Source organism: Natrix helvetica (genome assembly GCF_964273705.1).
Source record: "Natrix helvetica genome assembly, chromosome: W".
NCBI classification, from domain to species: Eukaryota; Metazoa; Chordata; class Lepidosauria; order Squamata; family Natricidae; genus Natrix; species Natrix helvetica.
In genome coordinates, this window is record NC_138555.1 from 1,702,273 (window position 1) to 1,844,996 (window position 142,724).

Consider the following 142,724-nt stretch of genomic DNA (forward strand, 5'->3'; position numbering starts at 1 on the left):
CCCCTTAAAACTGTTAAAAAACAATTGATTAAAAAACCCCTTAATTTCCGCTTCCTCCACCTCTCTGGGTTAATAAACCCATCATCAAGGTGGGCCCTTGAAAGGGCTGGGGGCCATACCTGCGAGAGGGGGGACTCTCGCAGTAGCAGTAGGTCTCACCTTGAATGTATTGAGTTCATATAGTTGTCATAGGGGCGAGCTCATTTTCGGGTGCTGTGATTGAAATCATAGGTTTGTTCGTAAGCCAGGGCTCCCTACAAAAGGGGTAAGCAGATGATGGTTGTCCTTACCCTGGATGGAAAGGGTAGGTTGGTGAGCTAGCCGGCTAGCCAGATTGGTCTAAAGGTGGAGTCTCAAGGTGGTACTGGGGGGCAGTTTGTAGCAGGGCGTTAAGGGCAAAGCCATAGTCAAGATAGTAAGTTGAACAGGGGAGGCAAGTTGTCAGCAAGGATGGAAGGGTAAAGAGTCATACCTTCAGCAAATGGCCACCAGTCTCTCAAGTGTCTCTCCTCCATATCCAGTCTCCGACATGAGTGGCCATTTGCCTCCTTGGCAACCCGGCGGCCCGGGGCTGTTGTTCCCAAGCCCGCAGGGCCGTCTTGGCTTCCCTGAAGCTTCCCTGCAGTCCTCCTGCTGATCTGCTAGCGTTCTCTGGCGCCCCGGGCCTCGTTCTCTCCTCTCGCAGCCCCCCCGCTGGTCCGGGATTCATGGTGGCCGAGAGGTCTGGCGCTTGGCGTCTCCGACCACCTCCACTACCGCTGTCGCCAAACCTTCGCCGCCTGGGCTGCATGGGTTGTCTGGGTCGTCCCCACCCCGTCGCCACTCCTTTCCTCCCTCAGGCTATTGCCGCACCGCTCTACTCCACTCTGCTTTGCTCCATTCCGTTCCACACAAAAGCGGCAGTCGCCAGCTCCAGCTCCAGCTAGCGCGCTTCTCCGCGCTCCTCTGCTTCTCTGCCTGGCTGTCTGACCACCCTGGTGGGCCCGCCCAAAGCCAGGGCAAAGCCGGGGTGGTCGTCAACAAATTTCCTGCCCTCAGGATGGAGCAGAGGGCTGGCAGCACCACCCCCCCATCAGGGAGGCCCCCCGCAATCATGCGGAGCTCACAAGCCGGTTGCCATTTCCCTCCGGAAGCTCCTCCTCCTTCCTGAATGGTTGCAGGAACTGGGCATGGCTAATCTAGTGAAGAGAAGGACCAGGGGAGACAGGATAACAGCCTTCCAATATTTGAGGGGCTATCACAGAGAGGAAAGAGTCAAGCTGTTTACCAGAGGACCTAAAGTCCAGACAAGGAATAATGTATGGAAACTGACCAAGGAGAGATTAAACCTGGAAATGAGGAGGAATTTTCTGACAGTGAGAACAAGCAATCCATGGAACAGAAGTTGCCTTCGGAGGTTGTGGGAACTCCATCACTTGAGACTTTCTTTTTTTTTTTTAAACAAAGTTTTATTGGTTTTTTGGTGTTTTACAAAAGGAAAAGGTATGGGGAAAGTTACAAATTGTGGCAGCCGCAAACTGCGGTAGGTATACGCCCCCTCCAGACTCATGGTGTACATTTGCATAGCATTCAAATATTACATAATAACATATAGTCAGTGTGGTAAATTCATAAGTAATTTCAATCAATTTGTGTCATGTGGATTTTCTTACTTATTTGTGTGATCTGAGCTTTCTTGATGTCGCCCCGTCTCCCCCCGTTGGCCGTGCTCCGGCCCCTCCCGTGTCTTGTGCATCTACTGGAATATCTTCTGGTTTTTCTAGGAGTAGTTTATTTTTTTCCATAAAGGCCTGCGCCTCTATGGGTGTATTAATTCTGACTCTTGTCTCCTCCCAGAATATTAACATACCTTCAGGCAGCAACCAACGAAACCACACCCCCTTCTGGTATAATTTATTCGCCAATTGCGAATAATATTTTCTTTTCTCCCTCACTTTCTTGGGGATCTGTTTCAGTATGGTTATGTCCTTATCTTTGTATATCAGGGCTTGTCCCCTTTGTGTATTCAGAATTTCATCTCTTGTGCTTTTCCTAAGAAATTTAATGTGTACCTCTCTGGGGACATTGTGTGTTCTAGCATATGCGGAGTTCACTCTATAAACCAGGTCTATTTCCCACCCCATCTGTTGTTTTTCTTTCTGGGTATACTCAGCCAAGATAGTTGTCATGATGTCCCTAATGTTTTCATCATCTGTCTCCATCACATTCTGAAACCTAAGATAAAAGGACATTCTCTCAAACTCTATTTTCATTTGTTGGGTGTCAAGCTCTTTGTTTCCCTTTTGCACGCCCTCCAACCCCCCCCCCCTCATCTCAGCCGCCTCCTGCTCCAAAAGATCCAGTCTCTGTGAGTTCTTATTAATATTTTCGTAGTTCCCTCTAATTTCTTCTTTCATCTCCTTCAGTTGTTTCTTTATTTCCTCTTGTCCCTGTAGAATTTGCTGAAACATTTGATGAAACTCCAAGTCCGTAGTTTTAACTTGTTTGAAGGCTGTCAATGTTGATTGTGTGCTCGGACTTGAGGTTGCAGATGTCGGGGCAGAGGCAGCAAAGCCGGACTTTCCAGGAGGTGGTCTTTTAGATGTCATTGTTAGTAATAAAGAGTCCAGTCAGTATAGAGAAGAATCAGTCAGAGTGGTAGAGCAGCCAAGGGAGTCCGGGGGGTAGAGAGACCAGGCACAAGGGAACTCTCTAATCACCCTGGCAGGGAACAGACGTTTTTCACTCCAGAAAGTTCAAAAGCAAACAATCCACAAGAGAATTATCCAAATAACACGGAGACAAAGACTGGAAGCCTGAAGCTAAGAGGTGGAGTCAAGTTCACCTTTCATGAAGACAACGGAAGTGTGCCATCTTGCCCTGCCAACTTCGGGTACTGAGGCAACAAATAAAGTTTTCAAAATTCAAAGTTCCCAAGGCTTCCAGATCCCATTGTCTTGAAACCTAAAGGTTTAAATCCGAAGATCCATTTAGTTGGAGTGTGACCTCTTTGGTTTGGCTCTCCCCCTCCTCCTTCCCTTGGGGCTACGAGCACGTTTGTTTCTAGCCGCTTGTCCGAGGGGGGGGGAATCCCCCTCCCCTCCAGCCACACCTCTCCGAATTAGCCAAAAGTTCCAATTAAACACAACTGACGAGTTTTAGAGTTGGTGATAGGTATGAAAGGAGTCTACACCTCACCGCATCGCCGCCGCGTCCTTCAACTTTCTTTTTTTCTTCCGGACAGCCTCGCAGCGAAGACGCTTTAGCGCGTCTCCCCTTCGCGCTCCTCGGTGCCTGGAGCGAAGCGAGAGCCCCCCCGACGGCCGCCGCCGATGCAGGGGTCCTCCCGCTGCGCCGCTCCTCCGGCAGAACGCCTCTCCAGGGCGTCCTGTGCCCCCCAAGGGGTGGGGAGCCCACCGGGGATGCGCGGGGCGAGCAGTCTCTGCCCGTCACCGTCAGCCGCCGGAACCGGAAGCCATCACTTGAGACTTTCAAGAAGAGATTGGAGTGCCATTTGTCAGAAATGATGTAGGGTCTCTTGCTTGAGCGGGGGGGGGGGGGGGTTGGATTAGATGATCTATAGGGTCCCAACTCTGTTAATCTGTTAAATCTGTCCCGATCCTTTGCTCCATGCCGTCACTTAACATATATGTCGATCCCCTATGACACCCCAAAAATATGGTCTCGATCCTTTGCAACACACCATAACTTCACATATGGTCTTGATCCCTTGCGACATGCTGTAACGTAACAGGGTCTTGATCCACTGTGCTTGAGGTATACGCTCATTTGGAAGATTTTAAAGACTAATGTACAAGCCCAGATGACTTTTCTTCGGGGAGTAAATGGACAACAAAACGTAGTGGATTTTGTTTAGGCTGCATTAACCAGGGGAATAGACTCAAACTCACGAGAAGCGTTAGTACTGCTTTTACGGGTGGTAAGACCATTTCAACCAGGGGTGTCAAACTTGATTTCATGGAGGGGCTGCATTATGGTTGCATTTGACTTTGGGGCCAGGGTGGGCATGGCCAGCTCAGCGTCACTCATGTTGGGGTTGCCTGAGGTGGCCCAAGCGCTCTGCCAATGAAAACGAGCTCCCAAACTCCGTTTTGTCTGTGACGGCCTCCTGAAGCCCTCTGCCAGTGAAATTCGAGCTCCGGGGGGGGGGGCATGGACGGTTCGTGCAAGCTCCATTTTCAGCTGCGACAGCTTCCTGCAACCCTCTGCCGTGCGCGGCCCTCCCAAGCTCCATTTTTCCTGGCAGAGGCACTGCAGGCTGCTCCTTCTCTGTTTCCAAGGCAGCCCTGCGGGCCAGATCTAACCACCCCATGGACCCGGGGCAGTGTTGGGTTTTAATTTATATTACTACGAGTTTGCTCACGCACTCACGCACTTGCATGACACTTCTGCGCATGCGCAGAAGCAACCAGGTGGGTAGGCAGAGTCTCCCACCACTGCCACTACTAGTTTGCCTGATCTGGGACAAATTGTTCTGTGCATGTGCAGAACTGAAAAACAACATGGCGACCTCGTTCCCACAGGGAACTGGTTCGGGGACGTGACAGGCCTGCCCGCTACCTCTTCTCTCGAACCGGCCTGTACCGGTAGAAACCCACCAGTGGTCTGCAGACAAAAACATACCAAGGCCATGTCAGCCTCTGAGGCTGCCCCCTGGGTATGCTGAGCTCCTACCATCCTCCGGCTAATCTTCATTGCCTCTGTTGGACTGCGATAGCCTCATATCTCTCTCTCTCTCTCTCTCTCTCTCTCTCTCTCTCTCTCTCTCCACTCAGCCCAGCAGCTGAAGCAACCGCAGCTATTATCAGCCAGACAAGAAGCATGACTCCATGGAATCAAGGCTTACCGCAGTGACGATTATCAGATACACCCCTGGGAAAGCGGGTTCAACTGCCAAAATGAACTTATCTTTAATGGATGGAGGAATAGACCAGTGGGGAGGGGGCTGCTTGGGAGGTCTTTATGCATTCCAAGAGGGCACTGGGGGGAGGCTCAGGGGGAGAGAAAGTGGGAAGGTGGGAGGGATTGGCCCCTGGGGGCTGAGTGGGGCTCAAGGAGTTGGCTTATAAGGTGGAAGGCAGCATGGAGGAGCAGCTCCAACAACTATTCCATTTTTTCAAGAATTGGGGGGTCAGTTAGCACCGGTGTGACAAGGAAGCATTTAAACCAGGTGTTTTGTTTTTTAAATTGTTTCATCGGGACCTTGACAACTAAGATGATTAAAGGCCCGGAAACAAAAACGAATGAAGAACGGTTGCAGGAATTGAGCACAGCTAGTCCAGAGAAAAGAAGAACTCTAGGGGGACATGGTAGCAGGAGTCCAGTATTTGGGGGGCTGCCCCAAAGAAGAGGGGGTCAAGCTATTCTCCAAAGCACCTGAGGACAGGAGAAGAAGCAACGGGTGGAAACTAGTCAAGGAGAGAAGCAACTTAGAACTAAGGTGAAACTTCCTAACAGGGAGGACAATTCACCAGTGGAACGGCTTGCCACTGGAAGTTTGAGTGCATCACTGGAGGCTTTCAAGAAGAGACTGGACTCCAAGGTCCCTTCCAACTCTGCAATTCAGTGCTTCCTGTTCGAGCAGGGGGCTGGGCTAGCCCTAGATGACGTCTAAGGTCCCTTCCAACTGATGTCCTATGTCAGGGACGACGGACCTTTCTGTCCTCACATGCCAAAATTGTGTGTGCCCCGACACACGATGCAATGCACCCCACCCACCTGTACATGTGCGTACAACCCCCCACCCACAGGTGCATGCAACACCCCACCCATCCCCAAGCTTGAGGGAGAGTTTTTGTCCTCCGGAGGCTTTTCTGGAGCCTGGAGGAGGGCAAAAATGGCCTCACCCGGCCTTCCGGAGAGGCTCTAAATCAGCAGGCCAGCATATGCATGCATGCTGGAGCTGACATAGGGCAATGGTTCGTGTGCCCACAGGGATGGCTTGCCATAGGTTTGCCATCAGGATTCCATATTCTTCACAGATTAGCAGATTTGGAAGGGATCTTGGAGGTCTTCTAGTCCAACCCCGCATCAAGCAGGAGATTTTGCAGAATCACAGAGCTGGAAGGGACATCAGAGGTCATCTAGTCCAACCCCCTGCTCAAGCAGCAGACCCTTACAGAATGACAGAATCACAGAGTTGGAAGGGACCTTGGAGGTCATCTAGTGGAGGATGTGGGGACCAGAAAAACACCCCCTGCTGCAGCCATGCATTCATTTGCCGCTTGGACCCACCTGCAGGTCGCTGTCCTGGAGTCTTTCACCAATCAGGATTAAAGTTCCCCATCAAAGCCATAACATGCCGCCACCTCCACGATGCTTCCAGGTGGTGGCCTAAGGGTGGAGCTCTCACCTCACAATCAGGGGTCTGTGAGTTTGATCCTAGGTAGAGGCAGATATTTCTCTCTCTGAGCACCATGAGAATATATCAGCTGAACAAAACTCTGCCCTGGCAACAAGAAGGGCATTTGGCCATTAAACACTCTGCTAGCGAGACCACTTCCGGTGGCTGAAGGCGATGGACGCGTGCGTCCGCCTTCTCGCTGCTTCGGTGGGCTCCCCTGAATCCTAGGGGAGCACAGGGTGCCTTGGAGTGGCGCCCTGCCATAGGGGCGGCTTGCTGGGACCCCCTGAAATGGCGGCGGCCACGGGGGGGGTATCCAGCTTTGCCTCAGGAGCCGTGGATCATAGGGAGTGCGCGGAATGCCAACGCGCGATTCGCTGAGCGCAGCCAGGAAGGAAGCGATCAATTTGAATGCAACAGCTGAAGCGCGGTGGGGTGGAGGCTCTCCCCGGGTCTTTTACAGTTTAACACCTTATTGACTGGCTTGCAGTTTTTTCTTGGACTTTGTTTCAACCAGTGGAAGAATCAAAATTGGAGGGGGGAGGGAGTTTCCACCCCCCTCGGAAAAGCGGCACTTGGAAAATCTCTCCCTCGCAAGGGAGAGAAAGTTTTTAAAAAGTTTAAAATACTTTCACTTCCCTTAATTAATGGGGGGAAAATCTTTTTTTTTTCCTCTTCTGACTACAACTGTGAGAGAAAGGATGGTTGAACTGATTCTTCTCTAAGCTATGTATGGGAACTCTGACTTTGTTGTTTCCTGACCACCGGTGCTGGCTGAGCCAAGATGGTTCACTTCCTCTTTCTTCTTTGTCTTTGAGCATGAGACTCCTTCCTTGAAAAACTTTGTTGCCTTGATTTAATTTTCACCCCAGAGACCTCCAGGAGCCTCTTCAAACAAACTTTTTCCCTGGATTTGGAATGTTTTGATCCACCCATCTGCTTTGGTCTTAAACTAAACAACTTATTCTCCTTTGGATCTGCCTGTTTGGTGGTCTCTACCTGCTGTGCTTTCCTACGGACACCATTCCCTGTATAGAACAATAACTATCTCTGAGCTTCATGATGGGTCCAAAAAAATTACCACCTGGAAAGGCCTCATCGGCCCTGACATCTTCTACGTCCAGCCCCATTGCCCACCAGTCACAATTGGGATCTTTTTTACAACCTAAAGCCCCTGAAGAAAGCTCAAAGGACTTGTCTACTGAGCAGATGCTTCAGGCTCTCTTAAAGGGACAGGACGAAATGAAAAAATAGCTGCAGGACTTAAATGACCAGCTCAGAGAGACACAACAAAAAACTATACAGAATGAGCAGAGGATAGGTGTACTGGAGGAGGATGCGGCTGGGATGAGGCGCGACCTGGAGGCAGTCCAAAGGGGGAACGCAGAATTTGAGAATCATGTGATAAAAACGGAATTTGAAAGGTTGTCTTTTTTTCTTAGGTTTCAAAATTTACCAGAAGTTGAAAATGAAGATCTTAAAGAGATCATGACCACAATGTTAGCAGAATATATTAATAGAGATAAACAACAGTTTGGGTGGAATGTTGACCTGATTTATAGGATTAACTCAGCCTATGCAAGAACACATAATGTTCCAAGGGAAGTTCATGTTAAATTTCTTAGAGAAACCACAAGAGATGAGGTTCTAGGAGCTCAAAGGGGAAGACCATTAAAATATAAGGATAAAGAAATAACCATTCTTAAGCAGATCCCAAAGAAAGTAAGAGATAAGAGAAGGAAATTTTCCTTCTTAGCAAAAAAATTATATAATAACGGGTTTTGGTTTAAATGGTTGTTACCAGAAGGCATGTTGATTTTTTGGGAGGGCAGTAGAATCAGAATTAATACAGTTGCGGAAACAGAGGCTTTTATGAAAAAACATACTGCTCTCTTAGGTGATGTGCGGGATGATGTCACACAAGAAACAAAGCAGGGAGGGGCTGAGGCTATGCCAGTGGAGGGGGGGGAGGATGCGACAACAAGAAGACTCAGATCACAAAAGTGAATTGAAATACTATTCTAAATGTTGTTACAATGTATTTTCAAGGAAGTGACAAAAGTAAAATGATTGAAACATATTGATGATTTTGTGTAAACTTAAAACTGCTAATATCTATGCAAAAGTTTATAGTTTTTTATTTCTCCTTTTTGTAAAAGTTGCAAGACCCGGGGGGCTTCTCTCCCCCCACACAATGTAGCTGTCAAAATGTTCCATAACCTCTTAACCCCTTTTCCCTTGTAAAACTTTTAAAATCAATAAAAAATTTTGACAAAAAAAAACCACTCTGCTAGCTCCATTCAGTTGCCCAGACTCCCCCCCGCAAGGGATTATGGGGTCATTAAAAGAAGATGGTGATGACAATGAGGTGACAGGGGGAGGAATGGGAGTGAGTATGGGGGAGGCAGGGGCCCATGGGAGATGGAGTTGAGTTGCGTCAGAAATGAACTTGTTCAGGAGACACGCCTGAACTTTCTTCTTCCCCTTTGGCCACTGGACATCCAACCCTTCCCCACCTGCTTGGTGAGGAGAGGGAAGAGACTTGGAGCAAAGGTAAAGGGGGGGAGGACCAAAGAGGGCATGACTTGCCAGGCAAATGGACCCCTTTCCTGGAAAGCTTTCAGGGGAAACTCTGCATTCCCACCCACCCCCTGTTCCTTGGCCCCCTTCTCCTCTGCTTTGGTGATGCATTGCTGCAACAGAGCCATAGACTGAGAGGACTGAACACGCCCTTCTCCCCAAATCACCTCTTCAAAACACACAGCCTCTTTCCTAAGCAAGGAGTAGATTTATTAGCGGTTGAAAGAGAAACAATTTCCCTCCTGAGTCCACATTAGCCCTCGGAAGGCGATCTAGAAGAGTACAAAAATGGCCTCGCGAGAAAACAGGTGGCCCCTATTAGAAAAACATGAATTCTCCCCAGGAAAACAGGGCTGGTGAACAAGAACCTCAAGGCTGCCCTCTCTTGATGCTCTTTGGTGCCCACTGCGGTTGAAGGGAGACTTTTTCAGGATTCTGCTACTGTCCTTGACACCTCTAAAGTCAAGCTCTAATATTTCTCATGTCAGTGGTTTCCTGGCCTGGTCTACTTCGAAGGACTGAGAGGTGGGAAGCCCAAGAGAGTGTGTCTTTCCGAAGGGAAGTAGGTCAGCCTGGTAGAAAATTAGGCTATGGGGCCAATTGAGTATGTGTGTTTGTGTGTTTCCATCCTGTCATCCAGGGGGGTGAATCTGGCCTCTGTGTCAAAAGTGAGCTTTTCTGTCTGAATTGAGTTCTGCCACCAATTCTGAGATACACTTTGGTCAAACTCCTCAGGGAAAGCTCGGATCACAAAATGGAGTGGTTTTTCAGCTTCCCAGAGCCAGGCGAACATGAATATGTATTTCTTTTTCCCGGACGAAGGAATTGGCCCAGGATCTCTTGACACAGGTCCTTGGGAGGGCTCCAGGTGAGGGCAGGATTGGAACTTGGAGCAGAAGGGGGGAAATGCAAAGCTGTTGGAGCAGAAGGTCAACTAGAGAGGCTTTCCGATCTTTGTTAGACAATAGAACACCAGGATAATTTCTTTACTTCCTCATATTCCTTTTTGTCTTTCTTCAGCATCTCTTCCGTGTAATAAGGAGCGCCTCCGTTCTTCTCCACCAGCTCATCAATCATGGTCATCAGCTGGGCCACCTGGTCCTCTCGTTCTTCTCCTTGGGCCTTGTTGTTGAAAGCCAGGTAGCGGTTCCCACACTGGGCCATCTGGTCCTTAAGCGCAGAGTTTCCCCCAGATAGGAATTCCTCCAGAGTCTGCCCTTCCAAGTCATCTTTGCGGGTGAACAAGGTGATCAAGTAATTCTTGGCGTTCAAGCTGAAGATCTCACTGATCAGCTGAGCCACCTTCATCTCCTCCTTGGAGAAACGGCCGGGACGCATGACCTGCAGAATGACGTGTGGACCCGGGGTGCAGAAGTTCACACAATTGCTCACTTCCTTCGCAGTTTCTTGCACCGGGACATCAGTGTCAAAAAAGCCCGGTGTGTCAACCACCACAATCTTCCTCTCCTTCCATCTCGCTTCCCCCTTTTGGCAAGTCACGGTTACTGACTTTGGGGACATGAACGCTTTAAAGGCTGAGGATCCCAGAATGGCGTTTCCTGTGGCACTTTTGCCGTTGCCGGTTTTGCCCACAAGCACGATCCTCTTTTCGGACCCTACAACCCAATGAGGACAAGAGAGAAGAAAGGGGAGTTGGGCAGCAGCGTACGTCCATCATAGCCTGTCCCTCCACCCAGGACGGGGAGTCCCATGCCCCAGCATATAACTTTTATATTCTGTTGTTGTGCTCTATCCCCATCTAGTGGCCATAGGGAGAAATATGCCCCAACACACAATCTTTATATACCGTTGTGGCTCTCGAGCCCCATCTTGTGGCCGGAGAGGCAAAATACCCAGTATATTGTTTGAAGCTGACCCAACCCCTTTACCTATCAGCCGGCACTCTCAAACCAAGTGCACGCACGAAAATGAAGCCAGGCTCCATTTCTTTTAGCATTTGGAGAAGGCAGAAGCACAAAGAAGAATCCATCTTAATCTGTGGCACAGGGTCATCCAAGGACAAGCCCACATCCCACACCCAGAGCATCGCTGGTGAAATTTGGATTGCTTGTATTTATTCATTGTTATGTTCAGCAGTAACTCAACACTGCCTGTCTTGTATTTGGTTCTCATTGTATGTATCCCTGTTTTCCCCAGTTTCAGCATATCCTCTTCCCACCCCCCAGGGGCCCAAGACTTTACCTCTTCCAGCCATTTCCAGAAGATTCAGACACACACGGACCAATCTGGGGGATTTCTGGATGAAAAGTGAAACAGAATCAGCCAAAGGAGAGACCTGCTTTACTTGGAGGTTGCCAGGAGTTCCCCCACCAAAAGAGGAATTAGAGGAGGGGGTTTAAAACATCCCTCCCAACCCCACACCCCCACTTACCTTGACCCAGAGTCATCCTGACCCAACCCCCTGCTCAATCACAAGAGCCTTACAGAATCATGGAAGGACAGAGTTGGAAGGGATCTCAGAGGACATCTAGTCCAACCCCCTGCTCAAGCAGGACACCCTTATAGAATCAGACAGTTGGGAGGGACGTTGAAGGTCATTTAGTCCATCCCCCTGCTCAGGCAGGAGAGCCTTACAGAATCAGAGAGTTGGAAGGGACGTTGGAGGTCTTCTAGTCCACCCCCTGTCCAAGCAGGAGACCCTGCCATTTCGCCTCCAAGCGCTGCCGCATTGGAGCCGCCCACCGCCAGACTTATCACCCGCTCATCCCATCAGCCACTGCCGCATCGGGTCTCAGGTCTGACCCAGCCTCCTCCCCGGTTAGGCTCCGGGCGCCCCGGGAGGAGAGAAGCGGACGTGGGAACCGAGGAAGAGGAAACGGCGCAGCCCTTTCCTCAAATGCAGCTCCCTCCCCTCCTCCGTCTTTTCCGCACGCCCCCTCCTCCCTCTACCTGCCGTAGGCTGATGGCTGGCGCCCCCTCCCCGTTTTCTTGCCCCCAGGGGAGAGGCGCTGCGGTCCAGACACCCACCTGAGACCCTCCTCCGCCAAGCAGCTGATGGGTGTTGTGGGGGCTTCGCGATCGCCGCTCTCCGGGCTCCACCGAGGGGGTTGCGAGCGTCTTCTGTGCTCGTCCGCCAAGGGCCGCCCATAAAGTCCTATTTCTCTGGGTGGGCGGGGCACTCTGGGTGGGCGGAGTTTCCTTGCCCTCCCTCATTCCTGAGATATTGAGCCCCCCCCTTTCCCCCTCCTGGAGCGCCTCTTTGGCCCCGCAGGCTGCTCCCCCAAGTCTGGGGGTGGGGGGGTCAGGCTTGAATGCCCGCCCAGGTGTCTTGCCACACACCCCGCTTTACCCCTATAAGCTTTCCCCAATCTTTGCATCCCACATCATCCTGCCCCCCTCCTCGCCTCCAAGGAAACGCACCCTGGGAAAACACGCAGCAATCTTTCCCGGGGCGGTCTTTTTTTGGGTGTGTGTGTGTGTTTCTTTCCGGCATTCCCTGCTTTCCTGTTGAGGATGCTAATTGCACCCACGCACTCTCCCACTCCCCAGCTCTCTACTTCCTTTTAAGAGCTTGCCATAGCCCTTTTTTCTCAGATTGGGGGGGGGGGCAACCCAAGCATATGGGGAAGGTCTCTTTCTCACACACAAACCGGACTGTGCAGCTAGTGGCCGCCCAAATGTTGCGGGAGAACTGCGCACCTCCACGGCCCGGGGCTGGGCTCCCCCGTGAGCATCTTGCGGGCTGGGCAGCGGTGAGAGGCTGTCTGGAGATCGGGAAGGGCAGGGAATTGAGTCTGGGGTCTCTTATGGTGGAGGGTGCCGGAGACGGATTCTGCTTGGCTCTGGGTCTTGCTCCTCCAAAGGTGGGCTGGCTGTGCAGCTCAGTGGTCAAGGGCTGGAGTGGTGGTCCCTCGCCTTGGAAATGGGACCCCCCCTTCCCAGCCTCCCGGCTTGCAAAGGCCAGCCCGTCCTTCAGGCCCATCTCCGGAAGCCCCCACCCCCCACGCCCGTCTCCCCACCCGGCCGCTTTTCCTTTCATCAATTCACTTTCACTTTCGGCCCAGGAGTCACGTGCTTTCCCCGAATTGCCCGGCGGTTTCGGGCTTTCGATCGTCCGCCTGGCTGCGCCCGGGAAAAGCGCTTTTCGCTCCTTCTCTTTCTCGGTAGGAAGCTCTTCGTTGCTGAAATGGGTCTGGGGGCGGTGGCTTAAATGGGGAGGAGGAAGTCCCCCCCCCACCTGCTTCTCTTCTCGGCTTCCTGGTGCAACCGCTTCGCCAGAGCAGAAGCTGCGCACTCGGGGGTGGGGGGGGGGAGCGGAGGACCGAGACATATTGGATGGGGTCTTCTTCCCCTAGGAGGGGGTCATGGGAACCAGGCGCAGCCCGCTCTCTCCCAAGCATCCTTCAGCCGTTTTGGAAAGGGGGCTTACGGTGGGGGGCGTGATGGGGAGGTCAGGGAATTGGGTCTGGGGTCTCTAAGGTAGAGGTGCTAGAGAGGGATTCTGCTCTGGGACTTGCTCCTCCAAAGGGAGCCCGGCTGAGGGGCTTTGGGGGTCACCAAAGTGTTGTCCCCAATTCGGGTCTGAGCCTGGGGCCGAAGCCAATGATGGGCGCCAGACACGAGGTGCAGGTTTTCTGATTGCTTTTAATTGGAATTCTCCTGATCAAAAGGCCAAGAACACAGGATTAAGAAAGCTTTATGTATTTTCACTAAAGGAGAAGGCGGGACAAGGAGAGATAATAAGAAATATCCTCTAATCAACATTTAGCAATAATTCTACAATTTGTTCTATTGGTCTATAGCTCTCCCATTCCTAAACCTTGGCTAGTGAATGCTCCAGGAGTTATTTAATAGACATTTTATTTGCTGCTGGCCATCTCTATTCCTAACTTTTAGCTGAGGTCTGCAAGTTGTCTAATCCTTGTTACTTTTATCAACTTTCTAACTACCCATAATCGCTACAAGCTTTACACATGCATATTTCCTGTTGATAAGCATTCTTTGCACTTTGACAGACAGACAGACAGACACACACACACACACACACACACACCAATTACAGTCTTCCTGATTTACTTTCAAGTGTGTGCCGTGACCTTGCTTTAGACCTTGCTGGCTGTGTCTCTGACTGGTCACGGCTGTTGGGGGGACCCTACCCCACCGAGAGGTTCCTCAGAGCTCAGCTGTCTCCTGGGATGGACAGATCCTCCTCTGGAGCCCCTGATTCAAGCAGGAAGAGGAAAGAAAACTAACTTTGGGTTCTGCTTTCTCCCTGCAGAGATTTTGAGCAGTTGGAGATCTGAAGTGGCCTTGGAGGAGGGATGGACGTCCACAAAGGTAAAAGCCTCCTGGGAAATCAGGAGAGGGGAAGAGAAGGGAAGGGGAGAGGAGGGAGGGAAGAGGGGAGGGAGGGAGGAAAAATAAAGAAAGGAAGAGAAGGAAGAAGGAAGGAAGGAGAACAAAGGAAGGAAAGGAAGGAACAAAAAGGAAGGAAAGAAAGGAAAGAGGAAGGAAGGAGAAGAGAGAGGGAGGGAGGGAAAGAAGGGGGAGGGAGGAAAGAAGAAAAGGAAGGAGTAAGGGCAGGAAGCAAGGAAGGAAAGAAGGAAGGAGTAAGGGAAGGAAGGAAGGCTATGCGTGGGAGGGAGGGAGGGAGGGAGGAGAAGGGACAGAGGGAGAGAGGAAAGAACAAAAGAAGGAAAGAGGAAGGAGGCAGAAAGAAAGGAAGGAGAAGGGAAGGAGTGAGGTAAAAGGGAGGAATGAAGGAGAAGGGATGGAGAGAAGAGGGGAGGAGAAGGGAGGAAGGAAGGAAGATTGGAAAGAAAGAAGAGTGCTTCAGCAGCACTCCAAGGCCACAATGGAGGTCCGGAGTGTGGTCTTCAGAGGTCCTTCCTGGGCAATGTCCCAATTCCTTTTTTTAACGTCGTCTTCCAAACTTGCAGGAGAGGACAAAGAATTCCGGCTGATCCTGGTTGGAAAGTCCGGAGGTGGGAAAAGCGCCACGGGCAACACCATCTTCGGCCGGAGGGTGTTCGAGTCCATCTTGGGGGCCAAAGCCACCACCCTGAGGTGCCAAAGGGGAGAGGGAATCTGGCAGGGCACGAAGATCTCTGTGGTGGACACACCAGCCATGTTTGATTCAGAAAAGTACGATGAGATTCTGCAACGGGAGATTATGGCTTGTGTCGAACTCTCCCGGCCTGGCCCCCACGCCCTGATCTTGGTGACCCAGGTTGGGCGCTTCACTGCCGAAGATGCGGATGCTGCAAAATATGTCCGGGATATTTTTGGACCCCAGTCCACCAGGCACACAATCATCCTGTTCACCTGTGCGGAGGATTTGGGTGGAGACCCCCTGCAGGAGTACGTCCGAAACTCCGACAACAGGAATCTGTGCGACCTGATCCGCCAGTGTGGGAACCGCTTCTGCGGGTTCAACAACAAGGCCGCGGGAGCCGAGCGGGAGAGGCAGGTCTCGGAGCTGATGGAGATGGTGCAGAGAATCAATTTGGAGAACGGCGGGCGATACTACGTCAACCGGCTGTACTTGGAGCCCAGCTTACGGGATGAGCACATCCGGCTGTTCGTCGAGCAAAACCGAAATCCGTACAGATGGATCCTTGACCTGGTCTTGTTTCCATTCTGCTTCACCTGTGGGGTTTGCCAAAAGGTGTACTCCACCACAAAAGCGGTATTTGTCGAAGTGTATTCCATCATGAAAACTCCAAAAAGGGTGTTTGTCGCAGTGTATCGCTACTTTTCCCCTGAAGTCCTGAAACGACATGATTTTTAATTCCGTTTGTTTGGGAAATAAACAATCGCAGACCTGCCAGTTTCGTGGTGTGGTGTCCCCTCCGCTTCTCCTTTGCCTTTGATTGCTGAAATGGGCCTGGGGGCATCAGCTGGGGGGTCTTCTTTGCCCTTCCTGGGGGCCAGTGAGAGACTCAGGTCCTTATCTTTTAACATTCTCCTCCACCTGCTCAAGGGCAGAATAACCCCATAACTCCTCAATGCCAGACCGGCCTCACATTCTTGCCTTTGTCCCAGTCCGGCCCAGGAGTGCCCCTTCCCCAGTTGTACCAGTATCAAAGGGGTGTTTCCCCCTTAAGCCAACAGCATCCCAGGTGCATGAAATCTGTTCTGCACATCTGATGGGAATTCAATATAGTTGTCATCCATCCCACTTAGTTTAACTAGCAAAGAAAGACTTCTGGTTCATTTTTTTCTCCAAGACTATACTATACGGAGAACAAATTGGTTAGAGATTAGAGCAGGGGTCCTGGACCCCCCAGCACTGGGCTATGACACACCAGAAACTGGGCATGTGATGCCCCATCCACAGGATGCAGGCAGCATGTGAAACCATGCCCACTCCGGTCCATGGAAAAACCTCTCTCCACAGAAAGGACCCCCGGTGCCCAAATGGTTGGGGGCTGCTGGACTAGATGACCTCCGAGGATCCAGGAAAGGATTGGGGGCCACTGGATTAGAGCAGGCAGAATCTGTTGGCTCGGGATGAAAATGATGCAATGAACTTCCTCCCTCTTTTCTTCTTTGGCCATCCCCCTGTTTCCTGTCCATGTCCAATTAAAAGTTCTGGAAACGGATCCCTTGTTTGCTCCCGTCTGGTCTGCCATCTTCGGCTGGCATCTTGCTGGCATCTTGCCATCAAAGCAAGTGCAGTTGTACATCAGGAGAAATTGGGAGGGGAGATGACAGCACCCAAGGTCAGGCATCCTGAGAAGGAATGTGAATTACCCTAAACTTCTTAGTGTTCTCAAAACACCTAGGCAGACTCTTATTGGCTGAAGACAGGCTGGTCGTGTGGGAAGGGCTGAGGTGTGGGGAAAGCTTTCTGTATCGTTTGAGCACAGGAAATTCAGTTCGGAGGGGATTCCCCCCCCCCCCCGAATGGCAGCTCCGGGCCTGTGGGCTCAGCGGAGGTGACATGCAGCCCCTCTACCACGGAGACAGCAAAAGGAGTCAAGGGTCTTCTTTTTCTAAGGGATCAGACGGTGGCAGGTGTGACAGCGCCTTTCCCATCTCTGCCTTCTTTTGGCTGACCTTGTGCTTGATTGGTGTGTCTCAAAGTCAGGGCCAGCTCTGCTTCAATCCCAAACGCTTCCCCCCTTAACCACCCACTCTCCGATCTCTCCCCCTCCCGCTGTCGCAAAGGCGAAGCGAGAGGCAGAATGGCAGCCACGACTGTGTTTATCTCACAACGCCAAGCCCTTTCGTCAATCCCCTGCAAGTGCTGTCCGTCAATTGTCCATTTCCAGCTGGCCATAGTCCAATGGCTTCTATGCACGAAAGGGAGGGGGGGAGATGTGAGCAAGGTAACTCAAAGCCCAAATCCAAGCATGCAGGAGAACCGCAAAGTTCCAGCCAAGTCAATGAAGTCCAGGAACTCCAAGCACGGAAAGTCCTAACGAAAACAAACAATGGAGCCAGTTGCCTCCAACAACCAAACGCCCCACCTGACTCCCTTAACTCGCTCTCCAACTGGTGTCCCTCATTCGGTGGGGCAAGGCTGCAGCCTCACTGCTCAGATCCACCAGCAGGGCTAAAGGGGGCGGCCGGATCATTGGGGGGGGGGTTCTTTGTACTCTTTCTAGAGCAGTGATGGCTAACCTTTTCTGGACCGAGGGCCCAAGGCGCAAGCGCATGCCTGAACCCTCCAAACGCAATGAGTGTTCCCCCCCCCCGTGCACGCGCCACACTCCCTGCATGCGCACAAATGCGCCCTCCTGCACAGCCCCTTCAATGGCTGGTATGAATGGGTGTTGCCTCCAGGGGGGAGTTTGGAGGGGGGGTTATTTTTGTACTACTTTTATTTTCTATATTCTTTTCATTTCAACCTCCAGCCATGGTGACGCAGTGGTTAGAATGGAATCCTGCAGGCTATTTCTGCTGATTGCCTGAAATTTGGGAGTTCGAACCCCCCCAGGCTCAAGGTTGACTCAGCCTCCCATCCTTCCGAGGTGGGTCAAATGAGGACCCAGATTGTTGGGGTCGAGAGGCGGACTCTGTCAACCACTTAGAGAGGGCTGGAAAAGCCCTGGGAAGCGGGATCTAAGCCTCAAGTACTATTGCTATTCACATCTTTTATATCATGTTTTTATTTCCTGTAAGCCGCCTTGAGTTGTCATGAGCGAGTAGGTGGCAATCTACGTTTTCCAAATACCTTAAACAATAACTAAATTACTGCTCCTGAGCCAGGGGCCACCTGTTATTCTGTACCTCGGCATTTTTGTTTTTCTGGCCTGAGAGTAAAACCTTCCTTTTCTCACCAACGAGCTGCAGAGTCTATCAAAATCCTTCTGGCTCTTGCACAGATCTTCCAAACTCAGCAATCTCTGTCTCTGTCTCTGTCTCTCTCTTTTTTTTTTCTCGGTCTCTCTCTGCCTCGGTCTCTCTGTGTGTATGTGTCTCACTGTCTCTCTTTCTGTGTGTGTGTGTGTCTGTCTCTGTCTCTCTGTCTTGGTCTCTCTCTCTCTTTCTGTCTCTCTCTCTGTCTCTCTCTGTCTCTCTCTGTCTGTCTCTCTTTCGGTCTCTGTCTCTTTCTCGGTCTCGGTCTCTCTCTCTCTCGGCCTCGGTCTCTCTCGGTCTCTGTCTCTGTGTGTGTCTCTCTCTTGGTCTCTGTCTCTCTCTGTTTCTGTCTCTGTCTCTGTCTCTCTCTCTGTCTCTGTCTCTCTCTCTCAGTCTTGGTCTCTCTCGGTCTCGGTCTCTGTCTCTCTGTGTGTGTGTCTCTCGGTCTCTCTCTCTCTCTGTCTCTCTTTCTGTCTCTCTCTCTCTCTCTCTCTTTCTGTCTCTCTCTGTCTCTGTCTATCTTTCTGTCTCTCTCTGTCTCTGTCTCTCAGTCTCTCTCTCTCGGTCTCAGTCTCTCTCTCTTTCTGTCTCTCTGTCTCTGTCTGTCTCTGTTTCTGTCTCTCTCTGTCTCTCTCTTTCGGTCTCTCTCTCTGTCTCTCTGTGTCTCGGTCTCGGTCTCTCTCAGTCTCTGTCTCTGTCTCTGTGTGTGTGTCTCTCTCGGTCTCTGTCTCTCTCTGTCTCTGTCTCTCTGTGTTTCTGTCTCTGTCTCGCTCTCTTTCTCTCTCTCTCTCTGTCTCTGTCTCTCTCTGTCTCTGTCTCTCTCTCTTTCGGTCTCTCTCTCTGTCTCTCTCTCTGTCTCTGTCTCTCTCTCTCGGTCTCAGTCTCTGTCTCTGTCTCTGTGTGTGTGTGTCTCTTGGTCTCTGTCTCTGTCTCTCTGTCTCTCTCTGTTTCTGTCTCTCTGTCTCTGTCTCTCTGTCTCTTTCTGTCTGAGTCTCTCTCTGTGTGTGTGTCTCTGTCTCTGTCTCTCTGTCTCTCTGTGCCTCAGTCTCTCTGTGTGTATGTGTGTGTGTGTGTGTGTGTGTGTGTGTGTCGGTCTCTGTCTCTCTGTCTTGGTCTCTCTCTCTGTCTCTCTCTCTCAGTCTCTTTCTCTGTCTTGGTCTGTCTCTCTGTCTCTCCGAGTCTCTTTCTCTCTGTGTGTGTCTCAGTCTCTCAGTCTCTGTCTCTGTCTCTGTCTCTCTCTCTCTCTCTCTCTCTCTCTGTCTCCCTCTGCCTCAGTCTCTCTGTGTGTATGTGTCTCACTCTCTGTGTGTGTGTCTGTCGATCTCTGTCTCTCTGTCTTGGTCTCTCTCTCTGTCTCTGTCTCTCTCTCTCTCTGTCTCTCTCTCTCTCTGTCTCTCTCTGCTTCGGTCTCTGTGTGTATGTCTCTCTCTCTCTCTCTCTCTCTCTCTCTCTCTCTCTCTCTGTGTGTGTGTGTGTGTCTGTCGATCTCTGTCTCTCTGTCTTGGTCTCTGTCTCTGTCTCTCTCTCTCGGTCTCTTTCCCCCCACCCAAACCAGTAGGGAAAAAATGCTTTAAAAAGCGGGGGGAAAGCTTCCGACAATTGCTCACAGAAGCTTTATTTTTTACTACCGGTTCACAGGACCAAAGTCAATCGTCCCTAGCTGTTCGACCAAACTGGGTTAACATTGGCCAGAGAAGGCTGGTTTGCCTTATACAGAATTTATGTAAGAGAGCAGCAAAGTACCCCCAGAGACATGGGTCTGGGGGCTCGGATGTCTGGGAGGGTGCAGAGGAGTTCCTCTGGAAGGGGGGGAGTCCTTGTCAAGGCTGGGGAAGGAATGGGAGAGGGTATGGAAAAGAAAGGGCCCTTTGGGAGCTGGAGTTGAATATTGTCAACAATTCATGTTGGACAAACCTGAATTTCCTTCGGGCCCCTTTGGTCCCTGGACATCTGATCCTTCTCTTCCGGCCTGTCAGCAAAGAGATTTGCTAAAAGTGAAGAGGAACTATGCCAAAGGTGGAAGGACCGAGCAGGGGCTTGCTTTCCAGACAGAAGGACCCCCTTCCTGGACTCAGAGCGGAAAGCCTCTGGGGTTGGGGGAGACCAGTGGTGGGTTCCGGGTGGTACACTGGAAATAGCTGGGAGCAGCGGCCACCATTCTGGTATGGTGGCTCGTTTGGCCCACCCGCCTGCCCGGCCGCGGTGGGACACCCGGCCTGGGGTCTCTGAAGCCGGTGTGGGTGTGGTTGGCGGCAGTGGCAGTGGGATGCCCGGCCTGGGGTCTCTGCAGCTGCTGCTCCCCACGCCGTGGTGTTATCCCGGTTGCTCCCCCCCCCTCCACCTTGCTTATGGACATGATCAATTGGATCAGCGGGGAGTGGCTAAGGCAGCTGGCATAGATATTGATGCCAGCGGAAGATGGCTTCAGTAGTTGGCATGGGCCCAGTTGGAGTGTGGGGAGGGTCCTTCATTGTGGTCCCCTCTGGTATCACCGCCATTGCCTGGGCCACCGCACTGTGCCATTTGGCCTTTTGGCCCCTCCTCCTGTGACACTACGGACTGGGTCAACGGAGTGCGGTCCTGGCGACGGATATGAGTGCGGCTGGTGTGGACGGAGCTTAGCTGTGGGAGTCATTGAGGTTGGAGCAGCCGTCACTGCCGCTGCTGTCCTCACCACCACCATCACTGGGCGCATCACCACCTCGCAATCAGCCATTCCATTGGGGGTTCACCATCTCTACTGTTTGTGGGAGAGGCAGATATGGTGGGGGCTGAGGGCCAAATTATGTTCGGGGGACGCGGGTTCCCTGTTTAAGAGCAATTGCACGTTCCGACCCTCATCGCCCTTCTCGCACCCCCAGGTGCTCGGGATTACAAGACCCTGGTCTCCAGCTGGTGTCGCTTAATGCCAGGTCCATGGTACATAAGGCTCCCCTCATTTACGACCTCATACAAGAGGGTAGAGTGGACCTGGCGTGCATTATGGAGACCTGGTTGGGGCATGAAGGGGGTGTTCCCCTTAGTGAACTATGCCCACCAGGCTACCGGGCGTTTCACCAGCCGAGAACCCAGGGCAGGGGTGGGGGGGTGGCGGTGGTTATTAGGGAAAGTCTCAGACCTCAGGAGGTCACTGTGCCTCAGATAGGTGGGTGTGAGTCCCTTTTTATGAAGTGGTGCCTTGGAGCTCAGGTGGGCTTTTTTGTTACGTGACTGTCTCCCTGCTACGTTTCATCGGCCCTGCCGGAGCTGCTGAATTTGTTAGCCGGATTGGCGGTAGATTTCCACAGGCTTATGGTCCTGGGGGATTTCAATCTGCCTTCCATTGGCGAGACATCCAAGTCAGCTCGGGAGTTCATGGCTTCCATGATGGCTATGGACCTAACTCAGTTAATTCAAGACCCCACCCATAATAGGGGACACACACTCGGTCTGATTTTTGTCTCTGGGCAGTGGATGAATGATCTAGATTTAGGGGATATTTCTATTCAACCCTTGTCATGGTCTGACCATTTCCTCATCAGGCTTGACTTCCATACCACTACCCCTCGCTGCAGGGAGGGGGAACTGACTAGATGGTTCCGCCCCAGGCACCTGATGGACCTTGAAAGGTTCCTGATGGAGCTTGGGACTTTTCCTGAATCCCTTGTTCACAAGTCGACCGAAGCCCTAGTGGAAGCCTGGGATAGGGTAGCCACTGGGGCCTTGGATCACGTTGTGCCTTTGCGGCCTCTGACCCGGTGTCGATCCCGGTTGGCTCCCTGATTTACCGAGGAGCTCCGTGAGATGAAATGCTGGAAAAGAAGCCTAGAGAGTGGTTGGAGGGCCAGCCGGTCCGAATCTGATCGAACACTAGTAAGAATTCATATTAAATCCTACTTAGTGGCGATAAAGGCGGCAAAACGACAACATTTTTTCGCTCTTATCGCGTCCACAGATAACTACCCAGCCGCCCTGTTTAGGGTGACCCTCTCCTTACTTAACCAAGGAACTGGGAAAGACCCCTTGCAGGGTAGGGCTGAAGAATTTGTTCAGTATCTGCAGGATAAAATCGCTCAGATCCGGACAGGCTTGGACTCTGACTGGGTAGATTCGGGTGAGCCGACGGGGATGAATCTTGAGGAGACAATCTGGGATAAGTTTGACCCTGTGATCCCGAAGGCATGGACAGGATTATGGGGAGACTCAGTGCTGCCACTTGTGTGCTGGACCCGTGTCCATCTTGGTTAGTTTCGGCTTCCCGGGAGGTGACACGAGGCTGGCTCCAGGCGATTACCAACGCTTCATTGAGAGAGGGGTTCTTTCCCACCGCCTTGAAGGAGGCGGTGGTGAGGCCCCTCCTCAAGAAGTCTTCCCTGGACCCAGCTTCTTTAGCAAACTATCGCCAGTCTCCAACCTTCGCTTTGTAGCAAAGGTTGTCGAGAGTGTGGTAGCACGCCAGCTTCCCCAGTACCTGGATGAAGCTGTCTACCTGGATCCGTTTCAGTCGGGTTTCAGGCCCGGGTACAGCACAGAGACGGCATTGGTCATGTTGGTTTATGATCTCTGGTGGGCCCAGGACAGGGGCTGCTCCTCTGTCCTGGTCCTATTAGACCTCTTGGCGGCTTTCAATACCATTGACCATGGTATCCTACTGCGACGACCCGGGAGGTTGGGAGTGGGGGGCACCGTTTTACGGTGGTTCTCCTCCTACCTGTCGGATCGGTCGCAGTTTGTGTTGACTGGAGGGCAGAGATTGACCCTGAGGCATGTCACTTGTGGAGTGCCCCAGGGGTCAGTTCTCTCACCCCTCCTGTTCAACATATACATGAAACCACTGGGCAAGATCATCCGTGGTTTGGGGGTACAGTATCGTCAATATGCTGTTGATACCCAACTTTTTATCTCTACCCAAACCACCCAAACGATGCCCTCGACGTGATGTCCGGATGCCTGGAGGCTGTGCGGATCTGGATGGGGAGGAACAGGCTCAAGCTCAATCCCTCCAAGACTGAGTGGCTGTGGTTCCCGTCATCCCGATTTGTACATCTTGTTCCATCTTTGACGATAGGGGGAGAAATTTTAGCCCCCTCAGAGAGGGCCCACAATCTGGGAGTCCTCCTGGATACGCGGCTTAGTTTAGAAGAACACCTGACGGCTGTGACCAGGGGGGCCTTTTACCAGGTTCACCTGGTATGTCAGTTGCGCCCCTTCCTGGATCGGGATGCTCTGTGCACAGTCACTCAGGCCCTCGTCCTTTCTCGCCTGGACTACTGCAATGCTCTCTACATGGGGCTGCCCTTGAAGAGCACCCGGAGGCTTCAGCTGGTCCAGAATGCGGCCGCGCGGGTTATCATGGGGTTACCTAGGTGCTCCCATGTTACACCCCTTTTAGGCGGCCTGCACTGGTTGCCGGTTGTTTTCCGGGTGCGATTCAAGGTATTAATTATGACCTTTAAAGCACTCCATGGCTTAGGCCCAGGGTACCTGCGAGACCACCTACTGCCACCAGTAGCCTCCCACCGTCAAGTACGATCCCACAGAGTTGGCCTCCTCAGGGTGCCGTCGGCCAGACAGTGTCTGCTGGTGACCCCCAGGGGGAGAGCCTTCTCTGTGGGAGCACCTTCCCTCTGGAATGAGCTTCCCCCGGAGCTTCGCATAATCCCTGACCTCTGGTCCTTCCGACGCGCCCTAAAAAGTTGGCTTTTCCAGCAAGCCGGCCTGGCCTGTTACATTTTATCTAATTTTTAAAGTGTTAGTGTTATATTAAGTTGGTTTGTTTCTTGGATTGTTTCTAATTTCCTTTTAATTTTGTAATATGTGTTTTTGAATGTTATACGCCGCCCTGAGTCCTTCGGGAGAAGGGCAGCATATAAATCCAATAAACAAACAAACATAAACTGGGGTGGACTGGAATGCAGGGGTCAGAGTCGGGAGCTGCTGGATTACCGTAGTTTTTGGAGTATAAGACGCACCAAATTTTGAAGAGGCAAATAAAAAAAATAGTTTTTGCACTCTGCAAACCTCCCAAAAATGGCCCATTTTTCACGGACATGGGCCTGTTCCCCCCCACAAAAGGACGTGAATAGCCTTTAGGAAGGTTATAGAGTGCTGCGGGGGGGGGCTGCGGGGGACAAAATTGATTCATTTCTGCCCTCCCCAGCCCCCCAGGAGGGAAGGGTGGAGACCTCTCTTATTGCAGTTTAGGATTGTGTTGGTCTTTTTGGCAGCTGCTGCACACTGCTTGCTCATATTTAATTGGTTGTCCACTAAGATCCCTCTCAGAGTTTCTGCTATTAAGCCTGGTTTCACCCAGTCTATATGTGCACTTTGCGTTTTTCTTGCCTAAGTGTAAGAGTTATCATTGCCCCCCCCCCACACCCCACCCCACCCCACGGCCAGCCGCCTCTCCCCAGGACACGAGCCCCTCCTCCCTCTCTCTCCCGGCATGGGGTCTACCGCACAGCGTCTCAGGTCTGATGCAGCCATCTCCGCGGTTGGCGTCTTTGGGACCTCGGCGCTCCAGTTGCGCCCAGGTTGCGGCGGAGAGGAGAGAGGCAGGGGAGGAGAGATGTGGCCGCGGGAACCGAGCTAGAGGCAACAGCGCCCCACTTTAGAGCCCGGCGCTCCGGAGCAGCTGAGCTGGGGACCAGAGAGGCAGAAACGGTAGAGGAGCTCCTGCTCGAGCAGGGGGTTGGACTAGGTGACCTCCAAGGTCCCTTCCAACTCTGTGAGTCTACATTCTTCTTTAAAAAGTTTTTTTTATTTGTCTCTTTCAAATTTATTCGCAAATATACATCCTTATATTTGCTATTAGCATTCATCTATTCATCCTTAAACTTTATCGTTATTTTCTTACAAATATACAGAATACAGTGTTTCTTGCCACCCCATGCTTCCATCTTATTTTGCAAAAACCTTGCTCCTTCCATCTTCTCAACCTCTACCACCTTCTTTCCTCCTCTCCTTCCCCCTCTCTTTCCCCCTTCCTCCTCTCTTCTCCTCCTTCTTACCCTCTCTCCTACTCTTAATTCCCCTCCTTTGCTTTCTCTGCTTTACCCTTTCTTCCTTTCCCTCCTCATCCTCCCTCCTTCCCGTTCTTGCCCTTGCTTATTTGCTTTCTCTGATGGGTTCCTGGGGTGGCATTTCAGCAACCCCCAACTTTATATTTCCATACAAATAATGTTCTCTGTTACATTTTATTCCTGATAACAATTCCACTTATATCCTTTTTGAACTTGTATACTTGCATTTTAATACTTTCCTATTCCACCCCGCCCCGCCCAATTTAATAATGTGTCGTCTGAGTTATTTGTTTTATACTTCGTTCCTTTCTCTTTCTATTTGTATCTCTTTTCTTTAAAAAAAGGAGATATCTGTGAGTTTAAATTCTAAGCTCGTCTTCCGAAGTCGCGGGGCGGGCGGGGATGGGGTAGAAGGGATGGGGTGGAAGAGGTGGCGTTGGCTGGAAAGGAATGTCCTGAGCAGGGGGGGGGGCAGCTGCAGCCCCGTTCGGACTTTCCTGGAATGCAGCCCCCTCCCCTCCATCCATCCTAGGCCCTTTCCGCACGACCCCCCTCCTTCTCCTCTCTGGCGGAGAGTGATCGCTGGCGGCCCCACCCCGTTTTCTAGCTCCGGAAACGAGGGGAGGCGAACTTCCAAGTTCTTCACAAACAAACCGGCCAACGGGACAGAGACGCCCGCAAGCCCATTGTCCTGCAAAGGTGAGCAAAATCCCCTCCTTTGCATAGGATACCGTCCAGCTGCCCTCCACCCCACCCCCGCCGCGCTCTGCAGCAGCTGGCACCCCAATGTGCCTCTGTTGGGGTTTGTCAGGCGGAGAGGGGGTGGAAGGACCCCCTTCTAGGATACAACCTGTTAGATATTAGCATATATCGTAGTAAGTCTCCCCTCTGGTCCGCTGCTACAGCGGGAAACAGGTATCGTTCTGATTGGTCGAGGGGCGTACCCGATCCCTATAAAAGGGGAACCCTCCGACCACAGAGCAAGCTGGATCATTACTACTATTAATAAAGAGCTGTTAAGTCACTTCGTGTCCGCAGTCTGTCTCTCGTTGCCCAGATCTAACATTGGCGACGAAGGTGGGATCGAGAGGCAGATAGGACGAAGAACGCTACCTCCAGAATCTCCGGAGTTGATCCAGCCCAGGAATTCGGCAGAAATTCCGGCCGCCATATCAGATCACCGCAGCGCGGCACATTCAAACAGAGAAGATGGCGATGCATGCTCCCCCCGCTCCTTTCGACCCAGAAAACGACGAATGGGAAGCCTTCATGATTCGTTTCGAGTGTTTCCTCGAAGCGAACGAATACACGGGGATCACCGACGCAAGGAAGAAAAACATTTTCCTTGGCTACTGCGGAAAGGAAGTCTTCAATACGGCCAGAGACCTCACCGCGCCTACTCCAATACAGGCAGTATCATGGGCGACGTTGCAACAGGCCCTACAGACTCATTACGCGCCAAAACCTTCCCGCCATGTTTGCCGCCAAGCGTTCAACACGAGGAACCAGAAGGCGGGAGAATCTATCAACAAATATGTTGCAGCCCTACGTAAAGCAGCCACACATTGTGGATTCAGAGACCTGGATGAGCAGATTATGGATCGACTCGTTAGCGGGCTGAGAGACATTTCCCTACAAAAGAGGGAAGAGAAGGAGGGGGTGAGTCACAAGACAAAGACACTGAGGTGGGGGCCCTTAAACTCCATATCATTTGAACCTTCCTGAAGCTAGGATTGGAGCTGCTGGAGAGAAGGAGGGGGTGAGTCACAAGACAAAGACACTGAGGTGGGGGCCCTTAAACTCCATATCATTTGAACCTTCCTGAAGCTAGGATTGGAGCTGCTGGAGAGAAGGAGGGGGTGAGTCACAAGACAAAGACACTGAGGTGGGGGCCCTTAAACTCCATATCATTTGAACCTTCCTGAAGCTAGGATTGGAGCTGCTGGAGAGAAGGAGGGGGTGAGTCACAAGACAAAGACACTGAGGTGGGGGCCCTTAAACTCATATATCTATAAACCAAATCATATATCTATAAACCAAAATAGCAATAATACATTCTGGATTAGTGTGTTTGAGATTGTGATTTTATTTATTTCAAAATGACTGGCTTAGTTCAATGTAATAGCTGTTTTGCACCTGTCTTTCGCAGTACTCTTTTCAAATTTGGATACTGTCCCCTTTGTAAACAAATTACGAGTCTACATAGGCAGATTACCTATCTAGAATCTGTAATCTGTGCTCTCCAAGCAGAAACTAGGTGTCTACATCAGCCATTCCACTCTATGGTGAAGCCACACTATCAGCCCCCTCTACCACAAAGATCTTGCAGGAGAAGAGCTGTCTGGACAACTGTGGGATCTGGCAGGTTGAGAGCTGTGAACCATAAACCCAAAGCTTTTGCTGTGACCCAGCAAAACAGATATAGTGCCCTTGCTGACCTTAATGGGGACACTAAAGAGATAGGTCAAGGCAGTTGTGATAATGATGACTCAAATAAGCAGGGGATCGTGGTCCAAAACGAAGAACTTTCTTCGGAAAGGCGAAAAGGGGAACCAGGTATCACACATCAGTCGCAGAAGAAGATCAAGGTATGTAAAAAGAGAAGTCACCTTCTGGTTGGTGATTCAATCGTAAGAGATGTTAATTTAGGAGAGGATAAGGAGGTTTTAAAAGAGGTCAGGTGTCTGCCAGGTGCTACTGCCAGCAGAGACAAGAGGCGTATTCTTAAGATAGTCAAGAATGCAAGTAAGGACTGTGACGTTGATGCTATTATACATCTTGGCACTAATGATCTATCCCAGAAAGATGTACTTTCTGTGCAGAATGATTTCCAGAACTTGGGGTATGAACTTAATAGTATAGGTTGTAGGCTTATCTTTTCAGAGGTTTTACCTGTATATAAGGAACAAAAAGGGAAGGGCCAGCGTGTAGCAGAGTTTAATGTTTGGCTAAAGGAGTGGTGTAAAAGGGAAGGCTTTGGTTTTATTAGTCATGAAGCCTGTAGCTGGTCCAATGAAAAACTGTACAAAAGAGATGGGTTGCACCCATCCAAGAAAGGAACTGAGTTACTTGGCATTAAATTCACAGATTTTCTTGATAAACATTTAAACTGAAGAGCGGGGACAGAGAATTAATAGATACAGAACATCTCTGTCCCCAGCAAACTAAAATTCATAGGGTTATAAATGCATGTAACATAGATGTGTGTGTGGGTAAGATTATCACTCCTGCTGTCAAGCAAAACCAAGCATGTAATAGTGATTGTCATACCATGTGCATGAATCACACAAGTGGCAAGAAAATAGGGGCAGTCAGGCATAATACAGGTTATGTAGACAGTAAACACAAGGTCAATCAAAATGGACTCAAATGTCTATATACCAATGCACAGAGTATGAGGAATAAACAGGGAGAATTAGAAATTCAAGTAAAAGAGGGCAGATATGATATTATTGCCATTACAGAAACTTGGTGGGATGAAACTGACAAATGGAACATACAGCTAGAAGGATTTAAATTATTTAAAAGAAATAGACCAAATAAAAGAGGAGGTGGAGTTGCACTATATATAAGAGATAACTATGTCTCTACAGAAATAGAGCACAACAATAATGAGAACTATCTTGAATGCATTTGGGTCAATATTAAAGGTTGTGGGGGAAATGACATTGCCATAGGTCTATACTACAGGCCACCCAACCAAGCAGAGGAAGAAGATGAACTTTTTGCTAGTCAGCTAACTAAGGTATGTAGGAAGCACACCACAATAGTAATGGGAGATTTTAACTACCCTGACATCAACTGGGAAACAAACTCTGCACCAAGTGGAAGATCCAACAGGTTCCTAACAAACCTAGCAGACAACTTTGTTTTCCAAAAAGTAGAGAAGGAAACAAGGGGATCAGCCATACTGGACTTAATTCTCACTAACAGAGAGGAAATGATAGAAGGTGTTGAAGCCATAGGAACCCTGGGGGCAAGTGACCATGCAATATTGGAATTCAACATTATCCAAACACAAGTAGTAGAACAAAGTCAAACTAGAGTCTTGGACTTTAAGAAAGCTAATTTCAATAAACTTAGAGAGAGCTTGGGAAAAATTCCATGGATGAGAATCCTCGAGGGGAAAACAACTCAAGAAGCTTGGGAAATTTTGAAAAATGAGATTAGAAAAGCCCAGTCCAACACAATACCAATGAAGAAGAAAAACAACAGCTCCCAAAAGAAACCAGCATGGCTGCATAAACAACTATCTGACAAACTGAAAGACAAAAAAAGTAAGTATAAAAAGTGGAAGGAGGGGGACATAACTAAGGCAGAATATCAGCAAATAGCCCGAGCCTGTAAAGATGAAGTGAGGAAAGCTAAGGCTCACAATGAAGAAAGGCTTGCCACAAAAGTAAAAATTAACAAAAAAAGCTTCTTCCAACATGTTAAAAACAAGAAAAAAGTTAAGGAAACAATTGGTCCATTGCTAGGAGAAAGTGGCAAGAAGGTGACAAGCAACAGGGAGAAAGCAGAACTATTTAACTCATGTTTTGCATCTGTCTTTACACAAAGGGATAAAACAGTCCAACCTATCAAAAGCAGCACCACAAAATTAGGAACACAAATTGAAATAGGGAAGAAAATGGTAAGTGAGCACCTGTCTACCCTAGATGAGTTCAAATCACCAGGACCGGATGGATTACACCCCAGAGTTCTGAAGGAACTAGCAGACGAGATCTCAGAACCACTGAATTATATCTTTCAGAGATCCTGGAACACCGGGGAACTACCAGAGGACTGGAAAAGAGCTGATGTGGTTCCCATCTTCAAAAAAGGGAAAAAATTAGATCCAGGAAACTACAGACCTATCAGCCTAACCTCAATACCAGGAAAGATTCTGGAAAAAATAATCAAGCAACGAATTTGCGAACACCTAGAAGCAAACAAAGTAATAGCCAAAAGCCAACATGGATTTGTCAAAAACAGATCATGCCAGACTAATCTTATTGCATTCTTTGATAATGTGACAAAATTAGTGGACCAGAGGAATGCCGTTGATATAGTTTACTTGGACTTCAGTAAGGCTTTTGATAAGGTAGACCATAACCTACTACTAGATAAAGTAGAAGAATGTGGGTTAGACAGCATCACCACCAGATGGATTGGTAACTGGCTGACCAACCGCACTCAACGTGTAGTTCTCAATGGAACTGCATCTACATGGAGGGAAGTATGCAGTGGAGTACCCCAAGGCTCTGTTTTAGGCCCAGTACTCTTCAACATCTTCATCAATGATTTGGATGAGGGAATAAATGGGGAACTCATCAAATTTGCAGATGATACCAAGCTGGCAGGAATAGCCAACACTCCAGAAGATAGGCTTAAGATACAGAAGGATCTTGACAAACTTGAACATTGGGCACTATCTAATAAAATGAAATTCAATGGTGAAAAGAGTAAGGTTCTACATTTAGGCAACAAAAACGGAATGCACAGGTACAGTATAGGTGATACCTTACTCAGTAGTAGTAACTGTGAAAGGGATCTTGGAGTCCTAGTGGACAACCATTTAAATATGAGCCAGCAGTGTGCAGCAGCTGCCAAAAAAGCCAACACAGTTCTAGGCTGCATCAACAGAGGGATAGAATCAAGATCACGTGAAGTGTTAATACCACTTTATAATGCCTTGGTAAGGCCACACTTGGAATACTGCATTCAGTTCTGGTCGCCACGATGTAAAAAAGATGTGGAGACTCTAGAAAGAGTGCAGAGAAGAGCAACAAAGATGATTAGGGGACTGGAGACTAAAACATATGAAGAACGGTTGCAGGAACTGGGTATGTTTAGCTTAAGAGAAAGAAGGACTAGGGGAGACATGATAGCATTATTCCAATATCTCAGAGGTTGCCACAAAGAAGAGGGAGTCAAACTATTCTCCAAAGCACCTGAGGGTAGAACAAGAAGCAATGGGTGGAAACTAATCAAGGAGAGAAGCAACTTAGAACTGAGGAGAAATTTCCTGACAGTGAGAACAATTAATCAGTGGAACAGCTTGCCTCCAGAAGTTGTGAATGCCCCAACACTGGAAGTCTTTAAGAAGATGTTGGATAGCTATTTGTCTGAAACGGTATAGGGTTTCCTGCCTAGGCAGGGGGTTGGACTAGAAGACCTCCAAGGTCCCTTCCAACTCTACTATTGTATTATTGTATTAAAAGCGGCTGTTAGCAAAAACCAATTTAAGCCTACAGATTGTACTCGAGGAGGCAAGAGCTTCAGAAGCAGCAGACAGATCAGCGGAGACAATTCAACGCAGGTTCAACACTGACCAGCCAGCGCCAAGACACACCAAAGTTCACTACGAGGACACAAGCCCCGCCTACGAGGATCCCGAGTTCGAGGACAGTCACCTGATGCGGAGCAGTCACATGAGGCCTGGGGGGAGACCCGGATCCCGCTTGCTGCCCTGCGCAAGTTGCGGAGGAAATCACCCCAGGTCTACTTGTAGGTTCAGGAACGTTGTTTGTTCGCACTGCAACAAACTTGGGCACATCGCACGAGTGTGCCGGAGCGGAGTCCCTGCCTCATGGCAGCCACCCATGTACCGCCAACAGAAGCCCAACCCAGGGGCTTGGCGGAATCAGAAAGGGCGCCCAGAGAGAAATCCACAAGTGTATACCCAGAGAGAAAATTCCCAAAGAGCTGAGCGAGCGTATCCCCAGAGAGATTACTCACAAGGAGCTGAGCGAGCGTATCCCCAGAGAGAATACACACAAAGAGCTGAAAGAGCGTTCTATCAAGACGCTCAACGAGAGTATTTTCAGGATGTAGACGATGAGATAGAGTTGACCCAGAGAGAGGAGTTGCGAACGTATCTCACCACAATACATCAGGTCCGCCCTAAGCGGCCAAAAAGGCTGAGAGTCACAGTCCTCTTGGAGGGCTCACCCTGCGAGTTAGAAGTTGACACAGGATCGACCCTGACGATTATTTCATGGGCATCCATGAAACAGGCTATCCCTAGCCTCAGAAAGAGCCAACTACGCGCTCCAGACGTCCTGCTACGAGACTACCAGGGGAACCAAGTCCCCATCGTGGGCCAAGGCACATTCCACATCCGTTTCAAGGACATCGAAGCCCAGCTGCCCATGACCATCGCCAGCGCACCATTACAGAACCTTCTGGGGCTTGATTGGTTTGAAGCCCTGGGGTTAGAAGTCACCGGAATCAACGCCGTGAGAAACAGCAGCGCTGAACAGATTTTTAAGGAGTTCGAGGATGTGTTCATCCCCGGTCTTGGTAAGTATGTGGGTAAACCAATATCATTCAATTTAGACCCCAAAGTGGCGCCAATCCGACTTAAACCGAGACGAGTGCCTTTTGCACTCCGCCCAAAAATAGATAAGGAAATAGATAAGTTAGTGGAGCAAGGAATCCTTGAGCCGGTAGATCACGTGCGCTGGGAAACACCCATCGTGACCCCAGTCAAACCAGACGGATCAGTCCGCATCTGCGCGGACTATAAATGCACAATTAATGTCGCGCTACAACAGAGCGCATATCCTGTGCCTGTAGTACAGCACTTATTGCACTCGTTGGGGCCAGGAAAGGTATTTGCTAAGTTAGACATGGCACAAGCTTACCAGCAACTGCCAGTTGATAGCGCCACAGCGGAGGCCCAAACTATAGTGACGCATAGAGGAGCATTCAAATGCAACTGGCTACAATTCGGCGTGAGCATTGCCCCAGGATTGTTCCAGAGCGTCATGGAACGACTTTTGCAAGGGATACCGGGAGTCGTCCCCTATTTTGACGACATCTTGGTGTCCGCTGCAAACGAGGAGCAATTAAATAAAAGAGTCAGAACTGTTTTGGCCAGAATCAGAGAAAAGGGTCTCCGCCTTAAAAAGGAAAAATGCCAAATTAACGTGCCTAGCGTAGAATTCCTGGGTTATAGAATCGATGGTCAGGGAATACACCCCACTTCAAAGAAAATTAAGGCGATCCAGGACGCCCCCACACCACGAAATCAGACCGAGTTGCAAGCCTTCCTCGGATTACTTAACTTCTACAGCGTTTTTCTGAGGCAGAAGGCGACCGTTGCTGAGCCACTACACCGTCTACTCCAGAGGAACGCACCATGGAAATGGGGACGATCCGAAGCTGCAGCTTTCGCCGGGGTAAAGCGCCTGCTCACCACTGACTCACTGCTTGTCCAATACAGCCAGACCCTACCGCTGGTATTGACCTGCGACGCATCACCCTTCGGAGTTGGAGCAGTCCTCAGCCACAGGATGCCCGACGGAAAAGAAGCACCCATCGCCTTCTACTCCAGAACTCTTTCATTGGCCGAAAGGAATTACAGCCAAATGGACAGGGAAGCGCTGGCTGCTGTAGCTGGAGTAAAGCGTTTCCACGAATACCTCTACGGCCGCGATTTTGAACTAATTACAGATCACAAACCGTTGTTGGGACTTTTGGCGGGAAACCGCCCCACCCCGGTCTCCCTTTCTCCACGCATGACCAGGTGGACTGTTTTCCTGGCTGCGTATCAATACAAATTGATTCATCGACCGGGCTCCACTCTCGGACACGCAGACGCACTCAGCCGTTGCCCATTACCTGACATTCTGCCAGACCCCACTCCAGAAGTACCGGTATTGCTCATTGACTGTTTGGACTCTGGCCCGTTTTCTTCATACGACGTTGCAAGGTTCTCCTCTAAAGACAATGTAATAAAGCAAGTTCAAACTTGGGTTTGGAGGGGGTGGCCGAAAGGAAACGTGGGCCCGGAATTCAAAATGTTTTGGTCAAAACGGGACGAACTCTCAGTGTTACAAGGTTGTTTATTGTGGGGGGATCGAGTTGTTATTCCGTATGTTTTACGTAGGAATGTATTAGATGCTTTACATGTGGGTCATCCGGGGATTGTTAGAATGAAGGCGTTAGCAAGAAGTTACGTTTGGTGGCCAAATATGGACAAAGAAATAGAAGAGTGGGTGGCCACTTGCGACCCATGCCAGGAATCGAGACCAGCACCCCCGGAAGCGCCCGCCACAGAATGGGAGAAACCTAAAGCACCCTGGTCGCGAATACACATCGACTTCGCAGGGCCATTCCAAGGTCAGACTTTCCTTATAGTTGTGGATGCATACTCAAAATGGCTAGATGTAGTCCTAATGACTTCAACCACGGCAGAGGCAGTCATTAAGGTTCTACGGCGACTTTTCGCCACTCATGGCCTGCCCGACCTCCTAGTCTCCGATAACGGGCCCCAATTCACGGCCATGCATTTCAAAACGTTTTTAGCAGGTCAGGGAATTCGGCATGCCCTCGTTGCGCCATTCCATCCGGCATCAAACGGACAGGCGGAGAGAATGGTGCGATTCGCAAAAGAGGCCCTCGCTAGGATGGGTCCAGGTGATTGGCAAACACGCATTGACCATTACCTCTTAATTCAGCATATTACCCCAAGCGCAACGACGGGTAGGAGTCCCGCTGAACTACTCATGGGCCGCCGTCTACGGTCTCACCTGGACCGTCTTCACCCAAATTACTCTGCCACAGCTCCCCCAGACTCCACAAGCAAAATTCGGTCTTTCAGCATAGGGGATTCAGTATACGCCCACAACTATGCAGGGGGAACATTGTGGATGCCGGCAAAGGTCATTGGCATCACGGGTCCACGATCGTATCTGCTGGAACTAGAAGATGGGCGGAACTGGAAAAGGCACATCGATCAACTTCGGGGTCGCCTAGCACACTCAGACCTTCGAAACGAAGACGAGATTTTCCTGCCTACAGAAAGTCAGCCACGCGAGAGCCCCATCATAGAAAACTACGACACCTGCGAACCAAGCTTGGAACAAGAAAACACGCACGAAGCAGAGCAAACCCCAGACAACGCAACCGAGCAGACTCCAGAACGCCCTAGCAACGAAGGCACAAAACCTCCCGAACGTGAAACAGGAAAGGCACCCGATCCTGCAACCACTTCTAACCAACCCGAACTACGACGCTCCTCCCGAGCAAGACAAACACCCACATACCTAAAAGACTATGTTACCTACCGCAACGTTCCATCTAGGAGGGGAGGGGTGTTAGATATTAGCATATATCGGAGTAAGTCTCCCCTCTGGTCCGCTGCTACAGCGGGAAACAGGTATCGTTCTGATTGGTCGAGGGGCATACCCGATCCCTATAAAAGGGGAACCCTCCGACCACAGAGCAAGCTGGATCATTACTACTATTAATAAAGAGCTGTTAAGTCACTTCGTGTCCGCAGTCTGTCTCTCGTTGCCCAGATCTAACACCGGCCAAAGGGACAGAGGCGCCTGCAAGCCCATTGTCCTGCAAAGGTGAGCAAAATCCCCCCCTTTGCATAGGATACCCTCCAGCTGCCCTCCACCCCACCCCCGCCGCGCTCTGCAGCAGCTGGCACCCCAATGTGCCTCTGTTGGGGTTTGTCAGGCGGAGAGGGGGTGGAAGGACCCCCTTCTAGGATACAGCCGGAGTCCAGAGAGACCCTCAAAGTCCAGCATCCTACCCCCCCTCCCCAGCAGAGGCGGCTCGGACCATGCCTGACTCCCCTCCAGTCCTGCCGAGGACTCCTTCGCTCTGTCTCGTTGCCAAATTTCACACGGTCCCGGGGCGCCCCGGGAAACGCAGCTCTTCTAACGGGGCCCCTGAATGCCAAGCGCAGGAGGGGCCAGTGGAGCTGCAGGAAAGGGATCGGCCCCATTCAGAGGAAGGGGCTTCCATCGGAGCGAGCTCGGCGGATCCGCTGGACGGGGACCCACCCCCCCACCCCCCCGCCGGGAATGGAAGAGAGGCAGCGAGCGCCGGATTTCTGGGAAGTTCTGCTTTCTTCTATTTCGGGGGCTGTTTTTGAGAAGAATTTGGGGGGGGGGGGGAAACAACTGGACCAGTGGTGGGTTTCAAATTTTTTTGGAACCTACTCTGTGGGTGTGGCCTCCTTTGTGGGAGTGGCTTGCCGGCCATGTGACCTGGTGGGAGTGGCTTGGCAGTCATGTGACCAGGTGGGCATGGCTAACTTGGAAAATGTGGTGAAACTCGCTTAACGACGCTCTTGCTTAGCAACCAAAATTTTGGGCTCAATTGTGGTCATAAGTTCTTTTTCTTTCTTTCGTTCATCTCTCTCTCCCACTTTCTTTCTTTTTCTTTCTCTCTCTCTCTCTGGCTCTTTGTCTCTCTCTCCCTCCCTCCCTCTCTGTCTCCCTCTGTCATTTTCTCTGGGTGTCTATCTGTCTGTCTCTCTCTCTGTATCTCTGTCTCTCTCTCCTCCTTCCCCCATCTCTGTCACTCTGTGTGTGTGTGTCTGTCTGTCTCTCACTCACTCTGTGTGTGTGTGTGTGTGTGTGTGTGTCTGTCTCTGTCTCTCCCTCTGTCTCTGTCCCCTCCCTTCCTCTCTCTCTGTCACTCTGTGTATGTGGGTGTGTCTGTCTCTCACTCATTCACTTAATCACTCACTCTGTGTGTGCCTCTCTGTCTGTCTATCTTTCTCTCCCTCCCTCCCTCTCTCTGTCTCTCTCTGTCTGCTTTTAACCATATATTTTGGTCCTATGACTGCAGAATAATAATAATAATAATAATTTAATTTGTTAGCCGCTCCCTCTCCACAAGGGACTCGGGGCGGCGTACAATAAAAAACATACATAATACATATAAACATATACATGCACACATACACATACATACAGTGGGGCAAAAAAGTATTTAGTCAACCACCAATTGTGCAAGTTCTCCCACTTAAAAAGATGAGAGAGGCCTGTAATTGGCATCATAGGTAGACCTCAACTGTGAGAGACAAAATGTAAAAAAAAAAAAAAGACCAAACAATCACATTGGCTGATTTGGAAATAATTTATTTGCAAATTATGGTGGAAAATAAGTATTTGGTCACCTACAAACAAGCAAGATTTCTGGCTCTCACAGACCTGTACCTTCTTCTTTAGGAGGCTCCTCTGTCCTGCACTCATTACCTGTATCAATGGCACCCGTTCGAACTTGTCATCAGTATAAAAGACACCTGTCCACAACCTCAAACAGTCACACTCCAAACTCCACTATGGTGAAGACCAAAGAGCTGTCAAAGGACACCAGAAACAAAATTGTAGACCTGCACCAGGCTGGGAAGACTGAACCTGCAATAGGCAAGCAGCTTGGTGTGAACAAATCAATTGTGGGAGCAATAATTAGAAAATGGAAGACATACAAGACCACTGATAATCTCCCTCGATCTGGGGCTCCACGCAAGATCTCACCCCGTGGGCTCAAAATGATCCCAAGAACGGTGAGCAAAAATCCCAGGATCACACGGGGGGACCTAGTGAATGACCTGCAGAGAGCTGGGACCAACGTAACAAAGGCTACCATCAGTAACACACTACGCCGCCAGGGACTCAGATCCTGCAGTGCCAGACGTGTCCCCCTGCTTAAGTCAGTCCATGTCCGGGCCCATCTGAAGTTTGCTAGAGAGCATTTGAATGATCCAGAAGAGGATTGGGAGAATGTCATATGGTCAGATGAAACCAAAATAGAACTGTTTGGTAGAAACACAACTCGTCGTGTTTGGAGGAGAGAGAATGCTGAGTTGCATCCAAAGAACACCATACCTACTGTGAAGCACGGGGGTGGCAACATCATGCTTTGGGGCTGTTTTTCTGCAAAGGGACTAGGACGACTGATCCGTGTACAGGACAGAATGAATGGGGCCATGTATTGTGAGATTTTGAGTGCAAACCTCCTTCCATCAGCAAGGGCATTGAAGATGAAACGTGGCTGGGTCTTTTAACATGACAATGATTCCAAACATACTGCCCGGGCAATGAAGGAGTGGCTTCGTAAGAAGGTCCTGGAGTGGCCTAGCCAGTCTCCAGATCTCAACCCCATAGAAAACCTTTGGAGGGAGTTGAAAGTCCGTGTTGCCCAGCGACAGCCCCAAAACATCACTGCTTTAGAGGAGATCTGCATGGAGGAATGGGCCAACATACCAGCAACAGTGTGTGCCAACCTTGTGAAGACTTACAGAAAACGTTTGACCTCTGTCATTGCCAACAAAGGATATATAACGAAATATTGAGATGAACTTTTGATACTGACCAAATACTTATTTTCCAGCATAATTTGCAAATAAATTATTTCCAAATCAGCCAATGTGATTGGTCTTTTTTTTTTACATTTTGTCTCTCACAGTTGAGGTCTACCTATGATGCCAATTACAGGCCTCTCTCATCTTCTTAAGTGGGAGAACTTGCACAATTGGTGGTTGACTAAATACTTTTTTGCCCCACTGTATACATACACGGAGGAGGTAACAGTTAAATACATCATGATAATAATAGTAAAATTAGCCATTTAAAATACCCCATAGCAAGATTACAAATTTAAAAAGGACTGTCAGGAGGAATAGGGTAAACTACGGTTGAGCCAGGCCAGATAATTGAAAGAGGTGGGTCTTGAGTTTTACACGGAAGGAGCGGAGATCGGAAGTAGTCCTGATGTCAAGGGGGAGGTCATTCCACAGGGCTGGGCCCATCACAGAGAAGGCCCTGCTCCTGGGTGTCGCCCCCCGACACTGTTTAGCGGACGGCACCCAGAGAAGTCCCTCTCTGTGTGAGCGGATTGGTCGTAGGGATGTATGGGGCAGGACGCGATCCCGCAGGTAACTAGGTCCTGTGCCATGGAGCGCTTTAAAGACCGTTATCAAAACCTTGAAACGCACCCGATAGACCACAGGAAGCCAGTGCAGCTCGCGCAGGAGAGGTGTTACATGGGAGTACCTAGTCCTCCCCATAATCACCCGCGCGGCCGCATTCTGGACCAACTGCAGTCTCCGAGTGCATCTCAAGGGAAGCCCCATGTAGAGAGCATTGCAGTAGTCTAGGCGAGACGTCACCAGCGCATGGGTGACTGTGCGTAAGGCATCCCGGTCCAATAAGGGGCGCAATTGGCGCACCAGGCGGACCTGGTGGAACGCCCCCCTTGCCACGGCTGTTACATGGTCATCCATGGACAGCCAGGCATCCAGGAGGACGCCCAAATTGCTTGCCCGCTCCATGGGGGCCAGTTGCTCGCCCCCGATGGCCAGAGATGGAAGCAACTGGTTGAACCGGGGGGCCGGAAGCCACAGCCACTCCGTCTTGGAGGGGTTGAGTTTGAGTCGGTTGTCTCCCATCCAGACCCGTACGGCTTCCAAGCACCGGGACATCATTTCGACGGCCTCGTTGGGGTGGTTCGGGGTGGAGATGTATAGCTGAGTGTCATCAGCATACAGATGATATCCCACCCCAAAGCCACGGATGATCTCGCCCAGCGGTTTCATGTATGTGTTGAACAGGAGTGGCGAGAGGACCGACCCCTGTGGCACCCCACAAGTGAGGGGGCTCAGGGTCGATCTCTGCTCCCCTGCCAACACACGTTGCGTCCGGCCGGAGAGGTAGGATCCGAACCACCGCAAAACGGTGCCCCTAACTCCCAACCCCTCCAGCCGGTGCAACAGAATACCATGGTCGATGGTATCGAAAGCCGCCAAGAGATCTAATAGGACCAGGATAGAGGAACAGCCCCTATCTCTGGCCCTCCAGAGATCATCAACCAACGCGACCAAGGCCGTCTCCGTGCTGTGCCCGGGTCGAAAGCCGGACTGGCGCGGGTCTAGATAATCATTCTCCTCCAGGTGACGTGGAAACTGTTGGACCACCACACTCTCTACAACCTTCGCTAAGAAGGGAAGGTTGGAGACCTGACGATAATTAGCTAGCTCCGTTGGGTCCAGGGAAGGCTTCTTGAGTAAGGGTCTCACAACCGCCTCTTTCAAGGCAGCCGGCAGAGACCCCTCGCCCAACGAAGCATTCACTAGGCCCAGGAGCCAGTCGCGTGTAACCTCCCAGGATGCCAGTACAAGCCAGGAGGGACACGGGTCCAATAAACATGTGGTTGATTGCAGACGTCCACGTAACCTGTCCAAATCCTCGATGGCAACCGAGTCAAACTCCTCCCAGAATGGTCTCTCAAGACTCACCTCGGGCGTCTCTACTAGACCACTGAAAGGGACCCATTCCCTCCGGATTTGAGCGACTTTATCCTGCAGATATTTCCCAAATTCCTCTGCCCTGCCCTGTAAGGGGGCTTCCCGCGGCCTCTGAAACAGAAGGGAGCGAGTCACCCGAAACAGGGCGGCAGGGCGGTTATCTGCAGACGCAATAAGAGCGGCACAATGTCGACGTTTGGCCGCTCTTAATGCCACAAGGTACGTCCTTAAGTAGGTTCGTACCTGTGCTCGGTCAAATTCAGAGCGGGAGGATCTCCAACGACTCTCTAGGCGTCTCTTGTGGCGTTTCATCACCCTTAGCTCCTCGGTGAACCAAGGGGCCAGGGTGGTTCGTTGCCGCAGGAGAGGCCGCAAAGGCGCCACTCAGTCTAGGGCCCCGGCAGTCGCAGTATTCCATGCGGCTACCAGGTCCTCTACCCGGGGGCGGGTCAGGTCTACAGGAGGTGGCCCAAGCTCCGTCTGGAACTTATCTGGTTCCATCAGGCTCTTGGGGCGGAACCATCTCATGCCTTCCGGTTCCGCCTCCCCGCAGCGGGGGGTAGCACCAGGGAAGTCGAGTCGGAGAAGTGAGTGATCTGACCATGACAGGGGAGTGATAGTTAAATCCCCTATTCCCAGCTCACTCGTCCACTGGCCAGAGACAAAAACAAGGTCCAGCGTGTGGCCTCCTTCGTGTGTAGGGCCCTGAATTAATTGAGTCAGGTCCATGGCTGTCATGGAAGCCATGAACTCCCGAACCCCCTCGGACGCTTCTCCCATCGACGGCAGGTTGAAATCCCCCATCACTAAAAGTTTGGGGGTCTCAACCGCCACCGATGCGATCAGCTCGAGGAGTTCAGGCAGGGCCGCTGATGTATAGCGAGGAGCCAGGTATACTATCAGCAGGCCCAACTGCCTCCCTGGGCCCCATCTCACGCCAAGGGACTCACACCCGGATGTCTGCGGCACAGTGAACTCTCTCGGCTCTAGGTCTTCCCGGATAATCACTGCTACCCCACCGCCCCTTCCCTGGGCCCGAGGCTGGTGAAATGCTCGATAACCTGGTGGGCACATTTCCACGAGGGGTAGACCCCCCTCGTGGCCCAACCAGGTCTCAGTTATTCCTGCGAGGTCCGGCTCCCCCTCCAGAATCAGATCATTGATGAGGGGGGCCTTGTTAACAACGAACCTCGCATTGCATAACAACAGCCTCAGGCCCTGGGTCTGTAGATCCTGACCACCTAGTATGCGGGGGTTGGTACAAGCGACCGGGTATGACCAATAACCACGGTCTCCCAACCGACTACGTGTTCTTAATCTGTCCTCGCACCTGCCCCTCCCCACGACCGTTGGTATTAACAAGCCCTGTATTGGAATGCTGTCTTCCCTCTCCTCCCCCACTCCGCTCCCTCCACTCTCGACCACACCTATTCGCCTGGCTCTACCATCACTCCTGACCTGATCCAACCCCCCCCAACCCTAGAACCCCTTAAAATTTTTAAAAAACAGTTAGTTAAAAAGCCCCTCAATTTACGCTTCCTCCACCTCTCTGGGTTAATAAACCCGTCCTCAAGGTGGGCCCTTGAAAGGGCTGGAGGCCATACCTGCGAGAGGGGGGACTCTCGCAGCAGCAGTAGGTCTAACCTTGAATATAACATAATTGCAAACAGGGCCAAAGCTCGTCAAGTGGGTGCTGTTGGTGTTAATGTAAGTTAGCAAACCACAGTTCCCCACTAAAGGGGATAGGCTGATGGTATTAGTACTAATCCTAGATGGAACGGATGGAATAGTCCTGGCTGAGGGGATAGACAGATGGAAATAGACCACATCCTAGGTGGAAATGATGGAGTGGTGAGCTAGCCAGCTGGTGAATAAAGAAGACTGGGAGGTAGTTCGTAGTGGGCGGTAGGGGCAGGTAGTCCAAAGTAAATGAGTGGGGGGGCGGGTTGTAATAAGCACAGCAGGGGTACAGAGTCAAACCTTCCACATAGGCCTCCAGTAATCCAGCGCCTCCGTCCCATGGCCTGCCTTCGTTGCAGATAGTCCTCCATCTATTCGACAACCCACGGCCGTTGTTCCGGGCCCGCAGGGCCGCTTCGGCCTCCCTGCGGCCTTCCTACCGATTCCAACTCCCTCCGGCGCCACGTGCCTCGCTCTCCTTCCCTCCGGCGCCTCGTGCCTCGCTCGTGCCTCGCTCTCCTTCCCGCGGTCCTCCCGCTGATCTGGGCTCACAGCAACCGGAAAATTTGGCGCTCGGCATCTCCTGGGTCGCCACCATCCCGCAATGATTCTTCCGCTCAGTCCACTGCCGTCCTCGGTCCCCCTCCGCTCAGGGCCTTCGCCGCTCCATTCCGCTCACTCGAAAACGCTCGAAAACGCCAGTCACCAGCACCAACCAGCGTGCTATCCTCCTTCTACCCGGTTGTCAGGCCGTCCTAGCGGGCCAGCCTGGATCCAGGGCGAAAGCCAGCGTGGTCACCAACAGAAATCCCGACCCTCGAGCTGGAAAGGAGGGTCGGCAGCATCCCTGCCCGTCGGAGAGCCCCCCGCATCAAGCGGAGCTCAGAGGCAGACCTCCATTCCCTCCGGAAGCTCCTCCTCCTCCTCCTCTGCTGCAAAATACCATAAATGCAGGCCAGTTGTTGAGTGTTTCAAATGTGATTGGAACACTCAACAAGGTGACCACAGTGTGTGTGTGTGTGTGAGTGAGACAGACAGACAGAGAGAGGAACAGAGAGAGGGAGTGAGAGAGGGAATCAGAGAAAGACTGACAGAGTCTGACAGAATCAGAGAGGTACTTTTAACTACCTGGCAGCGGCGTTTTTCCTTGGGGGGGCTCCTCAGAACATCCCAAGACTTCGGAGGGAAGCTTACAGCCCGGAGCAGGAGCAAAGCCCCTTTTCCAACTGGCCTTTCCTCGCGGCCAGCGATGATTCCGGAGGCCATCAGTGGGGGGCAGGGTCCCCCCTCACGTTCCTCGTCTTCCCGGATGGCCCCTGGAATCATCGCTGGCCGCGCAGAGCCTTGCCGCTGCTCCACGCAGTGGAAAACATAGGCGCAATTACAGCCCAGAGCAGGAGCAAAGCCCCTTTCCCAACTGGCCCTTCCTCCCTCGGAACGCTTCGGAGGGAAGCTTCTGCAAAAGCCCGGGCGAGTGACAACAAGTTCCCGCCGTTACGAAGTCTCGGAGGCTGTAATTTTCTGAGCTGTGCGCGCGCGCCTGTTTTCCACGGCGTGGAGCAGCAGCGAGGCTCTGCGAGGTGAGCGATGATTGCAGAGGCTGTCAACGGTTCCCCCTCGCGTTCCTCGTCTTCCCGGATGGCATCCTGAGTCATTGCCGGCCACGCAGAATCTCGCCGCTGCTCCACACCGTGGAAAACAGGCACGCGCGCACAGCTCAGAAAATTACAGCCTCCAAGACTTCGTAACGGTGGGAACTTGTTGTCACTCGCCCGGGCTTCTGCAGAAGCTTCCCTCCGAAGCCTTCCGAGGGAGGGCCAGTTGGGAAAGGGGCTTTGCTCCTGCTCCGGGCTGTAATTGCGCCTATGTTTTCCACGGAGTGGGGCCGCGGCCAGAAGACAAGGAACATGAGGTAGCGCAGCAGTGGCAGCGGGGAGTCAGCCCCGATGCAAAAAACGCCAAGGGGGCGGGGCAGGAAATTACTTCCGGGTTCATTCTCCAACCGGATTGCGCGATCCGGTGCGATCCGGCAGAAACACACCACTGAACTGGACGCCCCCTCCGCCCATCCTCACCACACCGCCCACGACCCGTGGCTTCCCAGGGAGCCTGGTTAGAGGCCGTGGGCGAAGCCGGCCGCTGTAGGAGCCGCGGAGCCGGAGGGCGAAGGAAGAGCCCCGCTTTGACAGAACAGCTGCGCGCTTGGAGAGCGGCTGAAAGGACCCTCCTCTGGAGCCCCTGACTCAACCAGAAAAAAAGAACACGAGAGGGAGAGGGAGAGAGAGGGGGAGAGGGAGAGAGAGGGGGAGAGGGGAGGTCGGACTAGTTGACCTCGGAGGTCCCTTCCAGCTGTGAATCTGTAAGGTCTCCTGCTTGACAAGGGTTGGACTAGATGACCTCCAAGGTACCCTGCAACTCTTTAATTCTGTAAGTCTCCTCCTCCTTGAGTATCGGGTTGGACTAGATATCCTCTGAGGTCCCTTGCAACTGTGATTCTGTAAGGCTCTCCTGCTCGAGCAGGGGGTCGGACTAGACAACCTCCAAGGTCCTGTTGGAAGTTATCACCCAGCCCTCTCCCAGAAAAATGAAATATCCTAGGAAATATTGAAAAGGCAGAATATTTCTCTGGATGTGAAAAGAAACATGTTTCAAAAAGACAAGGTAACTCTCCCTGCAGCTTCCTGCCCCCACCTTTTGTCCATGAGCCATTAAAGCCCGAGCTAGTCCACTTTACATAATAAAAGACTTCTCCCCTTCAGCTCCAGGGGGATGGGAATGAAGGCATGGTAATATAAGCCTTTACTCAACTGACCACATGGCATCTGAACTCAACCAAACCTGGATTCAAAACTCAGCCTAGAGGATTGCCCTTGCATGGGCCCATGTGAGTCTGAAACCAATCAGAATACATTTCTTACATAGGAACAGGAAACAGATAGGTGGGACCGAACAAATTATAAAAAGCCCTGCAAGCCCTTCTTCGACCCTTCTTCTTCCTTTTTCTTCTTCATCACCCAATACCTGGAAGCATGTGATCACCTTTTTCCCCAGGACCTCCAGCCATGCAGTCCTGTCCTCCATTAAAACATTAAACCATCTTTGTAAGCAGCCTCCATGCCTCCAGTGTATTTTTCCCCACTTGGGGGCGAACCCAGAAGGACATTTCTTCCAACAGTCCTAGCCGCCTGCAGCTTAAAGTCCATCACGCTAAAGATCCCTGCGCGGCAGTTGGAAACTGCTGCGCTGTGTTTTGTTGCCACCAGCGCGGCCGCACACCCGCGCAGCTTAGAGGGAACATTGGTCCCGTCTTAGGCCAAGTACTCGTCAATATCTTCATAAACGACTTCGATGAGGGGATAGAAGGGGAACTTACAAACCATCTTCGGAAGTTGTGGGAGCTTCATTCCCTGGAAGTTTTCAAGAAGATGCTGGACTGCCCTCTATCAAAAATGGTGTAGGATCTCCTGCTTGGGTGTGTGTGTGTGTGTGGAACAGATGGCCTTCGAGGCCCCTTCCAACTCTTGTTAATTTGTAAATCCACCACAGCAAAAACAAGGCGGCCTTTTGGTTCTGGGGAGACAGATTGCCAAGCCTGCCCCGCCCTCTGATGGTAAAGAGGGGAACTGCTTCCATTGCAACTCGCACCCTAAAAGACTTGAAAGGTAAGGATACTATTAATAATAGCAAATGGAAAGCGGGTACCAAAGAGCATCAAGGCAGAGCAGCCTTGAAGTTCTTTAGCACCCCGTCCTGTTTTCCTGGGCTAAATCTGTGTTTTTCTCACAGTGCCCCGATACATTCTTTTCTTCCATTGGCCAACGTGACCTTCTCTGCCAAGGAAACGCGGACGCCAAAGTCACCCTCCCCTCCCCGTTCCTGGCAAACCCGTGGAGGGAACCTTCCCTTTCGGCCACCCCACCTGCTAGTTAGAGGGTGGACAAACTAGTTGAGGCTTCCAAGTTCCACACAGACAGACCGGCCAAAGGGACAGCGGCGCCTGCAAGCCCATCGCCCTGCAAAGGTGATCAAAGCTTCCCCCTCCCCCCCTTTGCATAGGATACCGTCCAGCTGCCCTCCACCCCACCCCCGCCTCTCTCTGCAGCAGCTGGCACCCCAATGTTGTTCTCTTGGGGATTGTCAGGCGGAGGGGGGCGGGCCAAGGACCCCCTTCCAGGGGACAACCGGAGTCCAGAGAGACCCTCAAAAGCTAGCATCCTCCTCCCCCAACACAGCAGAGGCGGCTCGGACCATGCCTGACCCCCTCCAGTCCTTCACTCTCCTTGCGAAGACGGAACATCAGGTTGTGAAGAACTGGTAGAAGGAATATCTGCCTGTGAATCTTGGTCATCAGGCTGTCAGCGTTCTAAATACCATGCATGAAATCAATCAGAGACCAAGGCAGAATCATCCTTAAAGTTCCAATTTAATCATACAGGCAACTTAGCACGTCTATGGAATTCCAACTCTGATCTTCTTCCTGGAATTCCACCCAGTTGAAAGTTCATGATCTATCCCCACACCCCATAATCCATCACATGTTCCAATCATCATCTTCCACGCTGGCATCTACACCCCTCTGCTTCCGGTCAGGTGTCGAGGTGCGGAAACAAAAGCTGACCTTGAGCTTCTAGAAAGAATGACAACAATACATTCCACAATCCTACTCCTTTCTATTCCCCCCTCCCAACTACTACACTACTAAAACAGCATAGGAAATTATAAGAAAGTGTGGCAGGCCAAAGATCCTAAAAAGAACATAACTACAGGCCTGACAGGCGGCCTCTCCTCAGAAGAAAAACGTTTCCTGAAAAGAGAATAACATAAAAGTTAATATAATACAATTAACCACATCTTCTTCCCCCAGGCTTATTGGGAAATTTCTCATGGAACTGCTTTACTAACTTCTCCACTTTTAGGTTCCCACTGTTCACCCAAGTAGCTTCAGACCAAGGGTAACCCTTCCAGTGCACTAAGTACTGTAAGCGACCCCTATTCAGCCTGGAGTCTACAATTTTTTCCACCTCAGATTGTGTTTCCCCTTCTATCATTACAGGAGGAGAGTGAGCTTGGGTGTATGCTCTTATGCTAGACCCAATTACTGGTTTAAACAAGCTACAATGAAATTCTGGGTCAAATTTCCCTAGACTTCTGGGTAGACGGAGTTGAACTGTAACTGGGTTAACTATATTCACTATTGGGAATGGACCTAGAAATTTTGGATCCAATTCCTTACTAGGCATTCCTAATCTTATGTATTTGGTAGACACAAAAACTTTGTCCCCGACACGGTAGGGGTTTTGGTGCGAGCGATGTTGATCAGCTTGCTTCGTGTAGGCTTCTGCTGCAACTGCTAGAGCCTTCTTCGTATTCTCCCATCCTTCCTTTAGCGTGTCCATCCATTCATTCAAAGACATGAAGGAAGTAGGTTCTCTAGGAAACTCAGGCATGGCAACAAATTCCATGCCACTGGTAATCTGGAAAGCCGTTAATCCTGTGCTGCTGTGGACCGCATCGTTGTACGCCACTTCGGTGAAGGGTAGCAAGTCCGACCAGTTGTCTTGCTGATAGTCCACAAAACACCGGATGTATTGTTCCACCACCGCATAGGCTCTCTCTGCTGCGCAGTTCATGCTGGGATGAACCTCTGAGCTCAGTTCTTGTGTGGACCCAATGGATCTCAGGACCTCTCTCCAGAACATGGCTGTGAACTGGACTCCGCGGTCTGAAATGGTCCCCTTGGGTACTCCATGCAGGCGATAAATGTGTTTCACAAACATTTTCACTAATTCGTTTGCGGATAGCAATCCTGAGCAAGCAATGAAGTGTGCCTGCTTAGAACCCAAATCAATAGCTGTCCAGATTACTTTATTCCCACTGCTGTTTGGGAGTTCCACGATGAAGTCCATAGTGACGTCTTCCCATGGTCGGTTAGGGCTCTCTGCTGCAGGTTCTGGGCTCTTGGATTCAATCAACCCTGGTTGGCCCTTTTCCTCCTCTGAGGCCTCCCCCTTGGTAGGACTCTTTGTCACCTTTAGTTGGGGATCCTCTTCCAGAGGTTGTTAACCCAGATGACTCTTCTGTGGTGGCATCTGGGGCCCTCTCTTTACCACCGTGGTGGTTGGTGAGCACGTTTGTGGCATTGGGGCTGGAGCCAAGCACTCTGACGCTCCGTGGCCAAGTTGACAACAATGGTGGCATTTTATTGGCCCCCCTGAGGAAAGGAACCTGGTTACATCTCTAAACTTCAGAACCTCCTCATCACATTGGACTGCTCTCCACTTTGCAGCTTCCCCCTTGGTAAACCCTTTGTCAGGCCTGTAGTTATGTTTCTTTTTAAGATCTTTGGCCTGCCACACTTTTTATTAATTTCCTATGTGTTTCATTAGTGTAGTAGTTGGGAGGGGGAATAGAAAGGAGTAGGATTGTGGAATGTATTGTTGACATTCTTTTATAGAAGCCAAGGTCATCTTTTGTCTCCGCACCTCGACACCTGACCGGAAGCAGAGGGGTGTAGATGCCAGCGTGGAAGATGATGATTGGAACATGTGATGGATTTGTGGGTGTGGGGATAGATCATGAACTTTCAACTGGGTGGAATTCCAGGAGAACATTAGAGTTGGAATTCCATAGACGTGCTAACTTGCCTGTACGAATAAATTTGACCTTTAAGGATAACTTTGTCTTGGACAATGATTTAATTCTGCATGGTATTTAGAACGCCTGACATTATTCCAAATCTCCTTTTAAAATAATTCACTAGCACCCTCCCCCTCGCAAGGGGGGAGGGGCTGGTGATGGGGGGTGCTGAATTCCCAACGCTGACCGGGACAGCGTAAAATATCAGCGAAGAAATAATGAGAAAGCTTTTGGTGATAAGAAGCTGAGAGCTTCAAAGGCAATGGAATGCTGTTTCAAGATTTATTGCATCTGGCAAGAGGACGGAGGGGGCTGGAAAAGACTTTTCTACACCCAGTTAGAAGATGAAAGGAATGGAGATTCAAGCCATCCCCACGCAATCATCTCTGATGGGGCTTCCCGGACCTTTCGGACAACTAAAAGTGAGTGCGTGCTCCCCCTCCTTCCCTCCAGCTTGGAAGCAAGGCTTGGGAAAAAACCTAGATTGGAGATTTTGACTCCTTCCAGACAGCAATAAATGAAATGGCTTATTACCCTGCAACTGAGTGGGAGACAGATTCCCTATCAAAATGGGAATTTCAACCCAGCCAGCAAGAAGGGATTTGGCCAGCATCTTTCACTTGCCAGCCACAAATTGGGCTGCTGTCAGCGTTCCAAATATCATGCAGAATTAAATCATTGTCCAAGGCAAAGTAGTCCTTAAAACTCCAATTTAATAAGACAGGCATGTTGGCATTATGCTGTTGAAATTTCAACTCTAAGGTACATCCGGTGAATTTCCCAAGTTAAAAGTTCATCATCTATCCCCACACCCCATAATTCATCACATGGTCCAATCTTCATCTTCCACGCTGGCATGTACACCCTTCTTCTTCCGGCCAGGTGTCGAGGTGCGGAGACAAAAGACGACCTTGAGCTTCTAAGAAATCCATAACAATACATTCCACAATCCTACTCCTTTCTATTCCCTCCTCCCAACTACTATACCAATGAAACAGCATAATATATATGTTTTAATTATGTGGCAGGCCAAAGATCCTAAAAGGAACAGAATTACAGGCCTGACAGGCGGCCTCTCCTCAAGAGAAAAACGTTTCCTGAAAAGAGAGTAACATAAATGTTAACTATTAAAATTTAACCACCTCTTCCTCCCCCAGGGGGACCCTTTGGCTTATCAGGGAATTTCTCATGGAATTGCTTCACTAATTTATCTGCTTTCAGATCCCAACTTTTCACCCACGTAGCTTCTGACAAAGGGTATCCCTTCCAATGCACTAAATATTGTAAACGACCTCTATACAGCCTGGAATCTAATATTTTTTTCACTTCATAATGTGTTTCCCCTTCTACCACTACGGGAGGAGGTGGAGTTTGGGTGGATGGTCTCGTGCTAGACTCCCTTACCGGCTTCAATAAGCTACAATGGAATACCGGGTAAATTTTCCCTAAGAGTCTAGGTAGGCTGAGTCGAACTGTAACTGGGTTAATTATCTTTTCTATTGGGAAAGGACCTAGAAATTTTGGACCTAATTTCTTACTAGGCATCTTTAATCTTATGTATTTAGTAGACAAAAAAACTTTGTCCCCCACTCGAAAGGGTGGTTGTAGGGAACGATGTTTATCAGCTTGCTTCTTGTATGCTTCTGCCGCATCTGTTAGTGCCTTTTTGGTATTCTCCCATCCCTTCTTTAGTGCCTCCAGCCATTCATTCAGGGACATGGATGAGGGAGGTTCCTTAGGTAGTTCAGGCATGGGAACGAATTCCATGCCACTGGTAATCTGGAAAGGAGTTAATCCGGTACTGCTGTGAACCGTATTATTATATGCTACTTCAGCGAAAGGTAGCAAGTCCGACCAATTGTCTTGCTGATAGTCCACATAACACCGGATGTACTGTTCCACCATCGCATTGGCCCTCTCTGCTGCCCCATTTGTGCTGGGATGAAATGCTGAGCTGAGTCCCTGCGTGGACCCGATCGATTTTAGGAATTCTCTCCAGAACTTGGCGGTGAATTGAACTCCGCGATCTGAAATGATCCTTTTTGGAACTCCATGTAGGCGATAAATGTGTTTCACAAACATTTTCGCTAATTTCTTTGCGGATGGTAGGCTTGAACAAGCGATAAAGTGTGCTTGCTTGGAAAACAAATCAATAACTGTCCAGATTACTTTATTACCACTGCTATCTGGAAGTTCGACAATGAAGTCCATTGCTATCTCTTCCCATGGTCGGCTAGGGTTGGCCACTTGTTGTAGTAGTCCAGGGGGCTTTCCCGGACGGGTTTTCATTGTTGCACAAGTAGCACAGCTTTTTACATAATCTTCCACCTCCGACCTCATCTTTGGCCACCAAAATTGACGTCTAGCGAGGTGGAGAGTTTTCAGGAATCCGAAATGACCTCCTAGTTTCGCATCATGACTCCGCTGTAGCACTTGCAATCTCATTTCTGCAGGGACGTACAGTTTGGATCCCTTCCAGGCTACGCCATCATTAATCGTTAGAATGTCATTGTTGTTGTTGAACCATGGGTCTGTCTGGAGGGCTGCTTTCAGTTCGGTTCTCAGTTTATCTTGGCTTCGACTTGAGCTGCCTTTTGGTGAGAAGAAGATATGATGGGGTGGAAAATTTCTTCCTTCTTACTGTCAAACTGGGGTTTTCTCGACAGTGCATCTGCTAACAAGTTCTTCCCTGCGGGGATGTGTTTAATTTCAAATTTGAACCTTTGGAAATATTGGGCCCAACGGACCTGTTTGGGGGATAACTTTCGATGGGCAAGGAGAGTTTCGAGGTTTTTATGATCAGTCCATACCTCGAACGGTATATCCCCCCCCTTCCAGGAGATGCCTCCAGGTGAGCATGCTCCACCTGATCGCGAATGCCTCCTTCTCCCAAATGGGCCACCTTCTTTCCGTAGTGGTGAGTTTTTTGGAGATGTAAGCGCATGGTAAGAGGTGGCCTTCCTTATTCTTTTGTAGTAGCACCGCGGCTATCGCGACATCACTGGCATCCGTTTGGATTATGAAAGGTCGCTCTGGATCGGGGTGTTGCAATATAGGTTCTTGGGCAAAGAGCCGTTTTAATTTCTCAAAAGCCTTTTGACAGTCAATTGTCCATCTTAATGGTTGGTTTGCTTTTGGTTTAGTAGGGGAAGGCCCCGTTCTTAATAGGTCAGTCAATGGTAGGGCAATTTCAGCAAAGGTTGGAATAAACTGCCTATAAAAGTTTGCAAATCCAAGGAAGCTTTGTAATTGTTTGCGAGTGCTTGGAGGTTTCCAATCTAACACCGCTTTCACTTTTTCTGGGTCCATTTCTACTCCTTCATTGGAGATACGATATCCCAGATAATCTAGCGAGGTCTTGTGGAATTCACACTTTGACAATTTTGCATAAAGTTTGGCAGCTAGAAGTTTTTTCAGGACTTGCCGTACCAGTTTCACATGTTCTTCCATGGTCTCAGAGAAGATCAAGATGTCATCTAAATAAACGAGTACTCCGCGGTACAGGTGGTCGTGTAGCACTTCATTTATGTACTGCATGAATACTGCGGGTGCTCCTTGTAGTCCGAAAGGCATGACTTTATATTGGAAGCTGCCTAAGGGAGTATTAAAAGCGGTCTTCCACTCATCCCCTTTCCGGATTCGTATACGGTAATACGCCTCTCTCAAATCCAGCTTGGTGAAAATCTTGCCCTTAGCCAAGTGGTTCAACATATCTTTCATGAGAGGGAGGGGATAGGTATTCTTTTCGCATACCGCATTCAAAGCTCGTAAGTCCACACAGAGGCGAACCCCCCCATCTTTCTTTTCCCTGAAGAGCACTGGGGCCGCTACTTTTGATTTTGCTGGTTCAATAAACCCTCTTTTCAAATTGGTGTCGATGTACTTCCTCAATTCTATCATCTCTTTAGGCGTCATAGAGTACATTTTGGGCTTTGGTAAGGTTACCCCAGGTTTGAACTCTATGGCACAATCTGTGGCGCGGTGAGGTGGAAGGTAGTTTCCGTCTTCCTCACTGAACACCTCCGCCAGATCCCAATAGATCTTTGGGACTCGTTGGATTCCCGGAAGTTTAGTGTCTGCTGCGGTTGCTGCAGGTTCTGGATGGGTTGGGCTGTTAGGTTCCAATGTTCCTGGGTGGCCCTTTGGTTCCACTGGTGGTAACGGCCCAAGTCCAATAGTCACCTTTCTAACGCCATCCTCCCACTTTATGGTAGGTTCCCACTTGTCCAACCATGCAAGCCCTAGGATAACTGACTCCTGCATTCCAGGGGCCACGATGAATCTGAGGAACTCATAGTGGCGGCCTATCACCAGTTTTACTAACTCAGTGATCTTTGTAGCTGGAGCTCCCCCAATTAGGGTTCCATCCACTTGCTCAAACGGAATGGGTTGTTTCAGGGGTCTGGTGCGTATACCTAGTTGCTCCACTATTGACATGCTGATTAAGCATCGGGTGCAGCCGGTATCTATAATCACCCCAACTTCCCCTTCTACCCCCCTTTTCGGTATTTGGAGTTTGGCTTTTATTTGGAAGGGGCGGATAGGTGCACTCACCATTGGGTCGTCTTCTGGGTTTCCTTCCTCTTCCTCCTCTGAAGTGTCCCGGGCGTTTTCAGTGGCTCTGCTCTCTGCCCCTGCTGGCTGTTGTGCTAGACGACTTTTTTCTGGTGGTTTTCTGGGGGTTTTCTTGACTGTGCTGGCAGGTGGTTGGCGTGGTTGTGGAACTGGGGCTGGAGCCCAGCATGTAGATGCCCGGTGGCCAAGCTGACCACAACGGTAGCACTTTATTTTGGGGCCCCAGGAACGAGGGGTTGGCAGGAGCTTTTCAGTTTGCTGCCTCTGCGTTCGGTGGGCTAACGGTTTTTTTTCAGGGGTTCTGGTACCAGGCTTTGGATAGGTGTTAATCTCGTGGTCCAGTATGATTGCAGTGGTGTACCATTCTTGGATACGATCTGGGGTCCCCCTTACGGCACAAGCTTGTTTCAGTTTGGGATCTAAGGCCTTTTTGAACGTATAGACCAATAGTCTCTCTGGCCAGTAACGTAGTCTTCCAGCTATTCTCCGGAATTCCCAAACTAATTCTTTGACCGGCCGACCCCCCTGTCGTAATTCCTGGATCTGGTCTTCAGCATCTACCTGTTGGGCCACATCGTAAAATCGGGCCCGCATCAGTTGGATGAACCCCGTTATGTCATCTAACTCAGGAGCTGCTTCTTCATGGAGTTCCGCTATCCATTGTGCTGCCTCTCCTTCATTCATCCCCTCTGCTATTTCTTGGATCAGTTCTCGATCCGTCAGGTATTGTGGGCCTACTTGGTCAACGTACGCCAACACTCGATTCATAAAGTAAGCTAGTTTGTCTCGGCTGCCATCATAGGTTGCACGGAACCGGGGGGGTGTGGGAGGAGGAGGGGGTGCTGGTGGTTGAACCGGAGCAACCTGTTGGCCTGCTGCTTGGGGTGGTAAGCTTCTTTGTGGGGCCACACCCATCGGTTGGGCAAAAGCCTGCTGAGGCATTGGGGGGGGGGCTGGGCCCTGTGGTGGTCCCATTCCCTGGCTCTGCCTCTGAGCAGCTATTTGGGGTGGCGCCATTGGTTGGGAAGGGGCAGGCGTCCACTGGCATTGAGCCCATCCATGACCCGGGAAGAAAGCCCAACCTGAATTGGCTTGATTGATGGGTCCAGAGCCATCGCTTTGCAGAGGGGGGGAGGTGAAAGTGTTCCAGGCCCCTTTCGGCTGGTTAAGTTTTACTTCCCAATTTTTTTTTCCTCCAGGAGGGGGGGGTGCTGATTCGCTGATGGCTGTGTGGAAAGACCCAAGGTCTCCGCTCCACTGCGCAGCAGTTTCTCTGCTGGGAAAGGATAATGTGGGCTTTGCTAGGCTCCACCCTGGTGGTTCTGGGGGCCCCAGGGGTTTTTGTTCACTCACATTTAGGCGTCGGAATTGGTCCGGAAGGCCCATCAAAGACTGGCTGCGTGATAGCGACTGAGATCTCCATTCATTTGCTCTTCTCCCCATGCTCCAGCCGTCTGTCAGAGTTCCCTTGGGGGGCCCCCCTCCTTCCAGCAGGCATTCCTGAGAAGCAATAAATCCCGAAACTTCCTCCCGCAGATCAAACTCCGTCTGTGAGGGAAATCTTGGTTTCGGTTCCTTTCGCCGGGCGCCCTGCTGAAGCTCCCTTTGCTTCGCCTCTGCCTGTTGAACTATTTCTTTAGAAGGTGCATAGATGGTTTCGACAAAAATAAGCGATCCATCATCCTTAGCTTTCTCTGCTGCATTCTTTCCTTCCTCCATCTTCACTGAAATTTCGTCCTGCCCAGGGTTGGGTCAGAGCTGGGATTCAGTACCCCGATGAAAGAAAAAATTTTTAAGGGACAGTTGAAATAATGTCAGCGTTCCAAATATCATGCAGAATTAAATCATTGTCCAAGGCAAAGTAGTCCTTAAAACTCCAATTTAATAAGACAGGCATGTTGGCATTATGCTGTTGAAATTTCAACTCTAAGGTACATCCGGTTAATTTCCCAAGTTAAAAGTTCATCATCTATCCCCACACCCCATAATTCATCACATGGTCCAATCTTCATCTTCCACGCTGGCATGTACACCCTTCTTCTTCCGGCCAGGTGTCGAGGTGCGGAGACAAAAGACGACCTTGAGCTTCTAAGAAATCCATAACAATACATTCCACAATCCTACTCCTTTCTATTCCCTCCTCCCAACTACTATACCAATGAAACAGCATAATATATATGTTTTAATTATGTGGCAGGCCAAAGATCCTAAAAGGAACAGAATTACAGGCCTGACAGCTGCAACCAGTGAATGAAGCAAAACCAGATTGGGTTTTCTTCCCAGAGTATGGATGGATGAGATGCCACTGGCCACCTCCTTTGCCATCAGCATGGGAAAATCCTCCAAGCCAGCAGAGGGCACCTACTTGGCCCCTAACTCCTCCAAGCCAGCAGGAGGGTCCTTGGCACATAACCCCCCCTAGCCAGCCATCATTGGTTGAGCTGCAACCTGTGAAGCAGGCAACCCCAGGATGGGTTTAACCCCAGGTCATGAATGGGAGGGATGCCAGTGGGCACCTGCCCTCCCTCAGCAGATGGCACCATGGCAGAAAACTGGGCAGTGGCCAACCGAGGGATTGACCTCCCCACCGGTTCCAGTCTCCCCTGCAAGGCCCCAAAAGGTTCTTACCCCACCTCCCTACAGAGGAGCAATCTCCAAAGGGGAAGAAGGGATTACCAAAGAGAGGCGTGCAGCATGTATGGCGGGAAAATGTGCACCTGCAATGCCCCAAAAGGTTCTTACCCCACCTTCCTACAGAGAAGCAATCTCCACCATGGGAGAAGGGTTTACCAAGGGGGCAGCTGCAAGTTGGAGAGCAAGGCAGTGTGATGAAACGGTTCCTAAGTTTAGAGATGTAACTAGGTTCCATTCCTTGTGGGGGCCAATAAAATGCCACCATTGCTGTCAACTTGGCCACAGAGCGTCAGAGTGCTTGGCTCCAGCCCCAAAGCCACAAACGTGCGCACCAACCGCCACGGCGGTAAACAGAGGGCCCCCGATGCCACCACAGAAGAGTCATCTGGGCCAACAACCTCTGGAAGAGGATCCCCAACTTAAGGTGACGAAGTGTCCTACCAAGGGGGAGGCCTCGGAGGAGGAAAAAGGCCAGCCGTGGATGATTGAATCCAAGAGCCCAGAACCTACAGCACCTGCAGCAGAGAGCTCTAAACGGCCATGGGAAGAGGTTGCAATGGACCTCATCGTGGAAGGAAGCGGAGACTTAGGGGGTTTTTAGCTAAATGTTTTTTTAAAATTTGTAGGGGTTCTGGGGATGGGGGGCGGGGGGGTCAGGTCAGGAGTGATGACAGAGCCAGGTCACTAGGTGTGGTCGCGAGCGGAAGGAGCGGAAGGGAGGAGGAGGGGGAGGATATCGTCCCAATACAGGGCTCTTTGATTCCAACGGTCGTAGGGAGGGGCAGATACGAGGACAGATCAAGAACTCGCAGTCGGTTTGGAGACCGTGGGTGTTGGTTACACCCGGTCACTTGTACCAACCCCCGCGTTCTAGGTGGTCAGGAGCTGCAGACCCAGGGCCTGAGGCTGTTGCTATGCAATGCGAGGTCCGTTGTTAATAAGGCCCCCCTCATTTACGATCTAATTTTGGAGGGGGAGCCGGACCTCGCGGGAATAACGGAGACCTGGGTGGGCCACGAGGGAGGTCTACCCCTCGTGGAAATGTGCCCACCAGGCTACCGAGCATTTCACCAGCCCTGGGCCCAGGGAAGGGGCGGTGGGGTAGCAGCGATTATTCGGGAGGATTTAGAGCCGAGGGAGTCCACTGTGCCACAGACGTCCGGGTGTGAATCCCTTGTCGTGAAATGGGGCCCTGGGAGACAGTTGGGCCTGCTGATAGTATACCTGGCTCCTCGCTATACATCAGCGGCCCTGCCTGAACTCCTCGAGCTGATCGCATCGGTGGCGGTTGAGACCCCCAAACTTTTAGTGATGGGGGATTTTAACCTGCCATCGGTGGGAGAAGCATCCGAGGGGGTTCGGGAGTTCATGGCTTCCATGACAGCCATGGACCTGACTCAATTGATTCAGGGCCCGACACACGAGGGAGGCCACACCTTGGACCTTGTTTTTGTCTCTGGCCAGTGGTTGAGTGATCTGGGAGGAGGGAATTTAACCATCACTCCCCTGTCATGGTCAGATCACTCACTCCTCCGACTTGACTTCCCTGGTGCTACCCCCTGCTGCGGGGAGGCGGAACCGGAAAACACTAGATGGTTCCGCCCCAGGTGCCTGATGGAACCAGATAGGTTCCAGATGGAGCTTGGGCCACCTCATGTAGCCCTGACCCGCCCCCGGGTAGAGGACCTGGTGGTCACGTGGAATAATGCGACTACCGGGGCCTTGAACCGGGTGGCGCCTTTGTGGCCTCTCCGGCGGCAACGATCCACCCTGGCCCCTTGGTTTACCGAGGAGCTAAGGGTGATGAAGCGCCGCAAGAGATGCCTAGAGAGTCGTTGGAGATCCTCCCATTCCGAAATTGACCGAACACAGGTACGAGCCCATTTAAGGACGTACCTTGTGGCATTGAGAGCGGCCAAACGTCAATATTGTGCCGTTCTCATTGCATCCGCAGAGAACTGCCCTGCCGCCCTGTTTCGGGTGTCCCGCTCCCTCCTGTTTCAGAGGCCGCAGGAGGCCCCTTTACAGGGTAGGGCAGAGGAATTTGGGAAATATCTGCAGGATAAAATCGCTCAAATCCGGAAGGATTGGGTCCCTTTCAGTGGTCTAGTGGAGACGTCCGCGGCGAGTCTTGAGAGACCAGTCTGGGAGGAGTTTGACTTGGTTGCCATCGAGGATTTGGACAGAATGCGTGGACGACTGCGACCTACCACATGTTTACTGGACCTGTGCCCCTCCTGGCTTGTACTGGCATCCTGGGAGGTTACACGTGACTGGCTCCTGGGCCTAGTGAACGCTTCGTTGGGTGAGGGGTCTCTTCCGGCCGCCTTGAAAGAGGCGGTGGTGAGACCCTTGCTCAAGAAGCCTTCCCTGGACCCTACGGAGCTGGCCAATTATCGTCCTGTCTCCAACCTTCCCTTTTTGGCGAAGGTTGTAGAGAGTGTGGTGGCTTATCAGTTTCCACGACATCTGGAGGAAAATGATTATCTAGATCCGCGCCAGTCCGGCTTTCACCCCGGGCACAGCACGGAGACGGCCTTGGTCGCGTTGGTGGATGATCTCTGGAGGGCCAGAGATAGGGGTTGTTCCTCTATCCTGGTCCTATTAGATCTCTCGGCGGCTTTTGATACCATCGACCATGGTATCCTGTTGCACCGACTGGGGGGGTTGGGGGTCCGGGACACCGTTTTGCGGTGGTTCGGCTCCTACCTTTCCGGTCGGACTCAACGTGTGTTGGCAGGGGAGCAGAGGTCGACCCTAAGCCCCCTTACTTGTGGGGTGCCACAGGGGTCGGTCCTCTCGCCACTCCTGTTCAACACATATATGAAGCCACTGGGTGAGATCATTCGTGGTTTCGGGGTGGGATATCATCTGTACGCCGATGATACTCAGCTGTACATTTCCACCCGGAACCACCCCAACGAGGCCGTCGAAGTGATGTCCCGGTGTGTGGAAGCCGTACGGGTCTGGATGGATGACAACCGACTCAAGCTCAACCCCTCCAAGATGGAGTGGCTGTGGGTTCCGACCCCCCGGTTCAACCAGTTGCTTCCATCTCTGGCCATCGGGGGCGTACAACTTGCCCCCGTGGAGCGGGCGCGCAATTTGGGCGTCCTCCTGGATGCCCGGCTGTCCATGGACGACCATGTGACAGCCGTGGCAAGGGGGGCGTTCCACCAGGTTTGCCTGGTGCGCCAATTGCACCCCCTATTGGACCGGGACGCCTTACGCACAGTCACTCATGCGCTGGTGACGTCTCGCCTGGACTACTGCAACGCTCTCTACATGGGGCTTCCCTTGAAATGCACTCGGAGACTACAGTTGGTCCAGAATGCGGCCGCGCGGGTGATTATGGGGAGTACAAGGTACTCCCATGTGACACCTCTCCTGCGCGAGCTGCACTGGCTTCCTGTGGTCTATTGGGTGCGTTTCAAGGTTTTGATAACGATCTTTAAAGCGCTCCATGGCACAGGACCTAGCTACTTGAGGGATCGTATCCTGCCCCATACATCCCTGCGACCAATTCGCTCGCACAGAGAGGGCCTCCTCCAGGTGCCGTCCACCAGACAGTGCCGGGGAGCGCCGCCTAGGAGCAGAGCCTTCTCTGTGGCGGGCCCAGCCCTGTGGAATGACCTCCCCCCGGATATTAGGACTACCTCTGACCTCCGCTCCTTCCGTGCAAAGCTCAAGACCCACCTTTTCCAAGTAGCTGGCCTGGCTCAACCATAGTTTGATCATATCGCTCCTGACGGGTTTTTTAATTTTGTAATTTTACTTAGGGGATTTTAAATTGCTATTTTAATTGTTTCCATTTATCTGTCTACCTCCTCCACGTATACGTCTATATTTTTGTGTATGTACTGTCTATATTTGTATTTTATGTGTTTTTTATTGTACGCCGCCCCGAGTCCTTCGGGAGAGGGTGCGGCTAACAAATAAATTTTTTTTATTATTATTATTATTATTATTATTATTATTATAACTCCCAGACAGCAGTGGGAATAAAGTAATCTGGACAGTTATTGATTTGGTTTGGCTACAGGCCTGACACAGGCTTTATGGCATCTGCAACATCATCTCTAGGAAAATAAACTTCAGGATCATTGGAATGAATCCTGGACCAGTCAATATCTTCCTCAAATTAGCAGATTGTGAAATTACAATTACATGTTTAGGGTCAATAAATTTGCTCCATTTTGAATTATCATCAATACCCATAAATCTCAATTTCTTTGCTACTGGACCTCCTTTTCTTCTTTGAGCTAAGGGAATGTTCACAATAGCGTATGAACCAAAAATGTGGAGGTTCTTGAGATCAGGCTTGTAGCCATACATCATGTAGAAAGGAGTTTGATTTATTACACTGCTCCAAGTACGGTTGACAATGTAATTTGCATATTTGAGAGCTTCACCCCAGTATATGCTACTGAGATTGGCATCTTCTAGGAGACAACGCATCATGGTTTGTAGAACCCCTTGTCTTCGTTCTGCGACTCCGTTATGAGCCGGTGTGTATGGAGCTTGTAACGTTCTTTATGCCTTCATTCATAAGCTAACTGAAATTTTTTAGTCCAGTATTTGTTTTGAATATAGTCAATCCATCTTCTCCAGTCCAGCTTGTACTTCTCATCCGAATGATCCTTCAAATACGCTGAAATTTTGGCCATCTCTGCTAAGTTTACTACTTTTAACGTCCATTCTTGGATAGTAGGCAACTCTTCCTTCTTCCAGTATTGCGCCACCAACAATCTTGCTGCCGTCGTTAGGTTCAAGATCAGATTAGTCTCTATGACAGTACAGTCTGAAACTATGCCTAACAAAAACAACTGGGGTGTGAACTTTATCTTCTTTTTCAAAATATTTTGAATAACCCACCATATTTTTATCCAAAATGCTTTAACTTTTTTACAAGTCCACCAAATATGGTAGTATGTGGCACTAACACAGTCACATCTCCAACATTTAGATTGTAGATTTGGATACATACAGGCTAGCCTTTTTGGATCTAAATGCCATCTGTACAACATCTTGTAGAAATTCTCTCTCAAGTTCTGAGCTTGTGTAAATTTTACATTTCTTACCCAAATCTCTTCCCATGTTTCCATCATTATTGGTTCTTCAAAATTTTGTGCCCATTTTATCATACAATCTTTAACTAATTCTGTTTCTAAGTCTATTTCTATCAATACATTGTACAACCTTTTTATGTGCATTTGACCCTGATCCCTGATTTGTTTTATCAAGTTATCCTCATTTTGGAGAATACCGGATTTCTGGTCTTTTTTCCATCTAGCCTGTAACTGACCATACTGGAACCAGGTTTGAATTACCCTTTCATCTCTTAATGCATTCAAAGATTTCAACTGCAGTGCACCTCTATCCATACTAAGGAGTTCTGCATATGTAGTTAGATCTTATTTTTGTTCTATACTTATATTCTCTATAGCATGTCTAGGTACCCCCCACATAGGTATTTGGTTGTTTAACCTACATTGATATTTTTTCCAAACACACAGTAAGGCATTCCTTAAAATATGACTTTTAAAGATCTTGTCGGCCTTCTTGTCGTGTATTAAATAAGCATGCCAGCCATATACCAAATCATAGCCCTCAATATTCTATCCTCTGTTAGGTTAATCCAATCGCTAATTGTTGCTAAAACTGCTGCTTCTTGGTATAATTTTAAGTTAGGCATTTTTAAGCCTCCTCTTTCATGTATATCTTGCATTATTTTAAGTTTTATTCTCGGTTTCTTTCCTGCCCAAACAAAGTTGTTAATACCTTTCTGCCATTCTTCCAAATTTGCGTCTTTTTTAAGTATTGGTATCATTTGAAAGAAGAATAGAAACTTGGGCAAGACATTCATTTTAACTGCTACTATCCTTCCCAGCAAAGACAATGGTAGTTTTTTTTCCAATTATTCATTTCTCTCTGTATTTTATGCCAAAATGGTTCATAATTGTACTTATATAATTTCCCATTTGAAGTTGTAATATAAATTCCTAAATATTTAACCTTTTTTACTATCTCACATCCTGTTACTCTTTCTAATTCTTTTTTTTTTGGTTCGTAGTCATATTTTTAGCTATCATCTTTGTCTTCCCTAGATTTACTTTGAACCCAGATACTTGACCATATTGGTTAATTATATTCATTAGACCTATAACTGATTCCCCCGGCTGAGTTAAAGTTACAACCAAGTCATCCGCAAATGCTCTCACTCTATATTCGCAGTGCCTAATCTTAATTCCTTGTAGTTCGTCAGACCCACGTATTCTGTTCAATAACAAATTATTTTTGTAATTTATTTAATTTATTTAGGGGATTTTTAATATTGTGATTTTAATTGTTTCCATCCATTTGTCCACCTCCTCTTTGTATACGTCTATATTATATGTATGTTTTGTCCATAGTTGTATTTTTATGTGTTTTATTGTACGCCGCCCCGAGTCCTTCGGGAGAGGGTGCGGCTAAGAAATAAATATTATTATTATTATTATTATTATTATTATTATTATTATTATTATTATTATTAATTCCAGGGTTAAGATAAACAATAATGGAGACAAGGGACACCCCTGTCTTGTTCCTTTTTCAATTTTAAAAGATTCTGTTAAGCCTCCATTAACTATAATTTGTGCTGTTTCTGGTATATTGCTTTGATAGATTGCATGAAATGTTCTCCGAACTGCATCTTTTGTAATATTTTTATTAAAAATTGCCAATTGACTTGATCGAATGCTTTCTCCGCATCTAAGAATAAAAGCACTGCCGGGACTTGGTTATACTTTCCCAAATATTCCATTATATTCATGATTTGTCTTACATTACTTTTCATTTGCCTTCCCTGTATAAAACCAGACTGATCATTGTGAATCGTTTGTTGCGCAATTGGCATTAACCTATTTACCAATATTTTAGCAAAGATTTTGTAGTCTGTATTAAGTAATGAAATAGGCCTGTAGTTTTTTGGCTGGGTAGGATCCTGTTCCTCTTTTGGAGTCAATGAAATAAAAGCTGTTTTCCAAGATGGTGGGACCCTGCCTTCGATTTGAATTTTATTAAATAGTTCCCTAAGAGGTTCCATCATTTCTAGTTATAACTTTTTATAATAAACTGCTGTCAGGCCATCTGTGCCAGGCGCTTTGCTGATTTTTAACTGCTTAATTGCCAGGAGGATTTCCTCTGCAGTTACAAGTTGATTCAATCTTCCCCTTTGCTCATCTGTAAGTATAGGAATTTTCTCTTTCTCCAAATATCGGTCTATATCTGACTCTTGTATTTTGTCACCAGCATACAATCTGGTGTAAAATTCTAAAAAAGTCTTTTTAATCATATCCTGTTGAAAAACTTCTTTCCCTTTATATTCTACTTTCTCTATATTACGGGATCTTTGTTTTTTCCTTAACATATATGCTAGCCATCGACCTGGTTTATTGGCATTACAAAAAGTGTTATGTTTAGCATATAGAAAATTAGTGGCTATCTGGTCCGACATTAACATATTGAACTGCCCTCGCAATAAAGTAATTATCTCTTTTGCTTCTTATCATCTGGTTTAGACATTAACTCCTGCTCTTTTTTTTTATCTCTTCCTCTAATTCCCTTTGTTTCTCCCTTTGTCTGCGCCTATAAACATTGTTCAGATTTATTTAACGCCTCTCATGTATGCTTTACTTGCGTCCCAAACCATTTCCATTGATATTCCCTTATGCATATTAAAAGCAAAATATTCTTTCAATAGTTTTTTACATTCCGTAACATTTTTCTCATATCTAAATAGATTTTCATTTAATCTCCAATACCTCCTGGGTCGGTCTCCATATTCAAGTTCCATCCAGACCGGGTTGTGATCTGTTAAAGTTCTGGGGCATATCTTAGTCTTCTTTACCCTGGAAAAAAAATCATTTGTAATAAGTATAAAATCAATTCTGGAAAGGGATTGGTGCCTATCAGAAAAAAAAGTAAAATCCTGTTCTTTAACATTCCGTTCTCTCCAGATATCCCTCATTCAAAGTCATCCATCATATCAAAAAAAGATTTAGGTAATCTTGTTTGTGTTTGGGTATTTTGCAAAAGCCTCTTCTTGTCTTGAACAGGATCCAGTACTCCATTCCAATCGCTGATGTAGCATCTTGGCATCCTTGGAGCGTAGCCTCTTCCTCGGAAGGGACGTCTAGCTGGAGCTCTTGATGCTGGCGGCCATTGCAAATGTGGTGTGGCTAATTTGATAGCTTCCTCCTCAATTAAAAGTCTGCATACATGATTAACAGTGCGTTGAGCAATAGGCACGTGGTTAATCTTTACAATGGCATCTTTCCATTCATAATTCAATGAGTTAATGATAATGCTGATCATTTGGATATCATCAATAACATGACCTCTTTCTCTCAATTCACTTCTCATTCCTTTCAGTTTGGTCAAATGTCCACCAATTTGTTCACCAGGTTTCAACTTTGAACCATGGAACTCAGACATGAGCAAACATGAAGATTCAATTGAAATGGGCCTGTAGCAATCTTCCAAAATGGCCCAAATTTGTTGGGCTGTTGCATCAGGCGGGAAAGTAACCTGCAATTCAGTATCCATGGACATCAATAATGTTGTGCAAGCCCTAGTCTCTAGGTCTCTTATTGCAGGAGTCCATGGTTGGGCAGGAGGATTAAACACCATACAATGGGTACCTTCTCTGCGAAGCAAGAGTGCAACCTCACTGACCCAGGCTTTATAATTCTGTCCCGACATTTTTAATTTGGACTCACCAGTCAAAGGAGTGACAGAAAATGCCTGTTGAGGAATATGCATTTGAGCAACTTGCTGTACGGGTAAAAAGGCTGGTTGTTGAACCAGGGGGTGCTGTAATCGGACCTGTGGTCTCTGTATTACAGGTGCAGTTGATGCTTGAGCAGCAAAATTAACTTGGCTTGCTTGGGGGGCAGACATCTCCCTTTGCTGCATTAAGTATTGCCTTGCTCCATCTGGAAAACCACGTGCACCATCAGGAGGTGTTGAAAATTGGGCTTGGGAAGGCATTTAATATTTTGCAGCCTGAATATTTGAATAGTCTACAGACATTTGTGAAAGACTCTGTTGCATTGCCTGAAATTGCTTGTTAATTTTAAAATGCATGTCGGTTCCTTTTAGTAAATTATTTCTGCCAGGAGATGGCGGTGCAGCTTCACTTCTTGGCTGCAATATTTCTGCCTGCATGGCATATATTGGAGAACAAAGGAGATCACGTGGCAATTGTGACATGTGCACATCTCTCTGTTCTGATTTGCCTGACACAGTATCCTCCAGGGGGCGTGTCTTAGGCTTTGGAGAAGAAGGCAAGATGGCGTTTTCAGAAATTTGAAAAATAGGAAAGCCCTTCTTACTTGCCTCTAACGCTGTGTAATCTATTTTGGCCTGTAAAAGCTGGTGTTCAAACAATTCTATGTGATTACGATACCTTTCCATATCTTGCTCAGAAGTCTGGGGAGACTCATAAGTTTCTCTTTGTGTGTAGGAGTGAAATCCCTGCAGCCGCGAGAGCTTTGGCCTGGCGCTGAGGGTTTCAAAATCTCTAGGAGATATTTGGGAACATGCATAATCAGAAGGGAGATGTTCTACTAACCTCAGTTGTAGATTTTTATGTCCTGGACCTGGAACAGTCCCATCTTGTTGAGATCTTTCTCCCATAGCTGATTTTTCATCCAGCCTGGTTGTCAAAGTTATCGGTGTTTGGAAACTTGGAAGCCAGCGTGAAAAGTTTTCTGTCTCTGTATCAGAGGGGAGGGAACCATCGGAATGTGTTGAAGAGAAACCTCTCTGTTTCTTTTTCTTCAGCATTGTTAAAGAGTGATTGAATCGGTCTTCAGTCGATTGTAAATCATTCTCCCTAATTGGCCCATTACGCTTATCTCTTGGAAATAGCTAACAAGGAAAAAGCCATATATATAACCATCCTCTTGCTACCATTATTGTCGGGAAGTTTCGCCCTGAATTAATGAGGCGTGGACCGTTGGCTCTCCTAGCAGCATATTTCCGAATAAGCAGAAATAAAATGCGAAGCATGTTCTAATAAAAAACACTTTAATATAAAAGAAAATAAAATACAAATCTTACTAACTCAATTAACTACATTTTTGGCAGAGTTATGTGCCTGCGTCCTCTTGGCAGGCGAATGGAAGATCAGAAGGGAAGTAAAGAATGTGTGACGTATTATGTCTGACATGCGCATTAATCATTGTCAGATAAGAAACAGTTCAGTCTACTGTATAACTCAGAATATAAGCACAAGTTGGCAAACCAATTAATGCAGTGACACAGAACCCACCCCCACCCCCTTTCTGGACTTATTTCCTCCATTTATTGGGGGAAATAGGATTTTTCTTGGGTCTTCCCCGCACCCCATGCCAAAAGGAAAGCCAGCCAGGCTTCTCCTCATAGAAGCCCCCCTACCCTTCCCCCTGCTCCCTCCCCCCCCCCCCCCGAATCCCACTTTGGGACAGAGGAGCGCATGCTAGAAACGCGTGTTGGGGTGACATCAGAGCACGCCTTATGACCCTCCGGCACTCAGCCCGCAACTCTCTGTGCTCCTTCAGGCCCGGCTTGCTGAGGGGGGGGAAAGCAGCCCTGATGCCTCCAGTCCCTCCCCCCCCCCCAGCCTCAAAGGTGAGCTGCGTTTCAAAGGTGGTAGCTCGTGTCTGGAGGTGCTGAACAGTGTCCCGCTGCGAGAGCCGAGCCAGGCCTCTCCACCGTCTGACTCGCCAATGGTGACACTTCTGCTGGGCCAGCTGCCCCCCCTCCCGGTCCGCTGGGCTTGTGTGCTTCGCACTTGGCTGGGGGGAGTGGTTCCCCATGCCACCCTTCTTTCTCTTGGCCCCAAGGGAGGAACGCCAGGCTTGGGGGATGGCCCCCACCCCGCAATATCCGCCCCAGCCATTCTCTCCCAGCCCTCTTTGCTGGCATCAACAGCAAATGTACTACAACGAAGGCAGAATCCTGTTGCTGCGTAAAGGCAAGTACAGGGGTGCTTCACTCCTGCACTAACACTCCAGCCATCGCCACCACTACAACAGGGGACAGCTCTTTCATCCCTCTGCCACGACAGGGAGTTGCAGCAGAGGGATGAAAGAGCTGCATGCAGCTCCAGAGCCACGGGTTTCCGACAGCTGCACCAGACAAAGGAAAGCAAATCACTTAAATACTGCTATAGTTTCCATTTCTTGTTAATTTCTGAACTAAATTGTCCTAGGATAGCAACAAAAAATACAGCTTCAAGAGCTGTGAACTACTGGAGAGGTAAACTGTTCTATGTTTAAGCATGATTTTCTATTAAAGAAGCTAAGTATGCTTAACGGTTTTGCACTGTTAATGGCTCATCCTGATAAAGAGCTCAGTATGAGCTAGATATACAAGAATCACATGTTCCATTTGATGTAAGTGTTCAGGCTCCTTCTTCCCTATCCCCCTATATTACATGATCCATTTTTATTTTTTAAATATAATCCAATTCTATTGAACTATATGTTTAAAATATGAGATCTCCAGATGGTTACAATAAAGATGTTGTGATTCTGAATATGTACTCTTGTTTAAGGTATAGCATCTGAGACCACATCTATGAATCAAAGTAATAACCAGTTTAAAATTCAACTGTTTCCCCAAAACACCATTATTTACCACTGTGTTCCTTGTCATCATCTTCCCACCATCAGACAGCAGAAGGAGGGAGCCCTGTGGCACCAAGGGCAGGACAGGTCTGTGCCCAGGAGATTGGCAGGAGGCTTCCATGGGCAGGAGGTTTAGTGCCAGGAAGAGAAAGGATCTATCAACCCCTGCCATTTGCCATCTACCTGCCATGGCTAACCCGCCCGCTTGTCACTTGTTTACTTGTTATTTTGACTATCTATAACTATGGACTACTGTGTGTGCCTGCGGGACTACCCCCCACCATCTTTCACCATCTTTCACCATCTTTCACCCGCTTACCATCAAATTTACCATCAATTTTACCATCAAACTCCATCAAACATCTACTTAGACTGCCTGCCCACCCACACCACAGATTGCCTCTTGGCCTCCACCATTTACCATCTACTTTCCACCTATTCACCATCTATCTACCATCCACTTATTATCCACGTACTGACTTACCATCTGATGTGGAACCTGGCTTGCTGACTTAATTAACATCTATAGCACCCTGGCCCTTGCTGCAGCTCCCCCCAGTATACACTCGAGGTCAGATTTGCTCCTGCTGCGGGAGTCCCCCCTCTCGCAGGTGTGGCCCTCCGCCCTTTTAAGGGCCCACCTTGATGACGGATTCATTAATCCCGAGAGGTGGAGGAAGCGGAGACTTAGGGGGTTTTTAGTCAAATGTTTTTTAAATTCTTTTAGGGGTTCAGGGGTTGGGGGGTGGGTGGGTCAGATCAGGAGCGATGACGAAGCCAGGTCACCAGGTGGGGTCTTGAGCAGAAGGAGCAGAGAGGAGGAGGGGGGAGAGGATACCATTCCTATACAGGGCTCCTTGATTCCAACGGTCGTAGGGAGGGGCAGATACGAGGACAGATTAACAACTCGCAGTCGGTTGGGAGACCGTGGGTGCTGGTTACACCCGGTCGCTTGTACCAACCCCCGCGTTCTAGGTGGTCAGGATTTGCAGGCCCAGGGCCTGAGGCTGCTGTTATGCAATGCGAGGTCCGTTATCAATAAGGCCCCCCTCATTCATGATCTAATTTTGGAGGGGGAGCCGGACCTCGCGGGAATAACGGAAACCTGGTTGGGCCACGAGGGAGGGTTACCCCTCGTGGAAATGTGCCCACCAGGTTACCAAGCATTTCACCAGCCCCGGGCCCGGGGAAGGGGCGGTGGGGTAGCAGTGATTATCCGGGAGGACTTAGAGCCGAGGGAGTCCACTGTGCCACAGACGTCCGGATGTGAATCCCTTGTTGTGAAATGGGGCCCTGGGAGGCAGTTGGGCCTGCTGATAGTATACCTGGCTCCCCGCCATACATCAGCGACCCTGCCTGAGCTCCTCGAGCTAATCTCATCGGTGGCGGTTGAGACCCCCAAACTTTTAGTAATGGGGGATTTTAACCTGCCGTCGGTGGGAGAAGCATCAGAGGGGGTTCGGGAGTTCATGGCTTCCATGACAGCCATGGACCTGACTCAAATGATTCAGGGCCCGACACACGAGGGAGGTCACACCTTGGACCTCGTTTTTGTCTCTCGCCAGTGGTTGAGTGATCTGGGAGGAGTGAATTTAACCATCACTCCTCTATCATGGTCAGATCACTCACTCCTCCGACTTGACTTCCCTGGTGCTACCCCTCGCTGCGGGGAGGTGGAACCGGAAAACACTAGATGGTTCCGCCCCAGGCGCTTGATGGAACCAGATAGGTTCCAGACGGAGCTTGGGCCACCTCCTGCAGCCCTGACCCGCCCTCGGGTAGAGGACCTGGTGGCCGCATGGAATAATGCGACTACCGGGGCCTTGAACCGGGTGGCGCCTTGGCGGCCTCTCCGGCGGCAACGATCCACCCTGGCTCCTTGGTTCACCGAGGAGCTAAGGGTGATGAAGCGCCGCAAGAGATGCCTAGAGAGTCGTTGGAGATCCTCCCGATCCGAATTGGACCGAGCACAGGTACGAGCCCATTTAAGGACGTACCTAGTGGCATTGAGAACGGCCAAACGTCGATATTGTGCCGCTCTCATTGCATCCGCAGAGAACCGCCCTGCCACCCTGTTTCAGGTGTCCCGCTCCCTTCTGTTTCAGAGGCCGCGGGAGGACCCTCTACAGGGTAGAGCAGAGGAGTTTGGGAAATATCTGCTGGATAAAGTCGCTCAAATCCGGAAGGATTGGGTCCCCTTCAGTGGCCCAGTCGAGACGCCAGTGGCGAGTCTTGAGAAACCTTTTTGGGAGGAGTTTGACTTGGTTGCCATCGAGGATTTGGACAGATTGCGTGGACGACTGCGACCTACCACATGTTTGCTGGACCCGTGTCCCTCCTGGCTTGTACTGGCTTCCTGGGAGGTTACACGCGACTGGCTCCTGGGCCTAGTGAACGCTTCGTTGGGTGAGGGGTCTCTCCCGGCCGCCTTGAAAGAGGCGGTGGTGAGACCCTTGCTCAAGAAGCCTTCCCTGGACCCTACGGAGCTGGCCAATTATCGTCCTGTCTCCAACCTTCCCTTTTTGGCGAAGGTTGTAGAGAGTGTGGTGGCTTCTCAGTTCCCACGTCATCTGGAGGAGAATGATTATCTAGACCCGCGCCAGTCCGGCTTTCGCCCTGGGCACAGCACTGAGACGGCCTTGGTCGCGTTGGTAGATGATCTCTGGAGGGCCAGAGATAGGGGTTGCTCCTCTATCCTGGTCCTATTAGACCTCTCGGCGGCTTTTGATACCATCGACCATGGTATCCTGTTGCACCGACTGGAGGGGTTGGGGGTCCGGGGCACCGTTTTGCGGTGGTTCGGCTCCTACCTCTCCGGCCGGACGCAACGTGTGTTGGCAGGGGAGCAGAGGTCGACCCTAAGCTCCCTTACTTGTGGGGTGCCACAGGGGTCGGTCCTCTCGCCGCTCCTGTTCAACACATACATGAAGCCGCTGGGTGAGATCATCCGTGGTTTCGGGGTGGGATATCATCTGTACGCTGATGATACTCAGCTGTACATTTCCACCCCGAACCACCCCAACGAGGCCATCGAAGTGATGTCCCGGTGTGTGGAAGCCGTACGGGTCTGGATGGATGACAACCGACTCAGGCTCAACCCTTCCAAGACGGAGTGGCTGTGGGTTCCGGCCCCCCGGTTCAACCAGATAATTCCATCTCTGGCCATTGGGGGCATTCAACTTGCCCCCGTGGAGCGGGCGCGCAATTTGGGCGTCCTCCTGGATGCCAGGCTGTCCATGGATGAACATGTGACAGCCGTGGCCAGGGGGGCGTTCCACCAGGTTCGCCTGGTGCGCCAATTGCGCCCCCTATTGGACCGGGACGCCTTACGCACAGTCACCCATGCGCTGGTGACGTCTCGCCTGGACTACTGTAACGCTCTCTACATGGGGCTTCCCTTGAAATGCACTCGGAGACTGCAGTTGGTCCAGAATGCGGCCGCGCGGGTGATTATGGGGAGTACCAAGTACTCCCATGTGACACCTCTCCTGCGCGAGCTGCACTGGCTTCCTGTGGTCTATCGAGTGCGTTTCAAGGTTTTGATTACGATCTTTAAAGCGCTCCATGGCTCAGGACCTAGTTACCTGCGGGATCGTATTCTGCCCCATACATCCCTACGACCCATCCGCTCGCACAGAGAGGGACTTCTCCAGGTGCCGTCTACCAGACAGTGCCATGGGGCGGCGCCTAGGAGCAGAGCCTTCTCTGTGGCGGGCCCAGCCCTGTGGAATGACCTCCCCCCGGATATTAGGACTACTACTGACCTCCGCTCCTTCCGTGTCAAGCTCAAGACCCACCTTTTCCAAATAGCTGGCCTGGCTCGACCATAACTTCGTAACGCTCCTGATGGGTTTTTTAATTTGGTAATTTTATTAGGGGATTTTAAATTGTATTTTTAACTGTCTTTCACTTAAGTCCATCCTCCTCCATGCACATATGTATATGTCTCTGTTCTCTTGTTTATATGTTTGTCTTATGTGTATTTTTTATCTGTTTGATTGTACGCCGCCCTGAGTCCTTCGGGAGAGGGTTGCGGCTAATCAAATAAAATTATTATTATTATTATTATTATTTTAAAAAATCCTGCAAAAATCATCTGTGTCATGGTCAGTGCATTTTATTTTTAATCAGCACAGTACAAAAATAAAAGGGGGGGGGGAGGGATTAAGTTACAGGCGCACACAGCTCTTTTACAGTCTTGTCACATTTATAAACCTCACATACAAACACACTAGAGTACACATACATACAAAAGACCATTTATACATGAAGTAATAATAAGCAATAATACCAATTTTGGTCAACAAATATCTACAGAAGGGATTGCACACTAAAAAAATCCAAACACTTTGACATACATAGACACAGAATTTAGCGCATCCTGTTTTTTCTCCCACTTCCAAAATGTAATTTTGAAGAATGTTCAAGTGAAAAAAAATGGCACACTATTTTCTGTTTTTTTCTTTGAGAAAAAATGGTTTAGAACATTAAGAACTGTGTAGTTGATATCAGAAAATACCTAAAGTCTTGAGAAAAAAATGCATTGATTTGAGGAAATGAGGGTGTTGGTGAAAGTCAGGAGGAGGAGATCTGCTTGAAATTTATGCATGGTGAGTTATTGTGTTGCTGGGTGGGGTTTGTTTTTTTTTTTGGCAATCAACTGTTCTAAAATTTTACTTGTCAAGTCACAAAGCTGCTTTTGGCATACATAGTATTACTGTAAAGCAATAATTGAATAGCAGAAAAGGATTGGGCTTTCTTTTTCCTCTTGCTATAAGCATAGATTTTGTTCTAAAAGGTTCATTTCATATAGCAGCTTATTACACTCTCACTCATAGCTCTTCTATATCAAGTATGTCAGCTAATCTTTTTTCCCTTATTATAAAACAGTAAATACTGTAAATACTGTTTTATCAGGTCAAGATAGTTTTGCACAGCAAGTCACATTTGCTTCCCATGCAGTGCAATCTAAAGCATGCCTACTCAGAACTACGTCTGATTCATTGAATGCAATGTATTTCTATGTAAAAATGCATAGAATTGCAGTTTTATACTTTCATACCCATATGAGTAGAACTGTGTTTTTACCTGTAATTTTTTCTTAAAAGGAGAGGAAGGGCAAAAAGATCTACTATCTTTTGAACAAGGGTAATGACTTCTTCAAACACATACCAGAATTTAGTCTGAGCCACTACTGCAGGGCTGTCAAACTCACAGCCCACGGGCCAGATGCTATCACGTGCTGGCCACACCCACGTCCGGTTTAGCGAAGGGGAAAAAAGTCTTGATGTGCAAGTTTGACACCCCTGCACTACTGTAAAGTGTTCCAGAAGTCAACCACAATGCTGAAATGAGGAACGTGTGTGTGTGTGTGTGTGTGTCTCCAGGTGAGACTGAAATGGTGGTATCATGTGACACCCATTTTAGAGAAGCAAATGGTATGCAGTGGAGAACTTTGGAAGAGCCCTTCCTTCCTCTCTTATGATGCTAAGGCTCAGTTTTCCTTTACAAACTGGACAGCACGCTTAACAGTCAGTATCTCACTTCTTAATGGCTCAGATTTTGGCCTAGCTTTGGAGGCAGTGGCAAGACCTGCTGAACAAATCCAGCAGCTGCTTAATCATCACAACATACAGTACTGTGCAAAAGTTGTAGGCAGGTGTGAAAAAATGCTGTAAACAAAGAATGCTTTCAGAAATATAAATAATGATTGCTTATTTTTGTCAATTGTCCAAATGCAAAGTGAGCGAACAAAAGAAAAATCTAAATCAAATCAATATTTGGTGTGACCACCCCTTGCCTTCAAAACAGAAGCAATTCTTCTAGGTACACTGGCACACAATTTTTGAAGGAACTCGGCTGGTAGGTTGCTCCAAACATCTTGGAAAACTAACTACAGATCTCCTGTGGATGTGGGCTTTCTCACATCCTTCGGTCTCTTCATGTAATCCCAGACACACACGATGATGTTGAGATCAGGGCTCTGTGGGGGCCATGCAATCACTTCCAGTACTTCTTGTTCTTCTTTACGCTGACGATAGTTCTTAATGACTTTGGCCGTATGTTTGGGCTCCTTGTCCTGCTGCAGAATAAATTTGGGGCCAATCATACGCCTCCCTGATGGTATTGCATGATGGATAAGTATCTGCCTGTATTTCTCAACATTGAGAACACCATTAATCCTGACCAAATCTCCAACTCCATTTGCAGAAATGCAGCCCCAAACGTTCAAGGAACCTCCACCATGCTTCACTGTTGCCTGCAGACACTCATTATTGTACCGCTCTCCAGCCCTTCGACAAACAAACTGCCTTCTGCTACAGCCAAATATTTCAAATTTTGACTCATCAGTCCAGAGCACCTGCTGCCATTGTTCTGCACCCCAGTTCCTATGTTTTTGTGCGTACTTTAGTCACTTGGCCTTGTTCCCACGTCGGAGGTATGGCTTTTTGGCTGCAACTCTTCCATGAAGCCCACTTCTGGCCAGACTTCTCCGAACAGTAGATGGGTGTACCTGGGTCCCAATGGTTTCTGCCAGTTCTGAGTGTTGTGATCCTCTGATTTATGTTGGACTCTCTGATTTATTTGGCGCCTCAAAGTCTCACACTTCGGCTGAGATATGCAAGGATACTAAGGAATCTCCTGAAGATAACAATTCATTTATGGCCGCAATAAAAAGGGGCTCATAGATAAACATTCCATCCCTCACTGTGATATCTCTGACTGTCTAACCCAGTGGTTCCCAAACTTTTTCAGTCCACCGCCCCCTTGGTGCTACAAACTGATCCTCAGTGCCCCCCACCCAGTGGTGGAATTCAAATTTTTTTACGACCGTTCTGTGGGCGTGGCTTGATGGGCGTGGCTGGGGGAGTCATGTGACTGGGTGATTTGCATGAAGGAATAAAGATAGTAACAGTAAAATTCAAAACTGTAACAATTAATTGCACATTTATTCAAAATCCAATTTAAAAACCTTTGTAGTTAGTTAATTCAACAAAATTGTTGAACATATCCAGTGATACCAGGTTTTCAAAGTCTGATAGTCATTTATCAAGAACCTTAGTAACTAGTAACTTAGTAAACTTAGCAAAATTTAGTAACTACTTCACTGTTCAGTAAATTCTTAATGTGATGGATGGGCTTGATGAAGTGATACCAGTTTCCCAATGTCTGGCTTTAAGTCACTTAGCAGGAGTCTTAAATCACCACATTCAGTAATCTGGAGTCATTTTCTTTGCTTGGAGACCACACTGAAGCCATGTTCCACCAAATATGATGTTGGAAATGCAACAAGGAGCTTCTTAACCACTGTCCATAGTGCAGGATAGCGATCAGAAATTTCTTTATGTAACCAAAACTCTTGGTACGATTTCTTGAACTTTGGCTTCAGCTCAATGTCACCAACATTTGCTTGAATTATTTGATGAGATTATTGCATGGTACCTAGGGATTCTCAATATGGAAAGTGAGAATGGGAACATTTTAACAGATCTATATGTTCTTGGGTTATAATTTTCACTAAAGAACCATGGGGATGGAAAGGGAAATATAGACAATGGAGTCCAATCCCCCTCCTCAACAGTTTGGAAGAATAACTCTAGCAAAATGCAGCCTTTTACCTCTTTGGGGAATCATATTATTATTATTATTATTATTATTATTATTATTATTATTATTATTATTATTATTATTATTATTATTATTATTATTATTATTATTATTATTATTATTATTATTATTATTATTATTATTATTATTATTATTATTATTATTATTATTATTATTATTATTATTATTATTATTATTATTATTATTATTATTATTATTATTATTATTATTATTATTATTATTATTATTATTATTATTATTATTATTATTATTATTATTATTATTATTATTATACGATTGTATCACAGCGGCCAGTTGATTCGCCGGATTTGGCATTGATTACTAGTCGGGCCCCACCCAGGGGCCTGGGACGTCGTAACGTATTTACGTAATATACGTGCAGATCCAAGCAGTGCAGCTTTTTGCATTTGACTGATGGTGATTTTGTCAAGTTTTAACTGTTTTAAATGTAATTCCAGTGCTTTTGGAATAGCACCCAGTGTGCCGATTACCACTGGAATTACCACTGCTGGTTTGTGCCATAATCGTTGGATTTCAATTTTTAAGTCCTGGTATTTCGCGACTTTTTCATGTTCCTTCTCCTCAACTCTGCTATCACCTGGTATTGCGATGTCTATGATTGTAACCTTCTTTTTCTCAACCAGTGTGATGTCTGGTGTGTTATGCGCTAGTACTTTGTCTGTTTGTATACGAAAATCCCACAGGATCTTGACCATCTGATTTTCGGTGACTTTTTCAGGCTTATGTTCCCACCAGTTTGTTGTTGTTTTAATATTATAATTTTTGCACAAATTCCAGTGGATCATTTGTGCTACTGAATTGTGCCGCAATTTATAATCAGTCTGCGCGATTTTTTTACAGCAGCTGAGTATGTGGTCAACAGTTTCATCAACTTCTTTGCAGAGTCTGCCTTTGGCATCATCAGAGGATTTTTCGATTTTGCCCTTAATGGCATTTGTTCGGATAGCTTGTTCTTGCGCAGCCAGGATTAGTGATTCTGTTTCTTTCTTTAATGTACCTGTTGTTAACCATAACCAAGTTTTTTTACTGTCCACTTTATCTTTTATTTTTTCCAGAAATTGACCATGTAAGGCTTTGTTCTGCCAACTCTCCATTCTTGATTTTATCACATCTTTTCTGTATTCTTGTTTCGTCTGTTGGGCCTTCAGTAGATTTTTGTTCTTTACTTCGATTAATAGATGTTCTTGACTTTCTTTTAAATAATCAGCTAGTGCATGTTTTTCTTCTTCAACTATTTGCTTCACTTGTAATAATCCTCTGCCACCTGATTTTCGGGGCAGGTATAGTCTATCAGTGTCACCACGTGGATGTAAACTGTAGTGCATTGTCATTAGTTTCCTGGTTTTTCGGTCCAAAATGTCCAAATCAGCTTGTGTCCAGTTAACTATACCAGCTGTGTATCTTATAACTGGTATTGCCCAGGTATTTATGGCCTTGATTGTATTTCCACCATTTAATTTAGATTTCACAATTTTCCTAACTCTGTTGGTGTACTCTCTCCTGACAATAGTTTTTACTTCTCCATGTTTGATGTTATCCAACTGCAAAATGCCTAAGTATTTGTAGGCTTCATTTTCGTTGCATTTAATTAGTTGGCCATTGGGCATTTCAATTCCCTCACATGTAGTGATTTTGCCCCTTTTTATGGATACAGTGGCACATTTTTCCATGCCAAACTGCATTGAAATATCGGTGCTGAATACTCGGACTGTGTTTCTCAGTGATTGGATTTCTATTTCTGACTTTCCATAGAGTTTCAAATCATCCATATATAATAAATGTGAAATTTTTTCAGCTTCTTTGGCTGTTTGGTAGCCTAATTTCATTTTTTTAAAGATTACTGATAGTGGGATCATCGCAATGATGAATAGAAGAGGTGAAAGTGAATCACCCTGGAAAATTCCTCGCTTGATATTAACCATTCCGTAGTTCTCATTCCCTACTGCCAACTCAGTTCTCCATTGTTTCATCGCCTTTTCAGTGAAGGATGTAATATTTTTACTAATGCCAGTTGTTTCTAAGCATTTTATGATCCAACTATGTGGCAATGAGTCGAATGCTTTTTTATAATCAATCCAGACCATATTCAAGTTCGTTTTTCTTTTCTTACAATTTTCTAATATCATTTTATCAATTAGGAGCTGATCTTTTGTGCCCCTACTCCTTCTTTTGTTGCCTTTTTGCTCTACTGGCAAGATGTTGTTTGTTTCCAAATAATCCATAATGTTATCTGCAATAATGCCTGTGAGTAATTTAAAGGTTGTTGGCAAGCATGTTATTGGTCTGTAGTTTTCAGGTATTGTTCCTTTAGTTGCATCTTTCTGAATCAAGTATGTTTTTCCAGTTGTCAGCCATTCATCAATTTGACCATTTTGTAAAATTTCATTCAGTTGCCTGGCCAACATTGCATGTAAACTGGTCAGATATTTGAGCCAGAAACCATGTAATTGGTCCTTTCCAGGTGATGTCCAATTCTTTACTTTTTTTACTCGATTTTTGACCATCTCAGTTGTTATTTCTAATACTTGCATTTGTTTGTTGTTGTTGTTGTTGTTGTTGTTATTGTTGTTATTATTATTATTATTATTATTATTATTATTAATTTATTTATTTTTCCAGTGCAACTCATGCAAAGGGTCATCCACAACTACATTACATTTTCCACACTCATATTTGTGATTCCTTATAACTTCTTTAAACTAAACATTTTTAGTACAAATCAACGCATTGACATATATATCACTAATGCAGTTTCCTATCTCTTCCATTGACATAATTAACACCTTATGTATTGAATACAAGTATATCAAGTATAGGTTAAACATGAATTGAAAAACATCTAATTCAAATGTATAAACTGTGAATTTATTATATAATCACAGGCAAACATTGCACTTATGCCTAAATCCTCTACCCACGCACATTATAAGACAGATAAAACTATCAGCTGGCTGTTGTAAATATTACTCTGCTAATTCAACAAGAAATGCTACTGCATGAATTCTTAATGTAGAACACAACTAAAAGTGATTTTAGCAATTTTCTTTCCAAGTTAATTCAAAATGTATATCCAAATGTTCCTCTTATTTTTTCCCCAAGCACTAGGGAGGATTATATTCAAAACCAGACACTTTTGCTGTGTGTGTGTGTGTGTGTTTGCTTGCTTGCTTGCTTCTGGTCTCCAGAGTCAGAAGGGCCGGTTGGGACCCCCAGAGGTCATCTAGTCCCACCCCAGACAGCGCCTCCCCGCCCCACATTCCCCAGCCCCACCTCCTCTTGGAAGGCTCCGGTGGGGGGGGGGGGAATGCAGAGCCCCTGCTGCTCTCCCTCACCCTTCACTCTTACTCCCTCCCTCTCTTCGCAGGCCGAGCGGCCGCAGCGTTACTGGGACAGTGATCATGGATGTGCTGTCGCCCCGGGGAGGGGAGGTCTGGCCGCCAGCAAAGGGCTTCCGCCGAGGCACCCCATGCAGGCAAAATAGCGAGCGAGCAAAGGAGGATCAGGCAGGGCACCGAGGCCCCTTCGTCTCCCACTTTGTCTTGATGAGGTCGCTGCAACTTCCGGGCGCGGACGGACGGAGGTAGCCAAAGCGGCCCGGGCGGGCGAGCAGGCGAGCAATGGAGGATCAGGCAGCTCGCTCGCTCGCCCACCACCCCGGGCTTCCCCACCACTCTGGTTACCTCCGTCCGTCCGCGCCCGCAGCTGCAGAGACCTCATCAAGACAAAGTGGGAGCGAAGGGAGGCGAAATGGCCTCCCTTTGATCACTCGCTTTCCCCTCCTGTCCGCACTATGCTAGCCCTGCTCTCACTGATTGGCTGGCTCACCAATCGTCCCGCCCACCTCTAAGAGCCCTATCTACAGAAAGCCAAGCAGAAAAAAGTTAACTGGGTTTAGATAGGGCTCTTAGAGGCGGGCGGTGTGATTGGTGAGCCAGCCAATCAGTGAGTGGGCAGGGCTAGCATAGTGCAGGTGGGAGGGGGAAGTGAGCGATCGAGCAGCTTCTGGATGGGCGGGGGTGAGTGAGCAAACTTGTTCTGAATAGCTCGCTAGAGGAGGCCACCTCCAGCACTCCTTTGCCGTCCCCCTTGCCTCTTACCGCCCCCCTGCCACCCCCCTGGCCTCTTACCGCCCCCCTAAGCCATCTCACCGCCCCCTAGAGGGCAGTAGCGCCCACTTTGGGAACCACTGGTCTAACCAATGATATATGTATGTGTGAAGTTTTCCATACATGAAATTGTATCTTTTCTTACGTAGTTCCCTTGTTTATGAATTTGTATCCACCCACCCTATTGAAACCAATAAAAAGGACGTGCAGGGATAGACCTGTGCGCTTCCATCCCGAGAACACTGTGTGAATTCTCTTATTCGGCTGTTTCATGGGAGGCCCGCCAGCGGTATCCTTACAACTGGTGACCCCGACGTGATAGTTTCCGAGACTATACGTCCCGACGTGATAGCTAGACTATACGTCCCTTGAACCTCCTGTATTCATCGCCTGGAAAAGGCCGTACGCATCCCGTCCATGAGACGACGATCCCTTCGTGAGTATGGGGGGGAAGTTAACCAAACAGCAGATTGCGCATTTGCATGAGCTTGGTGAGCTGATCAAGGTTTCAATTATTATTTTAAAAAATAATGGAAAAATTTTACCTATTCTATCTAAGAAAGAATTGGTCAATTTCTTAGAATATATTTGGAAGAACTGCCCCACTTACCCAGAGAAGGGTTCCTTAAAAACGTCTACATGGCGAAAATTGGGTGTTTATTTCCATGAGACGCCAAGGGCCCCCGGGAAAATACTATCTTCATGGCGGGTAGTTATGGAGTGCCTTATTATTCATGAAAAAGGCTTGGCAGAGGCATTGAAGCCCTCCGCCCTTCCACCCCCCTATAAAAAGGAAGCCTCACTTATTGAGGAAGCTACAGATAAAATTAAAGGGGCATACTCAATTGATACTCCTCGCCCTCCCAGCGCTCCTCTGCCCAATCCCACCGGGCTGCCCGCTCATAATAATGCTATGAGCGCCGTTGCCCTGGCGATGGCTAACGCTCGTAGCCAAGGGCTCCTTGACGCAGAGGAATTGACTCAATGTTCTGCTTTTCCTGTAATGCTTCTGCCCAACCCGGCGGGGGCTGGGGCTCCAGTGCCGTTATATGAGCCCCTTCCTCTGAAAACGATTAGAGACATAAAAGCAGCCGTCTCTATGTACGGTATTCGATCACCGTATGTCAAGGGTCTTTTTAATTCCATAGCTGCATCCTTTATCATGACTCCCCAGGATTGGAAGGACTTACTGAGAATGCTCCTCACGGGGCCTCAGTATGTTGTATGGGAGTCGGACTTTTTACGGGAGGCTCAGAGTGCTGCCCGCATGGCAGGGAATCCCGCCATCACTGGGGACCATGTTGCTGGCACTGGCGCCTTTGCCTCGAATACAGCCCAAGTAGAACTTCCAATGGCTGTGTCAGGCCTGTAGTTATGTTCTTTTTAGGAGCTTTAGCCTGCCACACTTTTTTATAATTTTCTATGCTGTTTCATTAGTGTAGTAGTTGGGAGGGGGGAATAGAAAGGAGTAGGATTGTGCAATGTATGTTGTCATTCTTTTATAGAAGCTCAAGGTCATCTTTTGTCTCCGGACCTCGACACCTGACCGGAAGCAGAGGGGTGTAGATGCCAGCATGGAAGATGATGATTGGAACATGTGATGGATTTGTGGGTGTGGGGATAGATCATGAACTTTCAACTGGGTGGAATTCCAGGATGCAAATCAGAGTTGGAATTCCATAGAGGTGCTAACTTGCCTGTAGAATAAATTGGACCTTTTAAGATGTTTTTGCCTTGGACAATGATTTAATTCTGCATGGTATTTAGAACCCTAACATTATTCCAACTCTCTCCTTTAAAATAATTCACTAGCACCCTCCCCCTCTCAAGGGGGGAGGGGCTGGTGATGGAAGAGCTGGTGATGGGGGTTGCTGCATTCCCAACACTGACCGGGACAGCGTAAAATATCAGCGAAGAAATAATGAGAAGCTTTTGGTGAGAAGAAGCTGAGTGCCGGAACTTCAAAGGCAATGGAATGCTGCTTCCAGTTTTATTTCATCTGGAAGAATGCAGGAGGGGGGAAAGATTCTGCAGACTAGAAACGACAAGAGGAATGAAAGTCTCAGACCAAACTTCTTCAGCAAAACGTGAGTGCATGCTCCCCCTCCTTCCCCCCAGCTTAGAAGCAAGGCTTGGAAAAAAAAAAAAACCTAGAACGGAGCTTTGGACTCCTTCCAGACGGCAATAAATGAAATGGCTTATTACCCTGCAACTAACTGGGATTCAATTTCAATTTCAATTTATTTGTGCTTCTAGACCGCCCCCTCTCCCAGAAGGGACTCGGGGCGGTGTACAGTCCATAGAGAATATCACAAAAATACAATAAAAAATTAAATATGTACAGTTTGGAGGAGGTTAAAATGCAATTAAAAGAACTGTACAAAGCTAAATAAATATAATTTTTTTAAAATCCCTAAAACAGACACAACAGATTAAAAAACCCTAAGATAACCAGATAATAATACATTTGCCAGGAGGGACAGTTGTAATTATGCCAGGCCTGCTAATCGGAACAGGTGAGTCTTCAATTTTTGCCGGAAGGAGCGGAGGTCAGAAGTGGTTCTAATGTCGGGGGGGAGGTCATTCCAGAGGGTTGGGCCCATCACAGAGAAGGCCCTACTCCTTGGTGTCGCCCGTTGGCATTGCCTAGTGGACGGCACCAGGAGAAGTCCCTCCCTGTGTGAGCGAATTGGCCGCAGGGATGTATGTGGGAGGATGCGATCCCGCAAGTAACTAGGTCCCGTGCCATGGAGCGCTTTAAAGATGGTAATCAGCACCTTGAAACGCACCCGAAAAACCACAGGTAGCCAGTGCAGCTCGCGCAGGAGGTGTTACGTGGGAGTACCTCGTACTCCCCATCACAGCCCGCGCGGCTGCATTCTGAACCAACTGCAGTATCCGGGCGCGTCCCAAGGGCAGCCCCATGTAGAGAGCGTTGCAGTAATCCAGGCGGGACGTCACCAGCGCATGAGTGACCGTGCGTAAGGCATCCCGGTCCAGTAGGGGGCGCAATTGGCGCACCAGGCGAACCTGGTGGAACGCCCCCCTCGCCACGGCTGCCACATGGTCATCCATTGACAGCCGGGCATCAAGGAGGACGCCCAAATTGCGCGCCCGTTCCACAGGGGGCAATTGTTCGCCCCCTATGGCCAGCGATGGAATCAGCTGGCTGAACCGAGGTGCCGGTAGCCACAGCCACTCGGTCTTGGAGGGGTTGAGTTTAAGTCTGTTGTCCCCCATCCAGACCCCGACGGCTTCCAAGCACCGGGACATCACTTCAACAGCCTCGTTGGGGTGGTTTGGGGTTGAAATATACAGCTGAGTATCATCAGCGTAGAGGTGATACTCAACCCCAAAACCACGGATGATCTCACCCAGCGGCTTCACATATGTGTTGAACAGGAGAGGCGAGAGGACCGACCCCTGTGGCACTCCACAAGTGAGTGGCCTCGGGGTCGACCTCTGTCCCCCTGTCAACACACATTGCCTCCGGTCGGAGAGGTAGGAGCTGAACCACCGCAAAACGGTACCTCCGACTCCTATCCCCTCCAACCGGCGCAATAGGATACCATGGTCGATGGTATCAAAAGCCGCCGAGAGGTCTAATAGGACCAGGATAGAGGAACAACCTCTATCTCTGGCCCTCCAGAGATCATCGACCAACGCGACCAAGGCTGTCTCTGTGCTGTGCCCGGGTCGGAAGCCGGACTGGCGTGAGTCTAGATACTCGGATTCGTCAAGGTGTTGTGGAAACTGCTGCGCCACCACATTCTCGACAACCTTCGCTAAAAACGGAAGGTTGGAGACTGGACGATAGTTAGCTAGCTCCATTGGGTCGAGTGCAGGCCTCTTAAGTAAGGGTCTCACCACCGCCTCCTTCAAGGCGGCTGGTAAGGATCCCTCACCCAATGAGGCATTCACCAGGCCCAGAAGCCAGCCTCGGGTCACCTCCCAAGATGCCAGTACCAACCAGGAGGGACACGGGTCCATTAAACATGTGGTGGGTCGCAGCCGTCCACGCAACCTATCCAAATCCTCGGGGGCAACAGAATCAAACTCCTCCCAGGATGGTCTCACAAGACTCGCTGTTGGCGGCCCGTCCGGTCCACTGAGGGGGGCCCATCCGCTCCGGATCTGAGCGACTTTATCCTGCAGATATTCCCCAAACTCCTCTGCTCTGCCCTGCAAGGGTGCCCCTTGCGTCCTCTGTGACAAGAGGGAGCGGGTCACCCTAAACAGGGCGGCAGGGCGGTTATCCGCGGACGCAATAAGAGCAGCGCAATATCTATGTTTGGCCGCCCTTAATGCCACAAGGTAGGTCCGTAAATAGGCTCTTACCTGTGTTCGATCAGATTCGGAGCGTGAGGACCTCCACCTGCTCTCTAGACGTCTCCTATGGCGCTTCATCACCCTCAGCTCCTCGGTATACCAAGGAGCCCGGGTGGGTCGCTGCCGCAGGAGAGGTCGCAAAGGCGCAACCCGGTCCAAGGCCCCAGCCGCCGCCCTATTCCAGGCGGCCGCTAGGTCCTCCGACCGAGCGCGGGTCAGGGCTACAGGTAATGGCCCAAGCTCCATCTGGAACCTCTCCGGCTCCATCAGGTGCTTGGGGCGGTACCAGCTTGGACCATCTGGTCCCGCCTCCTCGCGGTGGGGGGTAGCGCCAGGGAAGTCCAGCCGGAGACATGAGTGATCCGACCATGACAGGGGTTTAACAACAAAGTCCCCTATACCCAGATCACTCGTCCACTGCTCAGATACAAAAACAAGGTCCAATGTGTGGCCACCTTCGTGTGTGGGGCCCTGAATTAACTGGGTCAGGCCCATGGCTGTCATGGAAGCCATGAACTCCCGAGCCACCTCAGACGCTGCTCCCGTCGACGGCAGGTTGAAATCCCCCATAACCACAAGCCTGGGGATCTCAACCGCCGTCTCCGAGATCAGCTCGAGGAGCTCGGGCAGGGCTGCTGATGTATAGCGAGGAGCCAAGTATACAATCAGCAAACCCAACTGCCTCCCTGGGCCCCATTTCACACCAAGGGACTCACACCCGGATATCTGAGGAACAGTGAACTCCCTCGGCTCTAGACCTTCCCGTATAACTACCGCCACCCCACCACCCTTACCCAGGGCCCGAGGCTGATGGAATGCGCGGAAACCTGGTGGGCACATTTCCACGAGGGGTAAACCACCCTCGTGGCCCAACCAGGTCTCCGTTATCCCTGCAAGGTCCAGCTCCCCCTCAGAGATCAGCTCATTAATGAGGGGGGCCTTGTTGGTTACGGACCTTGCATTGCAAAGCATCAGCCGTAGGCCTGGGCTCTGTAGTTCCTGGCCACCTAGGTTGCGGGGGTTGGTACAAACGACCGGGCGTAGCCAACAGCCACGGTCTCCCAACCGACCTTGTAATCTTCTTTTGTCCTCGCATCCCCCCCTCCCCGCGACCGTTGTAATCAAACAACCCTCTATTGGAATAACTTGTTCCCTCTCCCCCCCCACTCCGCTCACTTCCCTCCTGGACTCACCTGTTCGTCTGGCACTGGCTTCCCTCCTGGCCTGGTTATCCCCCCTCCCTTCCCAGAACCCCCTAAAAACAATATAAAACATTTAGCTAAAAAGCCCCTCAGCTTCCTCTTCTTCCACCTCTCAGGGTTCACAAACCCATCATCAAGGCTGGCCCCTGAGAGAGCCAAGGGCCATACCTGCGAAAGAGGGGCCTCCCGCAGGCGGAGCAGATCAGACCTCGAATAAATTAAAACGTTGTAATAGTCCCAGTAGGGTAGGGGTGCAGATGATGCAAAGTTAGTAATTAATAGAGTCTCGGTGGAATGGAGGGTAGAAAGTTAATAAATAGAAGAGTCTCAATGGAGGGTAGGGGATATTCCAGTGTCCAGGTGGTACTTGGTACTTGGAGGCAGGGGGGGGGAGGGCAAGAAATGATTAAATATCCCAGGTGGTAGGGGGAAGGCAAAGGTAGCAAAAATAGTGGAGGGTAGATGAAAGTTCAGCTTAGCTGTTTCCAGGTGGATACAGCCCCCCCCCCCCGATGGATGGGGGGGCCTGGAGGGGTATGGGAGCAGCCAGGAATGATAAAATAACCCAGGAGTCCCTGGCTGCGGCTCCCTCCCTTCGTCTGCCGCCGCAGGCATCTCCCTTTGATCCTCCGACTGTCTCTGCCTCTGGCTGCTTCCCAGCCCTTCTCACCTATCAGCTGATTATTCCAATGTCCTGTTGCATCCCGTTGATCCCCCTTAAGCCCTTTGATGTCTCTGGGTCTCTGGGGGCCTCCGGGGCCTCTCACCCCCTCTTCCTTACTCCTCTTCTGGCATTTCTGGCTTTTCGGCTTCTCCTTTCGGCATTTTCGGCGCCAGCGCCGTCTGCGCAATCGCACCACGCCATCGCCATTGCTCTCTCCTTGCTGTTTACAGCCCTCCGAGCCTCTTTCCTCTCCGCTCTTCACCGACCACCCTGTCGGGTTAATATCAGCCTGAAACATGCCTGGGTGGTCGGGCTGTCCAACTCTCGACCCCCTTCGATGGTATGGGGGCCGGCAGCAGTCCCTACCCGGTCGGGAGCTCCATGGTGTTCCTGGAGCTCAGAGGACGACCGCCATTCGTAGGAAGCTCCTCCTCCATTGTCCCATTGAAAGGGAGACAGATTCCCTTTCAAAATGGGAATTTCAACCGAGGCAGGAAGAAGGGTTTTGGTCAGCATCTTTCACTTGCCAGCCACCACAAATGGGGCTGCAACCAGTAAATGAAGCGAAACCAGATTGGGTTTTCTTCCCAGATTTTGGATGGATGAGATGCCACTGGCCACCTCCTTTGCCATCAGCATGGGAAAATGCTCCAAGCCAGCAGAGGGCACCTACTTGGCCCCTAACTCCTCCAAGCCAGCAGGAGGGTCCTTGGCACATAACCCCCCCTAGCCAGCCATCATTGGTTGAGCTGCAACCTGTGAAGCAGGCAACCCCGGGATGGGTCTTAACCCCAGGTCATGGATGGGAGGGATGCCAGTGGGCACCTGCCCTCCCTTAGCAGATGGCACCATGGCAGAAAGCTGGGCAGTGGCCAACCGAGGGATTTACCTCCCCACCGGTTCCAGTCTCCCCTGCAAGGCCCCAAAAGGTTCTTACCAGACCTTCCTACAGAGAAGAATTCTCCATGGAAGAAGGGATTACCAAACAGAGGCCTGCATTGTGGATGGCGGGAAAATGTGCACCTGCAAGGCCCCAAGTGGTTCTTACCCTACCTTCCTACAGAGTAGCTATCTCCAACATGGAAGAAGGGATTACCAAAGAGAGGCCTGCAAGATGGGAAGCGGGACAAGGTGCATCTGCAATGCCCCAAAAGGTTCTTATCCCACCTTCCTACAGAGAAGCGATCTCCAACATGGAAGAAGGGTTTACCAAGGGGGAAGCTGCAAGTTGGAGAGCAAGCCAGTGTGATGAAAAGGTTCCTGACTTCCGGTTCCGGCGGCTGACGGCAACGGGCAAGCTTTGCTCGCCCCGCGCTTCCCCGGTGGGCTCCCCACTCCTTGGGGGGCACAGGATGCCCCGTAGAAGCTCCTGCCGGAGGGGCGGCACCGCGGGGGATCCCCGGGATCGGCGGCGGCCGGTGGGGGGGGCCCGCCTCGCTCCAGGCACTGGGGAGAATGATGTGGAGACGCTCTGGCGTCTTTGCTGCGAGGCTGTGCGGAGAATGAGCAAGCAGAAGGACGCGGCTGCGGTGCAGTGAGGCGTAGACTCCTTTCCATTCCCTTTACCAACTTGGAGAAACTGCCAGCAGCTTAAATCTTTCCCTTTCGGCTGATTTGGAGAGGCGCGGCTGGAGGGAGGGGGATTTCCCCCCCCCCTCGGACAGGCGGCTTGGAACAATTCTGCTCTCAGCCCCACACATTCTTACTGGTTTTTAGAGGGATATTGTTTTAAATTTAACTTGATATTTTAAACTTTTGTATTGATTTATTTATTAGCTGTACAGTTTGGCATATTTTACCCTCCTCTTATACATGTATTTATATAGTTATTTCTACGTTTTAATCTGTTGTATTTTGGTACGGACTGTACACCGCCCCGAGTCCCTTTCGGGAGAGGGGGCAGTATATAAACGCTAATAATAAATAAATAAATAAATAAGGGGAAGGAGGAGGGGGGAGAGCCAACCAATGATGTCACGCCCTTACTAAAAGTGATTTTCTCGGACTTAACCCCATAATATATTGATGATCTGGGAACTTTGGGAACTCTGAACTTTGAAAACTTTGTTATGCCTCTAAACCCGAAGCTGGCAGGGCAAGATGGCACACTTCTGTTGTCTTTATGAACTGTGAAACCTGACTCCACCTTTAAAACTTCAGGCTTCCGGTCTTTGTCTCTGTGCTACTCAGACAAATCTCTTGTTGATTGCTACCTTTTGAACTCCCTGGAGTGAAAAACTCTGCTCTATTGCCAGGGCGATTAGAGAAACTCTCTTCTGCCTGGACCCTCTGCCCCCTGGACTCTTCTGGCTGTTCTGCCGCTCTGACTGACCATTCTCTACACTGACTGAACTCTTTATTCCATAAGCAATGTCTCCTAAAAGACCACCTCCTGGAAAGCCTGGCTTTGCCACCTCTGGCCCGACATCTGCAACCTCCAGTCCTAGTACACAATCAACGATAACAGCTTTCATGCAACCTAAAAGTACAGAGACGGAGTTTCACCAAATGTTCCAGCAACTTTTACAGGGACAAGAGGAAATAAAGAAACAACTAAAGGAGATGAAAGAAGAAATTAAAGAGAACCAGGCTCAAATTAATAAGAACTCAAAAAGACTGGATCTTTTGGAGGGTGGGATGGCTGAGATGAGGGAGGGGGTGGAAGGGGTGCAGAAGGGAAACAAAGAACTTGATACCCAACAGATGAAAATAGAGTTTGAGAGAATGTCCTTTTACCTTAGATTCCAAAACGTGATGGAGGCAGATGATGAAAACATAAGGGACATCATGACAAGTATTTTGGCTGAATACATCCAGAAAGAAAAACAACAGATGGGGTGGGAGATAGACCTGGTTTATACAGTGAATTCAGTTTATGCTAGAACACACAACGTACCCAGGGAGGTACACATTAAATTTCTCAGAAAAAGTACAAGAGATGAAATTCTGAGTGCACAAAGGGGGCAAGCCTTGACATATCAAGATAGGGAAATAACCATTCTGAAGCAGATCCCCAAGAAAGTGAGGGAAAAAAGAAAAAGCTATTCGCAATTAGTGAATAAATTATACCAGAAGGGGGTGTGGTTCAGATGGTTGATGCCTGAAGGTATGCTAATATTCTGGGAGGAGACAAGAGTTAGAATTAATACACCCATAGAGGCGCAGGCCTTTATGGAAAAAAACAAAGCACACCTAGAAAAACCAGATGATCCTACAACAGACACGCAGGACACGGGAGGGGCCGGAGCTCGGTCGGCGGGGGGAGATGGGGCAATACCAAGAAAGCTCAGATCACAAAAATGAACAAGAAAATCTTTTTGACATAAACTGATCGAAATTACCAATTGAATTAATATGCTGACTATATATTACTATGTACTAATGATTTTGTTTAGATGTATATTATGAGTATGGAGGGAGGGGGCACCTACCGCACTTCGCAACTGCCAAAATTTGTATACTTTTTCCACTACCTTTTCCCCTGTAAATTTCTAAAAAAACCAATAAAACTTTGTTCAAAAAAAAAAAAAAAGGTTCCTAAGTTTAGAGATGTAACTAGGTTCCATTCCTCGTGGGGGCCAATTAAATGCCACCATTGTTGTCAACTTGGCCACAGAGCGTCAGAGTGCTTGGCTCCAGCCCCAATGCCACAAACGTGCGCACCAACCACCACGGCGGTAAGAAGAGGGTCCCAGATGCCACCACAGAAGAGTCAGCTGGGCCAACAACCTCTGGAAGAGGATCCCCAACTTAAGGTGACGAAGTGTCCTACCAAGGGGGAGGCCTCGGAAGAGGAAAAGGGCAAACAATCTCCGGAGGAGGATCCCCAACTTAAGGTGACAAAGAGTCCAACTAAAGGGGAGGCCTCGGAGGGGGAAAAGCCCAAACGACCTCTGGAAGAGGATCCCCAACTTAAGGTGACAAAGAGTCCTACCAAGGGGGAGGCCTCGGAGGAGGGAATTGCCGAATAACAAACGTGTGTACCAATTGCCACGGTGGTAAAGAGAGGGCCCCAGATGCCACCACAGAAAAGTCATCTGGGCCAACAGCCTCTGGAAGAGGATCCCCAACTTAAGGTGACGAAGTGTCCTACCAAGGGGGAGGCCTCGGAAGAGGAAAAGGGCAAACAATCTCCGGAGGAGGATCCCCAAATGAAGGTGACAAAGAGTCCAACTAAGGGGGAGGCCTCGGAGGGGGAAATGCCCAACCAACCTCTGGAAGAGGATCCCCAACTTCAGGTGACAAAGAGTCCTACCAAGGGGGCGGCCTCGGAGGAGGAAAAAGGCCAGCCGTGGATGATTGAATCCAAGAGCCCAGAACCTACAGCACTTGCAGCAGAGAGCCCTAAATGGCCATGGGAAGAGGTCACAATGGACTTCATCGTGGAACTCCCAGACAGCAGTGCGCATAAAGTAATTTGGACAGTTATGGATTTGGTTTCTAAGCAGGCACACTTCATTGCTTGCTCAGGATTGCCATCCGCAAACGAATTAGCGAAAATGTTTGTGAAACACATTTATCGCCTGCACGGAGTACTCAAGAGCCTTGTTCCCCAAACCCCGGGCCGCGGACCAGTGCCGGTCCGTGGATCAATTGGCACCGGGCCGCCCGAGGAACTTCCGCTTCCTGATTGGCCGAAAGGCAAACCTCACGCCATTGGCCGAGGAGGAGGCGCCACGGGAGGACTGAGGACTCGAGGTCGGAGACGCGGGGACTGAAGAGAAGCTGCCGTAAGATAAGTGCATGGAGGGGGGGGGGACTCAGCACTATCAAACGGAAAGAGGAGCAGCAGTGGTTTTATTAGAATGCCCTCTCATTCACCCAGGCCTATTGCACTTATTTAGGTCAACAACTCCTGGGTTGAATGTGTTTGTGCGGGTTCAGGTGTTGAAAGGGGCACGCTGGCATCTCTGTATTGAAAGGGGCACGCTGGCATCTCTGTATTGAAAGGGGCACGCTGGCATCTCTGTATTGAAAGGGGCACGCTGGCATCTCTGTATTGAAAGGGGCACGCTGGCATCTCTGTATTCAAAGGGGCACGCTGGCATCTCTGCATTGAAAGGGGCACGCTGGCATCTCTGCATTGAAAGGGGGGAACGCTGGCATCTCTGTATTGAAAGGGGGCACAGTCATCTTTTGTGATTTATATATATATTTCACAGTTATTTTGATACACTGGTCATATATTTAAAACACTGATCATATTTTTGCGTTGATAGTTTTTTGATTTACATTCGGATTTAGGTGACATCTGGAGCTGAGCGGTTGCAAGCAGCAGTGGAGTGAAGAGAAAGAGAAGGTATCACTCTTCTAGCTCTTCTATCTGTTCACCGGTACTCGTGTGTACTGACGTGTTATTGTGTCTGCTTTAACCCACAAATTAGCAAAAATGAGTATGAAACAGACATCGTTAGAAAGTTTCCTTGGGAAGAAAAAAAGGCCCAGTGAACAGACAGAAGAAGAGCCTTCAACATCAAAGAAACATGCAACTTTTAACAGACAATACCATGAGTCCTATTTGAAATATGGATTTATCGGGACAGGTGATTCCCACGCACCAAAACCGCTCTGCATAGTTTGCGGCGAGAAGCTCTCTAATGAGGCAATGAAACCTTCAAAACTGCTTCGCCACTTGAACGCCAAGCACCCTGGCATAAAAGACAAGCCCCTGGAGTATTTTGAAAGAAAAAAACGGGAGCACGAAGCACAGAAGATATTTATGAGGGCCACCACATCAATAAAGGAGAATGCACTGAGAGCATCATATTTGGTGGCTAACCGCATTGCTAAGGCTAAAAAGCCATTTACTATGGTGATGAAGCGCCGCAAGAGATGCCTAGAGAGTCGTTGGAGATCCTCCCGATCCGAATTTGACCGAGCACAAGTACGAACCCATTTAAGGACGTACCTTGTGGCATTGAGAAAGGCCAAACGCCAATATTGCGCCGCTCTCATTGCATCCGCAGAGAACCGCCCTGCCGCCCTGTTTCGGGTGTCCCGCTCCCTCTTGTTTCAGAGGCCGCGGGAGGCCCCTTTACAGGGTAGGGCAGAGGAATTTGGGAAATATCTGCAGGATAAAGTCGCTCAAATCCGGAAGGATTGGGTCCCCTTCAGTGGCCCAGTCGAGACGTCCGTGGCGAGTCTTGAGAAACCTTTCTGGGAGGAGTTTGACTTGGTTGTCATCGAGGATTTGGACAGATTGCGTGGACGACTGCGACCTACCACATGTTTACTGGACCCGTGTCCCTCCTGGCTTGTACTGGCATCCTGGGAGGTCACACGCGACTGGCTCCTGGGCCTAGTGAACGCTTCGTTGGGTGAGGGGTCTCTTCCGGCCGCCTTGAAAGAGGCGGTGGTGAGACCCTTGCTGAAGAAGCCTTCCCTGGACCCTACGGAGCTGGCCAATTATCGTCCTGTCTCCAACCTTCCCTTTCTGGCGAAGGTTGTAGAGAGTGTGGTGGCTTCTCAGTTCCCACGACATCTGGAGGAGAATGATTATCTAGACCCGCGCCAGTCCGGCTTTCGCCCCGGGCACAGCACAGAGACGGCCTTGGTCGCGTTGGTTGATGATCTCTGGAGGGCCAGAGATAGGGGTTGTTCCTCTATCCTGGTCCTATTAGACCTCTCGGCCCTTTTGATACCATCGACCATGGTATCCTGTTGCACCGACTGGAGGGGTTGGGGGTCCGGGGCACCGTCTTGCGGTGGTTCGGCTCCTACCTTTCTGGCCGGACGCAACGTGTGTTGGCAGGGGAGCAGAGGTCGACCCTAAGCCCCCTTACTTGTGGGGTGCCACAGGGGTCGGTCCTCTCGCCACTCCTGTTCAACACATACATGAAGCCGCTGGGCGAGATCATCCGTGGTTTCGGGGTGGGATATCATCTGTACGCTGATGATACTCAGCTGTACATTTCCACCCCGAATCACCCCAACGAGGCCGTCGAAATGATGTCCCGGTGTGTGGAAGCCGTACGGGTCTGGATGGATGACAACCGACTCAAGCTCAACCCTTCCAAGACGGAGTGGCTGTGGGTTCCGGCCTCCCGGTTCAACCAGTTAATTCCATCTCTGGCCATTGGGGGCATTCAACTCGCCCCCGTGGAGCGGGCGCGCAATTTGGGCGTCCTCCTGGATGCCAGGCTGTCCATGGATGACCATGTGACAGCTGTGGCCAGGGGGGCGTTCCACCAGGTTCGCCTGGTGCGCCGATTGCGCCCCCTATTGGACCGGGATGCCCTACGCACAGTCACCCATGCGCTGGTGACGTCTCGCCTGGACTACTGCAACGCTCTCTACATGGGGCTTCCCTTGAAATGCACTCGGAGACTGCAGTTGGTCCAGAATGCGGCCGCGCGGGTGATTATGGGGAGTACTAGATACTCCCATGTGATACTGCTCCTGTGCGAGCTGCACTGGCTTCCTGTGGTCTATCGGGTGCGTTTCAAGGTCTTGATTACGATCTTTAAAGCGCTCCATGGCTCAGGACCTAGTTACCTGCGGGATCGTATTCTGCCCCATACATCCCTACGACCCATCCGCTCGCACAGAGAGGGACTTCTCCAGATGCCGTCCACCAGACAGTGCCGAGGGGCGGCGTCTAGGAGCAGAGCCTTCTCTGTGGCGGGCCCAGCCCTGTGGAATGACCTCCCTCCGGATATTAGGACAACCACTGACCTCCGCTCCTTCCGTATAAAGCTCAAGACCCACCTATTCCAAATAGCTGGCCTGGCTCAACCATAACTTCATAACGCTCCTGACGGGTTTTTTAATTGGTAATTTTATTTAATGGGATTTTAAATTGTGTTTTTTAATTGTCTTCACTTATTAATCTACCTCCTCCATGCACATGTATATGTCTTTGTTTCTTATGTATGCATGTTATCTTTATCTGTTTTTTATTTGCTTTGATTGTACGCCGCCCCGAGTCCTTCGGGAGAGGGTTGCGGCTAATCAAATAAAATTATTATTATTATTATTACTATTGGTGAAGAATTGATCTTGCCCTCCACTAAAGACATTTGCCGTGAACTTCTAGGAGAGGCTGCTGTGGAAAAGATAGCACATGTGCCTTTGTCAGCTAGCACTGTGACTAGGCGCATTGAGGAAATAGCCGAAGACATTGAGGCACAATTGTTGGAGAGGATTAATACATCACCGTGGTATGCACTCCAGGTTGACGAATCTACAGATATCGACAACAAGGCACTACTACTTGTTTATCTTATCTATATCAGGAGGATGTGCATGAGGATTTGTTATGTGCACTATCTTTGCCAACCAACACCACAGGAGCAGAACTGTTCAAGTCACTGGATGGTTATATATCAGAAAAACTGAAATGGTCCTTTTGTGTCAGCATATGCACAGACGGAGCTGCTGCCATGACCGGACGACTGTCTGGTTTAACTGCTCGGATTAAGGAGGTTGCACCTGAGAGTGAATCTACGCATTGTCTCATTCACAGGGAAATGCTGGCAAGCCGAAAAATGTCACCAGAATTTAACAGCGTATTGATGGATGTGGTTAAAGTTATTAACCACATCAAAGCACACGCACTTAACTCGCGCCTGAGCAGCTTTGTGAGGAGATGGACGCAGAGTACAGATGCCTTCTCTTATACACAGAAATAAGATGGTTTTCCAGAGGAAAATCGCTAACCAGAGTATTTGAATTACGAAAGCCATTGCAAAGATTTCTCTCAGAAAAGAAGTCACCGCTGGCAGCACATTTCAGTGACAAGGTATGGGTCGCAAAACTGGCTTACCTGTGTGACATATTCAGCCTGCTCAATGAACTCAATCTGGGCCTTCAGGGGAAAATAACAACTGTTTTCAAGTTGTCAGACAAAGTAGCTGCATTTAAAGCCAAACTGGAGTTGTGGGGACGGCGCGTGAACAGAGGCATTTTGGACATGTTTCAGACATTAGCAGGGATTGTAGGCGAGACTGAGCTTGAACATTCATTCTGCCAGTTGGTGCACGATCACCTGTCTTTGCTTTTAAAAGAGTTTGAGCGCTACTTCCCAACCACAAAAGACCCACGAACTGGTAAGGAATGCATCCGCGACCCATTTGCCAACAAATCAGGCGAATATAGCATGTCTATGCAAGAAGAAGAACAACTGCTGGAGATTGCAAATGACGGTGGCCTTAAAACTACGTTCGAGACAACAACTCTGCCGGTGTTCTGGATTAAAGTCATGGCGGAATACCCTGAGATTGCCACCACAGCACTTAAATCCCTATTGCCATTTCCAACAACCTATCTGTGTGAAGCGGGGTTTTCTGCAGTGACAGCAACCAAAACAAAACAACGGAATAAACTGGACATAAGCAACACACTTCGGGTGTCATTGTCTCCTATTACCCCCAGATGGAACCATCTCGTTGCAAAGAAACAAGCTCAGGGTTCTCATTGATTTGGCATTCTAATGAGTTAAATAAAATAATAATAAATAATAATAAATATTTATTTCTTAGCCGCACCCTCTCCCGAAGGACTCGGGGCGGCGTACAATAAAACATTGGAAATAAATATATAGACAAACATACATATAACAAAAACGTATACCAAGACATATACATATACATACATATACAAGGAGGAGGTGAGCTGATGAATAAAAACAATTAAAAACACAATGTTTAAAAACCCCTAAATAATTGAATACAATTAAAATACCCCAAATAAAAAACCCGTCAGGAGCGATATAGTTGGATCAAAGTTGAGCCAGGCCAGCTACTTGAAATAGGTGGGTCTTGAGCTTTACACGAAAGGAGCGGAGGTCAGAGGTATTCCTAATATCCGGGGGGAGGTCATTCCACAGGGCTGGGCCCGCCACAGAGAAGGCTCTACTCCTAGGCGCCGCCCCCCGGCACTGCCTGGTGGACGGCACCTGGAGGAGACCCTCTCTGTGCGAGCGGATTGGTCGCAGGGATGTATGGGGCAGAATACGATCCCGCAAGTAACTAGGTCCTGAGCCATGGAGCGCTTTGAAGATCGTTATCAAAACCTTGAAACGCACCCGATAGACCACAGGAAGCCAGTGCAGCTCGCGCAGGAACGGTGTCACATGGGAGTACCTAGTACTCCCCATAATTACCCGCGCGGCTGCGTTCTGGACCAACTGTAGCCTCCGGGTGCATTTCAAGGGAAGCCCCATGTAGAGAGCGTTACAGTAGTCCAAGCGAGACGTCACCAGCGCATGAGTGACCGTGCGTAAGGCGTCCCGGTCCAGTAGGGGGCGCAATTGGCGCACCAGGCGAACCTGGTGGAACGCCCCCCTTGCCACGGCTGTCACATGGTCATCCATGGACAGCCGGGCATCCAGGAGGACGCCCAAATTGCGCGCCCGCTCCACGGGGGCGAGTTGGATGCCCCCGATGGCCAATGATGGAATTAATTGGCTGAACCGGGGAGCTGGTACCCACAGCCACTCCGTCTTGGAGGGGTTGAGTTTGAGTCGGTTGTCATCCATCCAGACCCGTACGGCTTCCACACACCGGGACATCACTTCGACGGCCTCGTTGGGGTGGTTCGGGGTGGAAAAGTACAGCTGAGTATCATCAGCGTACAGATGATATCCCACCCCGAAACCACGGATGATCTCACCCAGCGGCTTCATATATGTGTTGAACAGGAGTGGCGAGAGGACCGACCCCTGTGGTACCCCACAAGTAAGGGGGCGTAGGGTCGACCTCTCCTCCCCTGCCAACACACGCTGCGTCCGGCCAGAAAGGTAGGAGCCGAACCACCGCAAAACAGTGCCCCGGACCCCCAACCCCTCCAGCCGGCGCAGCAGGATACCACGGTCGATGGTATCAAAAGCCGCCGAGAGGTCTAATAGGACCAGGATAGAGGAGCAACCTCTATCTCTGGCCCTCCAGAGATCATCCACCAACGCGACCAAGGCCGTCTCCGTGCTGTGACCGGGGCGGAAGCCGGACTGGCACGGGTCTAGATAATCATTTTCCTCCAGATGTCGTGGAAACTGGTAAGCCACCACTCTCTCTACAACCTTCGCCAAAAAGGGAAGGTTGGAGACAGGACGATAATTGGCCAGCTCCAGAGGGTCCAGGGAAGGCTTCTTGAGCAAGGGTCTCACCACAAATAAATCACTTTATATTCATTTTTTGGTGTAGCTGTATTTTATTTTGAAGGCATGTTTAAATACAATTAAATTAAAATTATTAAATCAAAACAAGCGGGCCACGGAAAAATTATCAAACATTTACCGGTCCGCGGCGATAAAAAGGTTGGGGAGCACTGGCCTAGAGAACCTCCTTCCTTCATGTCTTTGAGTGAATGGATGGACATGCTAAAGAAAGGATGGGAGAATACGAAGAAGGCTCTAGCAGTTGCGGCAGAAGCCTACCAGAAGCAAGATGATCAAGATCGCTCGCTCCAAAACCCCTACCGTGTGGGGGACAATGTTTTTGTATCTACCAAATACATAAGATTAGAAATGCCTAGCAAGGAATTGGGTCCAAAATATCTAGGTCCATTCCCAATAGTGAAGATAGTTAACCCAGTTACAGTTCAACTCAGTCTACCCAGAAGTCTAGGGGAAATTGACCCAGAATTTCATTGTAGCTTGTTGAAACCAGTAATTGGGTCTAACAGAAGAGCATCCACCCAAGCTCACTCTCCTCCTGTAGTGTTAGAAGGGGAAACAGAATCTGAGGTGGAAAGAATTGTAGATTCCAGGCTGAATAGGGGTCGCTTACAGTATTTAGTGCATTGGAAGGGTTACCCTTGGTCTGAAGCTACTTGGGTGAACAGTGGGAACCTAAAAGTGGAGAAGTTAGTAAAGCAATTCAATGGGAAGTTTCCTGAGAAGGCAAAGGGTTCCCCTGGGTGGAGAAGAGGTGGTTAACTTTTATGTTATTCTCTTTGCAGGAAACTTTTTTCTTTTGAGGAGAGGCCGCCTGTCAGGCCTGTAGTTATGTTCTTTTTAGGATCTTTGGCCTGCCACACTTTTTTATAATTTTCTATGCTGTTTCATTAGTGTAGTAGTTGGGAGGGGGGAATAGAAAGGAGTAGGATTGTAGAATGTATGTTGTCATTCTTTTATAGAAGCTCAAGGTCATCTTTTGTCTCCGCACCTTGACACCTGACCGGAAACAGAGGGGTGTAGATGCCAGCATGGAAGATGATGATTGGAACATGTGATGGATTTGTGGGTGTGGGGATAGATCATGAACTTTCAACTGGGTGGAATTCCAGGATGCAAATCAGAGTTGGAATTCCATAGAGGTGCTAACTTGCCCGTAGAATAAATTGGACCTTTAAAGATGTTTTTGCCTTGGACAATGATTTAATTCTGCATGGTATTTAGAACCCTAACAGGCTGCTTTTACGCTTGTTAATATTGCTGCTTTGAGTGCTTTGGAAAAAACGGATGAAGCCACTGGGTTGCCCACCGCCTCCTTTTCTAAGATTCACCAGGGCCCGAATCAAGCCTTTTCGGACTTCGTGGATGAATTGCAAAAGGCGGTGAACAGGCAAATTGACAATCCTGACGCTAGAGCTGAACTATTGTTAAAATTGGCTTTTGAGAATGCTAATGCTGACTGTTACAACCTCTTGCTTCTAAACCGGGTGTTACTTTGGCGGAATATCTTAAAGCCTGTCGCATTGTGGGGACAAGTGCCTTTGCAATGGACGCCCTTGCTGCCACCCTGCAGCAGGGCGGTCGCCCGGCTGGAAACTGCTTTAACTGCGGCAAACCGGGACATTTTAAATCTCAGTGCAGAGCCCCAGGTGGGGGGGCATCCCGCAAAAACTCTAATTCTGGGGCTAAGCCAAAAACTGTTTGTCCTAAATGTAAAAAGGGGTACCATTGGGCAAATCAATGCCAAACCAGCAGACCGCCCAGTCGGGAAACTAGAAGCGGGGCCAACAGCTAGCCCCACCCAAAAGGCTGTAAGAACAAAGCCGCCGCTATCCCCTGCTTTACTTTCTCCTTCGCTGGAATTTATTGCTGACGTTTCCTTAGATGCGTCGTTTCCTAACACGCCTTACTTTATTTCAGCTACGCCCTCTATTGCCCTCTCCCCCCCCCCACATCTGCTTTACTCTTTCCTCACGATTCACTTCTCTCTTGCGGTGCTTCTTTTCCTCCAACGCTTTTGCAATGCTCAGCGGAACAGCAAGTTGTGCTTCAAATTGTTGCAAACCAACCCTTAATGATTAAAAAAGGGGATAAATTGGCTAAGGTTTTAATTCTCCCCCGTGAGGATAGTCCCCCAATTTTACATGATGAACAATCAAAAATTAATGATGCATTGCCAGTCACGAAAACGATGGAAAGCAATCACCCTAACATGGAATTTTATATTAAGGGCCGTCGTTTCTCTGGTATTCTAGATACCGGTGCCGATGTTTCTGTGATCTGGACTGTCGAGTGGCCTCCCGAATGGCCCACTGAGCAGTCATCTGCAGTCCGAGGCGTCGGTGGAACTCAGGTCGCCCAAATTAGCGAAGAGTGGCTGCCAGCAACATCGCCCTAGATTTCTACTACTGCTCATATCAAGCCGGTAATCCTACCGCTCCACATCAATTTGTGGGGTAGAGATCTGTTGCAACAATTTGGAGCAAAACTGAGTCTGGACTGAGCATGTCCCTTCTATCACCAATCCGGCTTTCTTTAAAATTGGAGAGCCCGGTATGGATTGACCAGTGGCCGCTCACCTTTGAGAAGACCTCAGCTTTGCGAAATTTGGTTTTAGAACAATTAGAATTAAACCACATAGAACCCTTGTTAAGTCCCTATAACACCCCAGTTTTTGTGATAAAAAAGAAATCAGGCAACTGGCGCTTATTACACGACCTTAGAGCGGTCAATTCCATTATCCAGCCGATGGGGGCGCTGCAATGCGGTCTCCCCAACCCAAATTAAATTCCAAAAGATTTTGACCTAATGATCATTGATTTAAAGGATGCCTTTTTTTCCATTCCACTTCATCCAGGAGATAGGCAACTGTTTGCCTTTACAGTGCCTGAAATAAACATGTCTCGGCCCACCTCCCGCTATCAATGGAAAGTGTTGCCTCAGGGCATGCTAAATAGCCCTACTATGTGTCAATTTTATGTGGATTCTATTTTGCAGCCCTATCGCCTTCGGTTTCCCCATTTTTTAGTGTACCATTATATGGATGATATTCTTGTTGCAGCTCCAGGCCCTGAGGGAATGGTAAGAAGTACATTGACTATCCTCACTACTATGTTAACTGAGGGGGGACTCCATATAGCCCTGGATAAAATACAATACAAGCCTATAACCTTTTTTATATTTGGGCCATAAATTGTTATCTTCACATTCTGCTCCTGTTGTCCCTCACATTAAGCTATCACAGAAGACAACCTTGGTGCAGCTGCAGCAATATTTAGGAACTATAAATTGGGTTAGACCTTACCTTGGTATTTCTACCAAGCAGTTAGCACCTCTCTTTTCAGCACTTACACAAGGCAAACATCCGTCTGATTTGATAAGTCTGAATAAAGAACAATTGGAAATAATAACGCTAGTTGAGCTTGCATTACGTAAGCAATGGGTGGATCGCTGTATCCCAGATGAACCACTTGTTATTGTCCTGATTAATACCACGGACATTCCCACTGCTATTTTAGCCCAAAATCCGGGACCACTCCTCATTTTGGAGTGGCTGCACCTTCCACATACTCCACGTAATACCATTAATCAAAAGCCTTTTCAATTCGCTTCTTTGATCACCAAAGCCCGCCTGAGGGCAAAAGCCTTGATGGGCATTGAACCATTCACCTTATATGTCCCATGCTCTCTTGCCACGTGGGATGTGATGTATATCAATTCTGAGCAGTTACAGATAGCTCTCACGGAATGGCCAGGTCACATTTCCTGCCACCCGCCCGCGGATCTGAGAATTCAGCTTTTGAAAACAGTTCCAATCTTTTTGAATAATTTATTGCAGCCACTACCAATTCAAAATGCCATCACCCTTTTTGCTGACGGTGGGAAACAATTTGGAGCCTGTGCCTGGTTCAGAAATGGCCAATGGCACACAAAAATTACCCCACTGCAAACGTCAGCGCAGAGAGCCGAATTGGCTGCCACTATTTTGGCATTTAAACATTTTTCATCAGAATCCTTTAACTTAATTTTGGATAGTTTGTAAGTAACACAAATTGTTTCTACTATTTTTCAGTCATATCTGTCACCATCTTTGGATTCTGAATTAACTTCCTTCTTTTCTACACTCCAAGCTCTTATAGTTGCAAGGAAGGAACCGTATTTCGTCACGCACATCAGAAGTCATCAGCCTTTTCCTGGTCCCCTCCAGGAAGGTAATAATATGGCTGACGCTATAGCGTCTGGTGCGTCACTTTTGACTCTTTCACCTGTCTCCCCTTGGGACAGTCATTCTTATTTCCATCAGAATAAAAAATCACTCATAAAGCAATTTGGTATTACTCAGGCTGAGGAAACTGCAATTTTACAGCAGTGCCCAACTTGTAGCAAACAAGCACACTCACTTCCCATGGGAGTAAATCCTAGGGGCACAGAGTCTTGTCAAATTTGGCAAATGGACGTGACTCAGTATAATTCTTTTGCTCCTTGGAAATATATTCATGTTTCAATAGACACCTTTTCAGGCTTCATCATTGCTACCCCACAAAGGGGTGAAGCCGTGAAACACGTCATTAATCATTGCATTCGGTCATTCGCAGCACTGGGACGCCCAAAAGAATTAAAAACGGATAATGGGCCTGCTTACACAAGTGCGGCTCTTGCTGCCTTTTGCAACCAATGGTCCATTACGCACAAATTTGGCATTCCATATAATTCACAGGGCCAAGCCATGGTAGAGTCCTACTGTGGGAATCCCCCCTCTCGCAGGTGTGGCCCTCCGCCCTTTCAAGGGCCCACCTTGATGACGGATTCATTAATCCCGAGAGGTGGAGGAAGCGGAGGCTTAGGGGGTTTTTAGTTAAATGTTTTTTAAACTCTTTTAGGGGTTTAGGGGTTGGGGGGGGTGGGGGGGTCAGATCAGGAGCGATGACAGAGACAGGTCACCAGGTGGGGTCTTGAGCAGACGGAGCAGAGAGGAGGAGGGGGGAGAGGATTTCATTCCTATACAGGGCTCCTTGATTCCAACAGTCGTAGGGAGGGGCAGATACGAGGACAGATTAACAACTCGCAGTCGGTTGGGAGACCGTGGATGCTGGTTACACCCGGTCGCTTGTACCAACCCCCGCGTTCTAGGTGGTCAGGATCTGCAGGCCCAGGGCCTGAGGCTGTTGTTATGCAATGCGAGGTCCGTTGTCAATAAGGCCCCCCTCATTCATGATCTAATTTTGGAGGGGGAGCCGGACCTCGCAGGAATAACGGAAACCTGGTTGGGCCACGAGGGAGGGTTACCCCTCGTGGAAATGTGCCCACCAGGTTACCAAGCTTTTCACCAGCCCCGGGCCCGGGGAAGGGGCGGTGGGGTAGCAGTGATTATCCGGGAGGACTTAGAGCCGAGGGAGTCCACTGTGCCACAGACGTCCGGATGTGAATCCCTTGTTGTGAAATGGGGCCCTGGGAGGCAGTTGGGCCTGCTGATAGTATACCTGGCTCCCCGCCATACATCAGCGACCCTGCCTGAGCTCCTCGAGCTGATCTCATCGGTGGCAGTTGAGACCCCCAAAATATTTAGTGATGGGGGATTTTAACCTGCCGTCGGTGGGAGAAGCATCAGAGGGGGTTCGGGAGTTCATGGCTTCCATGATAGCCATGGACCTGACTCAAATGATTCAGGGCCCGACACACGAGGGAGGTCACACCTTGGACCTTGTTTTTGTCTCTGGCCAGTGGTTGAGTGATCTGGGAGGAGTGAATTTAACCATCACTCCTCTGTCATGGTCAGATCACTCACTCCTCCGTCTTGACTTCCCTGGTGCTACCCCTCGCTGCGGGGAGGCGGAACCGGAAAACACTAGATGGTTCCGCCCCAGGCGCTTGATGGAACCAGACAGGTTCCAGACGGAGCTTGGGCCACCTCCTGCAGCCCTGACCCGCCCTCGGGTACCTGGACCTGGTGGCCGCGTGGAATAATGCGACTACCGGGGCCTTGAACCGGGTGGCGCCTTTGCGGCCTCTCCGGCGGCAACGATCCACCCTGGCCCCTTGGTTTACCGAGGAGCTAAGGGTGATGAAGCGCCACAAGAGATGCCTAGAGAGTCGTTGGAGATCCTCCCGATCCAAATTTGACCGAGCACAGGTACGAGCCCATTTAAGGACGTACCTAGTGGCATTGAGAACGGCCAAACGTCAATATTGTGCCGCTCTCATTGCATCCGCAGAGAACCGCCCTGCCGCCCTGTTTCGGGTGTCCCGCTCCCTTCTGTTTCAGAGGCCGTGGGAGGCCCCTTTACAGGGTAGGGCAGAGGAGTTTGGGAAATATCTGCAGGATAAAGTCGCTCAAATCCGGAAGGATTGGGTCCCCTTCAGTGGTCCAGTCGAGACGCCAGTGGCGAGTCTTGAGAAACCTTTTTGGGAGGAGTTTGACTTGGTTGTCATCGAGGATTTGGACAGATTGCGTGGACGACTGCGACCTACCACGTTTGCTGGACCCGTGTCCCTCCTGGCTTGTACTGGCATCCTGGGAGGTTACACGCGACTGGCTCCTGGGCCTAGTGAACGCTTCGTTGGGTGAGGGGTCTCTCCCGGCCGCCTTGAAAGAGGCGGTGGTGAGACCCTTGCTCAAGAAGCCTTCCCTGGACCCTACGGAGCTGGCCAATTATCGTCCTGTCTCCAACCTTCCCTTTTTGGCGAAGGTTGTAGAGAGTGTGGTGGCTTCTCAGTTCCCACGTCATCTGGAGGAGAATGATTATCTAGACCCGCGCCAGTCCGGCTTTCGCCCTGGGCACAGCACTGAGACGGCCTTGGTCGCGTTGGTAGATGATCTCTGGAGGGCCAGAGATAGGGGTTGCTCCTCTATCCTGGTCCTATTAGACCTCTCGGCGGCTTTTGATACCATCGACCATGGTATCCTGTTGCACCGACTGGAGGGGTTGGGGGTCCGGGGCACCGTTTTGCGGTGGTTCGGCTCCTACCTCTCCGGCTGGACGCAACGTGTGTTGGCAGGGGAGCAGAGGTCGACCCTAAGCCCCCTTACTTGTGGGGTGCCACAGGGGTCGGTCCTCTCGCCACTCCTGTTCAACACATACATGAAGCCGCTGGGCGAGATCATCCGTGGTTTCGGGGTGGGATATCATCTGTACGCTGATGATACTCAGCTGTACATTTCCACCCCGAACCACCCCAACGAGGCCGTCGAAGTGATGTCCCGGTGTGTGGAAGCCGTACGGGTCTGGATGGATGACAACCGACTCAGGCTCAACCCTTCCAAGATGGAGTGGCTGTGGGTTCCGGCTCCCCGGTTCAACCAGATAATTCCATCTCTGGCCATTGGGGGCATTCAAGTCGCCCCCGTGGAGCGGGCGCGCAATTTGGGCGTCCTCCTGGATGCCAGGCTGTCCATGGATGAACATGTGACAGCTGTGGCCAGGGGGGCGTTCCACCAGGTTCGCCTGGTGCGCCAATTGCGCCCCCTATTGGACCGGGACGCCTTACGCACAGTCACCCATGCGCTGGTGACGTCTCGCCTGGACTACTGTAACGCTCTATACATGGGGCTTCCCTTGAAATGCACTCGGAGACTGCAGTTGGTCCAGAATGCGGCCGCGTGGGTGATTATGGGGAGTACTAAGTACGCCCATGTGACACCTCTCCTGCGCGAGCTGCACTGGCTTCCTGTGGTCTATCGAGTGCGTTTCAAGGTCTTGATTACGATCTTTAAAGCGCTCCATAGCTCAGGACCTAGTTACCTGCGGGATCGTATTCTGCCCCATACATCCCTACGACCCATCCGCTCGCAGAGAGGGACTTCTCCAGGTGCCATCCACCAGACAGTGCCATGGGGCGGCGCCTAGGAGCAGAGCCTTCTCTGTGGCGGGCCCAGCCCTGTGGAATGACCTTCCCCCGGATATTAGGACCACTACTGACCTCCGCTCCTTCCGTGTTAAGCTCAAGACCCACCTTTTCCAAATAGCTGGCCTGGCTCAACCATAACTTCGTAACGCTCCTGATAGGTTTTTTAATTTAGTAATTTTATTTAAGGGGATTTTAAATTGTGTTTTTAATTGTCTTTCACTTATAAGTCAACTCTCCTCCATGCACATATGTATATGTCTCTGTTCTTTTTGTATATATGTTTGTCTTATGTGTATTTTTATCCGTTTTGATTGTACGCCGCCCCGAGTCCTTCGGGAAAGGGTTGCGGCTAATCAAATAAAATTATTATTATTATTATTATTATTATTATTATTATTATTATTATTATTATTATTATTATAGAGTGTGCTAATCAGACCCTTAAACACGCTCTGGATAGGTACAATTTGGCTCAGGGAAAACTTCCCCCTAGCCTCCCGCTGCTGCAAAATAGGCTTAACCTTGCCCTTTATACGTTGAACTTCTTAAACCTCACTGGCACACACACACACCCCACCTCTGCAGTGACTAGTCATTTTTCTGCTTCTCCATCTGCAGCTTTTTCCCGACCACAGGTGTACTTTAGACAACTTCCTGATCCTGCCTGGCGAGGCCCGGCCGACCTGATTACCTGGGGAAGAGGATATGCTGCAATTAACAGAAATGGTGCAACTATCTGGATCCCTGGCCATTGCGTTCGTCCTTGTATGGTGCCCTTTGATCCAAACTCAAAGACTGCAAGTAAGCCAAGTGGACAAACTGACTGATAACATGTGGCAACATAATAACTTTGTACAGAACATAGCCACGGTCTCATCTTTGGCCAACCTTACTGACTGCTGGGTTTGTATGCACATACCGGGGGATTCTAGGGGAGGGCTGACTTTACATGCAGTACCCTTTAACATGTCAGGGTGGCGGAATTGGCAACCCACAGATACAAACACACCAGCTTTTGTTCCAGCAGTTCAGGTCACACTTAGAGACGCTGCAGCCATTTGTTTTTATTCCTCTGGCCTCAGGGATAATGCCGTTAACTTAGGACATTGGCCATTATGTAACCCATGAGTGGGTCTCCTCAAAACAACGTCAGGAAATGAAATCAATGTTAACAGCAACAGCATCAGATGGTGTCACAATTTATAGAGATAACGAAAACATGACTATAACAGAATACTGGGCATGTAGGACCATGGAAAGTCTTATTACCACTGCTAATTCATCTAAACATGCCTTGGCTAATATGCCTGCGAATCTTTGGCTGTTGTGTGGAGACCAGGCCTACCGACAAATACCCAAAGATTGGAAAGGACTTTGTACTATGGGCTTTGTGATCCCCGCTGTATATGCAATACATAGTTTACCTCCAAACAGTATAGGACTGATGGAAAACCATTCAGCACAGCATAGAATAAAAAGGAGTGGAAGTCTTGCGTATGATATGCCTTGGTATATGATTGCACTTCGTGCTGCAGTTCCATGGATCGGAGCAGGATGGAATGCATATGATCTTGGACAATTGAATAACTGGACTGTGGCCATGTTTAATGAAACAACTAAAGCCCTTACTTTGCTCAACAAGGAAGTTGGAGAATTAAGAACATTTGTAATACAAACCAGATATGCATTGGACATTGTGCTGGCCTCAAAAGGAGGAGTTTGTGCGATAGTTGGGCCTACATGTTGCACTTACGTACGTGCTTACCAACCAAACATAACAGCGACAATTGAAACACTGAATGGGATGATTTCTGAAAATCCCTTGCATCTATATCCTGAACATTTAAGTTTTGGGGAGATATGGGATGCAATGTGGTCATGGGGATGGTTGAAAAATATATTATCCATTATTTTAGCAATAATTGTGGTATTAATTTGTTCTTGTTGTTTTATTCAATGTATTCCGTCCTTAATTACTCTGGCTAGGAGTTTTTTACCAAAAAATCAGCAAATCAATGTTATTACCTTGGTTAATAACGGAGAACCACCCCAGCTGCTGCAGAAACCCGAATTTGCGCTTAGCAGCGAGGAAGAATTGGAAGGTATAAACTCTGGATGCCATAGTTATATTCATATGCCATCGGACGAAGATGACAGCGTATTTAAAAAAAAAACAAAACAGAGGTGATGTTGTGATCCTCTGATTTATGTTGGACTCTCTGATTTATTTGGCACCTCAAAGTCTTACACTTCGGCTGAGATATGCAAGGATACTAAGGAATCTCCCAAAGATAACATTTCATTTATGGCCGCAATAAAAAGGGGCTCATAGATAAACATTCCATCCCTCACTGTGATATCTCTGACTGTCTAACCAATGATATATATATACGTGTGAAGTTTTCCATACATGAAATTGTATCTTTTCTTACGTAGTTCCCTTGTTTATGAATTTGTATCCACCCACCCTATTGAAACCAATAAAAAGGACGTGCAGGGATAGACCTGTGCGCTTCCATCCCGAGAACACTGTGTGAATTCTCTTATTCGGCTGTTTCATGGGAGGCCCGCCAGCGGTATCCTTACATCTGAGCTGATGGCACTGCTGGACATCTTCCGATTTCGATGTGTCTTTCATCTGCTGCACTAAGTTTCCTTGGCCAACCACTGCGTCTACGATCCTCAACGTTGCCCGTTTCTTTGTGCTTCTTCAAAAGAGCTTGAACAGCACATCTTGAAACCCCAGTCTGCTTTGAAATCTTTGCCTGGGAGAGACCTTGTTGATGCAGTCTAACTACCTTGTGTCTTGTTGCTGTGCTCAATCTTGCCATGACATGAAACTGTCTTTCACAACCTCACCTTGGTAGCAGAGTTTGACTGTTCCTCACCCAGTTTTAAGTCTCCTACACAGCTGTTTCTGTGTCAGTTCATGACTGGGTTTCAACCTAGGTGTGACACTGATGATCATTAGCACCTTTTTGGTATAATTGGTTGATCATTCACCTGACTACAATCCTACAAAATCCCTGACTTTGTGCAAGAGTACCTATGAGAATGGATGCTGGTTTGAAGGCAAAAGGTAGTAACACAAAATATTTATTTGATTTAGATTTTCTTTTGTTCGCTCACTTTGCATTTTGAAAATTGACAAAAATAAACAATCATTTATATTTCTGAAAGCATTCTTTGTTTACAGCATTTTTTCACGCCTGCCTAAAACTTTTGCACAGTACTGTATGTATTTAGTTCTGGTCTACCATAGCCTCTCAGCTTTGACCTTTTCAGATTTCACAGCTTTTTGTGGCATTTTTCTCTGCATTTTTAATAGTGCTTTGCTGTTTTTTCAATTAATTTCAAGCTCCCCTATTTAAAAACATATACTCCAATATAGCCCTCCCTCTGCCTTTCTGCTAGAATGCCAGCATCCTCAGCAGCAGCATTAGAAGAGCTCTATTTCTAACTTGCCCTTTAATCCACAGCCTTCTTCACCGCAGAGCATTATTGCTTGTATACTACCCGTTTTCCCAAAAATAAGACACTGTCTTATTTTCTTTTGGCACCCCAAATAAGCACCAGGGCTTATTTTCAAGGGGGGTGTTTTATTTTTTTCCCATGTAAGGGAACCCCTCTTTTTCTGCTTGTTTGCAGTGGGGCAGGCCACCGTGCTCCAGTATCGCCGCTGTGAGGCGGGGTGGTTGAGCTGCCACACACTGGCTTACCTCAGGGCCACCACAGCCAGGCCACCCATGCCCCAACACATGCTTCGCCTCTGCAGCACCAGTATGTTGCTCAGCCTCCTGCTCTGTTGCAGTCCCAAGCAAGCAGAAGTGGGCCGGCAGCACATGGGCTCCTGCTGCACATGGTTGCCGGTGCTGCCACCGCAAGGCAGGTGTCAGGGCATGGATGGCCGGCTGTGGGGGTCCTGAGGTAAGCTGGTGTGGCGCGTGTGAGGCACCTCCACCACATGCCTCGTGGCCGCAGCACAGCGAGCAACCAGACAGAATGGGCAGCCGGATGGCTGCACAGGCTCTTAAGTAGGGCTTATTTTGGTGGTAGGGTTTATATTAGGTGTGCATGTAAAAGCATGCTAGGGCCTATTTTCAGGATAGGGCTTATTTTCAAGGAAACAGGGTATTTAACTGTCCAGCTGGTGAGAATTTAAAACAGTGAAGATTACCTACATACCAAAAGTTCACATCTTCCACAGAACCTTAGACCTGAACTATTAACATTTAAAATATATTATCAGTAACTGAGGGAAAGTCAGTCTCCCCACTACCCCTTTATATATATATTTCACTATCCCTGAAGATCAGAATATTTTAACCCTTACATACTGTTTAGGAACTTGAAAACTAAAAAAAAATAAGTAACCATCAAACATAATAATCAAATATTTAGATGTTCTGTGTGAGGAAAAATACTTAAAAGTTGGCATATAACTAAGTCTACAAGATGGAAGAGAAAGTCTTCAAGCATGGGAATAGATTTGTGGCCCCAAAGAACCATTTGCATTATTACTGTACACAATATACAAAATATTTGAATATTTTGTATCTGCTGCAGATTTAGATTACAGGTTATCTTTAGTCATAGTCCTCAACACTATAATGGAATGGAGTTCTTTTATTATCATTCAGTGGATTCCCTTGTTCTGCTTATTTGTTGTGGTTGTTACTGTGTTTTCATAAAGAATGAAGGGTGTTGGTTGGCTGAACACACATGAACTTTACCCTCCTGACTGGGGCTGCAAGAAACCCCCTAGAAGAAAAAAGCATTTCTACACTGAAATTCAGCACCAAATTCTTATGTGATAACACGATCCTAACATTTTTCAATAAATAAACTGGATTAGGGAACTTTATAGCAGCTACTCAGAAAAACTTCAAGGGACTCAAATTCAGTCTGTTTGAAACAGCAGTTATATTATGTAGATAATACAAGGCCCCAAAGAATTAACAATTTATGACCAAATACCAATATTCATCACTTGCCAGCAAATTAATACCAGCTGACTAGTATCTGTCCCCTGGGGCTATCTTGAATCTCACATTCCAGTCCGTATTGACTCCTATAGTTCATAACTACCTTAGCAGGAAAGAATTCTGAAATCTCATCTTCACCCTTTGACACTGATGTTTAGAGAAAACCCTATGTAGCCTAGGTCAAAGGCCCCCAATGAAATGAGTGCAACAGGTGATAACATACACAAAATCACATATGCCTCCTATATATTTCTGACTTTTCCTTACCCTCTTGTGTTTCACAATATAATCACTCTATAATGGAGTAAGAGTCCATTTTGGAGACCAGTACTGTGATGATGTAATTTTGTTCACAATGGTGTACAAAGTAGTAACATTTACAATATTTTTTAAAAACCCATTCTTTGATCCCTTTTCTGGAATACCAGGTACTAGAACATCCACTAGAGCTGGTCTTTCTTCTTAACAACTGTAAATATTATTCTCCTTCACTGCCTTCCACTTGTAGTAGTAAATCCTGCAAGCTCATTCACCCCAATTCATGAACTTTTTAGGCCAAAACAAAAGGTGAAAGGATGCCATGATCTTGTTTTGCAGTAATTGTTTCTCCACTCTATTTTGCCCTCTCCTGGTTTACAATCTGGAAAAGAAGCCATATCTACCACATGCAGCAAAACTGAAACCAAACAGGCAAACCCATTAATCTCTTCTCAGTTTTGATTCATAAAAGCCAAGCTAGTGGGTGGCTGATTTATTTCAGGCCTGTCCACTCTCACCAATGTGTCCTGGCTTGTTTGAAAAAGAAAAAAACATGAAACAAGATAAATGGACAGTTCCCTTTCGTGTAAATGACAAGGAGTTTTAGCTCACCGATCCAGGACAATGAGCAGCCTGTTCTTCTCTTCTTGACTGCTCTCGTTCTTCAAGTCAGCAAAGACCTGAGTGAAATAATGTGGGTCAGCATTGACCTGCAACATTTTGGAACTCATGAAGTTGATGATGGAGAGGCAACGATCCCAAAATGCCTCTTTACAACTCTCCACTAAGAAGGGCTTGAGAGGGTAGGAAATCTCATTGCCCATATAAGAATAGGAGAGATAGAGGCAGGTAAGTAAGACAGCCTGAAGATCATGGTCCGTGGCTACTTCAGATGAAATGACATCCCGGCAAAGCATGTACAGAAAGACCACATTGGCTGGTGTGATGAAGCCTTGGTCTTGCCAGCCTTGCAGAAGGAGAGACCGGTCCACACTTCTAAGCCACAAGACTGGGTCAGTGGGGGAAAGGTGCTTCAGCCTGTAGCAGCGTCTACAGAGGAATGCCCCCAAACATCGTAGTAGCTCACTGGTTGAAGCTTGAACAAGAACCCTCTTGGGGGTGCCAGATGAGTTGCAGCTGGGGTGGGGGCGGTTCTTGACAGAAGAAAGGATGCCCTTGGAGCTGGAAATCTGGTGGCTTGGAACTGTAGGCTGATTGCCCTGGTTCTGAGCAAAGGTGGAGAGATTGGCACAGGAGAGAGATTTCTTGAGGTTCTCATTGTTGAGGTATGTGATGTTGTTTTCATAACTGCTATTGGGCTGCAGCTTCTTGGAGTTTTTCTTTTTGGCAGATACAGCTGCAATGCGCTTCCAAGGCAGCACTGAAATGATAGACTGGCGCCTCAGGCTCTTATCCTTCACATTCTTACTGTTCTGGACTGTGGTGTAATGCGCCACTGTGGTCAAACCATCCTCAGAGAGGGTGGCTTTCCTATAACTGGGTGAAAGGCTTAACACAGTGCCCATGGTGCAGACAGCTGGGGGCAAAGCAAGGTGGCCAAAGCTGGATACTGTCACCACCAGGGCAGAGGGGTCTCTGCTTCAACCCTGCTCATTCTTTTTGTCACTGCCTTAATAGCTTGGATTCAGAAGTTACCTGCCAAAGGCAAAAACAGTGTCAATAAGCCCAGACAGGGGCCTGTTGTCTCCCAGATATACAGCCTCCTGATTTTCAATAGTACTGAGCCCATATTCATTTATGAAATATTACATTTATTACTTTTCTCCATTTCTCCCTACCAAAATTCTGTGCCTACCAGTGGTATAATTAGACATGCTAGACTCTAGATTGAATTGTCTTAATGTGGGGAGGGGGGAGTGCACCTAACACCTGGCTTGGACATGTGCAAAGACTGCCCTGCAAAATGGGACCTTGAATTTCAAGTCCATAGTCCTGTAGAAATGGCACCTCTGATGCCCCCCCCCCTTCCTGCCTATTTCCTTTTATATAAATGGCCTAAATGCTATTCCACCATGAAAGCTGAAGGAAAAAGATGTCTTTACAGAGGAAGGCTACAGACACCCTTGCCCCAATGTTATGTTGGCAAGTGTATATAGATGTGCAAAGTCTTTGGGGGATGCTTTCTAGAGCGAGAACCATATTAGTTGGCTTCTGCAAAAAAAAGTGTCTCCTAACACCTTGAGGAACAACTGGTTTATCATGAAAGATGTTGGATGCTTCTCCCTTTCTCTAAAAAGGTATCTTCCCTTCCATATGCATTCAGTTTCTACGTACAGGCATATATAGAGAGAAAAGTCAGTCACCCATATTTTAAAGATGCCCACCATGCATATTTATCGCCTACCCTCTTTCCTGTCTGGCTACCAAATAGCTATAAATAATGGTACCTTTAAGAGGAGAAATATTTCTCTTCCATCGTCTTTCTTCTCTTCATCCAAGCTTTGTTTTTTTCGCGCGTGCGCCAGATGTCCTTCCTCCCGCCGCAATGCTGCTGCATTCTCCCCGCCTCCCCTTTCCCAAAGGACGCGATGGCGCCTGTTCTCCTGCTCCTCCCCCCCTCCTCTTCGTGCCGCGCCATCTCAGTACTAGCCATCGCAGGTGCGCGACCTCCGGGCACCGTGGCTTCTCTCAAAGGTCCGTTAGGACCGGCTCCGCTCTGGGGGCTGCGAGGAGTCGGCAGAGGGGCAGGCGTGTGGCCCTCCGGCCTCCCCAGCACGGCTCCACCGAATCAAACGAGAAAATGCAAACAAAGATTCACCCGGAGGAAGCCTGCTTGCCTTCCCGTCCCTGCGCCCCAGTGCCGCCCCCTGAACTGGCCAGCTCACAAGAACGGCGCGGGAGCTCCGACCGGCTGGTGAGCAGCCTTTCCCGGCACTGCCTCAGCTGCTTTGCCGGGTAATTCACCGCGGCGCTCGCTGAGCCCACCTGGCTCCGGCTCCGCCTCCCGCTTCTTGTCTCGCCGTAGCCCCAGCCCGCCTGCAAAGCAGGGTGACCCCCGGCGGACACCGTCAACGATCCTGGGTTGAGCTGTCAGCCCCATGGACACTGTCGGAGCGCGCCTCTGCGGAAACGCAGAGGAAAATGCCGGATTGATGGCCTAGGCCTAAGGGCCGGCTCCTTCCTGTACTGAACAGAGCACTGCATCGCTTATTCTTTATTACACCAGGTTGAGCTGAAATCCTAACTGTTGCCTTGAGTCTCGTGCATCGACTAAATTGTACTATCTTGTTTTGTTCGGTGTATAATTTGTAAGCAAAAATGGACCGACTTCTACTTCACACCTTGTACACAAATTACATTGTGACCCAGAATTTATGTAAAGAATAACATAGTCACCTGAGCAACTATATTCGGGAGCAAGATTCTGAAATAGATAAAACAATAGAGTAGGTGGGTGACAGCAAAATTCAGTAACCATATTTGATTAATTTGGAAAGCATTGATAGTGTAGGAAGAAAAATCAATCCAGTTTCAAGCCAGGAATAAAATGGAGGCTGCTTTAAGAAAGAAGGTTTATTGATGAGCAGAACCAACAACAGCATGCAGCTCTGGAACAGCTGATCAATTAGTTTGATGAGTGCAAGGATTTTTATACAGTTTACAGTATTTTGTAATTTTGAGGTTTGTTTTGTGTGCTTTTATTTTGAAGGGGAATAGTAATAAGGATACTGTAGGAAGTTATCACCCAGCCCTCTCCCAGAAAAATGAAATATCCTAGGAAATATTGATAAGGCAGAATATTATATTTTCCTGGATGTGAAAAAGGGAGAAACACATTTTAAAAACTAAGTAAATTCCTGCAGCTTCCTGCCATCCTCACTTTATCAATGGGCCATTAAGAAGGCCAAGCTAGTCCACTTTACATAATAAAGAGTTCTCCCCTTCAGCTCCAGGGGGATGGGAATGAAGGCATGATAATATAAGCCTTTACTCAACTGACCACATGGCATCTGAGAACTCTGAGAATTCAACCAAACCTGGATTCAAAACTCAGCCTAGAGGGTTGCCCTTGCATTGGCCCATGTGAGTCTGACAGCCAATCAGAATACATTTCTTACACAGGAACAGGAAACAGATAGGTGGGGCTGAACAGATTATAAAAATCCCTGCAAGCCCTTCTTCAGCCCTTCTTTCCCTTCTCTTCTTCTCCACCAACATTGAAGCATGTGATCACCTTTTCTGTTCAGGGCTCAGGCCATGTGGTCCTGTCCACCATTAAAACCATCTTTCCAAGCAGCCTCCATGTCTCCAGTGTTTGGATATTTTTATCCAAAATGCTTTAACTTTTTTACAAGTCCACCAGATATGGTAGTATGTGGCATTAACACAACCACATCTCCAACATTTAGATTGTAAGTTCAGATACATACAGGCTAGCCCTGACCCACACCCGTTCGGAGGACCTAGTGGCTGCATGGAATAGTGCGGCCACTGGGGCCTTGGACCGGGTGGCGCCTTTGCGGCCTCTCTTGCGGCAGCGAACCACCCAGGCTCCTTGGTTCACCGAGGAGCTGAGGGTGATGAAGCACCACAAGAGACGCCTAGAGAGCAGATGGAGATCATCACGCTCTGAATCTGACCGAACTCAGGTAAGAGCCCATTTACGGACTTACCTTGTGGCGTTAAGAGTGGCCAAGCGTCAGTATTGTGCCACTCTTATTGCGTCCGCAGATAACCGCCCTGCCGCCCTGTTTGGGGTGACCCGCTCCCTCCTCCAACAGAGGCCGCGGGAAGCTCCTCTGCAGGGCAGAGCAGAGGAATTTGGGGAGTATCTGCAGGACAAAATCGCTCAGATTCGAAGCGAGTTGGTCCCTACTAGTGGTCTGGAAGGGACGTCAGAGGCGGGTCGTGAGGTCCCATTCTGGGAGGAGTTTGACTCTGTTACTTCCGAAGATATGGACAGGTTGCATAGGCGACTGCGAGCCACCACATGTTTATTGGACCCGTGTCCCTCCTGGCTTGTACTGGCATCCTGGGAGGTCACATGAGGCTGGCTCCAGGAGTTAGTCAACGCTTCCTTGAGTGAAGGGTTTCTGCCGGCCGCCCTGAAAGAGGCGGTGGTGAGGCCCCTCCTCAAGAAGCCTTCCCTGGACCCAGCTCTGTTAGCCAACTACCGTCCCGTCTCCAACCTTTGCTTTCTGGCGAAGGTTGTAGAGAGTGTGGTGGCACAACAGTTTCTGCGCCACTTGGAGGAAAATGATTATCTGGACCCGCGCCAGTCCGGTTTCCGGCCCGGCCACAGCACGGAGACAGCATTGGTCGCGTTGGTGGATGATCTCTGGAGGGCCAGAGATGGGGGTTGCTCCTCCATCCTGGTCCTATTAGATCTCTCGGCGGCTTTCGATACCATCGACCATGGTATACTATTGCATCGACTGGAGGGGTTGGGGGTGAGGGGCACCGTTTTGCGGTGGTTCTCCTCCTACCTCTCTGGCCGAGTGCAATTTGTATTGGCAGGGGGGCAGAGGTCGACCTCGAGGCCGCTCTCTTGTGGGGTGCCACAAGGGTCGGTCCTCTCGCCTCTCCTGTTCAATACATATATGAAGCCGCTGGCCGAGATCATTCATGGGTTTGGGGTAGACTACCATCTGTACGCGGATGATACCCAGCTGTACATTTCTACCCCAAACCACCCCAACGATGCTATCGAAGTGATGTCCCGGTGTCTGGAAGCCGTACGGATCTGGATGGGAAGTAACAGACTCAAGCTCAACCTGTCCAAGACTGAGTGGCTGTGGCTACCGGCGCCCCGGTTCAACCAGCTCACTCCATCACTGGCCATTGGGGGTGAACGTCTGGCCCCCGTGGATCGGGTACGCAATTTGGGCGTCCTCCTGGATGCCCGGCTGTCCATGGATGACCATGTGACAGCCGTGGCCAGGGGGGCGTTCCACCAGGTTCGCCTGGTGCGCCAATTGCGTCCCCTATTGGAACGGAGCGCCCTTCGCACAGTCACTCATGCGCTTGTGACGTCCCGGCTAGACTACTGTAACACTCTCTACATGGGGCTCCCCTTGAGATGCACCCGAAGGCTGCAGCTGGTTCAGAATGCGGCCGCGCGGGCAGTCTCGGGAGTCTCTAGCTACTCCCACGTAACACCGCTCCTGCGCGGGCTACACTGGCTACCTGTGGCTTTTCGGGTGCGCTTCAAGGTGTTGACCATCATTTTTAAGGCGCTCCATGGCACAGGACCTAGTTATTTGCGGGATCGTATCCTGCCCCATACATCCCTCCGGCCGATTCGCTCACACAGAGAGGGACTCCTCCGGGTGCCGTCCACTAGGCTGTGCCAGCGGGCGACGCCTAGGGGAAGGGCCTTCTCTGTGATGGGCCCGACCCTCTGGAATGACCTTCCCCCCGACATTAGAATGACCACGGATCTCCGCTCTTTCCGTCAGAAACTTAAAACCCACCTATTCCAGCTAGCCGGCTTGGCCTAATTCCACCTATCCCACCTCAGTTCTATTTCTAAATTTTTAAGATTGGTTTTAAGGTTTGTTTTTTAATTTTTATAAATTGTACAGGGGTTGTTTAATTTGGTTTTTACCTATGTGTATGATTGTTTGTATGCTTTAAATTTATTCCTGTACACCGCCCCGAGTCCCTCCGGGGAGAGGGGGCGGTCTAGAAATTTAATAAATTATTATTATTATTATTATTGGATCTAAATGCCATCTGTACAACATCTTATAGAAATTCTCTCTCAAGTCCCAAAATTCTTCACAGCCATGCTTTTCCTTTAAGTTACAGGCTGCCCATTTCAAAGGGATGGTTCTTGAACCTGTCCTAGCTCTTATTTTAGTGAGGCCAAATTGAGTTTAGCTAGTGTGCAATACAAGCTATTTAGTATTTTTTTTTAATTACACACAGTGAGCCCAGGGACTCCTATCAGAGACCACCAGTGCAACATGTCCTGCTTTATTGGGCAGCATCATTTTTTTTTGAGTCACAGTCAGGGTTTGAGTTTTGAAGATCCTTTCTGCTACTCTTCAAGTGGGGGAATTGCCTGAGGGGAATTGACCCTCCCCATGGGATTAAAGGGGTGATATCACTGTTTAGGCTTTTGTGCAAGGGCAAAAATCAACCTAGGAAAAGCTTTGTGTGGAGTTAAATCAAGGAGATAGTTTCAATCTAATTCTGAATGGGGCCTCTCTCTCTTTTGTACGTGTGTGTGTGTTTGTGTGTGTGTAGCTGCTTCTACAATACAGAAAATACAGATATTTTGGATAAATTTCCCTCCCACCAGCCAGAAATCTAAGGTGTTCAGTTTTTGCTGTGCCAGCCACTCTCAAATACAATTCTTATATGAATACATTAAACTGATTACAATATAAACGAGACAGGAAAGAAAACCTTACAATGAATTTTTTGTGAAGGAGGCAAAGAAAGAAAACTTTACAATCAATTTTCACCCTCCCCTGTAGTCTTTACTGCTGTCTTCTGGGAATTGGAGAGTCATTTGGTCTTTACTTCTTCATCTCCTTCAGGGTTCTTTCATGTCTGCTAGGGTGGCATGCTTGGTTTGGTAGTAAGGCTGGTGAGTTAGGCTTCACTCTGGTTGCTGGACATTCAGTGGAGGACTAGATCCAAACCCAATTCCTGGCTGAAATGGATGGAGGGTCTCCTCTAGAGGCATCTGGATCCATGTGCTCTGCTCATCTGTGCAGGGTTGAAAGACATGAGAACAAGGTCCCCTCCCCCACAGAAAAGGCATTGTTGGAGGATTAGAGGTAAGGGAGGGGCGTGGGGGGGTAGATAGCTTGCAGGCAGAGTTTGAAAAATAAAACCATCAGTTACTAAACAGATAAACTGGTAACATTGTGGGGATATCACAGATGAGAAATGGGGTCTGGATTCACATGCTTCAGGAAAGAAATGAACAGGTAAAATCATTTAAACACACAATAAGTGCAAGGATGAAGCGTTTCTTGTAAATGAACTTAAAACATTTTCTGGGTTGTTACTTTAAGGTATAGGGTAGGAAGGAAGAAAGAATACTTCTCTTTACTCTGTTCCTGTTGGCCAAACAAACACAAAGTAAAGACTCCCCTCCCCTTTCACTCAGTTTTCTGGGCCCAACAAACTGAGCGAAGGCAATTTCTGCCAGTTTACTCTTTTCTTTCTTTAAACACTTTAAAATTCTTGTCTTTTTGGATTGCAGACATTTTATAGTTACAATTACCTTGAGGTTGCACAAAGACTTAGGCACACATTTACACAAGGACAAGGAGAAAATAAGAGGGGGGGAGAGAACTCTCGGGTTTACACATCCTAGTCATTCCCAGCACAAATCTGTTAAATTAGGGAAGGCACAAATCTTAACAAACAAACCACATGGTTGCATAGAAGACAGAGAAAGAGACAGACAAGAGAAAAAAGAAACTTCACCATTTTCCCTTTTCTTTTAAGTACCTTTTTAGCCAAATTAGCTTTTCCTGTATCATCTTTCAGCAAAGCCCATTTTTCTACATATCTGTTTTGCTTTCCTTTTCATTCTGGCCAGGACAGGCATCTGCCTTTTTGTCCCAGGCCCCCAACAGCTCCGCTAGGGGGGTTTCCGTGGCCACCCGCGAGCTACCGCTTCCCATGATCCCGCTCAGATGTGGGGCTCACTTCGTCCTAGCCATGCTTGCCACTTTGTATTCCCCGCTTCGCGTCCTTAGAGGACCTTTTGCGCCCTTTTAAAGGGACTTTTTTTCTTGCCCTTCGGAGGGACTATTTCGCGCCCTTCGGGGGACTTTTCTTTGTGCCCTTCGGAGGGACTTTTCGCGTTCCTCACCACGGGAACCTTATTTCGCGCCCTTGCACGCAGGGACTTTTCTAACAGTTTTCAAGTCTTGGGGAGAGACCCGGAGGACCAGCCGCAGCTACCCAGGAGGGGTCCTGTCGTCAGCGGGTATGCGCACCTCTTCCTCTCTCTACGCACAATGGGCATTTGCTTTTTTTCTCTCACAGGAGAGGGCTGGGTGATAACTTCCTACAATATGTTATGCTAACAGAATTCTAGGAATCAAGGTGGGGTCAAAAAAGGCAAGATGGTGGCCATAGCGGCACAATGGAAGTCCTGCTGTTGCAGAACATGACAAGCTTAGACTTCTCAGGATACAGGTGTACGCCTTCGCGACTATCAGGGCAACCTGGTCCATCTCGTGGGCAAGGCACTTTCAGGGTGCGCTACAAGAAGCTCAGTAAGAGCTTACACGTGATTGTGGTCAGGGACGACCTGCAAAGCCTATTTGGACTGGACTGGTTTCAGGCTTTGGGGATGGTCATGGCTGAAGTCAACACCGTGGACGAGCAGCAGACCGGAGAAGGGCCAGCCACTGGGAGTACCGCCGAAACCATATTTAAGGAGTTTGAGGACGTCTTCGCCTCCAGTCTGGGTGAGTACAAGGGGGACCCAATTTCCTTTAGCTTAGACCCAAGCATAGCTCCAATTCGACTTAAGCCCAGGAGAGTACCTTTCGCTCTCCGGCCAAAAATTGACAAAGAAATCGATAAACTGGTAAGCCAGGGCATCCTCGAACCAGTCGATCACGCCCGCTGGGAGACGCCGATCGTGACCCCCATTAAGTCCGACGGGTCTATCAGAATATGCGCTGACTATAAATGCACAATTAACAAAGGATTGCAACAAAGCGCATACCAGGTACGCATACCCGGTAGTCAATCATCTGTTACACTCCCTCGGTCCGGGAAAGATTTTTGCAAAATTGGATTTGGCGCAGGCATACCAGCAGCTGCCAGTAGATGGCGCTACTGCGGAGGCCCAAACCATCGTGACGCACAGGGGGGCGTTCAAATGTAACCGCCTACAATTCGGAGTTAGTATCGCCCCTGGACTGTTCCAAAGCATTATGGAACGACTTTTGCAGGGGATACCAGGAGTCATCCCCTATTTCGACGACATACTGGTATTGGCCACAAACGTAGAGCAACTTTTAAAATGAGTCCGTACCGTTCTAAGCAGAATCAGAGACGAGGGCCTCTGTCTCAAAAGAGAAAAATGTAAAATAAATGTACCAAAATTAGAGTTTCTGGGTTTATATGATCGATTGTTCGGGAATTCACCCGACTAACCAAAAAATTAAAGCTATTAAGGAAGCCCGCACACCGAGGAATCAGACCGAGCTGCAGGAGTTCCTCGGGCTCCTTAACTTCTATAGCGTGTTTCTCAAGCAGAAAGCGACAGCTGCTGAACCGCTACACCGGCTGCTGGCAAAGAACGCAGAGTGGACATGGGGCAAAGCCGAGGCCAAAGCATTCACCACCGCGAAATGATTGTTATCCGTGGACTCTTTCCTTGTGCAATACAGCCAGACCCTACCCTTGGAACTGACCTGCGACGCCTCCCCTTTTGGCGTTGGTGCTGTCCTGAGCCATCAGATGCCAAACGGTACGGAAGCCCCCATCGTGTTCTACTCAAGGACACTGTCTGCGGTGGAACGGAACTACAGCCAGCTGGACCGCAAGGCTCTGGCTGCAGTGGTGGGAGTCAAGCGGTTCCACGAATATCTGTACGGCAGGGACTTTGACCTAATTATGGATCACAAGCTTCTGCTGGGACTGTTGGTGGGGGACCGCCCCACCCCGGTGTCACTCTCCCCCCGAATGACCGGATGGACTATTTTCCTGGCTGCCTATTCCTATCGGCTCATCCACCGCCCAGGCACCACACTAGGACATGCCGATGCATTGAGCCGCTGCCCCCTACCAGAACTGCTTGATGACCCCACCCCGAGACCGTGCTACTCCTGCTTGACTGCCTGGACTCCGGACCAGTCTCCTCCAGTGATGTCGCACGTCACTCCACAAAGGACCCCATCATCAAACAGATTCTGAACTGGGTGTGGAGGGGGTGGCCCAAGGGGCCGGTTGGGCCAGAATATAAAATGTATTTTTAGAAGAGGGATGAATTGTCGGCAATCAAGTGTTGTCTGTTATGGGGGGGACCGGGTGGTCATTCCAAAACAACTACAAATAGCCGTTTTAGAGGTGCTTCACATGGGTCACCCAGGGATAGTCAAGATGAAGGCACTGGCAAGGAGTTATGTGTGGTGGCCCAACATGGACAGAGACATACAGGAGTGGGTAGACACATGCACACCCTGCCAGGAATCCAGGCCGGCTCCCCCAGAGGCGCCCGCAAAGGAGTGGGAGCGGCCCCAAGCACCGTGGTCTAGAATACATATAGACTTTGCCGGGACAGTCCACGGCCATACCTTCTTCATAATCGTGGAAGTATTCTCAAAGTGGCTAGAGGTAGTCCTGATGACATCCACTACCACCGACTCGGTCATCAAGGCACTATGGAAGCTGTTCGCGACTCACGGTTTCCCTGACGTGCTAGTGACAGACAATGGCCCACAATTCACGGCAAGGGTTTTTTTTTCCACATGTTTTTTTATTTTTAAGCATAAAAGACAACATTAAAAAAATTTTCATCCATTACATACAGCATGTCGTTTGGTTACAAGTGCTTTTGCATCCGTATTTTCAATTACATATACAATCCCAGTTTTTCCATCCAATATAGCCAAAAACCTCACTTTCATTGTGCAGCATATGTTCAATTACAATTAATATTTCTTTCTTTTCAATAAGCTTAATTCTCTTGCATTCTTGATTGTCTGCTTAGCAACAGCATACCTTTATGCAATCATTGTCTCATTTTAAATATTTTTACAGTATAAAAGAATTTACCAAGTGTTTATGTTTGTATATCTTTCACTGCTTTCAACAGGATATGCACTTAGAGTTATATATTATATTACCAATCTTCTATCAAATGTACATTAGTTCATTTATTATCTTTATCCTTCATTTTATAACAGAAAATTCTAAATTATTCATATATATGTCAGTGTTTCATTGTATTATTGTTAGTCTAACAAGATTGTTATATTTTTGTTTTTCTCCTTCAATTAAAACATTGTATCATTATTAGTCTCAACAAGATGGGCCCGGGCGACTGGCAAACAGGAATAGACCACTACCTGTTAATACAGCACATCTCACCTGGTGCCACCACTGGAAGAAGCCCGGCCGAACTCCTCATGGGCTGCTGTCTCAGGTCCCACCTGGACCGGCTACACCCCAACTACTCCACTGAAACACCCCCAGATTCCACGAGCAGGGTCAGATCATTCAGCATAGGCTGCGCATATATGCACACAATTATACGGGGTGGTGGTAGTGCTATGGATACCTGCGACCATAGTCGGCGTCACCGGCCCGAGATCCTACTCTGTAAGACTCGAGGACGGACAACATTGGAGAAGACACATCGACCAACTCCGGGGTCGACTGACCAACTCCCCACTCCGACAACCAACTGTGACTCCTCCACGACTCGAGCAGCACCACCCCCCGACAGTCCCGGACACATCAAGAGACTTCTCTGACGTCGATGTGGGCCGGGGAGATCCACCACCAGAAGTTCCAGCTGGGACCTGCGAAAGGTTCCAGGAGATTAGATTAGATTAGGGACTCGGGGCGGTGTACAATTGGAAGTTAAAAGCATATATAATTACATAAGCATTGCATAATGTATATACAATTACATTTATATTTATATAGAGAGAGAGGAGGCATTAGGACTCATAAAACCAATTCATTAAAATCAATCCAATAATGGTAAAATTAGTCCAGTAATGGTAAAATATAATACAACATTAAAAACTACCCTATAGTTTAAAATAACTGCCAGGAGGATTAGAAGGAAATACTATAATTGAGCCAGGCCGGCTAGTTGGAACAGGTGGGTCTTGAGTTTCATACGGAAAGAGCGGAGGTCGGTGGTGGTCCTAATATCTGAGGGGAGGTCATTTCAGAGGGCTGGGCCCATCACAGAGAAGGCCCTACTCCTGGGCGCCGCCCGCTGGCATTGCTTAGTGGACGGCACCCGGAGGAGTCCCTCTCTGTGAGAGTGAATTGGCCGCAGGGATGTATGGGGTAGGATGCGATCCCGCAAGTAACTAGGTCCTGTGCCATGGAGCGCTTTGAAGATGGTAATCAACACCTTGAAACGCACCCGGTAGACCACAGGTAGCCAGTGCAGCTCGCGCAGGATAGGTGTTACATGGGAGTACCTGGTACTCCCCATAATTGCCCGCGCGGCCGCATTCTGAACCAGCTGTAGTCTCCGGTTGCATCTCAAGGGAAGCCCCATGTAGAGAGCGTTGCAGTAGTCCAGACGGGACGTCACCAGCGCATGAGTGACTGTGCGAAGGGCGTCCCGGTCCAATAGGGGGCGCAATTGGCGCACCAGGCAAACCTGGTGGAACGTCCCCCTCGCCACGGCTGCCACGTGCTCATCCATCGACAGCCGGGCATCTAGGAGGATGCCCAAATTGCGCACCCGCTCCATGGGGGCCAGTTGCTCGCCCCCAATGGCCAGTGATGGAATCCACTATTTGAACCGGGTCGCCGGTAGCCACAGCCACTCCGTCTTGGAGGGGTTGAGCTTGAGTCTGTTGCCTCCCATCCAGACCCGTACGGCTTCCAAACACCGGGACACCATTTCGACAGCCTCGTTGGGGTGGTTTGGGGTGGAGATGTACAGCTGCGTATCATCAGCGTACAGGTGGTATCCGACCCCGAAACCACGAATGATCTCACCCAGCGGCTTCATATATGTGTTGAACAGGAGAGGCGAGAGGACCGACCCCTGCGGCACCCCACAAGTGAGCGGCCTCAGGGTCGACCTCTGCTCCCTGCCAACACGCATTGCGTCCGGCCGGAGAGGAAGGAGCAGAACCACCGCAAAACGGTGCCCCTCACCCCCAACCCCTCCAGCCGGCGCAATAAGATACCATGGTCGATGGTATCAAAAGCCGCTGAGAGGTCTAATAGGACCAGGATGGAGGAACAACCCCCATCCCTGGCCCTCCAAAGATCATCTACCAACGCGACCAAGGCCATCTCCGTGCTGTGACCGGGCCGGAAACCGGACTGGCGCGGGTCTAGATAGTCAGTTTCCTCCAGGTGACGTGGGAACTGTTGTGCCACCGCACTCTCTACAACCTTCGCTAAAAAGGGAAGGTTGGAGACGGGACGATAATTAGCTAGCTCCGTTGGGTCCAGAGAAGGCCTCTTGAGTAAGGGCCTTACCACCGCCTCTTTCAAGGCGGCCGGTAAGGACGCCTCACTCAATGAAGCGTTCACTAGCACCAGGAGCCAGTCTCGTGTAACCTCCCAGGATGCCAGTACAAGCCAGGAGGGACACGGGTCTAATAAACATGTAGTGGCTTGCAGTCGCCCACGCAACCTGTCCATATCCTCGGCGACAACAGAGTCAAACTCCTCCCAGAATGGTCCCTCAAGACTCGCCTCGGACGTCCCCCCTAGCCCACTGAGGGGGATCCATTCCCTCCGGATTTGAGCGATTTTATCCTGCAGATATTCCCCAAATTCCTCTGCCCTGCCCTGCAAGGGGGCTTCCCACCGCCTCTGTGACAGGAGGGAGCGGGTCACCCGAAACAGGGCAGCAGGGCGGTTGTCTGCGGACGCAATAAGTGCGGCACAATGTCGACGCTTGGCCACTCTTAATGCCACAAGGTAGGTCCTTAAGTAGGTTCTTACCTGTGTTCGGTCAAATTCGGAACGGGAGGATCTCCATCTGCTCTCTAGGCGTCTCTTGTGGCGTTTCATCACCCTGAGCTCCTCGGTAAACCAAGGGGCCAGGGTGGTTCGTTGCCGCAGGAGAGGCCGCAAAGGCGCAACCCGGTCTAAGGCCCCGGCGGCGGTACTATTCCATGCGGCCACCAGGTCCTCCATCCGGGAGTGGGTCAGGTCTACAGGAAGTGGCCCAAGCTCCATCTGGAACCTATCCGGTTCCATCAGGCGCCTGGGGCGGAACCATCTAAGACGATCTGGTTCCGCCTCCCCGCAGTGGGGGGTAGCGCCAGGGAAGTCAAGCCGGAGAAGTGAGTGATCTGACCATGACAGGGGCGTAATAACTAAGTCCCCTATTCCCAGATCACTCGTCCACTGGCCAGAGACAAAAACAAGATCCAGTGTGTGGCCTCCCTCATGTGTGGGACCCTGAATTAACTGAGTCAGGTCCATGGCTGTCATGGAAGCCATGAACTCCCGAACCACCTCGGATGCTTCTCCCATCGACGGCAGGTTGAAATCCCCCATAACCAAAAGTTTGGGGGTCTCAACCGCTATCTCTGCGATCAGCTCGAGGAGTTCAGGCAGGGCCGCTGATGTATAGCGAGGAGCCAAGTATACAATCAGCAGGCCCAACTGTCTCCCTGGGCCCCATCTCATGCCAAGAGACTCGCACCCGGATATCTGTGGCACAGTGAACTCACTCGGTTCCAGGCCTTCCCGTATAATCACTGCTACCCCACCGCCCCTACCCTGGGCCCGTGGCTGGTGGAATGCTCGGTAGCCTGGTGGGCACATTTTCACGAGCGGTAAACCTCCCTCGTGGCCCAACCAGGTCTCTGTTATTCCTGCGAGGTCCAGCTCCCCCTCCGAAATCAGGTCATTAATGAGGGGGGCCTTGTTGACAACAGACCTCGCGTTGCATAACATCAGCCGCAGGCCCTTGCTCGGTAGGTCCTGGCCTCCTAGGATGCGGGGGTTGGTACAAGTGACCGGGCGTGTCCAGCGACCACGGTCTCCCAACCGACTACAGGCTCTTCGTCTGTCCTCGCACCCACCCTTCCCTACGACCGTTGGTATAGAAAAGCCCTCTGCTGGCATGTCATTTTCCCTCCCCTCCCCCACTCCGCTCACTTCCCTCCCGACCACACCTGTTCGCCTGGCTCTAATCACACTCCTGGCCTGATTAACCCTCCCCCCCACCCTAGAACCCCCTAAAACTGTTAAAAAACACCTAATTAAAAAACCCCTGAGTCTCCGCTTCCTCCACCTCTCTGGGTTAGTAAACCCGTCATCAAGGTGGGCCCTTGGAAGGGCGGAGGGCCATACCTGCGAGAGGGGGGACTCTCGCAGCAGCAGTAGGTCTGACCTCGAATATATCATGTTCGTATAATTGCCACAGGGCCAAGCTCTTTTCTGGGTGCTGTCGTTGTTACCGTAAGTTGGCGAGCCAGGATTCCCTACGAAAGGGGATAAACAGATGATAATAATCCACACCCTAGATGGAAAGGATGGGATGGTGAGCTAGCCAGCTGGTCTATAGAGGTTCCACCAGGTGGACCCGAAGAAACAACAGGTCCGTCCTACCTGCGCGAGGGCAACCAGCAAACTGAACTGCACAGGTCCAGCAGAGTAACGCAAAGGCCTGCCTACTTACAGGAATACGGGACCAGTTAGAATGTTCCATCCTAGAGGGGAGGGGTGTTAGATACTTCCCCCTCTGTTGCTGCTAAACAATGGAAGTCTCCACTCAGGTCCTCTGTTGCTGGCGGGAAGAGAGGAGCACCTGATTGGCTGAGAGGCTGGACAGCTCCCATTTAAAAAGGGGAGCTGTCCAACCATCTCTTCAGTGGTTGTCTGCACGTACTTCAATATAGAGCTGTTATCGCTAGCCTCTTGTGCCTTCCTTTACCCAATCTAACATATTTCTTATTGGTTACCTTGAGGAAAAAGCCTTATAAGGAGATGGGGGTCTTACTTCTCCTTTTTTTACAGGTATGGACTACGTGTCATTAACAAACTTTAATTGAACCTTGTGGTTTTGGACTTTTGACATAGGGACATTTACAATACAATACAATACAATACAATACAATACAATACAATACAATACAATACAATACAATAGTTGAGTTGGAAGGGACCTTGGAGGTCTTCTAGTCCAACCCCCTGCCTAGGCAGGAAACCCTATACCGTTTCAGACAGATGGCTATCCAACATCTTCTTAAAGACTTCCAGTATTGGGGCATTCACTGTAGGTTTCAGAAATCCATCACGCAGTTTGTGTCCAAAATATCTGTCTGCCTCTCGCAGAGTTTATTTGGCTTTTATAAAGTTTTTACAAGCAAAGCACAGAGCAACAACACATTGCTATAACAGGTTCACTCCCCCAAATCTTCCCTAATGAATCAAGAATACTATTCAGGCCAAGGTTACCTCATGCCTTTGCTCTGGTGAATTAATGAGCTAAAGATAACAGACTGTGCACATCACCTTTCCCTTATTCCTGCATTTGGTTCTGCTAATTATGTGAGCTTGTAGGCTTCCAAGATAACAGCCACTGAGACCATGGTAGTTTCTACGCATGCCTGTACGTAAGCCTTACCTCTCATTCCTACAATTCACAACTTCTGGAGGCAACTTCTGTTCCACTGATTAATTGTTCTGTCAGGAAATTTCTCCTCCGTTCTAAGTTGCTTCTCTCCTTGATTAGTTTCCACCCATTGCTTCTTGTTCTACCCTCAGGTGCCTTGGAGAATAGCTTGACTCCCTCTTCTTTGTGGCAACCCCTGAGATATTGGAAGACTGCTCTCCTGTCTCCCCTAGTCCTTCTTTCTATTAAGCTAGACATACCCAGTTCCTGCAACCGTTCATCATATGGCTTTGGGGTTGAGTACCATCTGTACGCTGATGATACTCAGCTGTACATTTCAACCCCAAACCACCCCAACGAGGCTGTCGAAGTGATGTCCCGGTGTTTGGAAGCCGTCGGGGTCTGGATGGGGGACAACAGACTCAAACTCAACCCCTCCAAGACTGAGTGGCTGTGGCTACCGGCACCTCGGTTCAGCCAGCTGATACCATCGCTGGCCATAGGGGGCGAACAACTGTCCCCTGTGGAACGGGCGCGCAATTTGGGCATCCTCCTTGATGCCCGGCTGTCAATGGATGACCATGTGGCAGCCGTGGCAAGGGGGGCGTTCCACCAGGTTCGCCTGGTGCGCCAATTGCGCCCCCTACTGGACCGGAGTGCCCTATGCACGGTCACTCACGCGCTGGTGACGTCTCGCCTGGACTACTGCAATGTCCTCTACATGGGGCTCCCCTTGGGACGCATCCGGAGACTACAGCTAGTCCAGAACGCAGCCGCGCGGGCCATCATGGGGAGTGCACGATACTCCCGCGTAACACCCCTCCTGCGCGAGCTGCACTGGCTGCCTGTGGCCTTTCGGGTGCGTTTCAAGGTATTGATTACCATCTTTAAAGCGCTCCATGGCATAGGACCTAGTTATCTGCAGGATCGCATCCTACCACACACGTCCCTACGACCAATCCGCTCTCACAGGGAGGGACTCCTCCTGGTGCCGTCCACCAGGCAATGCCAGCGGGCGACACCTAGGAGTAGGTCCTTCTCTGTGATGGGCCCAACCCTCTGGAATGACCTCCCCCCCGACATCAGAACCACCACTGACCTCCGTTCCTTCCGTCAAAAACTAAAGACTCACCTGTTTCAATTAGCTGGCCTGGCACACTCTTAGTCTTACCTCCCGGGGATATATTTTAATTGGGTTTGGGTATTTTAATTGGGATGTTTTAGGGCTTTTATACTATATTTATTTCTTTGTACAGTCTCACCTCCTCCACTCAAATGCTCAAGTATTTAATTTTTTACATATTATTTATATTGTTATTTATGTATTTTATCTGTGTTTCATTGACTGTACACCGCCCCGAGTCCCTTTATGGGAGAGGGGGCGGTCTATAAATCCAAAGAAATAAATAAATATGTTTTAGTCTCCAGTCCCCTAATCCTCTTTGTTGCTCTTCTCTGCACTCTTTCTAGAGTCTCCACATCTTTTTTACATCGTGGTGACCAAAACTGAATGCAGTATTCCAAGTGTGGCCTTATCAAAGCATTATAAAGTGGTATTAACACTTCACGTGATCTTGATTCTATCCCTCTATTGATGCAGCCTAGAACTGTGTTGGCTTTTTGGGCAGCTGCTGCACACGGCTGGCTCATATTTAAATGGTTGTCCACTAGGACTCCAAGATCCCTTTCACAGTTACTACTACTGAGCAAGGTATCATCTATACTGTACCTATGCATTCCGTTTTTGTTGCCTAAAAGTAGAACCTTACTCTTTTCACCATTGAATTTCATTTTATTAGATAGTGCCCAATGTTCAAGTTTGTCAAGATCCTTCTGTATCTTAAGCCTATCTTCTGGAGTGTTGGCTATTCCTGCCAGCTTGGTGTCATCTGCAAATTTGATGAGTTCCCCATTTATTCCCTCATCCAAATCATTGATGAAGATGTTGAGTACTGGGCCTAAAACAGAGCCTTGGGGTCAATGTTCCCTCTAATTTTTTTTCAGTGTGTGCGGAAAAGTATAGTGTTTGAGTGGCATGTTTTCATGCCTGAACACCTGAATTTCTTTAAGCCATAATTGCCATCAGAGCAGATGTTGGGGAGGGGGGCAAGGAGGTAAAGGGTCCCCCCCCTCTCCCTCAGACCCCCACGAAGGAGGGAAGGGAAGGGAGGGGGAGGGAAAGGAAAGGAATTGGGAAAGAAGAAAAAGAAAGGAAAAGAGAAGAAAGGAAAAAGGAAAGGAAATGGAAAAGAAGGAAAGGAAAAAGGAAAGGAAATTGGAAAGAAGAAAGGAAAGGAAAAGAGAAAGGAAAGGAAAAAAGAAAGGGAAGGAAAGAGTGAAATTAGTGAATTAGTTAATTACATAGTGAAATTAACACCAACTGTAGCATCTCTGTCTAGTTGTATTTATCTTTAAGAAACAAAAAAAATCAAGCAGGGTGATAGATTGCAGAACGGCTTTCAGAAGTGAGTGTCTTATCTGAGCAATATGACGTGTTCTTGAGCTTTACTTCAGGAAATCAGAACAAAGAATAATCACTATGTAGTGAGCAGACTAACCCGATTAGTTCACTTCCAAAAACTACAGGAAAAACATGACATTATAGAAAAACACAAAAAAGTTCTGTTTTTTTGGCAGCAATCTGCTGTGCAAGTCACTCAGTAGTGATTCATTAGCACTTCCTCAGTTATTCTGCATTTAAAAAAAGCTAGCAGAAAGCCCTAACATTAGCTGACTTAGACTAGCAACATCAAAAGGGCTCTGAAAAAAAAATCCAGAGAGATGAGGATTCTGTTTCCATCATTAAAGAGAGCTGTCAATTTGCAATTATCAAAAACAAGATACCATTTATTTGGCCTCTGCACCAATCCATCCTCAAACGTTTGCCCCATATTCATGAGGAGTAGAAATCACAGGATGAAAGGTATGGGACTTGAGTTTATTTATTAGATTTTTATCCCACCTTTATTACTTCATAGGTAACTCAAGAAAGTGAACATACATAAATACTTGGGTATGGAGAAAGGAAGGGAAGTGGAAAGGAAAGAAAGGAAAAAGGAAAGGAGAAAGGAAAGGAAAAGAGAAAGGAAAGGAAAAGCAAAAGCAAAAGAAGATAGAAGAAGGACAGAAAGGGAAAAGGAAAGAGTGGAATGGTACTGCTCAAAAACCAAGTCTCAAGATCCTGTGGACCCCTTTGGTTCAGGCAGTCCAATTCCACGCTGCTTCCCTCTCTCTGCAAAGCGAAGGGATCTCAGAAAGGCTGGCTAGCTCAGAACGGGGCTTCAGACGACGCAATGCCTGAGAAACCCCGGATGTGCAGGGAAACGCAGGCTACAACCAGCAAATCACGTTTTCCCAGGAACCAACGAAGCCCCAGAGGACCAATGAGAATTCTCCCTTCTGCAGCGTCATCAGTCTCCGGGTAGAGTCTTCCTTGATTTGACCAATCACCAGATGGAGGAGAGAGTTCAGTCCAGAGAGAGGGGAGGGGGGATATTTTCAGTAATATTTTAAGACATTAAAAAGCTGCGCGCAGTTTGAAACTTCTGTGCGGTGTTTTCTTGTTATGTGCGCGGCTGCGCAAGCGCGCAGCTTAGAGGGAACAGTGCTTGGGGTACTCCACTGCATACTTCCCTCCATGTAGATGCAGTTCCATTGAGGACTACACGTTGAGTGCGGTTGGTCAGCCAGTTACGAATCCATCTGGTGGTGATGCTGTCTAACCCACATTCTTCTACTTTATCTAGTAGTAAGTTATGGTCTACCTTATCAAAAGCCTTACTGAAGTCCAAGTAAACTATATCAACGGCATTCCTCTGGTCCACTAATTTTGTCACATTATCAATGAATGCAATAAGAGGACTTCCGGTTCCGGCGGCTACGGCGACGGGCAAATCCTTTGCCCGCTCCTGCTCTCCCGGTGGGCTTCCCCCGTTCTGGGGGGGGGCACAGGACGCCCCGGAGAGGCGTCCTGCTGAGGGAGCGGCTCGCGGAGGGCCCTGGCATCGGCGGGGGCTGGTGGGGGCTTCTCCGCTTCGCTCTAGGCACCGGGGAGCAGTTTCGGAGGGCGCGCCTGCGTCTCGCTCCATGCCGATCGGACAATACACTATTGAAGGAAGCAGCGGCGGTATGGTGAGAGGCTTCCTTTCTTCATTCCCTTTCTTTTGAACTGATGGACTTTTCAGCATTTTTTAAAAGTTAAACTTTCGGATTCTTGCTGGAGGTGCGGTTAGAGGGAGGGGGATTTCCCCCCCCCCTTGGACAAGCGGCTTGAGAAGATTTTGCTTCTGCCCCCAGGGGAAGGAGGAGGGGGGAGAGCCAACTAATGATGCCTCACCCCTGTAAAAGTGACTTTCATTGGATCTAGTTCCAGAACTTATGGGTGAACTGAGAATTTTCTGAATTTTTAAAATTTTGTTATGCCTCTGAGCCCAAAGCTGGCAGGGCAAGATGGCACACTTCCGTTGTCTTCATGAACTGTGAAACCTGACTCCACCTTTAAAATAATAATAATAATAATAATAATAATAATAATAATAATAATAATAATAATAATAATAATAAAAAATATTTATTTCTTAGCCGCACCCTCTCCCGAAGGACTCGGGACGGCGTACAATGAAACATATGAAATAAATATGTGGACAAAACAAACATATAACAGAGACATATACCGGGACATACACAAGGAGGAGGTCGGCTGATGAATAAAAAACAATTAGAATACAGTATTTAAAAACCCCTAGATAATTAAATATAATTAAAATACCCAATTAAAAACCCGTCAGGAGCGATATGGTTAGATCAAAGTTGAGCCAGGCCAGCTACTTGGAATAGGTGGGTCTTAAGCTTAATACGAAAGGAGCGGAGGTCAGAGGTATTCCTAATATCCGGAGGGAGGTCATTCCACAGGGCTGGGCCCGCCACAGAGAAGGCTCTACTCCTAGGCGCCGCCCCCCGACACCGTCTAGTGGACGGCACCTGGAGGAGGCCCTCTCTGTGCGAGCGGATTGGTCGCAGGGATGTATGGGGCAGAATACGATCCCGCAAGTAACTAGGTCCTGAGCCATGGAGCGCTTTAAAGATTGTTATCAAAACCTTGAAACGCACCCGATAGACCACAGGAAGCCAGTGCAGCTCGCGCAGGAACGGTGTCACATGGGAGTACCTAGTACTCCCCATAATTACCCGCGCGGCTGCGTTCTGGACCAACTGTAGCCTCCGGGTGCATTTCAAGGGAAGCCCCATGTAGAGAGCGTTACAGTAGTCCAAGCGAGACGTCACCAGCGCATGAGTGACTGTGCGCAAGGCGTCCCGGTCCAGTAGGGGGCGCAATTGGCGCACCAGGCGAACCTGGTGGAACGCCCCCCTTGCCATGGCTGTCACATGGTCATCCATGGACAGCCGGGCATCCAGGAGGACACCCAAATTGCGCGCCCGCTCCACGGGGGCAAGTTGAATGCCCCCAATGGCCAATGATGGAATTAATTGGCTGAACCGGGGAGCTGGTACCCACAGCCACTCCGCCTTGGAGGGGTTGAGCTTGAGTCGGTTGTCATCCATCCAGATCCGTACGGCTTCCACACACTGGGACATCACTTCGATGGCCTCGTTGGGGTGGTTCGGGGTAGAAAAGTACAGCTGAGTATCATCAGCGTACAGATGGTATCCCACCCCGAAACCACGGATGATCTCACACAGCGGCTTCATATATGTGTTGAACAGGAGTGGCGAGAGGACCGACCCCTGTGGCACCCCACAAGTAAGGGGGCGTAGGGTCGACCTCTCTTCTCCTGCCAACACACGCTGCGTCCGGCCAGAAAGGTAGGAGCCGAACCACCGCAAAATGGTGCCCCGGACCTCCAAGCCCTCCAGCCGGCGCAGCAGGATACCATGGTCGATGGTATCAAAAGCCGCCGAGAGGTCTAATAGGACCAGGATAGAGGAACAGCCTCTATCTCTGGCCCTCCAGAGATCATCCACCAACGCGACCAAGGCCGTCTCCGTGCTGTGACCGGGGCGGAAGCTGGACTGGCGCGGGTCTAGATAATCATTTTCCTCCAGATGTCGTGGAAACTGGTAGGCCACCACACTCTCTACAACCTTCGCCAAAAAGGGAAGGTTGGAGACAGGACGATAATTGGCCAGCTCCAAAGGGTCCAGGGAAGGCTTCTTGAGCAAGGGTCTCACCACCGCCTCTTTCAAGGCAGCCGGGAGAGACCCCTCGCTCAGCGAAAATTCAGGCTTCCGGTCTTTGTCTCCGTGTCACCCAGAAGAATCTCTTGTGGATTGCTATTTCCTGAACCCTCTGGAGAGAAAATTTTTCTCTATTGCTGGACTGACTAAAGAAACTCCCATCTGTTTGGATCTTCTGCCTCCTGGACTCATCTGCCTGCTCTGCTTCTCCAGCTGTCCAGTCTCTACACTGACTGATCTCTCTGTTTTATAAACTATGTCTCCAAAAAGACCACCACCTGGAAAACCTGGCTTTGCTACCTCTGCACCGACATCTGCAACATCCAGTCCTGCTACACAGTCAAAGATTACAGAACTGATGCAACCTAAGAGTACAGAGATGGACTTGCAACAAATGCTTCAGCAACTCATACAGGGCCAGGAAGAAATTAAGAAACAATTAAAGGAAATGAAGGAAGAAATTAAAGAGAATCAAGTCCAAATTTATAAGAACTCACAGAGACTGGACCTTGTGGAGGGTGGGGTGGCAGAGGCGAGGGGGGGGGGTAGAAGCTCTACAGAAGGGTAACAAAGAACTTGATATCCAACAAATGAAAACAGAATTTGAGAGAATGTCCTTTTATCTTAGATTTCAAAATGTTATAGAAGCAGATGGGGAAAATATAAGGGACATTATGACCAATATCCTAGCTGAATATATACACAAAGATAAACAACAGATGGAATGGGAGATAGACCTGGTCTATAGAGTGAATTCAGCATATGCCAGAACACACAATGTACCCAGGGAGGTCCATATCAAATTTCTTAGGAAAAGCACAAGAGACATAATTCTGGGTGTACAAAGGGGGCAAGCATTGACATATCACGACAGGGAGATAACCATCTTGAAGCAGATCCCCAAAAAAATTAGGGAGAAAAGAAAAAATTATTCGCAATTGGTGAATAAATTATACCAGAAAGGGGTGTGGTTTAGATGGTTGATGCCTGAAGGGATGCTGATATTCTGGGAGGAGACAAGAATCAGAATTAATACACCCATAGAGGCTCAGGCCTTTATGGAAAAAAATAAAGCGAACCTAGAAAAAACAGAAGACTCTTCAACGGTCACACAGGACACGGGAGGGGCCGGAGCTCTGCCAGCGGGGGGAGAAGGGGCAACACCAAGAAAGCTCAGATCACAAAAATGAATACGAAAATCACATTGTTATAAACAGACCTAAAGTAATAATGAAATTATATCTAGACTATACATCATAATATATAAGCTGATTGAAAATTTTTTTTTTTTAGAATTAATATGCTGATTTTATATGATTTTGTACTAATGTTTTATACATAGATGTATCTTATGAGTTTGGAGGGAGGGGGCGTCTGCCATACTTGCAACTGCCAAAATTTGTATACCATTCCACCTACCCTTTTCCTTATAAATGTTTTAAAAAACCAATAAAATTTTTTGGAAAAAAAAAAAGAATGCAATAAGATTAGTCTGGCATACAGCCAAGATAATGATAAATGGAGAACTGACGGATCCAATTGAAATTAAAAAAGGTACGAGACAAGGCTGTCCACTATCACCATTGCTTTTTGTTTTAACATTAGAGGTACTAAATAGAAAGATAAGAGAAGAGGAAGAAATAAAGGGAATGACCATTAAAAAGGAAGAATACAAGTTGCAAGCATTTGCTGACGATCTAGTCTTCATTCTTGAGGAGCCATTTCAATCTGCACCTAAATTGATAGGAGAAATTGAGGCGTATGGAGAAGTTGCAGGTTTAAAAATAAACAAAGATAAAACAAAGATTTTGACCAAAAATATACCCCGAAAACAAAAAGAAGAATTGGCGGAAAATTTGGAAATGCAAATCACAAATAAAGTTAAATATTTGGGGATTCACCTAACAGCCAAATGCAGCACCCTTAAAGAAGATAATTATCTTAAATTGAAGCAACAAATTGCAATAGACTTGGCGAGATGGGAGAACCTTCAATTATCAATGATTGGTAGAATCGCAACAATTAAAATGAATATCTTACCTAGACTGTTATATTTGTTCCAGACTATTCCAATTAAGTTGGGGAAAGGCTATTTTGAAGAATTAAATAAAATGGTGTTGAAATTTATATGGCAAGGGAAAAAAGCAAGAATAAAATGTAAACTGTTACAAGATGCCAAATCAAGGGGAGGGTGGGGCCTACCCGATTGGGAGTTATACTATCAGGCAGCTAGTTTGATGTGGATTAAGGAATGGATAATGCTAAGAAATGGTAGGCTTTTGAATTTAGAGGGTCATGACCTGCTGTTGGGGTGGCATGCATACTTATGGTATAAAGGAGCTAAAGAGCATGGTTATTTAAGAGATCATTTTATAAGAGAGGCTCTGTTATCAAATTGGGAGAAGGTTAAGAGGTTGCACTACTTGAAAATTCCAGTCTGGATCTCAACTATTGAAGCTTTTTCATATCCAATAGTATATAAAAGGGAAGAAACAGTTAGATATGCTGAATTATTGAATACTGAGGGTGAACTTAAATCTATACAAGAATTGAAAGAAGAAGGTATTGAACTCAATTGGTATTCATATGTGCAAATACATTCTAGATACAATGAAGATAGAAAAAATGAGGGCTTTTATAATAAACCGACCGAGTTAGATAAAATTTTAACAGGCAATGATGAAAAAGTAATTAAAAATTTTTATGATTATCTATTAGAGGTGAAACTATATGAAGAACAAGTGAAAGGATCTATGCTAGCTTGGGGAAAAAACTTTGGACATGGGATTGACTTAGAAAAATGGCAAAAATTGTGGACTCAAAATTACAAAATGACAATGTCAACTGCATATAAAGAGAACTTGTATAAGATGTTTTATAGGTGGCACTTATCCCCATCGAGAATAGCAAGAATGTCGAAGAATAAGTCTGAAAAATGCTGGAAATGTCAACATACGCCTTGCACATTCTACCATATGTGGTGGACCTGTCCTGAAGCTAAAAGATACTGGACTAAAATACACATGTGGTTGGAGAAAATGATACATAAACATATAGACTTGAAACCAGAACTTTTTTTATTGGGAATAATACCAGAAATATACAATAAAGACCTGAAATATTTGATTATAAATGTCTTAACAGCTGCTAGAATTGTATTTGCTAAACATTGGAAAAATGAGAAAGTACCAACAGAGGAAGAAATTGTTCGGAAGATAATGGATTGTGCTGAAATGAGTAAACTTACATTTGAAATTAGAGAACTAGAGGATGAGCAATTCTATAAAGTATGGGAGTTGTTTTATCAATGGTTGGATAAAAAAACCTGGAAATGAACTTTTTTACCCCTTTATTCTATCTTATATGTAGTAATAATAATAGAAAGCTATACTTAATGTTGGGGAAAAAATCATTTTTTCTTTTTTCTCTTTTTATATGTGTTAAGCTTTATCTATGAAATAGACTACCTACTTATACGATATAAGAACAATAAGGTATTCAATATATAAGATTTAAATTTAAATTGATTTAAATTGTTAGGTATGATTTTAGTTGGTAACTATCTTATAATATAAAATGGAATAATGATGATGTAATGAATAATGGATATAAATATCGACTGAAATACTTAATGAATACATGGATTGACAAATAACAATGGAGAATTATATTTGGAATTGTGGATGATTGGAAATTCTATGGCTAATGGAAAGTAGAAATGTCTTATATGAAGTAATGCGGTTTTTTTTCCTTTTTCTTTGATTTAATGCTTATTCTTATTTTTTAGAGAATGGTGATATAATTTTATAAAGACTTATTGTTACCTAGTAGATAATTATGGATGTAAAGAAACAAGGGTTGTCATAAAAGAAAGAATACTAATGGTAATTTGAACACACAATGCTCAATGAAATACTTAACTATGTTTAATGGATAATCAGTGACTTTATTCTTAATTGTAAAAACCACTGCACAAAAACTTGTAACCAAACGACATGTTTGATGAAATTGGTTTTTTTTTTCTTTTCTCCCCCCTGCTCTTGTTCTGTATGTGTTGTCTTGTCTTCTTTAAAGAAAAATTAAAAAAAAATTAAAAAAAAAATTAGTCTGGCATGATCTGTTTTTGACAAACGCATGTTGGCTTTTGGCTATTACTTTGTTTGCTTCTAGGTGTTCACAAATTCGTTGCTTGATTATCTTTTCCAGAATCTTTCCTGGTATTGAGGTCAGGCTGATAGGTCTGTAGTTTCCTGGATCTATTTTTTTCCCTTTTTTGAAGATGGGAACCACATCAGCTCTTTTCCAGTCCTCTGGTAGTTCCCCGGTGTTCCAGGATCTCTGAACGATATAATTCAGTGGTTCTGAGATCTCGTCTGCCAGTTCCTTCAGAACCCTGGGGTGTAATCCGTCTGGTCCTGGTGATTTGAACTCATCTAGGGTAGACAGGTGCTCACTTACCATTTCTTCCCTATTTCAATTTGTGTTCCTAATCTGATTTTTGTGGTGCTGCTTTTGATAGGTTGGACTGTTTTATCCCTTTGGGTAAAGACAGATGCAAAACATGAGTTAAATAGTTCTGCTTTCTCCATGTTGCTTGTCACCTTCTTGCCACTTTCTCCTAGCAATGGACCAATTGTTTCCTTAGCTTTTTTCTTGTTTTTAACATGTTGGAAGAAGCTTTTTTTGTTAATTTTTACTTTTGTGGCAAGCCTTTCTTCATTGCGAGCCTTAGCTTTCCTCACTTCATCTTTACAGGCTCGGGCTATTTGCTGATATTCTGCCTTAGTTATGTCCCCCTCCTTCCACTTTTTATACTTACCTTTTTTGTCTTTCAGTTTCTCAGATAGTTCTTTATGCAGCCATGCTGGTTTCTTTTGGGAGCTGTTATTTTTCTTCTTCATTGGTATTGTGCTAGACTGGGCTTCTGTAACCTCATTTTTCAAAATTTCCCAAGCTTCTTGAGTTGTTTTCCCCTTGAGGATTCTCATCCATGGAATTTTTCCCAAGCTCTCTCTAAGTTTATTGAAATTAGCTTTCTTAAAGTCCAAGACTCTAGTTTGACTTTGTTCTAGCCGAGTCCTTCGGGAGAGGGCGCGGCTTAGAAATAAATATTCTATATTCTATTCTACTACTTGTGTTTGCATAATGTTTTTTTTTTTTATTAAAAGAGTTTTGTACAAACAAATTTTCCCCCTTTTCACCCCCCCCTCCACACAATATAAATCTCATACAAATGCTATACCCCCCAACCCCCCCGCAAAAATTCACATTCAAATATTATACCAAACACTTTACCCCCTCCCCTCCCCCCATCTTAAAATAGATTACTCATAACCCCTCTCCTCCCAACAAAAACTATATAAATTACTCTTAAATTAATAATAACACATTGATCATTTTCTAAGCTAATTTAACATCTATAACTCTTAATATAAATTTCTCCTAGCCTAACAATGTTTCATTAGTCCCATCTTCTAATTTATTCATACATATATATTGCCCCACCCTCCACCCTAACCCTCCCCCACCTCCCACACAAACCCACCCCCCTGACTTCCGCTGTATACCACTCTAACAATTCCAAACATCCCATATACTATTTACTCTGATCATCTATCGGTCTAAACATTCTTACCTAAAGGCTAGATAATAACTCCTAGTCTGGTATTTATTCTGTATATAATCAATCCATTTTGCCCATTCCTGTGTGTAATCCTCCTGTTTCTGAGCTTTTAAGAAAGCTGAAATTTTTGCCATTTCAGCGAACCCCGCCACCTTCTGAATCCATTGATCAATTGTCGGCAAAAAATCTTTTTTCCAATGTTGCGCAATCAACAACCTAGCTGCTGTAACCATATACAAGGCCAATTTTGTTTCCCCTTTGGTAAAATCCTTAACTATACCCAATAAAAACATTTGTGGAGTGAATTGTATTCTTTTCTTAAATACATTCTGCATAACCCACCATATTTTTATCCAAAAAGCTTTAACCTTGTTACAAGTCCACCATACATGAAAAAAGGTAGCATCTAGACACCCGCATCTCCAACATTTTGGTTGAACATTTGGGTACATGCATGATAATTTTTTAGGATCTAAATACCATCTGTAAAACATTTTATAAAAATTCTCCCTTAAATTCTGTGACTGTGTAAATTTAACATTCTGAACCCATATTTTTTCCCACGTTTCCAACATAACCACTTCACCAAAATTCTGAGCCCATTTAATCATACAATCCTTAACCAATTCACTTTCTGAGTCTCTTTCTAACAGTACATTATATATTCTTTTAACTTGTTTTGGACCAGTCTCTTTTATCTGCTTAATCAGTTCCACTTCTTTATCCATAAAGCCGATCCTACGATCTTCTTCCCATCTCTTCTGAAGCTGCATGTAATGTAACCAATTTAAAGTAATTCCTTCTTCCAACAGCTGTTCCAAAGTTTTTAACTTCCATTCGCCCCCATCAGCAATAAGCACATCTTTATATAAACACCCCCCGAGTGACTTAATATTCATAATCCCCATGGTGTCTGCAAGATCCAACCAAAGCGGTATTTTATAATCCCAATTGGGCCGGTGCTTCTTCCATATTCTCATCAAGGCACTACGGAGAACATGGTTGTTGAACACTTTATCCACCCTGTCTTCATAAAAAAGATATGCATGCCATCCCAGAACAAGATCATGGCCTTCTATATTTAGCAATTCCATTTTTGTTTTCCCGAACCAGTCTGCTACATGCGTTAATACCGCAGCTTCATAATACAATCGAAGGTTTGGGAGTCTAAGGCCGCCTCTTTCACGTGTATCTTGCATAATCTTCATCTTTACTCTCGGTTTTTTCTCCTTCCAAACAAATTTATTTAATGTTGTTTGCCAATTTAACAAGGTTTTATCTGACTTGAGCACCGGAATCATCTGGAATAGAAAGATAAATCTAGGTAGAATGTTCATTTTAATTGCTGAGATCCTTCCAAGCAAAGACAATTGTAACTTTTTCCACGCTTCAAGATCTTTCTATATCTTTTGCCACAACACTTCATAGTTATTTGAGAAAAGTTTTGTGTTTGATTCTGAAATTTGTATTCCTAAATATTTAACTTTAGAAACTATTTCAAAACCTGCTAAACTTACAAGTCTCTTTCTTTGAGTCTCTGTCATGTTTTTAACCATCATTTTCGTTTTGTTTTGATTTAGTCTAAACCCAGACACCATGCCAAATTCTATTATGATATTTTTCATCTGGATTATTGATTTCAAAGGCTGTGAAAGGGTAACAACCAGATCATCGGCGAATGCTCTAGTTCTGTATTCCTTTTGCCTGATAGCTATGCCATCTAAGGATTTTGAGTCCCGAATTGCGTTCAACAAGACTTCCAAGGTTAAAATAAATAACAATGGGGATAATGGGCAACCTTGTCTTGTGCCTTTTTGTATCTCGAAAGTTGTTGACAAATTTCCATTAATAATAAGTTGTGCATTTTGTTGCTGATAAATTGCTCCAATCGCCTGCCGCAATCGTGGTCCCATATCCATCTTTTCCAAAGTCTTGGTTAGAAAGTTCCAATTCACTCGATCGAAGGCCTTCTCTGCATCCAAGAAAACCAGCACTGCAGAGATCTGCTTATTCTTATCAAGATAGTCAATTAAATCTATGAGTTGCCTTACATTCTCCTTCATATGTCTGCCTTCAATAAATCCTGCTTGATCATGATGAATAATCTCTTGAATAACCGGCATCAATCTGTTGGCTAATACTTTAGCAAATATTTTATAATCTGTGTTCAGAAGAGATATCGGCCTGTAATCCTCTGGTTTCTTAGGGCCCTCTTTATCTTTAGGTATCAATGAGATAAAAGCCGCTTTCCATGAGGGAGGTATTTTACCTCCTTGTTGTATATTACAAAATAGTTGTGTAAGATATTCAATCATTTCCAGTTGTAAAGTTTTATAATACATTGCAGTCAAACCATCAGTCCCTGGAGCCTTAGCTAATTTAAGTTGATTTATAACTAAAGTGATCTCATCAGCGGTTATAAGACGTTCCAAATTTGCCTTTTGAAGCACAGAAATTTTTGCAACCCTTTTTCCTTCCAGAAAATCATCTATTAACTTGTTCTGTATATTATCCTGTACATATAGCTTAGTATAATAGTCCACAAATGATTTTTAATCAACTCTTGTTGATATACCATCTTCCCTCGAAACTCAATTTTATCAATAATTCTGTCATTCATATTCCTTCTCAAAGTATATGCTAACCATCTACCAGGTTTATTAGCGTTGGCAAAGGTGTTATGTTTAGCAAATTGCAAATTGGTTGCTGTTTGTTCTGCTATAAGCATCTGAAATTGATCTTTCAACAGCTTTAGCGCCATCTGGAGCGCCTGGTCATTCGGGTTTATTATAAGCAGCTGTTCTTTGCGTTTTATTTCATCTTCCAATTCCATTCTCCTTTTCTGTCTAATTTGTTTGTGTTTAAAGTTCATATGTATCAGGACCCCACGCATATAAGCTTTACTTGCATCCCAAACTATTTCAATGGGAGTGCCCTTATTCATATTAAAACTGAAAAATTCCTTCATGTGTTTTTTAAGTTCATCAACATTTTTTTCATATCTAAATAAATTTTCATTTACTCTCCAAGACCTTCTTGGCCTCATCCCTAATTCAATTTGTAACCACACCGGACTATGATCGCTAAGTGACCTGGTGAAAATCTTGGATTTCTTGGCTTTAGGAAGTAGATCCGGTGTTAACAAAAAGAAATCAATCCTTGAAAAGGATTTATGTCTATCTGAATAGAAAGAAAAATCCATCTCATTTAGATGTTGCGTCCTCCAGACATCTTTTAATTTCAAATCGTCTTGTAAATCAAAAAAAGCCTTTGGTAATTTGGTAGTGAATTTCGTCTTTGTACTCTTGTCTATCTTTGGAGAAATCACTCCATTCCAATCTCCCATTATTAGAATACTCTTAAAGTTCCAGTCTAAAATTTTTAAATGGAGCATCTTATAAAAACTTTCTTGGCATTGGTTAGGAGCATATATTCCTAGCACCAAAATGGAACCGAAGTCTGTATCAAATTGAATTGCTATATATCTACCAGCGTCATCTGCCTCTATAACTTTAGTTGAAAATCTTTTATTTATATATATCACCACACCATTTTTCTTTACCAAATCAGAGGCAGCATAAAATGTTCCCAGTTTTGAATTCACTAAGTACTTCTGGTCTTGCAGCCTGATATGAGTCTCTTGAAGGCAAACGACATCATTATTAAATTGCTTCAAATAATAAAATATTTTTTTCCTTTTTTGTGGGGAGTTCATTCCATTCACGTTCCAAGATAATAGCTTAAGCATCTTTAGATCTGGTCTGGAGCGCTGAAAGCATTTGCTGAAGATCTCTCTCCACAAGACCAATCTTCGGCCCTGCTCCTCCCATGGCTCCGGTTTGCTTCTTAGCTTCTTTCTTAGCACATTGTGTTTGAGGGTCGACGCGCTTGTGAGATTCTAACATTTGTCTAGTCGTGGATCTGGTAATACGTTGTTCGACAGGTTTAAATATCGGCATTTCAGTGAGAGACTTAGAAGGTCCTTCTTCCAAGAAGGAACACAACAGAGATCCAGAGGGGTCGACTCCACCTACAGCACCCTGCCCCTCCTTCTCTTTTTGTGTCTGCATTCTTTGCTCTTCTGTCTCTTTCTCAAACATCCTCTGCTCTAAGA

The 142,724-nt window shown here is 48.2% G+C and overlaps 3 protein-coding genes across 6 annotated transcripts; 1 reads left to right on the top strand and 2 right to left on the bottom strand.

The window, feature by feature from the left end:
- Positions 1 to 9,108: 9,108 nt before the first annotated feature.
- On the bottom strand, positions 9,109 to 12,061 carry LOC309400830 (GTPase IMAP family member 9-like). The gene is made up of 3 exons (XM_081969531.1): positions 11,912 to 12,061; positions 11,126 to 11,180; positions 9,109 to 10,539 (listed from the first exon to the last, which is right to left on the bottom strand). Exons 2-3 carry the CDS (start codon positions 11,136 to 11,138, stop codon positions 9,881 to 9,883), a joined length of 672 nt encoding a protein of 223 aa, XP_081825657.1. The 5' UTR covers positions 11,139 to 11,180; positions 11,912 to 12,061; the 3' UTR covers positions 9,109 to 9,880.
- A 910-nt stretch (positions 12,062 to 12,971) lies between these two features.
- Positions 12,972 to 15,707, top strand: LOC309400854 (GTPase IMAP family member 5-like). The gene is made up of 3 exons (XM_081969566.1): positions 12,972 to 13,047; positions 14,163 to 14,221; positions 14,824 to 15,707. Exons 2-3 carry the CDS (start codon positions 14,206 to 14,208, stop codon positions 15,672 to 15,674), a joined length of 867 nt encoding a protein of 288 aa, XP_081825692.1. The 5' UTR covers positions 12,972 to 13,047; positions 14,163 to 14,205; the 3' UTR covers positions 15,675 to 15,707.
- A 30,611-nt stretch (positions 15,708 to 46,318) lies between these two features.
- On the bottom strand, positions 46,319 to 113,782 carry LOC309400662 (cyclin-dependent kinase 5 activator 1-like). Of its 4 annotated transcripts, XR_014176687.1 has the most exons (5): positions 111,971 to 113,782; positions 110,175 to 111,218; positions 65,370 to 65,514; positions 63,559 to 63,645; positions 46,319 to 46,712 (listed from the first exon to the last, which is right to left on the bottom strand). XR_014176687.1 is itself a non-coding variant. In XM_081969245.1 (3 exons), the coding sequence occupies exons 2-3, from the start codon at positions 111,086 to 111,088 to the stop codon at positions 105,007 to 105,009; spliced, it is 918 nt and encodes a 305-aa protein (XP_081825371.1). In that variant the 5' UTR covers positions 111,089 to 111,218; positions 111,971 to 113,781; the 3' UTR covers positions 104,799 to 105,006. The 4 variants fall into 4 exon arrangements, 2 of the variants coding, with proteins under 2 accessions (XP_081825371.1, XP_081825370.1); XR_014176688.1 differs by lacking the exons at positions 46,319 to 46,712; positions 63,559 to 63,645 and adding an exon at positions 104,897 to 105,010 and having other exon boundaries at positions 65,412 to 65,514; positions 111,971 to 113,781; XM_081969245.1 differs by lacking the exons at positions 46,319 to 46,712; positions 63,559 to 63,645; positions 65,370 to 65,514 and adding an exon at positions 104,799 to 105,010 and having other exon boundaries at positions 111,971 to 113,781.
- Between the last annotated feature and the right edge of the window lie 28,942 nt (positions 113,783 to 142,724).

Bases quoted from the DNA above. Each gene is read 5' to 3' on its own strand.
- LOC309400662 (XM_081969245.1), bottom strand. From the start codon at position 111,088: ATGGGCACTGTGTTAAGCCTTTCACCCAGTTATAGGAAAGCCACCCTC.